General features: G+C 44.5%; 2 protein-coding genes, 3 long non-coding RNA genes and 1 pseudogene across 7 annotated transcripts; 4 read left to right on the top strand and 2 right to left on the bottom strand.

The window, feature by feature from the left end:
- Window positions 1-2,881: 2,881 nt before the first annotated feature.
- LOC143838002 (uncharacterized) lies at window positions 2,882-16,983 on the top strand. Its single transcript, XR_013231203.1, has 4 exons — window positions 2,882-2,978; window positions 11,540-11,627; window positions 14,184-14,239; window positions 16,755-16,983. It is a non-coding gene; the product is annotated as an uncharacterized LOC143838002 (long non-coding RNA).
- Window positions 16,984-29,894: 12,911 nt separating this feature from the next.
- On the top strand, window positions 29,895-72,893 carry PARP1 (poly(ADP-ribose) polymerase 1). Its single transcript, XM_077340812.1, has 23 exons — window positions 29,895-30,205; window positions 38,870-39,032; window positions 39,222-39,340; window positions 39,802-40,016; window positions 47,429-47,525; window positions 50,028-50,144; window positions 50,733-50,909; window positions 52,485-52,626; window positions 53,580-53,720; window positions 54,969-55,211; window positions 57,323-57,391; window positions 58,256-58,388; window positions 59,206-59,401; window positions 59,960-60,088; window positions 60,659-60,742; window positions 64,472-64,594; window positions 65,440-65,568; window positions 65,915-66,013; window positions 67,443-67,595; window positions 68,488-68,615; window positions 69,256-69,317; window positions 70,184-70,298; window positions 72,434-72,893. Exons 1-23 carry the CDS (start codon window positions 30,086-30,088, stop codon window positions 72,513-72,515), a joined length of 3,036 nt encoding a protein of 1,011 aa, XP_077196927.1. The 5' UTR covers window positions 29,895-30,085; the 3' UTR covers window positions 72,516-72,893.
- On the bottom strand, window positions 50,138-58,363 carry LOC143838949 (uncharacterized). The gene is made up of 3 exons (XR_013231492.1): window positions 58,234-58,363; window positions 56,000-56,210; window positions 50,138-50,464 (listed from the first exon to the last, which is right to left on the bottom strand). It is a non-coding gene; the product is annotated as an uncharacterized LOC143838949 (long non-coding RNA).
- On the bottom strand, window positions 68,957-82,052 carry LOC143838957 (uncharacterized). Its single transcript, XR_013231498.1, has 3 exons — window positions 81,632-82,052; window positions 69,812-69,861; window positions 68,957-69,638 (listed from the first exon to the last, which is right to left on the bottom strand). It is a non-coding gene; the product is annotated as an uncharacterized LOC143838957 (long non-coding RNA).
- LIN9 (lin-9 DREAM MuvB core complex component) lies at window positions 81,384-125,040 on the top strand. Of its 3 annotated transcripts, XM_077340832.1 has the most exons (16): window positions 81,512-81,542; window positions 91,883-91,923; window positions 92,195-92,227; window positions 93,296-93,390; window positions 95,616-95,720; window positions 102,080-102,213; window positions 106,113-106,238; window positions 107,854-108,011; window positions 108,678-108,811; window positions 109,887-110,006; window positions 110,186-110,287; window positions 116,998-117,078; window positions 118,181-118,306; window positions 119,666-119,848; window positions 121,901-121,998; window positions 123,721-125,040. In XM_077340832.1, exons 2-16 carry the CDS (start codon window positions 91,902-91,904, stop codon window positions 123,824-123,826), a joined length of 1,623 nt encoding a protein of 540 aa, XP_077196947.1. In that variant the 5' UTR covers window positions 81,512-81,542; window positions 91,883-91,901; the 3' UTR covers window positions 123,827-125,040. The 3 variants fall into 3 exon arrangements, with proteins under 3 accessions (XP_077196938.1, XP_077196953.1, XP_077196947.1); XM_077340823.1 differs by lacking the exon at window positions 91,883-91,923 and having other exon boundaries at window positions 81,384-81,542; XM_077340838.1 differs by lacking the exons at window positions 91,883-91,923; window positions 110,186-110,287 and having other exon boundaries at window positions 81,384-81,542.
- LOC143828017 (U4 spliceosomal RNA) lies at window positions 123,354-123,425 on the top strand (annotated as a pseudogene).
- Window positions 125,041-143,884: the final 18,844 nt, after the last annotated feature.

Genomic DNA, 143,884 nt, shown 5'->3' with positions numbered 1-143,884 from the left:
CCGGGGCCCGCTCACCAGTGCCGGGCTCGTCCTCGTCGCTGGAGACGTCCTCACTCGACGCGATCCCCTCCGCCGTTGTATTACCAGTCCCTCCGGGCCCGGCCCGAGCTTGCTCACGGGCTTCAGCTGCCTGCAAGCGCCTGGCCAAGTCCGCCATGGCCCGCCGCAGGTCCTCTAGGGATTCCTCAGGTCCTACCGGGCGAAGCGCCTGCCTCAGCTGGGTGTCCCAGGTTGGGGCCAACCCCCCAGACCTCGGCGCGCTCCCCGCCGTGCTTGGGAACCCCATGGCCCGGCGCCTTCCCTTGGCCGCCGCTGCCGAGGGTCTCGGGGTCCCGGACAGCTGCTCCTGGCCCCCCGATTTTCGGAGGAAATCTCCCGGGGACATTAAACTCATGTTCCCGGGGTTCGTGGGGGTCGAGACCGCCCCGTTGCTTGAAAACGCCATCTCTGGATCCGTCCCGATAAGCGCTCGGATGCGATGCCGACCCTGGAGTTCGGTGGGAAGCTCTTACGATGTCGGGGACCCGCTTGCTAACTGAAAAAACAGGGTGCCCCTTTGAAGAAAACGTCACGCCAGGCCTGGTGAACGATACAACAGGAACAAGCTTTATTTCAGCAACGTGGAGTCCGCTGGTATGGAGTAAGAGCTTCCACCGAACTCCAGGTGGAAGCTCCCTTTTATACAAAACCCACCTCCTTAGGCTGTATTGCCCCACCCAGTACTTGCGGAGGGAACATGCTGATACAATCATGACTCATGCACATATGCGAGGTTTTCCGGGGTTCCTGATGGCCCATTTTCCTGGAACAAAGGGCCATCTCCGGGCCCTTGTCAAAAGGTGGAGGGGGACATTGAGGTTCTTTTGCGGCCATTGCCACCTCAACGATCGGGTGGGGCGCCCAGCTGCCGGCTTGCCTATGATCACCATGCCCTACCTCCGTGATCGCGGGCGCCTCTGATGGCGGGGTTCGGTCCGGTTCCCAAGCCACCAAGGACCGAACCACGACACCCTCCGAGACCACCTGCATCCTTAAAGGACCAAAGAAGAAGGCTGAGATTTCCAGGCTCAGTGGCAGAGTGCATGTCTTCTGGCTCAATGCCAGCTGCCTATTGCTGGTGAAGATGAATCCTAAGAAGCTCGGTATGCAGCTATAAAGTCTCATGTGAGACACTTCTGGGTGTGGATGCAACATGGATTTCAGACACTGAACAGCTGACACTACTTTGATTGTAGGAATGCCAGGCTCCCTGGTCTGGGGGGAGGGTGTCCCCTGTTTTCAGACACATCTCATTCCCCCAACCCCTCTCAAACTGGAAGAGCACTGCAACATGCTGATGTCACCCAGAAATGACATTGGCACTGGCGTGTTTGTGTGTGTGTGTGTGTAGGGGGGGTGACACTCTGATTTTAGGGCAAAACTCTATGGCTGAAAGTTAATTCCACCACAGAGTTTTGCTCATAAGCCAGAGCACTGGCCCCTACTGATATCCCTGACATCACTGGAAGTGATATCAGCATGTCCTTAGCATTACTCCCCACTCCCAGAAAGTGTCCCCCATCTCTCACCAATAGACCTGGCAGCCTTATTTGATTGATTTCTGTCAAGGTAACCTGACCTTGACACTGGACTTCTAAAACCTCCTCTGGCCTTGTTATCTTTGGAAAACAGAGAGAAATGCTGTAACTTGACAACAAAAGCCAGCACATCAGTACAGGCACCATCCTTCAAGTAAATCCTAAGATGTTGTCGCTACTTGCTTTTTCAGATAATAGGGAAGTGTGGTTTCCCAGCAAAACCATTAAACCAGTTTGCAAAGAGATGTCTGAATAATAACTATACTTAGCATTTATACAGCACTTAAGAATGTTCAATGAGCTCAGCTTAACGTACATTACCATAGTACTTTTTGTTGGAATGAATTATTAGTGCACTGTCTCTTAGTACAAACACTGACTTTAAAGGGTCTAACAGAGCTAGAAAGAGAGAGCAGTAAGGACTCTATACCTTTTCTTTTAATGTTGATCTGCTCCAAGGGTTGCCAATCTCCTCCAAGTGAGGCCTGGAGATCTCCTGGAATTACTCATTTCTCAACTACAGGGATGTGTTCCCCTGGAGGGAGAAGACCCTCACAATGGGATTGCATCTCTGCTGTGCTCCTTTTCGTCCTCCCTCTGCCCCCAAATTTCCAGGGATTTCCCAACCTGGAATGGGCAACTGTGTGTGTTGTCTCTGTGACATGAGACAGCTGTTCTTAGGAAACTTGCTTCTCCCTGACCCCACCTCTTTCCTCCTCTTTGTTTAATGACCATAAGATCAAGATGTGTCCCTCCTCTCTCTCTCTCTCTCTCTCTCTCTCTCTCTCTCTCTCTCTCTCTCTCTCTCTCTCCCTCCCTCCCTCCCTCTCCCTCTCCCTCTCCATCTTAGCATAGACAGCCAGTTTAGAATGCTGTCCCTACTCTTTCCTATATAATAAAGGGCTGCTACTTTTATTCCAAAGCAGCCAGCCTTGTGTGAACTTAATTCCTAACTGCAACACAATTCTGCTGTGCAAATGCATACTTTAGCTAACAATTCTAGCTAGCAGGTATCAGAGGTACAGGATAATGACATGCCCAACTAAGGGAAGAATTCACCCATTATAGTTTACACATTTTACGTATGAGCTCTCTGTTCTGTCTTTTAGTCCGATGTGGATTATGGTTTCCTTACAGCTCCACATGTGGTGCCCCCAGTTCAAATCAGGGTGCAGAGAGAAAGGATCTCCTTCCTCTTTATGCTGCTTTCCTGACTTAAACAACCCCAACAGCAGTGCAGAGCCCTGTAGGTTCCGTGTTCTAGTCACTCCAGATGTCCAGAGCTTCTCCTTTTCAAACGGAAGCTCCATTGAACAGACTAGAGAAGCATAACTCCCACTGGGTCCTCCTCTGTTACTTTTGAAACATGAAGACAAGTTTTGGATACATGGATTACTCCAAGTAAGTGTTTACATAGGTCATTCTAAGATTGAAAGATTACATTCAAACTAATATTTTTATAAATATCATTTTCCATCATTCATAATCTCTAAAAAAACAATCTGCAGTTCATACTAGAATAATTAATAGTTAAGCTGTTGGAAATCATGCTCCATTCATCTTTAAGAAGAGCTGGCCTTTTGATGCAATATTGGTAACGAGACAGAGGAAGTAGAAGGGAGAAAGGACTTTTTTGTATATCTTGCTTTGATTATATTTTAATTTGGTTCGATTTTAATTGGATCATCTGGTTGACTTGGACAGCTTTCAGGAGCCTTAGATGTTATGTGATATTATACAGAACTGTCTCTTCCAGACGGCTGCTTCCCCCGCAGTGATAGCACTAAACAGGAAGCGGAGGGAATGTACCTCAGGATTCATACCAATGTAGATGTGTCACCTCTGCTGAGACTTCTAATCCATTTGGACAACTCACTGGCAGCATGGAGAATGGTTGTGCCCCATTAGGGCTGAGGATATTAGTGGTGTTGACTTGACACACTGTCACACACAGAGCAGTCGTATGGGAAACCTGTACGTAAAGACTAAAGCATGGACTTGTCACCTCCTTGTTTATATTCCCAGTTGTGCCCATTCCTTGCATGGAAAACAGGTTGCCTGCAATTTTCTATGGAGGTAATAAAGACTGCCATATGAAGTTGTGACAATAAAAAAGACAGTTTCTGCAAAGCTACCCACATCTGGGATGTGAAAAAGTTAATTCATTGTTGACTAGAGCTGGATCAAGGTCGATGAAATTGAAATCTTTTTCCAAAAATGTATTTACTTCTTTTATACCTTGCCTTTCCCCTAGTAACATATGTCATTCTCTTTATTTCCATGTTATCTTCCCAACAACCCTGTAAGGTAGGCTAAGTTAAGAGTATCTGACTGGTCCAAATTCATCCTGTGAGCTCCCATGGCAGAGCAGGGATTTGAACCTGGGATTCCAGATCCTAATCCTACACACTGATCAGTTCCCCATGCTGGTAAATGTATGGTAAAAGCCATACCTCTTCTAATTCCTATAATAATTCCTATAAATTCCTGTCAATTTAGTGTTTTCTAACAAATCCCCTTGTATCTTTTTTCTCTCCTGTGTTGTACTATACATTTCTACCAAGTGCCATGCAACGTTCATTTCCAGTTACCTCAAATGCAAAGCATCCAAAGAGCAGTTTTCCAGTTGAAATCCAGTTCAAAATGAGCACCTCCCTTCATTACAGCCCTGGCTCCTGCAGGATCATAATGCTAAGCATGTGTCGCTATCACAACTATGAAAAATGAGCCAGCTTCACAGCAGACATCCTCTGAGAACAGCGGTAGATCTGACAGACTAGCAGACACAGAAACGCTTTAAATCAATGCTGCAAATGTAGGACAAAAATGAAAAGATGCCTGGAAATTATATTGATCATAGGAAAGATGGATGTTAGTAATTTTCAATGTGTTGCCATTTTTACAAATCCCTCTTTCTTTTTTCAAGATGATGTGTAGATTCTCTACAAAATTATCCCATTAAATCACCATTATGCTCCTCACATCTTGCTACTCCAGTCACTAGATATGCCATCTAAGTCCCAAAGTTTAGGAGATACAAAGAACTTAACAATTAATCATTCTTATTGGATCTCATTGTGTTGGAATGTGCCGGATTTCAGGCTTCACTTCACTGAACATCTGAAAATGTGGATCTTAGTAAAATAACTTTTTGTTCATGCAGCTCATTATTTGATTTTGAGGACAAGTGAGAGATTAACATCCCATGTCCCCTTGTGAGGAAACTTGAGACCATCTCTAGAAGAGGAGAAATAGTCACTCTATTCAACCAAATTGCCAAGTCAAGGAGATGGAATGCAGACTTTCATCCCTGAGCACTCCATGTAGTACCTAGAGGTGACTGAGTTAAAACAGCATGTTTCAGTGGGCTTCTTTTCAACCTCCTGTTATTTTTTAAAATGTGACTCCTATGATTTGTCTATGTCTCAGCTCCCTCAGCTGTTAATGATACTGGTATCTGAGCAGCTTAAAACTAGTAAGGACTCAGATACCAATGGATACTTTCAGGAGGCACATAAAGCAAGCAGTATACCAATGCTATATAATGTGTCTCAGGATAACTCTAAATCCCACTCTGAGGAAATCAAAGAACCTCAAATGTAATTGCGCAAGTCATTTCAAAATCTTCAGATATAGTTGATCTGAATATTCTTATTGCACTTGCATGCTGAGCGTAGTATTTTTTGAAGAATTGTTGTATGATGTAGTAAGAGGAGGATGAATGCCTAGAAGCATACAGTAAAAAAAAATGTACCGTGATTGAAAGGAAAAGTCCAAATGCTTAGCCAGACTTATTGTAAATTTATTCAGACAAGTGTTATATAGTTCTTGAATGCAAGAGACCGTAGCTGAAGAAATGCACGTGTCCCAGAAGACAGAAGAGCATCTAAGGCATGTGTGCTGTTGTAGTAGCTGTCAGCCCAACAATGAAATAGGCTGTCCCTGTGGCACTCTGGGGAACGGCTGCCTCCCATGAGAACGTCATCCGTTGCCTGAAGTTACTGAGCATATTGAGCCAGACAGTCTTGTGGTTTGTTCCCCTTTTTTGTTGCATTTGGAGAGCTATGTATTATTATTATTTAATTTTTAGACCGCCCTTCTCCAAATAGGTCTCAGGGCGGTTTACAACATAAATAGTTAAAACACAATAAAATCCCCATAAAAACCCCAATTAACATCAACAAAAGTTACATATAACATATAAGTGGCGGTGGTCACAATGAAATCATCCCACAAGATGGGGACAATTAATGATAGGCAATTAAACTTTTTCAAAGTCCATACATTTACAGTGCCACAGAAGTATAAATATCACAGATCACAACATCAGATTTATTATAAGGTCCCTCCATCCAAATAGTTTCCTCACACAAACTTACTCTGTTAGCAATCTTTTTACATTGTTGTCTCTTTTGGTAGGACTTCAGTAACAGACCCAAGGCAAACTGCTAGTCATAGATATTTGTTCATCAGTCCTTTGCTTTAGCAGCAAGTGATGACTCAGATGTTAAAATTAGAGATTAATCACCCCAGAAAGCCCTTTTGACCATCAACAGAAAGACAATAACTAAGGGGATACACAGCCTCCTAAGATTTTGGGGGATCAGGCTCATTCAAATGAACCCTTCCCCCTACTTCATCTCCTCAGTCAAAATATAGAGTAGTGTGTATGAAACAGATGGTTCATTGATGTGAAGTTGGTTTTGTTGTGTGATAGTAGGACATTAAGAACTGAGGCAAGAGTTTTTTTAAAAAGAGTAGTTTTTGTACCCTGCTTTTCACTGTCTGAAAGAGTCTCAAAGTGACTTACAATTGCCTTCCCTTCCTCTCCCTACAACAGACACCCTGTGAAGTAGGTGAAGCTGAGAGAGCTCTGACAGGACTGCTTTGTGAGAACAGCTCTGTGACTAGCCTAAGATTATCCAGCTGGCTGCATGTGGAAGAGTGGGGAATCAAACTCAGCTCAACAGATTAGAAGCTGCCGCTCTTAGTCTCTACACCAGGGGTAGTCTACCTGTGTCCTCCAGATGTTCATGGACTACAATTGGTATTGTAGCCCATGGACATCTGGAGGACCACAGGTTGACTACCCCTGCTCTACACCATGCTGAACAAGATATGATTGGAATTTAAGTTCACCCTAACATATGAGATCACAGACTTTAGGTCTTAAACCTTGACTGAATTATAGATGTTCAGGCTTTTATCATTCAGGGTCTTTCATAAGAACCTAAAAAGAGCTCTGCTGGGTTAAACTAATGGTCCATCTAGTCCAGAACTGGAGGCTTCTAAGCCCCCATTGAAGTGGCAGATCCTGCTGGACTATACAAGATCTGCAGTGTGCATGATTCAAAAACAAATGAAGAATATCCTGCAGGGGGCATCGGAGACGTGTATTTAGAATAGTTAGAATAGGAACTCTCTGATATAATCTCCTCCAGTGTCCTGATTAGCTCATTTGGAGACTTCCTGCTCCTTTGAGCACACTTCCTCTCTGCTTGCCTCCAGAACAGAACAACCTGAATGAATACTGGACAACAGTTAGATAGTTAGGTCTCTCTCTTCTTTTTTTCTTATATTTTCTTTATTTTTCTTAATAAAACTATTTTATTCTTTTTAACAGCCTGGTATTCCACATGAAGATTAGTGACCCCAGGGCAAAGTCAAGGAAAGTGTGAGGGAAGTGAATGCCTCTGCAAAGGCAGAATCTCTGATAGCACTAACAATGCCCATGTGCTACTGAGAAACATGTAAAACCCAGGGTGGAGCCAGGTGCCCTGATTCTGCACCCTCCACATCCCATATAGTCAGTATATTCTCTTGGCTGTTTGAACAGGGATCAAATGATGAGAGCACTAAACGGTGCATACTGATATGTAGACTCCCACTAGCAAAACCTGATTGTTTTGAAATCATTTTGGTGAGACCCTGATGATTGAGAGATATCTTTTGTTGTTTTGAACATTTTGGCAAGGATCTGTTTACAGGTACAGCATCAGACACCCATACGAAACCCCTCTGTCACACACAATTTCTGAATCACTCTTCTTCTTACTGGGGCTTTACATATTATACACAAATTCTGCCCCATTATTTGCTTCAGGCAAGTAGATAAAGCCATCCAGCAGGCATACTTCTGAAGGTCTGACCTAGGTCTTGATCCAAACTTCTGCTGGAAGAGACTGAGAAACCTGTGGCCTAGTACTCTGATGCATGTCTGTACCTATCCAAAGCAATTCCTGGCTTACCCTGGAAACATTTTTGTTTCAAATCCCAGGTAACCGATTCCTTTAGATTAGGTTGTTCTACTTCATCAAGAAAACCCTTGGGTCATCTGGGGTTTTCCTCAGCTGGTGTTTGTGAGAGCCAAGATTTCCTTTGAGCATTAATGTAGAAAATTCAAAGCCTAACATTAAATATTCCATTTTAAAAAAGGCTGAGTTTGACTGATGATAGTCAATTATAGCCTCTTGCCAGAAAAAAAGTCTATTCGCTAAAGCAGTGATATTTCCTTTTGTGGAAAGTGGGCATTTCTGTGATAAAGGCTAACAGGTGGTAATCTAAAAACAAAGGACGTAGGCTTCATATAATACTATTCCTCTATATTGAGCTAAAACCACATAGACTTTATTGTTGAATAATAACACTAAACTTCACCTCATGATGAAGCAGCTATGGAATACAGGGGTGAGGGAATCTGGTTCACCTGAAGAGATGATCCACAGGGCCAGTAATTCCAAATTGTCTTATTTATTAATTTGCGTGAATGACTCAGATCAATATCTGTGAAAGGACATGGTGCTTCTCCAAGTCTGGAGACAATTACACAGGCAGCCAATGTACCCACGGCCAAAGCAAATTCACACATGCAAGTGCCTCCCTATCCTGCAAGCAGCAGCAGGTGAGGAACCACCATGATTAACCACATGACAGAAGCTGCATCAAGACCACCGAAAATTTTAATTTTTATGTGAATTTTAAAACCTATCCTCCAACAAAAGTATGCCATCCCACTAGTGATAGATCTAACTATCCATCCATCCATCCAATCTGTATGTTGCTGTAACCATGATCCTTCTATTTAAGACCTGCAGTATTTAACACAAACTTCTAGCATACCTTGAGGAAGCTTTGGTCTTTGATCCATTCCAGTCTAGCTTCCGTCCTGGCCATGGAATGGAGACAGCACTGGTTGCCCTGATGGATAACCTCCAACAACAGTTGGATGCAGTGGGATGGCCTGCTTTTGCTGCTTGACCTCAATGCAGCATTCACTGTAGTAGATCTTTAACTTCTTGCTCACTGACTCACCAACACTGGAATATGGGGGCAGCCCTTCAGTGGCTGATCTCATTTTTCCAGGGTCATGGACAAAGGGTTGCAGTGGAAGAAAATCAATTGCGATGCTGCCAGCTCCCTTGCAGAGTTTCACAGGGTGCAGTCCTCTATAATTTAACATCTTTATTTGCCCTCTAGCCCAGCTGGTTCACGGGTTTGGGCTTGGGTATCACCAATGTGCTGATGACATCCAGCTCTACTTCCTAAAGGACAGCTGACCAGACTCCCCCAAAAAACATTTGCCAGTTGTTTGGAAGCAGTGATGGTCTGGCTCAGGCAGAGGCAGCTGAAACTCAGCCCCTCCAAGATGGGGGTCCTGCAGCTGTGTAGGAAAGGGCCAGGTGAGGAAGTGCAATTGCCCTGCCTAGATGGCACACAGCTGGCTACTGCACAGCTTGCTAGGAATTTGGATGTGATCTCTGACACTTCCCTTTCAATGGAGGCGGAGGTAGCTCAACTGGTATTTTTCCATCTTTGCCATGCGAAGCTACTAGCACTGTAACTCAGCCTGGAACACCTGGCCACAGTGCTCCATGCCACAGTCACCTCCAGACTAGACTTCTGTAACTCACACTATGTGGGCCTACCTTTGACTTTGATCCAGAAATTACAACTGGTCCAGATTGCAGTGTTGAGGGCGCAGGGAGAACACCACGGAGGGTTCATATTCAGCTGGCCTTGAGACAACTGCATTTGCTCCCAGTTGAATTCCAGATCTGGTTTAAGGTGTCAAACTTCTGGGCCAGCATATCTGAGACTATACTCCCTGAACAGCACTGTACTCCACCAGTTCCAACAGGTATGTCTGGCCTCAGCCAGGGCCTTTTTGGCCCTAGCCCCCATCTGGCAGAATGAGCTCAAAGAAGAGCTGAGGGCCCTGTCAGAGCTGGCTCTTCCATCAGGCAATTGGTTGGGACCAATGAATTCCTGCATTAATAACATCTGTAACAGCATTGGACTCCCCTCCAGAAGCATACCATCGACTGGAAAGTAGATCCAGAATTAGTGGGAACTGCCCCACAACACCCAAGAATGCTGGTTGCCATCAGTTGATTTTATTGTTAATTGGTTTTAATGTTTAATGTTAATGTTTTAATATATTAATTATGAAATGTTGGTTTTACTGTTTTGTGTTCAATTTGTGGTATTTATTGACTTGTAAACCACCTGGCTATGCCAGGAGGGGTAGTGAATAAATCAAATACATACATGCATGTAAATGAATGCTTATGCTTTGTTTCAGCTGGTTTCAATTCTGTTTTCAGATTTTTCTGCTTAGTTTCAGATTTATGCCATCCTAACTTCTATTGTATCTGTCAATTGTCTTATTTCCATTGATTGGGGGGGGGGGTTGTCTTGTGTAATTCATCTTGAGTATCAGAGAGAAAAGCAAACTATAAATGACACAAATCTTTACCATTGGTGGCTCTAATATTTCTGAAAAGCCACTATGGGCAGAGCGCTGTCTGGGACACGTCCGGGTGTTGCGCCTGCGCTTCCACCTACACAGACCAATCTGGGCATGCCCAGCAAAGGAGTGGCCACCTCCAGAAGCCAGCTGCGAGGCACTCAGCCAGTCACATGGCCAGACACTGCCTGGCTGCGAGGAAGGTGCTCCCGCAGCATTGTGCCTTCGCCACCAATCGACCCAGCCGCCAGCAGCTGTGGCGGGCCAACTGGCAGTGCAGCCGTCACCCCAGCCAGCAGCAGGGCTACCAGCCCGGCCGGCTGCCGGGCCGTCAGCAGCACAGCAACGCCCTGTTCAACCACAGCGCACCCTGTAGCCCACCTGCCAAGCTGTTGGCTCCACCACAAACCACAATGGTAGGCCGGGCAGCGGTAGTCCCCTCTGGGGGTGCCCACCACTAGCACCCATTGCATTCCTGGATGAAACAGCTTTCAGGCTAGTAAATAAATAATGTGTAAAACCCTGACTTTAGTGCAAAATCCTCTAGTCAGATATGCCCAAGATGTTAGGGCAACAGACTTCACATTATCCATAACAATAAGTTCTTTCTCCTTCCCTACAACCAAACAGCTGGTGAAAAGACTAAATGCCTCAGCAAGTCAACAGTTAAATTAATGACACTAAAATGGACCATCATTCATTCATTCATTCATTCATTCATTCATTATATTTATGTACCGCCAGGAGTTTTACTGTCAGTCCTATGGCATATAGGGCACTGATCCTCTTTCTGGAATTGTTTGCTTGTGTGTTTTTAATTTAATTATTTTATTTCATGTCTTTTTAATTGCTAAAATATTTTACTTTTTAAATGTTTGCTGCCTTAATGTTTAATTGTTTAATGCTTGCTGCCTGGCCAGAAGGAAAGGCAACATAAAAATGTTTTAAATAAATAAATAAATCATACTAACCCTTTGATCCTAAGTATTTTTGTTGGTATAACTGGCTGCTATCCATTTATATTCTACTTAGCCAAAAAGAAAAAAACCTCTCTCAAATTCCTCACATTTGTCTTGAGATTTTTCTCAGTGTTAAGGAGAAAAAGCCATTGTGAAGTATTACAGAAAGATGCCAGCCAACAGCAGTCTCTTCTCTCCCATAGTTCCCATCCACCTGGCTCTTTAGTCATATATTTATTTACTTGTGTTATTTATAGTCCACCCTTCTCACTGGGACTCAAGGTGGATCACACAGAATAAATCAGTACCATCACCTGAGTGGGTCATCTGAAAGACAAGCCAGAGGTGAGCATAAGTATTAACCCGACATGTTAAATGAAAGCAAAATTACATAGTTAGAACCTATCTACAGGAACAGAGAGTACAACCTATGTTTGCCAACCTCCAGGTGGGACCTGGAAATCACACAGGGGCTTTCCGCACGGGGATCCTTGTAGCAAATTGTTTGCTGAACGAAAAATCGCCATTTAAAATAGTGGAATTCGTTGTTATGCATACCTGACTTTGTAGTGGAATCCAGTTGCGTTTCCATCGTTTCCCACAAGCTTCCAGTCCCAGCAAAAATCGCTAGAAAGGAAGCGCTATTGCCAAGCTCGTCCCGCCCCTGGCCGTCAAGCAGCCAATGGGCGGCCGTTAGCATGCTCCCAAACAGCTCCTTTCCCTTTAAGAAAGGTTTAAAAAAAAAAAAACACCTGTTGCAACGAATATGCGTTGATTCGTTGCAACGGAGAGACCCATCCAGCTGGCAGTGTGTTTGAGCTGTCGTTTCATCGTTGCCACGCTCCCCCCAAGTGAAAAAAAAATCCCCCCCCTCACGGGCCCGATTTTCGGCTGAAAACAGTGTAAAAAATAAAGGGAAAATACATCAGCAAACGGGCTTCTCTGTTGTTTGTGCTTAGTGACTGTAAAGAGCTCTGGGGAGGGACTGCAGCCGGGGAAGCCTCACTGGGTAAACAAAGTCTTGCCGGTGATTTGATCTCTGCTTGCTCGGAGAAAAAAAAATGGCGATCGCTTCGCCGGAAGATCAGAGGAGAGAGCCAGGGGGAGGGACTTTGTAGAAACCACAACAATGGTAACGCACAGAACTTTCCCGCTAGTGTTGCAGATTGGTTCCAGGAGTGTAGCGCTTTCCGGAGGGTGAATCCATTTTTGGGGATTTCCCTGAAAGCGCTACAAGGAAGCGCTTTTTGCGGATCGGTTTCAGGTGTGTGGCAGATTGTCAACGACGTTGTGCATAATGGCAAATCAGTAGCATTTTCAATTGGCAACCATTGTGCGATTTTGAAGGAGTGCGGAAAGCCCCACAGAATTCACAGCAGAGATCAGTTCCCATGGAGAAAATGGCTGCTATGGAGGTGGACTCTATGGAAATATACCCCACTGAGGTCCTGCCCCTCTCCAAACCCCACCGTCCCTAGGGTCTACTCCCCCCCACCAAATATCCAGGCATGTCCCAGTCCAGAGCTGGAAACCCAGGTACAAATCATACACAATCCACAATCTCATCCCTCCATCTCAGGCCTCTCTTTGAGTCACATCACTACAGTGCAGCCCTATCCATCCCCACTTCTCTTCACCGGCCACAATCAGTCACATTTTCCTAAGTTCAGAATGCCATAAAAGAATAGGAAGTTTTAGAGTATGCACCTTATGTTGCCACTGTAGGATTTCTGTTTCTCCTAGAGTCAGTGGTATGCCATAGACTCTAATTCTGCCATTTTCTCCATGGGGACTGAACTCTGTATTTCAGAGGTCAGATATAATTCTGGGAGAACTCCAGGCCCCAGCACTAGTAACCCAATAAAGGTAAAGGTATCCCCTGTGCAAGCACCGGGTCATGTCTGACCCTTGGGGTGATGCCCTCTAGCGTTTTCATGGCAGACTCAATACGGGGTGGTTTGCCAGTGCCTTCCCCATTCATTACCGTTTATGCCCAGCAAGCTGGTAACCCTATATAGCACTGCAATTGCAAGGGAATCCGTAATGCTTGAAGAAAGGGTTCTTTCAGCATATCCCCACATAAGACTACAAAGAAACTCAAGAAAGACAATAAATATTTGAACTTCAGTGTTCAGTGCTTACCAAGAAATAGTGTTTGGGTTTGTCATATCTGAAGCTATCTCTCCACATAAATGTTTTGTACTGTCGGACTAGTGGAAGTCGGCCTAATGAAGCCCTCCCCCTGAATTTGATTTGTGTCTCTCATTCCGTGCTACTAATCCAAATGATGAGAACTGCACTGACTGCTGTATCTGAAGGCTTGTCTCTGAAAGACAACAAGTGCAAATGATGCTGCCTTACATTCTCAGCACTTGCCAGCAGTAATTTATTGCACTTTTAATGAATGATGGAGATTAGTCACACAGTGGGTGGTTAGACAAAGGCCAAGGATGTCCCACAGTTCAGTCGCTGAGATAAATGAAGCACAACATTATTAAGGCATTACTCAGGGCTTATCTGTGGGGAAAGACCACCCACAAGGAACTCTGCTTTCTCCCACCCCTGGAACAGTTCTCAGATTCCTCTTGTTCAAATGTTCAGTGTTTATTCAGAGGTGTCATTGGTTATAAGGACCGGATCTGGCACAGATATTATTTTGTTGGGTTGGGCCATGAAAGAGGACCTGGGCCTTTAATATTTTTACAAAAGTGACAAATTTGTTACAAGCACTATGTCATTTGGGCATGAGGAAAGCTGGTTCTTCTGCAATTCCCAGTTTGCCTAGGGTTGCTAACCTAAGGCTCCACCCCTCAAACTTACTGGGTATTTTCCAAAGCAGGGCTGGGAACCCTATAGTTACCTCAGCCATAAAACGCAAGGGGGTTGTGTTCTCCGTTGCAGGTACTCGTCATGGCTGTACCTTGGAGCAAAGCCTGTTCCTGCAGATTCAACTTCAGGTAGGTTTCTTGGACTCCTTTTAGTCAGTGGTTCTTAACCTAGGGGTAAGGACCACTTTGGGGTTCGAATGGCCCTTTCACAGGGGTCATGGCAGGGCGAGTGGCTTGGGGGGGGGCACTGCCAATGTTGCTGCTTCTCCTGAAGGCGCCCGCTAATTTATATACAATTTATAACCCATTTATATACAATCATGAACACGGGATCTTCACGCCATTGGTCAGTTTTGGTTTAATTTCTGTGAAAGAACCCTTGCATAATTTAATGGTTGGGGGTCACCACAATATGAGGAACTGTATTAAAGGGTTGTGGCATTAGGGAGGTTGAGAAGAAGAAGAAGAAGAGTTGGTTCTTATATGCCGCTTTTCTCTTCACGAAGGAGTCTCAAAGTGGCTTACATTCGCCTTCCCTTTCCTCTCCCCACAACAGACACCCTGTGAGGTGGGTGAGGCTGAGAGAGCCCTGATATCACTGCTCGTTCAGAACAGTTTTATCAGTGCCATGGCGAGCCCAAGGTCACCCAGCTGGCTGCATGTGGGGGAGTGCAGAATCGAACCTGGCATGCCAGATTAGAAGTCCGCACTCCTAACCACTACACCAAACTGGTCCTTTAAGTATTTGCTGGATGTTCTCAGAACCTATACTAGCCAATCAAATGGAACCATCATGAATAGGGTTGAGTGCTTTGGTGCCCGAAGCGGCCAGTCTCTCCCAGCGCGGCCAGCACCGCAGGAGGGGAGGGGAGGCGCAGGCGTCAGCGGGCACACACACGAGGAAATGCTTGACCCACGAGGAAATGCTTGCTGCACATTGAAAAGTCCTTGTGTTTATTAAGGGATGAGGATTTCTCGTCAGACATGAGATGGAAGTTTTGTTCTTCCAAAATATATGTCTTCACTCACATATGTGTAAACACACAACTGCTCTGTGGAGCTATGATTGGCTTCATTATGAAAAGCCACATAAATCAGATGGTTTCAGAAGCCAAAATGATACATCTTCGTGTTGTCCTCCAGTCCTGGCTCTTCATTCTCTATCCAGTTCCATAGGCATGGCTTCTGTTAGACTTCCCTATACACGCAGAAGAGCTATCTGATTTGCAGAAGAGCTAACAGAAATCTAATTTGCATAGTGTTAGCATCTGGGGAGGAAACAGCTGTAAATCTGTACTCAGGAAATGGGTGGAACGAATTGTTATGCCTAATTTACTCTTCTATAAGATGAGACCTTTTGTAGGACAGTGACTTCCTCTGCAAAATGTATTAAAACACAATGTCTCAGCTTATGGGGCTCAGGAAATATTCAACATTGAAGCTGTTTTGGATGTACAGGCTGAAACTGGCTTTATGGGGAGCAAACTCTTCAAGTGCAGCAGGTATGATCTAATGAGCTATTTTGGAGGAGCTGTAGTAGTGATTCCAGCAAAGCAACGACAACTATTTTGCTAGGGTTTTGTTATAACTTTCTAGCTGAAAGTGTTTGGCTTTAGTTCCCTAATGATCATTTGACATCTGGAGGATGAGCAAAACAGTTTTGAATCTAGCAAGTATAAGAGGAACAGATTGAATTTTTGCAGCTGGCTGGCAACAAGTATTCTGGAGGGCTGCAGAAATAAGCTGTTGCTTTGAAAATGAGCAGTTACCTATATAAGTGTATGTCTGTTTCCCTGGTTCATCTCATATGTTTACAAATAAACAGAAATTGCAAATGCTCCATAGGTCTCCTACCTAGTTTCTTGTCACAAGGAATCTGTCCCTGTTGAAAAAATGCCCTGAAAATGTCCCACCGCTTGGGAACCAAGACATGAATTCCCCCCACCCTTTTTTTTGTTCTGCTTATTGGCTATGTTTGCAATGTTTTTACTGTGCCTATAGTGCCACCTAGTGCAGGACCACTCAATTTCTACCCCTGCCTCCCACATAATGTGAGTTCAAGGAAGATAGCAACCAATAGTCAATGTTCTGTTAATACTGTTGTGGAATCTTTCACTCTGGATGGAATTTGACAAAAGAATCTTAATGTTCCTTAAGTGCCCATGGATTTTTCCACAATGGATGATTCAACTGCAAGGGTGCATTCTGAGGGGCTGCCAGTGTATAGCAGCAGTTTTGGATACTGAGGACCAGAACAGACAGAGCTGGCCAAAGTTGATACATCTTGGGATGCAGAATCTCTGAGCACCTGATATGGATTAGCAGATGCGTGGCTCTGTAGGAGTGCTTCTTGGCTCTCATATTTGCTCTGTTTCCATCTTCAGAAATAAGGTTGTGCTTATTAAAATACCAAACTCACTGCCTGTACTTTTCCTCAACTGACCCCAACAACACAACCCCTCTCATTTTTTATCACTTGGAGAGGTGAGGATACACTCTATTGTGCAAATTAGGGAACACCTGTAGAATCACACCTTCATTTTTTGATAGGAGCCTAGGATTTTAAAAGATACTTCATTTAATCTCATTGATAATTTCTCTTGGTGCAAGAAGCAGTAATTTTCACTATTTCTTTCTGTTGCAGATCTCTGACTCCTCCCTGAAGCTGTTTGGCTTCCCTCCCCTAGAACAGTGTTTTGAGGGACATTTGAGTCTGTACCAGATAAGTCATGTTTCAGTGACACAAGTCTTTTCATCAACAGAGATATCCAGAAGATATGAGACATTATGTGCATATTTCATCCCTGTATACAATTTTGTTAACATCACTATGAGATACAGAGACCAATCACAAGAGTAATAAATGGAAGAAGAGGCCATATTCATGTGTCTTTCATGGTTTTACATGCTGTTTGTGTGAACAGTTTGTCATGCAGGAGATAAGAAAAACACAATTGCTTAACTTCTCTATTCTACACAACCATAAAAAGTTTCCTCTTTGGTCTCAAAGTGTGTCTCTCACCGCATATGCAATTATTTATTTGGGCTTCGTTATAGAATCATAGAGTTGGAAGGTACTTCCTGGATCATCTAGTCCAACCCCTGCACTATGCAGGACACTCACAATCCTATCGCTCATCCACTGTAACCTGCAACCCCCTTGAATCAGCCTCTCCATCAGATGGCTATCCAACCTCTGTTTAAAAATTTCCAAAGTTGGAGAACCCACTACCTCCCGAGGAAGCCTATTCCACTGGGAAACCACTATGTCAGGAATTTCTTCCGGATGTTTAGATGGAATTTCTTTTGCATTAATTTCATCTCATTGGTTCTGGTCCATCCCTCCGGGGCAAGAGAGAATAATTCTGCTCCATCCTCTACATCAGGGGTAGTCAACCTGTGGTCCTCCAGATGTCCATAGACTACAATTACCATGAGCCCCTGCCAGTGTTTGCTGGCATGGGTTGATGGGAATTGTAGTCCATAAACATGTGGAGGACCACAGGTTGACTACTCCTGCTCTACATGGCAGCCTTTTAAATACTTGAAGATGCTTATCAGATCCCCTCTCAGTCATCTCCTCTCTTGGCGAAACAGACCAAGCTCCCCCAACCTTTCCTCATACATCTTGGTCTCCAAACCGCTCATCGTCTTTGTTTCCCTCCTCTGGACACGTTCCAGTTTGTCAACATCTCTCTTCAACTGTGGGCCCAAAACTGAACACAGTACTCCAAGTGAGGCCAAACCAGAGCAGAGTAAAGCGGTACCATCACCTCCCGTGATCTGGACATGATATTGTTTGATACAGCCCAAAATCCCATTTGCCTTTTTAGCCAATGAGTCACACTGCTGACTCATGTTCAATATATGGTCTACTAAGATTTCTAGATCCTTTTTGCAAATGCTACTGTCAAGACAAGTCTCCCCCATCCTATATTGGTGTATATGGTTTTTCCTACCTAAATGCAGAACTTTTACATTTGTCCCTATTGAATTTTATTTTATTCAGTTTAGCCCACTTCTCGAGCCTATCAAGATCATCCTGTATTCTGATTCTGTCTTCGGTTGTGTTTGCTACCCCTCCCAGTTTAGTATTGTCTGCAAATTTAAGACATACCACCTCTAATCCTTCATCCAAATCATTTATAAATATGTTGAACAACACAGGCCCCAGGACAGATTCCTGGGGCACTCCACTTGTCACTCTTCTCCAGGAGGATGCTGAACCATTAACAAGTACCCTTTGGGTACGATCTGTCAACCGGTTATCGATCCACCTAACAGAATTAGGTGGATATCATGTGGAACCTTATCAAAAGTTTTACTGAACTCCACAGCATTCCCCTGATCAAACAAGGTAGCGACTTTCTCGAAAAAAGACATAAGGTTGGTCTGACATGACTTGTTCTTGCGAAACCCGAGCTGAGTCTTAGAAATCACAGCTCTCTGTTCCAGCTTCTAAAGGACCAACTGTTTGATGATTTGTTCCAAACTTTTGCCAGCTACAGATGTCAAGTTGATGGGTTGGTAGTTACCGGATCCTTTTTCCCTTTCTTGAAGATGGGGACAACATATGCCCACCTCTAATCACCTGTTCTCCAAGAAGTGTCAAAAATAATGGACCGAGGTTCAGAGATGACATCTGCAAGTTCTTTTAGTACCCTTGGATGCAGTTCATCTGGCCCAGAAGACTTTGTTTCATTTAAAGAAACTAGGTGTTTATGGACTGCCCCCTCCAGAGATCCTAGGCCACCATTCCCATCCCCCCTGTTGTGATGTTTTTGCCCATTGAGCACTGAGGAGAAATAGTTCAGCCCTCTCTTCATCATCTGTTATAATTCCACTTTCTTATCCTTGCAGTGATCCTACAGAGTCCCTACTCTTATGCTTACTTAAAATATAACTGAAGAAGCCTAAGCTGATACTGAGCTTTAGCTTTTCTAACAATCTCCCTACAAGCATTGGTTAATTGTTTATACTCATCCTTGGTAATAAGTTCTTCCCTATTGATGAGAATCAACTCTAAAATAGTAGATCCTCTGGTTCCCCTCTCTACTTTCTGGGAAATGAAGCTGTCAGCAAGACAAGTTATGTTGCTGTTTTAACCATTTTTACAGTATTGTTTCTTCTTCCAACTTTTCAACCCTGGCTGTCTGGTGAAAAGAGTTGCCAGTGGAGAGCTGGGCCCTGACTGAGTTATGAAAGTTCCTCAGGACTTGTAAAATGGCACTCTTTCACCAGGCCTATGCTTGAGCCCAGGCTGGCCAAGAAATACTGTGGGCCTCCCTCCTCTCCTCTCCATGTTTCCCCCCTACAGGAAACATCCCCTGAATAGGGAACTTGTTACTTATTGAATTTACCAGTTAAGTTGTGGCAGCTATGGAATCCATTGTATTTTATTATGTTTTTATAGTTTTATAATTTTATATATAATTTTAAATATATACAAACGTTGTAAACTGGGAAGGGGCAACCTATAAACTGAATAAATAAATAAGTCAAAGGAGCAACCTGACACCTGCTTTACCCAGGAATACTTTATCTTTGCAAATCCATCCAGCGTTGAACAAAGGATGTTTATAAGAGGCCTCAAGATTAAGGTCTAAAAACTCCCCTTTTTGTGTGTTTAATATCCAGGTTGATGAAGAATTCTAAATAGTTTAAAAGCTTAACTAAGACTGTTTATGCACTGGGAACTTCACTGCCCCAGCTCCAGTGCAGGAGTATAAATCAGGGGTAGATGAGGCACACCGGGCCAAAAGCTCCCCTGTGTGGGTGCAGGAGGAGGTGGGGCAACCCACTACGACTAAAACTCCAGCCTGCAGCCCAGCATGAAACCTCCAGTGCTTAAACAGTCTAACAAACAAATAATTAAACCAGAAATCTGGGAAATAACTGTCTCATGATAACAGGTCTTCACCAGCATGCCTGCTGAATATGTCAGTTTATCACCTTAAGTACCTTTGAGACCTGAATCTCTGCCCAGAAACAAGAACTTAATAGAAAATTGCCTTACGTATGCCATCTTTCTTAGGTCCTTTTTACTGTCTTGTAAGATATATTGTTCCTTTCTTTTTATTATTATGATGATCCTGACCAAAAGTCTTTTTTTTTTTTGTAATTTTATTATTAATTATTATATAAAGCATTTACAGAAAAGTAAGAGAGGAAAAAAGCGACCAGCTGATATGGTTTGCCATCCTCTTTTAACATACATATTCAGTTCCCATCACATATTAATCCTAATCTAGAAGTTTTTACCATCTTTCTTAACGAAATGATTGTTAATACATATGAGAGTATAATCTGTTATAAGAATATATTCTATTATTATCTTAAATGATATAAAGTCGGTCCCCTTCATATATTGGCCCTGACCTAAGAGTCACTGCTGTTGTCTTGTTAATACATATGAAGTACAGTTTGCCATCCTCTTTTAGCATACATATTAGCATACATATTCAGTTCCCATCACATATTGATCCTGATCTAGAAGTTATTACCATCTTTCTTAGCAGAGTAATTGTTGATACATATGAGAGTATAATCTATTATAAGAATATATTCTATTATTGTCTTAGATAATATAAAGTCAGTTCCCTTCATATATTAGCCCTGACCTAAAAGTTACTGCTGCTGTCTTTCCCACAGGAGACCAGGAGAATGCTCCACTGTTCATCGTATCCTTCAGGTGGTCGCAGAAAATGAAATTGTATTTTTTCCCACAGTAACGCCTGATGATTCCTGAATAGAGTATTTCTGGTTGTCCTTCTGTCAGGGCCAAAGAAGTCTCTTGCTTGATTCTTGCTTGCAGTCGCCTTTAAGTAGGCTCTGTATATTTTGTCAATCCGGATCTCTTCCTCCGGTCGCACAGAGATATCTCCTGATAGCTTCCTGCGTGCTGTCGCCTTTGAATAGACTCTGTTTATTTTGTTGATCCAAATCACTTCCTGCTCTAAATAGACTTCCAGGTTTTCGGTGTTTTCCTTCCTTAAATCTGTTTTCCCAAGTTCTTCCAAGGTGCTTTTGATTTTTACGTCCCTAGCTCTTTCCCCCTCCTGTTGATTAACTTCCAGACATTGAATTCTCGTTTGAAGTATTGTTGGCTGAGTTGTGTTTTCATCAGCTGTTTTTTCCAAACCGTCGGTTCTGTCTAAAAGCCCTTTCTTAGTCTTTTGGATTTCCTTTTCCACCTTGTTGACTGCTTTCAGTATCTTTGAGTTCCCTTCACATAACAAATGGAAAAGCTGTGCCTTAGTTAATTTTTCCATAGTTCTAGGCAGTCACAAACTATAAACAGAAAGTCTCGTGAGGTCTCGCGGGAGCACGAATGATCCAAAATTATCAGTTTGTCGATCTCCGTATCAAGTCAGCGTCCCCCACTGAACTCTCTCCAACAAAACTTTAAAGTCTCTCTTTTCTTTAAGCTCTCTCTTTGTTTGATTAGTGAGTGTAATTAGCTGGGAGCTCCCTCTGACCAAAAGTCTTGAGTAAAGTCAAACAAATAGGTGATAAAATACAGGACAGTAAATGTTAAAAGACAACATGGTGAATTAAAACCATCTCTCTAACAGCATAGAGAAATCACAAGTGCTAGAAATTTGGCAATCAAACAGGTTATTTCTGGATTGGTATCTGTCAGCAAAAAGAAACCGTGTGGGATTTGATTGGCAGCTGATGGATAGGTGAATCCAGAGGTCTCTGAATGGCATCCATTCATCACAGAATAAGTTGAGATGATCTATGCCATGGTCTCTCTTACTCCTGATACACAGCAGCAGTCATCAGAATATGGAGTTTTGGTGAAATATACCCAAACTCTGCAGTTGGTTAGTTTGCCTAACATAAAAAAGGATCTATGGCTATAACCAAGATTTGTAACCTTGTAATCTTAATTGTATTTAAATGTTTTAATGGCTTTTATGTTTACCAGCTTGTGGGTCCTGATGGAAAGGTGGCATAAAAATAACTAAATAAATCTGGCAACCCCCCACCCCCACCCCTGGTCTGGTGATCTCCTGGCTCATTCACACAAGGAACAAAGGAAGCAACAGAAGCATTCCTTGCTCCACTGCATGGTGATCAGGATGTAAACAAAGGCTCACAAAAGTAAATATTTCACTAATCTTTGAAGATTATTACTGTTTTCTGGGACAAGTAACAATGCTGTTTTTGACCTTTAAAGCCCTAACTAGATTCCAGTCAGAGTATCTGAAGGACTGCCTTCTTATCATTGGAAGCTGTTCTCTAGCAGCCTCCATCTTTGAAAGTTATGGGTAGGAACACCTGGCCTGAAAAGTAGCTTACAGAGTCATCCAATGCAGAATTATGACCTTCTGTCATGAAAGTCAATGGATTTAGAAGGGTGTAACTCTTCTTAGGATGTTAATGTTAACTTTGACAATACACTAGTGTCTGCTTGATCAAATGAAAAGAGAAATAAAGAAGGCAACCAGAGGGGAAGGTTGTGTAATAAAGTGTGGCTTCAATAACCATCCCATTGCCAGGAAATGGCAACCAACGTTTATGCTAACTGAAAGCTGCTCCAAAATACCAACTCAAACACTTCTGTATCTAACAGAATTTTATCCTGCCTACCCCACCACCACCAAGGAGCTCAAGTGGGTGTAGAAAAGAGAATTTCTCAATATGAACTCTAAATGGAAGTTGAAAAGAAGGGATACATTGCTTCAGATAGAGATTATTTAAATTTACAATAAATGTATACTGCAGATTAGGAATAATTTAAGAAAATGCCTTTGAAGTGATGGAGTAAAACCAAGAAAGCCAGAAAGGCAACAAGGCTTTCTTTAAACAATGGAACTCTTCACCAAATACCTTATATATGGCAGAAAACTGGCAAGGATGGTGGTGGGTCCTTTGCATGACAAATAAGGGGTTGCTAAAGGAAAACAGGAGGATTATGGAGAAACAGAATTATTTTAATTGATTTCCATGCAGAAGACATGGGGCTGGAGACACTATCCAATGCTGGTGCTACTATTTTCAGGAAAGTTAAATCCAGGGATTAGGATAAAATTAAAAACTAATAAATTGGTAGATTCAAATAACATATATCCTAAAGCAGCCATTCTCAACAGGGGCCATGGCACATTTGAAGGGGACAATAGATTGTAAAGAGGGGAGCCCAAAGAGGTTTACGTGGGGCCCTGGTAACTGAACTGATGAAATACTTTTTTTGTCACATATGACATCATTAATTCTTAGAATTCGTTCCTTTGTGTATGCTTGAATTAACTCATTCAAGAAAGAAAAAAGAATGCACATGCTTCTTTCCGGCAAATGTTCTAAACTTTCATACTGTCTTTTAAAAAGTTTTTCCAGTATGTTGGAACCTTCAAGTTTTGTTGTTGTTGTTAGGTGTGAAGTCATGTCTGACCAATCGTGACCCCATGGACAATGATCCTCCAGGCCTTCCTATCCTCTACCATTCCCCGGAGTCCATTTAAGCTCACACTGACTGCTTCAGTAACTCTATCCAGCTACCTCATTCTCTGTCTTCCCCTTCTTCTTTTGCCCTCAATCGCTCCCAGCATTAGGCTCTTAGGCTCTTCTCCAGGGAGCCCTTCCATCTCATGAGGTGGCTAAGTTTTTTTGGTGTTCAACAATAAATTATTTTTGGTTTATCTGTTTGTGTTATATTGTATCTTTGTTTGACAGCAATCCCTGGCACCTGAGAAGAACTCCTAAAAGGAACGTGGCTCAAAAAAGGTGGAGAATGACTGCCCTAAAGGACCTCAAGAGTGAAACAGATGAGCTTCTAACTACCCTATGATGTAACTTGTCAATAAATTAGCCTTCTCCTCCCTTTCAGAGGATTGTAATGTCGATTCCCTCGTCAATACCCCCCAAAGAGTATTAAGATCTAGTAGCCAAAATCTGCTCAGGGTCCCTAACCCCAAGAAGATAAAACAGGCCTTGACCAGGACCAGAGCCTTTTCAGCTGGGGTCCTAGCCAGGTGGAACATGCTACCTAGAATAATAGGGTTGGGAGGGAGCATGCAGGCCATCTAGTCCAACCCCCTCCTCAGTGCAGGATCAGCCTAAAGCATCCTTATAAGTATCTGTCCAGCTGCTCCTTGAAGACTATCAGGGATGAGCTGCTAGCTCACCACCTCCTTAGGCAGGTGAACTTTGAATTCCCTGCCCTTATATGTAACCAGTATTGTTCTCTACTTAGTTTAAACCCATTACTGCGTGTCCTTTCCTCTGCTGCCAACAGGAATCCTTCCCTGCCTTCCTCTAAGTGACAACCTTTCAAATACTTCAAAGACAGTAATCATGTCCCCTCTCAACATCCTCTTTTCCCGGCTGAACATTAACAGGTCCCTGAACCTTTCCTCATAGTTTGGTTTCCAGGACCCAGATTATTCTCATCACTCTCCCCTGAACCTTCTCAATTTTGTCCATGTCCTTTTTGAAGGAAGGCCTTCAGAACTGCACACATTATTCCAGGTGAGGTCTGACCAATGTGGTATACAGTAGGACTATGACATGTGATTCTGATGTGATGCTTCCATTGATACAGCCCAAGACTACATTTCCCTTCTTTATAACCATATCACGCTGTCTGCTCATGTTTAGCTTACAGTCCACAAGTACCCCAAGATCACTGCTACCCAGAAGTGTATCTCCCATCCAGTATGCATGCTTCTCATTTTTATGAAGCAAAGGTAGAACTCTACATTTTTCATTATTGAATTGCATCTTGTTCTCATTTGCCCACTTTTCCAGCATGTTCAGATCTCGTTGAACTCTATCTCTATCTTCTGGGGTGTTCACACTACACCTCCCAATTTGGTGTCATCTGCAAATTTAATGAGGAGTCCCCCTACCCCCTCATTCAGACCACAGATAAAAATGTTGAAAAGTACCGGAGCCAGTACCAAGCCCTGTGGCACTGCATTGCATATCTCCCTCCACTCTGATAAAATACCATTCACAATCATTCTTTGGTTGCAGTTTTCTAGCTATTTCGCTATCCACCTAACCATCCAAAAATCCAGTATACAGTCCTCCAGTTTACCCATCAGAACATCATGGGCAACCTTGTCAAGAGCCTTGATGAAATCTTGGTAAACAACATCAACTGAGTTTCCACAATCTAATAAACACGTCATTCGGTCAAAGAAGGAAACCAGGTTGGTCTAACAAGACCGTGCTGACTTCCCCAGATCAACAAATTGTTCTCCAGATGATTGCAGATCGTCCCATTTAAAATCTGCTCCATTATCTTCCCTGCAATAGAGGTCAGACTCACTGGTCTGTAGTTTTCTGGGTCATCCTTGCAACGGTCACTTCCAGGCTAGACTACTGTAACTCACTCTATGTGGGCCTTTCCTTGGCTTTGATCCAGAAACTGCAGCTGGTACACAATGTGGCTGCAAGGGTCCTTTTTGGCCCTGGCCCCAACCTGGTGGAATGAGCTCCCAGAAGAGTTAAGTTCCCTGTCAGAATTGTCAGCTTTCTGTAGATGGAGTCTGTAAGATGGAGTTTTTCCACCAGGTGTATGGTTGAGGCCAGTATGGGGTCCCGAGTTACCATCTGTGAATCCCCAATGTTTGAGTCGTCACAGCCCTCGCTCCCAGGGAAAGAGCTTTTGACCCATGTGCTGAACGGGTGGGGAGAGGGTTTTTTGGAATTCTTATTGAAGAAGAAGAAGAGTTGGTTCTTATATGCTGCTTTTCTCTACCAGAAGGATTCATAGAATCATAGAGTTGGAAGGGACCTCATGGGTCATCTAGTTCAACCCCCTGCACTATGCAGGATACTCACATCCCAATTGCTCATCTACTGTAACCTGCCACCCCTTTGCCTTCACAGAATCAGCCTCTCCATCAGATGGCTATCCAGGCTCTGTTTAAAAATTTCCAAAGATGGAGAACCCACCACCTCCCGAGGAAGCCTGTTCCACTGAGAAACTGCTCTGTCAGGAACTTCTTCCAGATGTTCAGATGGAATTTCTTTGGAATTAATTTCATCCCATTTGTTCTGGTCTGTCCCCCTGGGGCAAGAGAGAACAACTCTGCTCCATCCTCTATATGGCACCCTTTTAAATACTTGAAGATGGCTAGCCCAAGGTCACCCAGCTGGTAGCATGTGGGGGAGCGCAGATACAAACCCGCCACGCCAGATTAGAAGTCTACACTCCTAACCACTATACCAAGCTGGCTCTCCAGTCCCCCAAGAAACCCTAAAGATGATGGAAAAGGTTCCGTAAGCTCTCCGGAAAGTTCTTTGAGCACTCTCGTGTGCACACCATCCAGCCCAGAGGGTTTGAACTCATCCATTGCAGCCAGGTGCCTCTCAACAACCACTCTGACCATGTCAACCTGCCACCCAGACACTATTCCTTGACTACTACCATTCCCAGATGTATCCATATCCTTCTGGGAAAACACAGAAGCAAATTAGATAATGAGCCTTTCTGCTTTCTCTCTGTCAGAGTCTCTCCATCTTCACTTAATAGCAGGCCTATTGCCTCATTTACCCTATGTTTGCTCCTCACATCTGAAAAAGCTTTTCTTGTTATAGGTTTTCCTGGCCAGTCTCAGCTCACTCCCAGCTTTGGCCCCTCTGATGGCTGGCCTACAGTGCTTAGTAACCTCCAGATACTCTTCTTTATAGGTATGTCTTTCCCTCCATTTCTTGAACATTGTCTTTTTCTTCCTTAGATCCTCCTGAAGTTCTCTGTTCATCCAAATAGGCTGCTTGGATCCCTTACCATGTTTCCATCTTACTGGAATAGTTGTGGCTTGAGCATACAGTAGCTCTTGTTTAAAGAGAGCCCATATTTCACTTGCTCCTTTCTCTTCCAGCATTCTCGCCCATGGGATGACTCTCATCATGTATCTGAGTTTATTCAAGTCTGCCCTACAAAAGTCTAGCAGACACATCTGACTATGAACTTCCTTGGCCCCCCATCTTATAAGAAATTCTAGGACATGGTCACTCCCCCCCAGGGACCCCACCTCCTTCACCCCATCCACCAGCTCTTTCCTGTTGGTAAGTATTGAATATGTCCGAGCCTCTTGTTGGTTCTTCCACCATTTAATAAATGAAATTGTCAGCTAGGCAGGTCAGAAAGTTGCCCATCTCAGGATGCTTAACAGAGTTTGTTTCCCAGTATACATCAGGGAAATTGAAGTCACCCATAAATACAAGGTCCTGTTGCCTGGCTAGTCTATCAAGCTGCTTAAGGAGGGCAGTGTCCACATCTTCACACTGGTTAGGCAGTCTGTAGCAAATGCCAACCACTAAAACCTGAAGAGACCAGAGCCCTCTGGGATCACAAACAATTTCAGAGGGCCTGTTCCACCAGGTCTATGGTAGAGGCCAGAAGAATATTTAGACTGCTCTGCTAAAAATCTACCTGAAATAGGTACAATCAAAATTTCTCAGGGCTATATTATAGGCACCAAATTGTGTTCTTAATTCATGGATTCTAGAGACAGGTTTCCTGAAAGTCAAAGCAAAATTTGCTTTTGCATCCATTTCTTTTTGGCTAAAGGCACACTGGGTACTTGCAAGGCTATTACCATCTATCCTGCGTGATAATTTCAAATCTAAGTGGCTAATGGCCACTGAGAGGGAGATTAAAATATGTGGCTTTTCCTCTCTTGAACACGTGTTCTTTAGGTGTCCCTTTTTTCCATCAGCAAGTACCAGGCTCATCCTCCTATGAGGAAGCAAAAATTAAATTCCTCCTGTGGAGAAGAAAGACCCCTATTGGCACATAGGTCACAAAATATTGTGCTCACATATATAGTACATGTTAGACAGTTAAGATTATATAAATAGTAATATAGAAAAGTCTTCTTATTGAATTTCAATTTTTAACTCTGATTAAATAACAAGAAGCAGACTGCAAGGATAAATGGCCAGTTTTCACAATGGAGGAATGAGCTGTGGGGTTCTGCTGGGATACGCACTGGGACCAGTGTTATTTATTTATGAAAATGATCTTGAACTGGGACTGAGCAGAAGTGTTTGAGTTTGCAGAAACAATACATTGCTGAGGCCCAAAGCGGCTTGTGAAGGACACTGGAATTATTTCTCCCAACTTATTTGCAATACGGCAAATAAGAATATGAAGTGCATATGGGGCAAAAATTATGAATAGGGTGGAGAAAGTAGACAGAAATAGCCTTTTCTCCCTCTTCCATAACACTAGAACTCACAGGCACCACATGAAGTTAATAGGCAGATTCAGGTGTTCGGTATTCGGATAAATCAGCTTGTAGAATTCACTATCACAGCATGTAATAATTGCTACTAATTCAGTTGTTTTTACAAGAGGAATAGAAACATTAATGGAGCGTCTATCAGTACTTATTGGCCGCAATAACTAGGGAGCTCCAAGTCAGAGACAGTAGCCCTTTGAATACTACTACCAGAACCAACGAGAAAAGTCAGAAGGGGGCAACTGAGTGGATAGAGAACGTTTTCTCCCTCTCCCATAATAGCACTTGAGGGTATTACATTCTGGATCAACAATGACAAACATAAATTCTGTTTTCCTCAGCTGTGAAACTCGCTAACAGTACATGAAGAAGAGTTGGTTTTTATACCCTGCTTTTCATTACCTGAAGGAGTCTCCAAGTGGCTTACAATCGCCTTCCCTTCCTCTCCCCACAACAAACACCCTATGAGGTAGGTGGGGCTAAGAGCTCCGATAGAACAATTCCGTAAGAATAGCTCTAAGAGAGCTGTAACTAGCCCACCATCCAGAATTCAACTGGAAGCCAGTACAGCTGCCAAGGCACAGCTCCCCGAGATGTTCCTGTGAGGAGCTGGATTAGTTGTAATTTCCTGGTCAAGGATAAGAATAAAGCGAGTTACAGAAGTCCAGTCTAGAGGTGACGTGGATCACTGTGGCTAGGTGCTCTGGGGCCAGGTAGGATGCTAGTAGTTTGGCAAAAGTGGAAAATGCCAGCCATGCTACTCTTGTGATCTGTACCTCCATTGTGAGTGCAGTGTTGAAGATCACACGCAAATTCCTGATTTAATGCACTGCTATAGGCTATGCACTATCCGGACATGGTTGGCATGCTTCCTTGCCTGGTACTTTTCTACCCAGCCACAGGACCGCTGTATTGGAAGGGCTGAGTTTCAGATGACTCTGCTTGATCCATCCCATCACTGCTTCCAGGCATCTGGCGAATGACTCTGTGTGGCTGTTCACTAGGATGTAGACCAGGGTCCCATTGGCATATTGATGACATCCCAATCCAAACTCTCAAACGAGCTGGGCTACTACCAATGTTGACTAAAGAGAACCTCCATATTCAGTCTTCTGAATACTAGCACTAGAAAGCCACATCAGAAGAAGGCCTTGACTTCTATGCCCCATTTATTGCCCCAGTTAATGGTGGGCCACAAGGTGAAACAGCTTGTTTGCTTAACTGTTTGACCCAGCAGGGCTCTTCTCAGGTGATTAACTGGCATGGTCTTGGGATCCGGCAAGAAGTCCCATTCAGTTAATATAATTTAATTAAGTGTAGAAGGGCAATTTCCCCTCAGTTAGTACCAAGGAGGCAAGCATGTGCTGCTGACAAGAAATGCACCACTCTCCGTCTTTACCGGCGGGAGACAGATTAGAGCCCGCACCTTGAGCACGTGACCCCCCGGGCTCCCTCAACAGGCCCCCTCCCCTCCAGCGCTGCGCGCCCAACGCCATGACTGCTGCTCCTCATTGGTGCTGCCTCAGGGCCGCTCCGGGGAGCTTGGCACAGGAGCTCCCCGACTCGGCTAATCGATCGCCGGTCGCGTGAGAGCGGAGCCCTGTTCGGCTGCGGGTCGATCGCTCGATGCTCTCCTCCGCGAAGGCAGGAGGCTGGCTCTGTAGCGATCCGGCCAGTGCTTGGCGCCAATACTGCGCTCTGCTGCTGCCGCCTCCGCCTCATCCTCCCGAGCCTCCGCGCGCAGCGTCCCGGGGGGGCCGGCGGCGTGGTCATGGCGGAGCCTGCAGAGAAGCTGTACCGGGCCGAGTACGCCAAGAGCGGCCGCGCTTCCTGCAAGAAATGCGGAGACAACATCGCCAAGGATTCGCTGCGCCTGGCCATCATGGTGCAGGTACCGTAGGCAGGGGCCGGGGGCTGCCTTCCCACCCCTCGGCCACGGCTTCCAGCCCCGCGCGCCACGTTGCCTGCAGCGACCGCCGCCTTTTGCAAGCGGGGCTCGGAGCATCCCCTGTCGGCGCCGCAGGGCGGCTGCTGCCGCCGCCGCCACCTTTTGTTCCTGACACCCAGGAGCGGCAGCAACAGCCCTGCTGGGCTTACCCCGACCCGGTTCCGCCTGGCCATGTGGTGCAGACGGTTCGCGACCAGGAAGCGCTGCCTCCCCGAGGGCATGGGGCGCCTTTGTGGGGTCCGAGGCGCAGCCGGCCGGCCGCACCCCCTCCGCCACTAAGCTTTTGCTGCCGTCCCCTGCAGTGTAATATGCCTCTTTTAAAGGTTATGTTTCCAAACACCTCCCTTCACGCTTGAGGGCTAGAAACTTCGTCCATAGAACATGCTGTTCTTCGTAACCCCAGTGAAGTCGGTTGATAATTTTGAGACCTGAACTTTCCTTGAGGCTTCATGGATAGTGAAGTGCATATTGCCCCCCCCCCCTATTTGTAACTGGTTTCTATAAGAGTAAACCAGTATCTTTAAAGTGCATCTGACAAAAATGTGACATAGAACGGTTGATAAATAGCGGGATTCTTAGTGAGTAATCTTTTTTATTTCTCTAATGCAGGGGTAGTCAAACTGCGGCCCTCCAGATGTCCATGGACTACCATTCCCAGGAGCCCCCTGCCAGCATTTGCTGGCAGGGGGCTCCTGGGAATAGTAGTCCATGGACATCTGGAGGGCCGCAGTTTGACTACCCCTGCTCTAATGGTTTGAAAGCTGCAGTAATTACATGAGTAAGCACTGGTTAAGGAAATGTTCTCTCCTATACCTCAGTATTTATTAAACAGTAATCCATTCTTGTAAGGAGCTTTCAGGAGTGTTGAGGTAGGTCATGCTGAAAGCAACTGCATTTGGTACCAGCTGCAAGTAAGGATACAGAGGCAACAGTTACAAAGAGCCACCATTAGCTACACTTCCTTAGGGATGTTCATTGGTGTTGTTGTGCACTTTTGGTGTCTCTGGCAGAAGTCTGCATATTTTACATTGGAAAACATATTCAGTTTTAGACAGAAGTGTGACATGGGCGGGGGGGGCGTGCCTTGGCCACATATTTTTGTCTTTGTTTTTACATATTTTTGAATTTCTCTGGAACAAATATTATGATGTCACTGTTCATTTGAACATCTGATGTTTGAATATGAATATTGTCAAGGGGGAAACCTTTTAGAATTGCAGGAATGACAATCATCCTCCTTTACAAGTAGGTGCTCCTGGCATTCCTCTGCTCTCCTGTTGAGAACAGAGTTATCAGTGGCTAGTAGCCGCAGTGACTAGAGGGAACCTCAGCATTCAGAGACAGCAAACCTCTGGATCCCAGTGCCAGGAGGCAGCATCAAGGGAATGTATTGCCCTCTCTGCCTTGGTGCTGGCACTTCAGAGGCTACTGTTGAGAGCTATGGTGGTGCTCAGTTGTCAGAGCAATCCTGATATGAATAGTAGGCTCAAAGTTGACTCAGCCTTCCATCCTTCCGAGGTCGGTAAAATGAGTACTCAGCTTGCTGGGGGGTAAACGGTAATGACTGGGGAAGGCACTGGCAAACCACCCCGTATTGAGTCTGCCATGAAAACGCTAGAGGGCATCACCCCAAGGGTCAGACATGACCCGGTGCTTGCACAGGGGATACCTTTACCTTTAATGATTTTTAGTAGTGCCTTTCATAGTGACTGACTATTACTTAAACCCAGAGTTATGTCTTGGTGTTCTGTCTTGTGCTTGGTTCACATTGACATATGGGAAGCAGAATGGTTTTAATCTTTCAAGAACTTTTCAAATGAAGTGAAAATAAGGCTCTTTGTGGCATTTTAAAGACTATCATCATCATTATAATATAATCTCTGATGTGCTAGAGCTCTCTTCTATGGGTTACAAACTGGAATTCATTGGGTATTGCTACAAATCTTCCACAGACTGTGAGAGTATGTTGAATCATTTTTGCAACTTTGTTCATTACTATTCCTTGTTTTTAATAGGAATCTCTGAACATTTTCAGTTGTGTCATTTCCATGTTCACAACAGTTAGTAAAACTATAATTCTGCATTAGAGAATTAAGTTGCATGCATTTTCTCATGGGTGTTTATATCAGACTTTTCTAAATGTATTCATTGTTAAAGATGGGAAGAGTTAGTGGTTAAAAATGTGCTTTTGAGGGAGCAGGAAGGAGTTTTCTCTTTTACTGTTGAGCTATACCTGCTACTTCACTTGTATTCTTTAGTTTATTATAAAGAATCATCGTAACAGACTTGTTTCTAAGATTGATTTCTTGTTGACCTAAATCTTTTGTTACATACAACAGTGCCTAAGCAAACTGAATCTGTTTTTAGCTACAGTTTGACCTTTCAACAGGCACATGAATCATTATTTTACTCATGGAAGTATATATTCACATCTTTATCTTTTTCCATTGATTTTTAATGTCTTTGTCTGAGGGGGGGATCATGGCTGTAACTAGTAAGCTCAGGTTTTGACATAGCAATTCATCACATGATCTGGAGTTTCCTTTGATTTAAAACTGTGTCTTCCTGCTGAACCCTGAACTGAATAGTAGAGGAGCAGGGAGTCTTTGCATTAGTGAGAGAAAGTACTGCCTTTCTGGGGTCCTCCAGAGAGATCCTTAGCTCCTCAGACACTTGATAGAGTGCCCAGTTGTTCCTGCTTTGCCACTGAGAAGGAATCTCTACTAAAACACATGCACAAATCAGTAGTTGCTATTGTGTGGTGTTAAAAAGCTATAGATATCTGTGTACTGAGAAGAGATCCATCTAATGTAACAAAAGGTTAGTTTATACTTTTCCCTTAAGTAACTTGTCTGAGAGGATTCAGGTATTAGCACAGAGTGAGAGAAGATTAGGGAGGAACCCATCTGCCTGTCCTTTATTGGTACATCAGGTTTGCTTAAGCGAGTTAGACTTATTAACAAAATATAAAGAATGCCTTGTTTTGTCAATGAAATCATCTTTAAACTTGATTTTCACCTTAAATAGTTGAATATGTGGCAATTTGTCTACCTTTGTTCCTCTTGCGGAAGCCCAAGAGGTTTGCAGTCCTAGAAGAGAAGGGAGTCCCCCCAGGAACAGGATTTCAGGGGCAACACAGAGAGCCATTGGAAGGAGAAGGTGGGAAGTGTGCTTCCACTTGAATAAAACTTTGTCTGGAAGGTGCCATTGGACTCAAACTCTGTTCTGCTACCTTAGACAAGCACGGTTACCCACCTGAACATTCAGTTAAATCTGATGATAACATCATACTGATCTAATTTGTATTCTTGCTACTGCCATGATGTCCATCTAGCCGCAGCTTTAACTGCAGAACTGATATGCTCCCCCTGATTGGCAGCATCTACATTCTCTGCAAAGTTACTTGTGAAGGCCAGGAGCCTTTCAAGTATGGTATGACATGCATCACAATGAGACAGCATCTGAAATGGGAAGGTCAAGAAAATCCAGGGTTCCCCTTTTCACTTTTTCAAGTGGAAGTGTCTTCTCTTTGTTCTGAGATTCAGAATGTGATACTTGAGTCGAGTGCCATCCTTCTGAGAAGTTGATTTGGTCACATAAATCTAAATGAAGAATATATTCTTCTGGTGGAAAGAAACCTGAATAATTCAGTATCTGTCATAATGTAGCATTAATATTACAAGGAGAGGAGCTGCTGTTCCCCCACCAATCCTGCCTGATGCCCAGTTGCACTTTCCTTCCACCTTTTGGCTTTGTGTCCTTCCCTCATGCCCCACTGCTTGCTCTCTCTTTCCCACCTGCCTGATCATTCCTCCCCTGCTCTGCTTCCCTTTCTATTCCCACTGGTGAAAGGAGGAAAGGTATGCAAGTAAAGGAGGCAAATTGAAGTTGGCTCAGCTGCCCCTTCTTGCCTACTTCCGGTGGCCATAGCCTCCATACTTTTATGTAGCAATTGGGATTCCCGTGGCAACCTCAGTATTCTGATCACTCTTTCTTTCCAGTGCCTGCACGCTCTTGAAATTTTGGGGTGGGTGACATAAGTGGATTTTTCTGCGAACTCCCATGGTTTGGGAGTCCTTGCTGCAGCAGATTGCGTGGTTTTTCTAAAACTGCTTAGCAGCCATTCATAGCTTTTGATATAAGAATTTCTTTTTGCATATAATAAATATGTGGGGACTTAAGCCGAGAAAGAAATCCTTCTCCGACTTTGACATGGGCTGTGGTTCAGATTAACCCATAATTTGATACACAAATGCTTTAAGAAAAGTTGGTGCAGTGTTTTATGTAGTTTGCTTGGTCAGATGTGGAGAAGTGTCAGAAATTAAATCCTGTGTATGGCTTTACTTTCCTCAAATCCCCCAGTAGATCATTTATTTATTATATTTATATATATTGTTTTCCCTTTCAGCTCAGGGTGGTTTACAGTTTAATTTTCATGGTATGTTACAAGGAACATCATCATTGGGAACATATAATATTTCACACGGTGGATTTTGTAGCAATAAAATATTTAACACAACACTTGGAATTAGAACATTTCAACTCCACGACTCAGCAGTTGAACATTGTTTGCTGTGCCAAGATTTGAATTCTTCCCCCCTCCACCTGCGAGATATAGTTGGTGGCGGCAGGTGCCTCTGGGCTCTGGATTGATGGAGTTGCTTCATTGTCCTCATCTTGAATGTAGGACAGTCATGCTTCCTCACCAGGTCCATTCCTACTGAACTATAGGACCTCCGCCTTTGAAGGATTGAGTTTCAGACAGCTCTGCTTGAGCCAACCAGTCACTGCTGGCTAATGAGGCGGGTGAATCAGGGTGACCATCCTTCAGGAAAATCAGAGTCCAGTAGGACCTTTAAGACCAATAAAGATTTATTCAAGGTGTGAGCTTTCAAGTGCAAGCACTCTTTGTCAAACTATGAACTGACCATCACGACAATGGAAATATATAAGCAAATGTTAATCCTGTTAAATTAGTAAACTGTCACAGCATCCAAATGCAGCCATATGATAATTCTTTGTTAAACCTGCCAATCAGACCCCTTGAATTCAGTTGTAGTTCTCAAAAACATATGAGAAATAAAACTTTGTTGGTCTTAAAGGTGCTACTGGATTCTGATTTTATTGTGCTACTTCACACCAACATGGCTACACATTTGAATCCATCCTTCAGGAAGAAGAACTGGATGTCATCACAGTCCAAACTTCTGTACCAGCTTGGCAAGAAGACACATAAAGATATTGAATACGATTGGGGAGAGAATGCTCCTTGTAGTACTCCACAGGGAAGTCGATAGCATTGCAATTGGTTTTCCCCAATAGCCACCCTCTGCCCGTAACCCCAGAGAAAAGAGGTCAGCCATTGGAGGGCTTGTATCCTTTGTCGGTGAGGCAGTGAGCTAGTTGCTCTTGGTCAACTGTACGAAATACTGCCAAGAGAGTGACTAATATTAACAGCCCTCACTCGTCTCAATCTAGCTTGTGACAAAGGTCATCCATCAGGGTGACCAGTGCTGCTTCAATCTCATGGCCAGGCTGGAAGCCCAACTGGGCTGGGTCTAGGATCGGAGCTTCATCCAGAAAGGTTGTCGATTGGTCTGCAGCAACTTTCCACCACCTTCCCTAAAAATCTAGATGCAACATGGGGCAGTAATTGGTGGTTCCAGAGATGGTTTCTTCAGCAAAGGCCTCACCACTGCCTCCTTCAGTTCCTCCAGGAATTATCCAGTTAAGAAGGAAAGATTGATTATCTCCTGAAGGGAAGCCCCTATCCTCCTATCTCTCCTTTTGATGAGGGGCAGAGGTCTAGGGAGCATGTGGTTGGCCTTGTCGAAGTTAGTATCCTGCCCACTTCAGTCAGTGAGAGCCATCTGAAACCATTTAGCATTTCCTCCAAAGATGGCCAAAGGGCCTCTAGTTCCTTTTCTGTGTCTAAAGATGGCGGAAGGTCATGGCAAGTGGCAAAACCTTGTCCCCAAAGTAGTTTGCAAATGCCTCACAGCTGGTTTCCAGTTTGTTTCTGTTTTGGTCCCCTTCTTTGATGGTAATGAATGACCAAACTACCCTAAACAATTGTGCTGGGCGTGAGTTCGTTGATGTGATGGAAGTCCAGTAAAATGATTTTATATTAACTCGGTTGTGTGTTAAATTTCTTAAAGGAATAGCAGTGGAAAAAGAGAAATTACTGTTTAAAGTAAGAAAAGGCAGGAATTCCTTTGTTTAAAGAATTCCCCAGACTCAGAACAGTTAGCTAGTTGTGCTCTAGGTATGGGGGATAGTTTAATCCAGGCTTTCTCAATCAGGGTTTCATGATGGTCCTGGAAGGGTTTCCCAAAGGGGTGGGAGTGAATTTTTACCAATTTTTAAAATTTGTTAATTTACCAGGCGATATGAACATATATAGTCATATTGAACCCCCCCCCCCCAAAATGGCCAGTGATGGGCCTGGAGGTGCTGGGAAGGGGAGGAGCCCTTGGTGGTCATGTACACAGCTATGCTTCCCAACCATATTCTGCATGATTGCGCCACTTCTGGGGTTTCTTGAAGCCCGAAGAATGTTTTAGGGGTTTCTCAAAGGTAAAAAAGGTTGAGAAAGGCTGGTTTTAATCCTATGGCATTATTGAGTAGGGGCTTGAAGGAGGAACAAAGCAGCTGTTACATGGGAAGCAATGTCACAAAGAGCTTGCTGCTCTTTCTTCAGCTATTTAGATCATTTGAAATGCCTGCAATAAGGACAAAATATGCCTCTTCATTCAGCAGTGCTATGAACAATACTTCAGGCCCTTTGTGACAGAAACGTGGCTTCTGCTGTAGAGTCATTATCAGCTAAATGAGATTATGTTCCTTCTTGTAGTGTGTCAAGGGCCTGGAATAGGAGAGGGCATGTTTCATAGAGCTTTAGGCATTACTTGTTCTCAGTGAATTCTGATCACACATAATGCATTGTTGACTGTAGTTACTCAGGAGATCTTTTGCCATCATTACTCTGACTCCTGGAGACCTTGAAATGCATGTGCTCCTGCTGGAGGTTGAAGCAAATATCCTGAGGTAATAGCCTCTTAATTGCATTGTGGTCTGCTTGTTCATGGCACTAAAAGTAAGAATCCTTACTGCAATGTTGTGTCAAGATGATGCTAGGCTCCTTCACTGAACAATATAGCAGGTTATAAACACAGAGTCCCATTAGTGTTGTCTTTCTACAAAATGTTATATAAGTAAAAGTAAAGTAAAATGAGATCTCCAGTGACACGATAACAAATTTCTAGTGAGGGCCACTTTCCCTGTAGCCTGAGAATGGATTAGTCAGGCCTTCCCAGCACCTAATTTATGGATGTCTGTACTTCTGCTGTCTCCTTAGTTTAATGTGTCAGATTTCATACTTCCTTGGGCATCACCCAAAGAATAATTATTGTGGAATTGGTTGCTTCTGGTATAGATGGGACAATGATGCTCTGTATTCTTGGTGCTTGAGGGGCCACAGTGGAAAGGCTTCTGGAGTTCTAGCCCTGCTGGTGGCCCTCCTGCTAACACCTGGGTTTTGGCCACTGTGTGAAACAGTGTTGGACTGGATGGGCCATTGGCACAGCTTATATTCTTATTTGGTGGCCCAAATGCAATGAAAAGATTGGCTATGAGAGCCATTACAAATCAAGTACTTCAGGCTGAACTACTGAGTCACCAGGCAGCTTGAATTACCCCCTATATGGAGACTGTGTGGTATAGTGGGTAACGTATTGAGTAGACTGGAGTGATCTGAGCCCAAATACACATTTAATCCTGAAGCTCACCAGGTGAGTCATGCTTTCCTAGTCTGTAACTTACATCACGGTGCTGGCAGGGTTAAACAGGAGAGTAGGGCACACTGAATACCTCCCTGAGTTTTCTAGTAAGAAGAGTGGGATGAAAGAGAAGAATCCTGCTGCTCAGACAATGTAATGTGTGTAGGACCTTGCAGATTTTTTAGCAAATCCTTTACCCTTCTGTCCCATTTTGGGATAGGATTGAAATTGGTATGCATATGTTTGCATGTTCATTTGCCCAATAAAGCTGTTGCAGTATGTACCTAGTGTGAATATGGGATTTCTAGGTTAGCAAATGTGTGACCTGGCCCTTGGTGACAATAGTTCAGTACTGTTAAATCACCTGTTCAGCAATACATTATCAAGAACTGAGAAACTGAGCCATAATACATAGTGGTGGGCTAGCATTTATGAATACTTCCTTGGTGAACACAGGACTTGAATTATGTTTAAGGATAAATAAATGTGGCCAAGATTATAAGAAAACATGTTATGTAATGCTGTAAACTAGGGTTGTGTGTGGCGGCATCCAAATCGGTCGTTCCATGCCGACACAGCCAGCGCCGTCCTGTGGAGGGGGAAGGCATGGGTGCCAGTGCATCAGTCGGTGCACACACGCAGGCGCCTCCCCCCCCCCTGCATTGGCCTGGAACAGCTGATTCAGTCGCCACCGCACACAATCCTACTATAAACTGGTGAGGTCAGGTTGTAACTCTCATTAATAAAGGCTCTATATGCTGAACTGTAATTTGAGCTGTTTGAATACTATGTGTGATGTGCTTATTCTGAGCATTCTCTGTCTTTCTAGTCCCCCATGTTTGATGGCAAAGTACCCCACTGGCACCATTACTCCTGCTTCTGGAAGCGGGCTCGTCTTGTTTCGCACACTGATGTAGATGGCTTCTCTGAACTGCGATGGGATGATCAAGAGAAAATTAAGAAATCCATAGAGACCGGTGGCGCTGCAGCAGGTAGGCAAAGCACTAGTGATGGTCAAACATAGGTCCAATTCCTTCATCAGCTTTAATATAATAGATAATATACAATTCCCAGAAGGGAATTGTAGTCCATGGACATCTGGAGGGCCGCAGTTTGACTACCCCTGCACTAGAGGATGCCATGTCTTAAATCAAACCTTGGCGCTGTTTCTTCTTCTCCAGGTAAAGGTGGTGATCAAGAAGGAGGCAGCAAAGCTGAAAAAAGTTTAAATGATTTTGCTGCGGAATATGCAAAATCCAACAGAAGTACCTGCAAAGGCTGTGAAATGAAAATAGAAAAGGTAAGCAGTTATTTCTTCTTCTTTTAACTCTCCAGTGAATTGCTTGGGTTTTAACACAGACACCTAATTGGAGGTTTATCTATAGGCATTGTATTTGTCTTGTCTGTTTTCAGAAAAATAGATATTATAGCCTACCATTTCCTCAGGTTAAAAGGTTGGAATAAGCTTCCCAGATTTTAAATGTCTTTGGTGCCTCTGACTCTACAATCTAGAACAGGGGTAGTCAAACTGCGGCCCTCCAGATGTCCGTGGACTACAATTCCCAGGAGCCCCCTGCCAGCGAATGCTGGCAGGGGCTCCTGGGAATTGTAGTTCACGGACATCTGGAGGGCCGCAGTTTGACTACCCCTGATCTAGAACATAGGATATGTTCTAGAACAACAAAAGTTATTAATTTGTGCATTAACGTCTTTCTTGAAATGTCAATACATATAACTGCTTGATTTATTTTCTTTTTTCAGGGCCAGATTAGGATTTCAAAGAAGATGGTGCACCCAGAAAAGCCCCAACTGGGAATGATAGACAATTGGTACCACCCAACGTGTTTTGTCAGCCGCAGAGCGGATCTGGGTTTTCTCCCTACTTTTAGTGCTCCTCAGCTACTAGGCTTTGGGTTGCTGAATGCTGAAGATAAAGAGACTCTGAAGAAGCAGCTGCCAGGTGTCAAGAACGACGGGTAAGAAGGAGCCTGCACTATTGCAGAGTGGTTCTGGGAGCTGCGGGTTGGACTGCTGCAAATACTGGTGTCCAGAAGTAAATACTCAAGAGACTGGCAGGGCATTCTAGGAGCTGGCAGCCAGGGGGTCATCAAGTTCAGGCAAGGCTTCCAGGAATCACAGAATCATAGAGTTGGAAGGAGCCATACAGGCCATCTAGTCCAATCCCCTGCTCAACGCAGGATCAGCCTAAACCATCCAGGACAAGTATTGGTCCAGCCACTGTTTGAAAACTGCCAGCGATGGGGAGCTCACCACCTCCTTAGGTTACAGATTCCACTGCTGAACTACTTTCACTATGAAATGTCCTGATATCTAGTTGGTATCATTCTACACATAGTTTAAAACTATAACTTGGGGGTCCTGACCTCTGCTGCCAACAGGAACCACCCCTTGCCGCCTTCTATCTGACAGGCTTTCAAATACTTAAAGACAGCAATCATGTCTCTTCTCAACCGCCTCCAGGCTGAACATTCCCAAGTCCCTCAGCCTTTTCTCATAGGGCTTGGTCCCCAGATCCTAGATCATACTCATCCCTTTCCCCCATACCCTCTCAATTTTGTCCATGTTCTATTTGAAGTGAGGCCTCCGGAACGGCACACAGTTCTCTTGGTGTGGTCTGTGGACCAATACAGTATACCAGTGGACCCCAACCTTTCTGAGGTCAGGGACCGCCTCCGGGGGTGAGGGGAGAGCCAACAGTCCGGGTGCCACGCGCGGCAGCTGCGTGCAAACGTGCATGCGCAGTTGCCGCACATGCGCGTTTTCGCCACCAGGGGCGCAAATGCGCATGTGCTGCAACTGCGCGCATGCGCGTTTGTGTCGCTGGTGGCCGCGCATGCCTCTTCCCTTCCTTCTCGCTGTGGGGGGGGAGGCAGGCGCGGCTGCCGGCGGCCCGGTACCGTGGCCTTCCGGGCCGCGGACCAGGGATTGATGACCCCCGCAGTATACAACAGGATTGTGACATCTTGTGGTGCTGATGTGATGTCTCAGTTCATACAGCCCAATATTATATTCACCTTCTTTAGTGCTGCATCACACTATCTGCTCATATTTAGCTTACAGTCCACAAATAACCCAAAATCTTGTTCACACACACTACTTCCCAGAAGTGTATCTCCCATCCAGTATGTATGCTTTTCATTTTTGTGACCCAGGTATAGAACTCTACTTCTCTTACTGAATTACACCTTGTTCTCATTTGCCCACTTTTCCAGCATGCTCAGATCTCATTGAACTCTATTTTCCAGTGTATTTGCTTACTCCTTCCAATTTAGTGTCACCTACACATTTAATGAATCCTTCCACTCCCTCATCCAGATCATTGATAAAAATGTTGATAAGTACCCCATTACTCACCTCCCTCCAGTCCCATGAAATGTCATTGTCAACTACTCTGAGTGCAGTTTTCTAACCAGTTTCCTGACCGCCTGAAAATCCAGTCTGCTGTCCTCCTGTTTACCCATCAGAACATCTTGGGGAACCTTGTAAAAAGTCTTACTGAAATCCAGATCAACAACATCAACAGTGTTTCCATGATTTAAAAAGGCCGTCACTTGGTCAAAGAAGGAAACCAGGTTGGTTTGGCAGGACAAGTTGGGAGACAAATCTGTGCTGACATCCCCGAATCAACAAATTGCCCTTCAGATGTTTGCAGATTGCACCCTTTAAAATCTGCTGCATTATCTTCCCTGCAACTGAGGTCAGACTCACTGGCCAGATCTTCTCTCCTCCCATTTTTTGAAGATTGGGATAAATATAATAAATAAATAAATAAACGTTCACTCTCCTCCAATCTTCTGGCACCTCTCCAGACTTCCAAGAGGCCTGATTATGGACAGTTGTTCTGCAAGGTCCTCAGAAAGTTCTTTGAACATTCACAGGTGCACACCATCCAGCCCAGGAGATTTGAACTCATCCAGTGCAGCCAGGTGCCTCTCAACAACCTCTTTGTTGATGATCACCTGCACAGAGGGGCAAGTTCCAACCCAGGCCAGATGAGACTCGGTTTCCCAGGGCACACAGTCACACTGAGCTGGTCATTTGCAGATATTACTGCACAGCAGGAGGCTGGTAATCCCTTTTATCTGCCAGTTATCTTGGTAGAAATGGGGTAAGGTGCCTGGCCCCTGCTGCTGGCATATCCCCTGTTTGAGGTCCCCAGTGTCTTCAATAATACTGTAGAGAGGGAAATTTCCATCACCAAGTGAGACCCATCCTGATTTGTAGAACTGTCTTTCAGTATGGCCCAACCTTAAATTGTCTTAATTTACTAATAGGAAATGTAGGATTATTGCATAATATTTAAATAAGAGGCCAAACGAATATATGTTTCCTGGGATTCTTGCATAAATCTCATTGACCCCTGGTAAAATCATGAGACAGTGTTGTGGGCATATATGTGTATTAAGAAAATAACAAGCCCCACATGATTGCATCCTAGTTGTTAAAAATGTAGCCAAACTCATCATGTCAAGGAAGTCACATATAAATGTTATTGAAATTTTATGAATTTTTGTTATTTCTAAAGCTGCATCTCTTTCTCTTTGAAGTTCACAAATGACAGTGCAGTCTTCACAGAAAGCAGTGGTAGTTTTTCATATTCCAGTTTTGTATAATTGTTAATGTACCTAAAATATGATACCTATAGCTAATAAGATCTTCATGTAGTTCACAGTATTAAGCAGTTCCAGAGTGTAGCCGTGTTAATCTGCAGTAGAACAGCTAGATTTAAGTACAGCAGCACCTTAGAGACCAAAAAGATTTTCTGCATATAAACTTTTGAAAGTCAGAGTGTTAAGCAGGTTAACCTTCATCAGTGTTAAGCAGGTTGCCCTCCTCTCCAATGCAAGTAGTCCTGTACACTGAAAACCAGCAGCGCAATACAGACTTCATATGGTTTTTTTCCTAGGCCTTCAAGCACAGGCAGATAATTAGTTCAAGTTTCAGTAGTTAAAATACCAGAGATTGGAAAGTTGTAGAACATAGTACTATGGGGATGCTTAAAAATTCTTTAAAAACTTTTCAAAGAACATGATTTAATTTTTTAAATTAAATTAAAACCAAAGTAGTTATTTTCAGAAGGTAAACCAAAGGAATACCACAGTCATGAGATCTAGACACATGCATTTGAAAAACCTGGCGTGGTTTAGCAAACTGTGTGCTGTGGTGTGTTTGTGAAAGATGACCAACCCTCACTGCTGCTTTGCTATGTTTATACTTGTCAGCTGTTTCCTTTGGCAAGAGGGATCAGATTTGCATGTTTGCTTCTCTGTGTTTATCTATTTGAGGCTTTTGATTTGCTTTCCTTGAGATAGTAGATGAAACAGAAGCTTGGTAGGTGACTTGCTAGAGCATCATGGTTTGACTATGTAAATCCTGATTCATGTGTCCTTCGTTTCTGCTTTCAAGAGAGACAATTTATGTGTGTCAAAATACTATAGTAATGCAACATGACAGTAAGGCCACTGTGGAAAATAGCTTGGATTGGTGGCACAGTCAAATTTGTCGCTGTATGCCTGAGGCTCTTAGCTTTTGCTCATGTAGCTGTTAAACACTGCAGATGCGACAGAGATGTAATGAGAGTTGCTAATGTCCTGGTCTATATCTGATAGGCAGCTGTTTGCACCCAAGACAAGGTGGAATAGCCCCAGTTTATTTGAGCTACTGTCCTTCTCTTTAGCCAGCAGAGATGCAGTAGCCAGGAGTAAAAGTTACACATTGTAAATCTGATGCAGACCACCATCAGGTACAGAGATGGAAGACTCCAGCAGTTGGCAGTTCTGTAAGCTTGACAGATACCAAACGTCTTAGAACTAGATTAGGTGTTTGAAATCTTTGTAATAGAAAGCACCCTGTCTCTCCTGGGTATGCAGTTATATATTCATAATATTATCTGGCTGCTGTAATCATAATGACTGAAAAACACACTGCTATTTATGAAGGACATTACCGCTAGGAAATTAGGGTGATATCAGTTATAGATCACATGTTACATGATGCATTACTGATATTCATTGTATGATGAAGGTTTGGAATGTCTAAATTGGCCTTTATTCTTCTGTTTATGAGCTCTCTCGTGTTTATGAGCTCTCATGGACAGGGAGTCCATGTAAATTATTCCTAATCAGGTCAGTCCCAGTAGTAGACATCAGTAACTGCAAGCACAAAGGACAGAGTTAGTGCAAACCCAGATGACCCCTATGACAATCTTGGCTTCTGCTCTCACACACACACAAAATTTTCCCTTTGTTTCTTGCTGCTTGCTGAGCAACCCTTGCATCTATTTTTCTCTTATTTGTTGGCCTATGACTGCCCCACCCGGTCATGTTATTATAGATTTTGATATCGTTTGATACTCACCCAGTCCTGGGAGTTGAAGGAACAAAAAAAATCTCCTGTTATATTCCACTTCAATGGGGGAAATTATCCAAGGATGGATAGGCCATGCCTCTGCTCACTCAGCTAGGGCTATTCAAATGTAAATGAATTGTGTGGGTCTACTGGGTGACCGAGGACTGGCTTTTCCGGTTTTGGAAAGCCCTCCACTCAGGTAGTTAGGCTTGTGGCTAGCTTCACTCATTAGTTCTAGATAGGTTAGATACTACCTTCCCTACAATTTCTACATGTAAAGGAAATTCAAGAATCCAAAGAAAAAGATAATTGCAGAGGCCACATCCCAGCCAGGAGGTGTCGGGATCCAGTTATAGATGGACTCTAGAGACAACTTGGTAGTCCCTGCCCAAGGCTTCTGGGCAAGGGAAGCTGTCTGTGGAGTGTGCTGGTCTGCAGTTGGCAGCCCTGCTGAGTGAGTGTTCCGAGACAAAGTCCTCTGCCTTGCAGGAGGATTTAACCATCGTGCTCCTCGGGTGAGAGCTCTCTGAGACTGTGGCACATGAGCAGGAGCCTGGGATGGGGGAGGTTGCCCAGAAAAAGTAGGGGTGTGGTCTGGCCCACAAGGCAGCCATGAAGACCAAAGAACAGGCGTGGAAGCCTAAGGGCTCAGCAGGCAAGCACGTTTATCCATATCTCAATGATCTCATGATCCAGGCTCTAGACCTCCCTACGGCAGAGAGGGTGACAGCATGGACCATCACCTTGCTGAATGGTCATGGCTTTCTGATCAATATTCCCAAGAGGCATCTGAATCCAGTAAAGGCCTATCACTGATTCCTTAAGAACCGCCACATTCTGGTGCAAACCGGCAACATGTCTACCAGGGCGCACATCAACCGCCAAGGCAGAACAAGATCAGAAACACTCCTCAAGGAAATGACAAAGCTGTTACAGTGGGTAAAGGTGATTCTAGCAGGGCTCCGAGCAGAACACCTCAGGAATCGCCAACGTACAAGTGAAGTGGCTGAGCAGGCAGGATCTGTATCCAGGGGCATGGAACCTCCACCCAAGGTTTTCCAGCTTCTGGTAGACTCCTTCAGCAGGAGAGAGTTCTCCTGCATGTTGAGGATTGATTTGGGGTATCAGGGGCATAGTTTGCTTCCCACCCCCTAGAGCACATAGCTTGGACATGGCTAACCAACCTTGGATGACTTTCCCTGCTGAAGTAGAATGAAATATTGGTCTTACCCGACTTCTTTTCAGTGTGGCGAAGTCATCCACTTCCCGCCCAAGAGAAGCAAAAGTAAAAAAACCCAAAAAGACAAGGAAAAAGGCAAATGCATTAAGAGATGGCGGACAGGGGGTGAAAAAGGCTGTGACAGCTAGACCTCTCTGCCGATCACGGATGTGATTCCAGAGGAGCCAAGTCATTTCTACAATCTCAACTTACATAACTTCCCTGTTGAATCCTCCAGGACTGGTAAATTTCAGAGGGAGCTTGCAACAAACCAGAAAGGTCACCCACAAGAGCCACACAATTCCTTTACATTTGAATAGCCCTGAGCTAGCAAGGGCGTGACCTAACCAATCTGGGATGACTTGGCCCCACTGAAGAGAAGAAACCTTCAGGCAAGACCAATGTTTCATAATCCTTATCCATGGTTCGTCTATATATTTATGAAACAGCCTGGGGGGTGGAACGTGTCCGGCAGTCCAAGTTGGAATAGGGCGAATCAGGGTGCAGCCAGCAATGCAACATGAGCACCAGAGACAGCGATAAACACACAGAGCTCTGCCAGACCGAACATGAGCCCTCATTCCCTCCTATCGCTCCTGCTGTGAGGGAGGCAGAGAGAGACACAGAGAGAACTGCCCCAAGCTGCTGACCAACCCTGCTTCCCTCCTAAAAACAACCCCTAATTTCCTACTATGGCTCCTGCTGCCACGGAGAGAGAGACACGCAGAGAGAGACGCCCCTGCTGCGACGGACGGACGGAGAGAGAGAGAGAGAGAGGGAGAGAGAGAGAGAGAGACTGCACACCAGCCCTACTTCCCTCCTAAGAACGAGCCCTAATTACCTGCTCTGCTTCCTGCTGCGAGGCACAGGGAGAGATATGCAGGAAGAGGGAGAGAGACACACAGAGAGAGATTTGCACCTCCCGGTGTCCCCTGGGTCCTAGCGCCCATTGTATTCCTGGTTGCAGTGGGCTTTCTTGCTAGTAATTAAGTAATTTAATTTGAAGGGGGAAAGTCAGCTGGAATGGGGTAGGATGTATGAGGTGAACCAATAACAAAAACGGGGATAACTTTGTAGTCACACTATATTCAGCTAATATCTTGTCAAGATGTTTTTGTTTTTCAACAAGATCTTTGAAACTGTAAGGAAAGAGGCTTGTTTTCAGTTTGTGCTTTAACTCACAAGCATAGGTTTCTGGGTTTCACTAACAGCTAATCTTAAATTCCCCAAATCCTTCTCTCTATACAGACCAGGGATCACAGCTCTTTTAAGAGTTATCTCCCTTTTCACTGGGCAGGGATTACTCCTCTTGGCTAGAAGCTCTGTCCATTTTCTAGTTTGAAGGGGGTCTTCCGTGATACTCTCATTCCTTTTTCCTCCTTCCCAGTCCTCAGTCAGGGCTAAACAATCTCTTCTTCATCTGTCCTTAACTGATGCTCCCCATAAAATTCCATTTGAACAGCCTGTCACTGAAAGCTTCTGCGATTCTATGAAGTATTAACCAATAGTCTGTCGCAATGCCCTTCTCTGATGAGACATTTTTAATATTCATTGCTTTCTTTCTCAGGGTGTTCAAAAATAAACTTTTCCAAGTGCTTTTAATTTGATACTATTTTTGGGTGCCAAAGATGTTTGAACAGATTGTATGAAAAGCCAGTAGGAAGGAATCTAAAGAGTGAAAGTGGAACTGTGAAAAGGCAGAGGATGGATTGTGCAAAGTATTAAAAGTAACAGAAGTCATCAAGCTTGATTAAATAACTGAGTAGCTCTGCTTAACCTATGCTTGTATTTCTTTCTCAGAAAGAGAAAAGGAGATGAGGTGGATAGCAATGTGATCTCAAAAAAGAAGCCAAAAAAGGAAAAAGAAAAACAGTCCAAGCAGGAGAAGCTGCTGAAGGTTGGTTTCTTATGGACTGCCCAGCAATCTTCCTTTTATAGGGGTATCTAAGATAACAATCTTTGGAACTGTCAGCTCAGACTGACCTGTTCTGCATCACTTTTGCCCTGAACCTTTTTCAAAATCTACCATGATTACAACAAGGAAGCAGGATTCAGAGGAGCTTGAGATGTTGGTACAGATTCATTCAGAAGTGGAGGTTGTTATTGCCTAAAAGTAAGATTGTTCCAAGTGTGTATTGCTGACATAACATAGGTTTCTCTCTAAGGCTAAGTAATATTCTGATTTTTCAGTTTACATTTCACTGTTTTGTCAATTAGAAACAATTTAGGTGAGTATATCTGGGTTCAGAGTCATCATTAAGAAAGCTGTTTCAGAGGGTAGTGTGCTGGTCTGCAATAGGACAGCTAGATTTGAGTCCATTTCAGAGGCAACAAGATTTGTGGTGCATACGTTTTTGAGAGTCAGAACTCTTTGTCATTCTATTAGCTGGTGAAGAAATAGTTCCATCATATTCATCAGGAAGCTACCAGTGGTAGATAGTATGCTATTGTCCCAAAAGATTTTGAAACTTAGATGTTGACACATCTTTCACTACCATGTTAGGCGTTTTCATTGTGCTTTTCTTAAAGAAAATTTGAGATACGATTAATCGTCTTATAGACTTATCTAAGTGATGAACTGATATATCCCTGTACTTGGCTAGAGAAACTTGTGACCCAGGCAGTCAAACTACATTGCAGCCTGCCAGGTGCTTGATATTCATCCTGCTTTGTTATCCCAAGTAGGCAGCAAAAAAACAAGATGTTTATCAACCTTATGGTGGATCTTCTACACAACTGACTAGCTCCATTTGAGTTGGACAGTCAAAAGTTGTGCAAACCCATCTTTACACCAATTTAAGTCGACCAATTTAAGTTATGCAGGTAACCTTTGGAAGGTTTTTCCCCCACCCCACTTCCTGAGGTTTGCATAGTGGACTTTCCTGTATGTATTAAGTAGGCAAAAATTTTTCATTCTGTTTTTGATCTACCCTAATAATGATCCTGTTTTTAAAAAATTGCTTTAGTATTTTGCTACCTATATTTTTCTTGTTGCTGTTATTGAGCTTGATGTGGTTGAGTGCTTTTGATGTCAGTTTTCTAGAATTTAAATTTATGCATGTTTTTGTATCTGCATAAACGAAAGCTGGATATAAATGTGATTAGTTTTCTGTAAAATGTAATTATTTCACAGAGTGATGATACTTGGTGTTTCTCCTAGTCTGACCCAGTCTAGGCAACCAAAAAAAGGATTTCAAGCTTGAGAACCATTGGGCTTCATGACAAACAAATCTCATCCTACTCACTGAGAATTCCACCATCTGTTTTTGTTTCTGTTGTTGTTTAGATTCTTTAGAAAACTGTGATATGTCCATAATTTTGTAATGTCCCTTGTGGAGTTAGATTCCTTCTTTACTGGCAGAATAACATTCTGGGGATGAGTGGCATTCTTTGAATCTTATTACAGCCTATTTGCCTGAACCTTTACTCATGCAAACAAGCTACTTTGTGGTGTCAGCTTCTGTGAACTGGGCCTGATTTAATTCCATTATTTTGTCGAGATTTGATACTTCAAACCAACACAAACCTGTTCCCCTCACCTCATTTCTCACACAGACAATCCTAGTTAGAAATAAGCTCTGGTTAGCTGTTACATATGAACGTAGATAGATGGATTAACAGGAGTTAGTTCTCCTTTCCCTTGCCCCAGGATTTTGGAGAGGCCAGCAAGGTGTGCTAACCTGACAGCAAGCCAGGTTTGTTTCCAGATTAGCTGATAATGACTTCTGAATGCAAAGTCTTATATGCAGAATGGTTGGAATTTGGTTCTGGTTTTGGTATGAAAGAGCGTATAGTCAGATGAGCACCATCTCTGCTGTCTAGTAAGGAGTAGGCCTTTTTAATTAATTAAACCTTTTGATAACTAGCAAAAAAGCCCATAGTATTTAAAACTGCAATGGGCACTAGCCTTCCCTTTCCCTCCCCCCCCCCCCCCGAGCAGGCCCACCAAGGCCTGAAGAAGCCACAGAGGGCCTTTTTGGGGTGGAGGGAGGGCTGGTGGATGGCAGGAGTGCTGGTAGGGATGGGCTCCCTCCACCCTCGCCCCCCTACCTGGGCTGTCCTGCCAAGGCCTGTCAAAGCACTTGACTCTTGGAAGAAGTTGGAAAGGGGTGCGGCCGGAGCGGGAACATCCTACCTGATCGGCCATTAGTTGGATGGCCAGCCAATCAGACAGGACAGCCTGCCTGATTGGCAGTTAGGCAATGAGTCCCAACTTCTCCCACCATCCCATATCTGTTTTATTTATATGGTACAGATTGCAACAAAAACCTGACCTTATTTCATGCATTGCTCTTTGCAAAGCAGGCAGCCTTGCTCATCAGGTCTGTTGGATCTGCTTATTTTGAATACTTCATAAGCAGAGGTATGAGCAGTTAACAGTACTATTCTGCATCTACAGGAACAGACAGAGTTGATTTGGAACATCAAAGATGAACTGAAGAAAGCCTGTTCTATTAATGACTTGAAAGAGCTCCTGATAGCAAACAAACAAGAAGTTCCTTCAGGGGAATCAGCCGTGAGTTGGAGTCTGTTCTGTTTTATGTGTTACTATGCACTTGCTTTCTGTAACTGTTAAAACAAACTGTAAATTAGTGGAGTGAAGAAAAATGATACCTGAAAATCTGGAATGAAAGCCAGTTCTAGTAGCCTCAAAAGCCAGCTTGGTGTAGTGGTTAGGAGTACAGAATTCTAATCTGGTGAGCTGGGTTTCATTTTCTGCTCTTCTTCCACATGCAGACAGCTGGGTGACCTTGGGCTTGCCGCAGCACTGATAAAACTGTTCTGACATAGCAGTGATATCAGCACTCTCACAGCCTTGCCCACCTCGCAGGGTGTCTGTTGTGGGGAGAGGAAAGGGAAGATGATTGTAAGCCACTTTGAGACTCCTGGTAGAGAAAAGTGGCATATAAGAACCCACTCTTCTTCATTCATCCATTCAAAGGTAGCCTGTAGTTTCCAAACCTAGAAGGATATATGTGCAATTTAATTTGGCTACAGAAAGAGTTCTTAAGAGGATCCAGGCATCTGTAAGTTCTGTAAGTATCTTGGTATGATGTCCTGAATCCTTCCACTTTCCTTGGCATGAATCCTTTTTAAATTCTAGATCCTGGACCGTGTTGCAGATGGGATGGCCTTTGGGGCTTTGCTGCCATGTGAAGAGTGCAAAGGGCAGTTTGTTTTCCGGAGTGATGCATACTACTGCACAGGGGACATAACAGCTTGGACTAAATGTGTTGCCAAGACACAGACTCCCAACAGGAAAGAATGGATAACCCCAAAGGTAGTGTACCCTGTTGTTGTATCTGTCAACTGCTTACATTATGTGAAACTTCATAGATGGCTTGGGAAAGGATGTTACTTTAAAGGAGGCCCACTCTTCTACTCCAGTTACTTCTCTTTGTGCCCTTACTGCTTCTCACAACAGCCTAGGCTTCATCTTTCCTGCTCTTTCATATCATCCAGCTCCCAACCCAGCTTTGCCCGCCAGCTTTTTTCCCAATGTCAGTGAAAACATTTTAGGTGCCCCCCTCTGGTCCCAGTTTCACCTACCACAGAACAAATAGCAGAGCTGAATTTGGGAAGCAGGCTGACTGTCCTTGATGAATAGGAGATAGGAGGCTTTTCTCCCATTTTCTTTGCCATGGATGGAGGAAGAGACTTGCCACAGTTTGACTACCCCTGCTCTAAAGCAATGGCCATGAATGGCCTGCTAGAAATGTAAAATGTCCAAGAATTTTGAAGACATGGAAGAAAATCTTTTTTTCTCAAGGAGAAGGGGGAACAAGCAGAAATTTATAAAAAATATGTTGTGTTTACTTTCTTGTATAAGTCCATTTTGCTGCTTTAAGAACATAATAACTGTTAGCACATAAAATTGTATCTGTAGACTCAAAGAATTTAAACGAATAGATCCTTAATCTTCTGGAAGCAAAATTGTAAATATTTCCAGTGCTGCAGTGAGTGAATGAGCCTCTCTTCATAACCAATTTCTTAATGTTTCTCCCATCCTTCTTACAAGTCTTTTGTATTTTTCATCCCCCAGCTTCTTGCCCATCTCTTGCCACCGTTCTTTCTTCCCAACTCATCTCTGTTTTACTGTGTTGGTTTCTCAGATTTCTGTTGTCTTCTCCCTCACACCTGTGTGGTACATGGCAACGCATCACTGCCACCAAGACAGTAATGGGTTTAATGGATTTTAATGCTTTTTAGCAGCTGCATCGAACCTGAGGACTGTTATGAGAATTATTTAAGACACCAAATATTTTTATGTTCTGAAATTTTTATCTTAATGTTATTTTGTGAGGCACCTCAAGCAAGTCTCCAGTGGTGGCATATAAATGTTTTTAAAAAATACAATGCAAGATGATTAAAGATTTTCAGGGATAACAGCTGTAAATGTGCATTTTTTTAATGTTGGAGAGATTCTGGTTTTTCGATGAAGGAGAGTAACATTAGAAGTATGCCAATTCTATCAAGTTGCAGACAATGAGTGGATAATTTCTAGACCACCTCCTTTTCCTGCAGCATTTGTGGTGTACTGCTTTCTAGATCATCGTGGTAATCCGGTGAAAAAATATTATTTGAGAATATACTGTTAGAAAGCTATTTGAATGTGCCTACCATGGATAACAGTACTGATGTTCAGCTTACTATGAAAACATTTGGCCTACTGTCATTATTGAGCTTAAAGTATTGATAAAACTTCAGATGCAAGACCCCATTAGATTGTAGAGGGTGGTTCTTGGAGCAGTACGAATAATTCTCTGAAGTCAGTCATCTAACTTGGGTTGCCGTATTCTTACATTTCTTACAATTGTATGCTTTAATTTATCTTGTGTGTGCTGCCCCAATTCAGGAATTCCGGGAGATCACATATCTAAAGAAATTTAAGTTTAAAAGGCAGGACAGAGTATTTTCCCCAGAGGCTGCCTCTGCAAACTCAGCACTACCTCCAAAAGTTTCTGTTCTGGTTACAGAAAACTCTGCTGCTCCAGCAGGTAAGAAACCTGGAAGAGAATGTCTGCAAAATACACTCAAGAGCGAGGGGTGAAATATCCTCTTCTTACATAGGTAGTAAAAGTTAACATGCCAGGCTGTGTGAAAGGTACACACTTCAGTCATCCCACAAAATCCAGCTCCTTCACATGTGTCCTGTTATGACCAATTCACTCATCCTCCTTGTGATATTTCATTAGTTGTTGTTTTCATTGTTTTTTAACATGCATCTGTATATTTTTAACCATTATTCTTAGTTATTGATTGCTTATCACTTGTGGATGGGAAGGTGTTCTAAAAATGTTTTAAATAAATTTAAATATCTGGTCCTGAGTATAACTTGGTACTGTCATGCAACTGTACTGTGTGATTTATGAGTTAGGAGAGGGTTTTTTTAATATTTATAGGCTGCCCCATCTCAGGGCAGCTTACAGCAGAGATATAAGAAAATCATACTATAAATACATTAATTCATTAAATACATTAGTACATTAAAACATTAAAACTCAATAGAAATTAGAAGTGTGATCATTGTTTAAGTTCATTTAAAACAGTCGTTATCCATTGTGTTGTTGTTGTTGTTATTGTTGTTTGTATACTGCCCTCCCAGAACGGTTCAGGGTGGTGAACATCATATATACAAAAGAGCTCCAGCTTGCAGGCCCTGTGGAAAGCCAGTTTGGTTGTGTGACAGCCACCCCCCACCCCATCAAGAATCATGTCACTTTCTTGGAAGTGAAAACTCTTGATACAAGGTGGTACTTTCTAACAAGGAACCTCAACTCAAATTTGAAGTAGCACCATACCACATCAGGGAACATATGCATTCTTTAGTTGGTTTTTATATGTTCCACAAAAGAAGAGATACTTCTGTAATAACTTAATAACTTTACAAAATGCTTTTTTGGTTTGATCTGTTCATCATATGCTCTGTATTTTATATTTGACCATACAGATAAACCTTTATGTAACATGAAGGTTGTGACCCTTGGGAAATTGTCGAAGAATAAAGATGAAATCAAGTATGCTATTGAAGATCTTGGAGGAAAGGTGACAGCTTCTGTGAATAGAGCTAACCTGTGCATCAGTTCGCAAAGTGAGTGACCCGATTAACCCGTATTGTCAGGAAAGGGAGGTGCACCGATTTGCAGAGATCATAGATCCAGACGAGCCTTATCTGTCCCTATGTGCTTAGTATTTTTATGCCTTATTTATTCTCTGTGTCAGCAAGTCCATTGTGGCCAACGAGCTGCTGAATTTTATTGTCCATAGGACTTCTTGTATTCGCCTTCATTTTGATGCTAAAAAAAGCCTACATCTGTATATTTTAACCTTTTAACCACTACTGTAAAATACTGTTGCTTCTTCGACAGGCATTAGTGGGTATCGAGGTCTTAGTGATGCTTCATGTTCGCATTTAACTTAAGTGTTGTAAATTCTCAAAAACATTTAATTTGTAATGGGTCCTCAGCTGGCAAGTAGAAAAATAAGGGTCGGAATGGAGAAGCCATTGGGAGATTCGGTCATCCTCCTAGCATTATAAAAACAATATAAAGGGAAGGGGAGTTTAAACTCTTATTTCACACTGAAGGCAGTTTTGAAATGAGTTGGCTTAATTGGGATATACTAATATATGTTTTAATGTTATGATTATTGTAACATTTTGCTGTTTTATATATGTTGTTATCCACCCTGATCCTTTGGGCAAGGACAGGTTATAAATAAAATATTATTGTTATCTCAGTCAGAACTCCCCCCATGAACAGACTACTGGTAACTCTGAAGGACCCATTATGCACGGGGGTTTTAGCGCACATTCGGGGTGGAATGGCGGCGACTAAAATCACGGATAACGCACGGAGCCGGCTGCAACCGGCTGCAGCTTCGGTGCATGCCGCCGAAAAAGCCGCGTCAGTGAAACGCGGAAGAAAGCGCAGCTTCCGGGTGAGCGGGGCGCAACCAGAAGCGGCGCCCGGATCGGCGCGTGCATAATCGGTTACTCTGGGTTTTGCCGCCGTCGCGCCCCGCCCCGTGCATAACCGGTATGCGTCGCGTCTTCCCCCTCCGCGTTTTCCACGTGACCCGAAATCGCCGTTTCGGCGGCCGTGCATAATGGGCCAAGGAGAGTTATAGTCACATATTTATGACCACATTAGGGGTCTCTGGGTGCCTGCTGTCATCATTTTAAAATGATGCAGTGCTCTCAACAAGTTTGACCCTTGAGTAGTTAGGCAGGACCTGGCTTCAGCCTGGAATCCCTTACATGTAGATCATATGCTTCTTATCTAGCAAAAGTATCACAAGTCTTGCATTGTTTTTACTTTTCCTGTTCTTAATCTTCCAGAGGAAGTTGAGAAAATGAGCAAGAAGATGGAAGAAGTGAAGGAGGCACAAGTGCGTGTGGTGTCAGAAGAGTTCCTCCAGGATATAAAATCCACCAGCAAGAGCTTTGAAGAGCTTCTGTCACTTCATGCTCTTTCCCCTTGGGGCACAGAATTAAAACAAGATCATAAAGAAGTGTCAATAGGAGGAAAGTCCAGTGGGCATTCAAACACGAAGAGCATTGGGAAGAGCAAGGAAGAGCAAGGTGAATAGAACATGTAAACAGCATTTTCCCCGTAACAGTTAAAGACATTTGATACACTGAGTGGATTGTTAAGTTTATCACATTGAAAGTACACTTAGAAAGTAAGGTGAAGATCCTCAAAGCAGTCAGTGGTCCAGACTGTCAAACCGCATATAGCTGAAATTAGTTAATATCTGCTGGCAGTTCCCAGCTCTTAGGTTGAGTGGACTGAGTCCTACAGCTGGTTTGTACTTTGATGTCACATGGTAATATCACAGCCCCCCCCCAAGAACCCTCTTATTTTAGTGATCTGAGAGGAGAAGGAGAATCAGTGTGTGTGTGGGGGGGGGGGGAGTACACAATGACCTCATTGCAATTTAGAACAGGTTTTACTTCACTGACATTTCTGATCATTCCAATACATGTGCTATTTGAATGGGTATTGCACTGTTCCAGCTACTAATGGCATAAGTGCCAATCAAATACAACAGGCAGATAACAAAAGCACTACTTAGAGGAAATGTGTCTGAATCCTCTCCCCCTCCCTCTTAAGAATAGCAAGTGTGTGTTTGCTGAGTTCTAAAGATCCTTTGGTATTTATGGTGAAATGTGGCAGAATAAATTAGTCTTTGAGGAACCTTTTCCTTCATCTTTGGGGTCTAAATCTGTGGCCCTCTTACCTTCCTGAAGATGCAAGAATAAAGGGGGAGGATTAGATTTTCTCTCGTTCATACCATTAAAGATTTATTGATTAAATTTTCTAAACTGGATTGCCTGAATAAAAATCTAAGATACGATGATGGACTTACCGCATCCATTTCTCTCTCTCAGAGGCAAGATTTCCCCTTAATTTTTCTATGTCTCTGGCAAACTGTTCTCAGCCAAGGCTGGAATCAGACTCAGCTCCATCAAGGCAGAAATCTGACTCTTTCTTCAGCATGCAGCTCTCCTCTTATCTGCTTAGTTGATGCTAACCAGTCAGATTGCTTGGAGTATCCTGTCACTCAAGGTTCTCTGTTTCTGTAAGGAATTAACACTTCACAGACCTTCACTTCTAAGATTTTTTAAAGTGCAGTATGTCACAGCTCCCTTTGCATTAACAGAAGACTCCGTAAGGACCAAGACTTGATGAATACAAATGTTCCATTTAATTTGAAGGTTTAAATAGTTGGGACTTCATATTTCAGGATGAATGAAAATGCTGGAAATTCTTTCCATTAAACATTTCCCTTCAGTTGGAATTTAACAGAATATTGTTGGTTCCTCACAATCCTGAAGCAAAGCTCCCTTGCTAAGATTAAAATCAGACAGGATGACTATTCCCCAAAACCTTCTATAGATGTGAAACAGGCTATTCTTTTTACAGCTCTTCTTCTTTGACTAGAGCAGCCTTTCTCCCCTTTTTTACCATTGAGAAAACCCGGAAACATTCTTCAGGATTTAAGAAACTGCAGAAGTGATGTCATCAGGCCACACCTTCCTGCCATGCACTTGGAAGTCACCTGTCACTAAGAGAGACATCACCCAGACACTCCCACCATATGTGACAACAACAGGCCACTCCCACACCACAGGAAGTGACAGCACATAAATATTTTCAGAAGATTTGTGAACAGAATCATACCTGCAGTCTGGGCTGCAGTGGGAGCCTGCAGACACAGGGCAGGCCCTCCCCCCATGCCAAAAATAGTATCAGTGCAGGCCTATGCTGCTCAGTTGACCCCACTCACCCCTATGCCAGAAACAGGGCTGGGGCAGGCGTATGTCATTCCATTCTCCCCCAACCCCAGGTAACTGTAAAATGAGAGTACTTCCCTCTCTGGACTCCAGTCACTATTTATTTTGTCTACCACGTGCAACAAACCTCAGCCAGCAATGATTTGTCAGGGCCCTTCCCCTCTCCACCCCCTCCAAGCCCATCATTGGCCATTTCGTGAGGGTGGGTTGACATGACCATGTATAGTCGTATCACCTGATAAATATTTTTTAATTAAAAAATGTATTACAAATTAATTAATTCCCACCCAATTTGCAAAACTCTTTTGGGGCCATCACAAAACCCCAGTTGAGAAAGCCTGGGCTAGAGGATGCATTTTTATGTATGTTAACAAAACCCTGCACTTTTTGTATAGGAACCAGCAAGTCTGAAAAGAAAATGAAGCTGACAGTGAAAGGAGGTGCTGCTGTGGACCCCGACTCAGGTAACTTCAGAAAACCCTTGTACCTGTTATCCCATTGCTGATATTCTGTCATAAATGTCTGAGTGGCCATTTGTCACTAATTTGAAGGTTCACCACTAAAGTCCTATAAGGCTGTTCTCATTAGTGGCTCCTTGCTCATTTTAAAGACACACACACAACACAAAACTGAGTAACTTCCTTAAAACATATTTTAGAATTGCCCTCCCATGGATGATCAGACCTGTACTTATTCGCTGGCTTTCTGCTTTTAGTGCACAAATAATCTGGATGATGGGGGTGGTTTTGCTATGAAGGACCCACTTCCAGCGGAGTCTCAGGATTATCTAACAGACTTCCAGTCCAGCAGCACCACAGAGACCAACAAGAGTTTCAGAACACAAGCTTTCAAGACTCAAAGCTTCTTTTGACAGAGGCGATAAAGGGAGCTTTTGCTCTCAAAAAACTTGTGTTTTGACATTCTTATTGGTCTCTGTGGTGCTGCTGGACTCAAAGCTGTTCTGCATCATACCAGCACAGCTACCTTCTGAAACCAATGTCCTTCCAGTAGCTTTCTCCAGGAGGGTTTGTAGTGCTTGTAATGCGAATGTTTAAAATGTGGGTTAGTTTTCAAACAGCTGCTCTCCTGCCTTTATCTCATTGTGAGACTAGCTGAATGGGTTTTCCATGGAACTAGCCATATATTTTTTTTCAGTGACTGACAGTTTTCAAAGCATTGTTCACAGACATTGCTGAAATGCCATTTGTAGATTCTTTCTTAGGTGAATCTGGGAAAGGGGGAGGAATTGTCTTATAATGTTATGTATTAAAAGTTAAACATAGCAAGATCAAAATGTTTTCCTGACCTTAATCCATTGCTCCTCACAGGTTTAGAAGACTCTGCTCATGTCTTTGAAAAAGGTGGCAAGATCTTCAGCGCCACTCTTGGCTTGGTGGATATTGTCAAGGGAACCAACTCCTATTACAAACTTCAGCTGTTGGAAGATGACAGGGAAATCAGGTTGGCTTTGTCTCTTTCCCAGTTGCATGTGTCAAATCTCCCCTGATGTGTCAGTGTTGAGTTTGATTGTATGTATTCTCTAGCAATGGTTTCATAAGACTTGATCAGAAATGCTAAGCACAAAAGTTAGTTCAGTTTTTTGCTCCTAAATATCTAGAGTGGAGTATTCTGTCTGGTACAATTTGAATACTCTCCCTTTTGTTGTCTGAGGAGAGAGATGTGATGGATTTTGCCTGAACTTTTAGCTGATTGGGTTAACCAATCCCCTTCTTGTAGACTTACACTGATCAAAACCAACCAGATGCTACCTAGTACATGTTATTAGTTCTGGAAAGGAAAGCTTCAGCTGTCTTGGTATGTAAATATTGATTTACACGTATCATCCCATGATATGTGTCTGCTGTAGTAATATCATTAAAATTCCATTTTCTAGGATGGGGAAATCTTTGAGCAGTGACTGCTATTAAGATTTGACTGCTACCTATTTTGCCAGTCTCTTGGAAGCCTGATGCAGTAGGAGTCTTAGTGCAGCTTTTGGGTTATTTTGTTTGTTTGTTTATTTCTCGCCCACCACTCCCTCAAAGCAGCTCGTTTCTAAATGAACAAGTTTTAGGCATGTCTAAATTTCCAGAAGCTTTCTTTTTTAGCATTAGGCTGTGTGGCGGGAATGCCAGATGGAAGCTTTCATTGCTGTTGTACAGTCTAATTAACTGGAAGGAATGGGTGCCCTATGAGAGCTGGGTGTGCCTATGGTGCTATTCAGAACAACTGTCTAGATTAATCCCTTTTTCCTGCTTCTCAATTCCTTGGCTTCTAGATACTGGGTGTTCCGTTCCTGGGGCCGTGTTGGCACAGTAATTGGAAGCAACAAGCTAGAGCAGATGTCATCTAAAGAGGAAGCCATTGAACATTTCCTGAATCTGTATGAAGACAAGACTGGCAACTCCTGGCATTCTACAAATTTCACGAAATATCCAAAAAAATTCTACCCTCTGGAAATAGACTATGGACAGGTATCTAGTTAATGTTCTACAAGTGCAGGTGTTACCGTACCTGTCACAGAAGAAAGTAACTTGCATCTCCTGAATCAAAGCACTGAAATGTGGCCAAATTTCACTGTGCTACAACACCTTTTCTGCCAGGGCCACCTGATTGTCAAGTCTGGCTGCCTTGGCAATCCAGCCGAAGGGATTACATGAGAGTAGTGAATCACTCTAGTTGTATGTGAGGGCTTCTGATGGCGAACACCAGTGTATCTATCAGCAGATCCCATGCTGAGCTTTCCTAAGCACTGAGATCTCCAGGTTTGAGGAAATGAACAGAACATCTGCTGTTTACTTCCTCAAAGAAAAATAATTTTGCTCCATTTATTTATATCCTGCTTTTCTCCATGACTGGGACTCAAACTGGCTGTTTGTTTGTTCACTTCAGCCAGTGGATCTAAATTAGTGGTGAGAGTTCCCAGTTATCCGCGTAAAGTCAGGGAACTGAATGTTTACTCCGTATCTAGCTTGGCTGGTTTAACTGAGCGACTCGGCCTGTGGGTGTAATTAACATTCTTTTTTCCCTAGGATGAAGAAGCTGTAAAGAAACTGACAGTTAGTGCAGGAACCAAATCAAAGCTTCCGAAGCCAGTCCAAGACCTCATTAAGATGATATTTGATGTGGAAAGCATGAAAAAAGCCATGGTGGAATTTGAGGTAACTAATAGGCCTTGTTAATAATTCCCTTTGCACTTTTTAAATTATATGGTAATGAAGCATCACGTTCTTAATCTTTCGTGGGCTGTGGCATTCTGACCATTCAGCAGACTGTGCCTCCTGTCATAGACTATTCATTACTCTCTCCCTGTGGCAGGCGGGTGTGGCCTGTGTGTGAATTTACCTGGCACTAAAGAACTGCCATTGCCGCACCAAATCTGCAAAGAGCTAAAGTACTTTCTGTGGCAGTATATGAACCAGTTAACACAAGGACATAGCATTTTAAGACAGTATCCTCTTGGTCAGTTTAACTCAGGTTTGAAAATGGGAGCATTGGCTGAATACAGTTGATATAATATTCTGCATGTGTAAGTAAACAATATTAAAAACAGATGTTTGGCATTATCCTCTTTTTGAGGTAATGATTCCTGTGAAAGTTCCATAGCACCTTACATTGTGGTCTTTTAAGTAAGCTTTTTTACATCAGATTTTCTGTATTCGTTGTAGAAGATGGTTCTACTGAAAAATGGAAGTCCACCTCTAATTACTTCTCATTGTCTTAATTGTCAGATTGATCTCCAGAAGATGCCTTTGGGGAAACTTAGCAAGAGACAGATCCAGAGTGCATACTCCATCCTGAATGATGTGCAGCAGGTAAGTATGAAAAGCCATTATGAACTCATAAGACATGCTGGGCTGGGAGTCAGCTAGTTGTTGCTGCTTCTATAACTTACACTTCTCTTAATTAAGGCAATATGAAGAAGCCTTCTGGCTATAGCAAAAATGATTGTTTTGTTCTATTCCATTTAAAGAGATTATTAACATTTCATCAAAAAGCTCTGGTTTGAGTGCAAAGTATCTTACTCGTAGGGCTAGCAGCTGGTTGCAGAGTAGCCCTAATTTGGTCCTTTGGTCCTAAATCTTCCAAGTGATATGGTAGAAGAGGCACGTGAAATGAAGATAGATAGTTGGCTTTTATAAGTGGACTCTGTTGCTTTGAAATAGTCATACTGTCCACTCACTTTGGATGGCAGCTGTGGTCTTCACTGCATTCCAAGAAGGGACCAGGAATGGAGACTGGATATAACCTTGTAGTACGGAAATTGTCCTAACAAGCAAACGGAGCAGAAAGGCCAGTTCCTTAGAAAACTGAGGAGGTTTTTCTTGCTGTGCCATCAGACTGATCCTATTAAACCCCATGTTGCAGGAGGAGGTTGAGTTAGGAATTTTAACTATTTCACTGCCAGGTGAGACTGTAAGGGTAGGTTTTAACTGGAATTTTATTGTGAGGTTTTTCATGAGCCAGTGGTGGGAAACAAATCTGAGAGAGAAAGAGAAGCTTCTAAATTGTGAATATAAAATTATATTTCCAGCAAAAAACAACAAAAAACCCTGAAGAACTGAAAGTTCAGAAGCCTCTTTATTTCGTATCTACTACACTTTGCTGATATAACAAAGAAAGTCTAAAATACTTTTTTTTGCTGTTTTCATATATTTTCCCTTAGTCCTCAAAACCACAAACCATCATTTCATTTTTATTTGCATCATGAAGGAAGTCCATAAAAGATTTCTAACTATCTAAAAAGGCTGCAGTTGTCTTTTCTTAAAGCAGTAAGTCTAGGCATTTCAACCAGTTCTACCATCTTTATTCAGAACTAGCCTGGATTGGCCCGTGCAAGGCGGAAGTGCAGGCCGGACACCTGGATGTGTCCCATAGTGGCTTTTCAGAAATATTAGGAGCCACCAATGGTTAGGATGGAGGTTTCAGTTTTCTGAATTTCCTTGGTAATCTGTTGTTTTGTACCTATCAACTCTTGAGTGAGCCATCAGAATTTATAGTTTGTAATTCCAATAATGGAATTATATAGAAGCCACAAGAAGTGTGTGTGTGGGGGGATCAAATTCAGTATAAATTGCCACAAAGATTTATTTTAGTTCATAGTTCAGTAGTATGGCCATAAACTAGGTGTTCTGAGTTATAAATTATGATCCCAATATGAAAGCCATAAAATAGTTGTAATCCCAATGTCAGCAGTACAAACAGAAGGGTCAGGGGGTACCTCAGGGGTACTAGCCTCTCAAATTATCTGTTGCTAGGCAAGTTGTCATAGCAACAAAATCTAATGGTCAGTCTTGTTTATAAAATATCCAGTAAACCGTCCTAGACTGGAATTTCAAAAAAGAAAAACTTTCTCAGCAGACGGATGTTCTCATAAACTAGCAGCCATTACCCAGTCACACATTCCACAGTCTTTTAAAGTGTATTTCAGAGTGTCTTTTTAGAAAAGAGAAGCCCAAATCAATTGCATCAGAATAGTCTTTTGTTAAAGAGTAAAATTTGACCGTGGTCCCAGGAGTCCTGACTCCTTTGAGCTTCTGTACACTTTCTGTGGGTTAGGCCATAAATCTTTAAGCAGTTATATATGTCTCAAACCGTAGCCAAGAAAAATGATCTGACCATAGGAAGTGTAATCTCGTCATAGGTAAGATCTCAGTCTACCAATTAAGTCAATTAAATCCAGTCCTCAGCTGATTCTTAACATGCAAATACAGACTGGGCGAAGATGGAAACCCTCCTAATTGCCTCTTTCTAATGGAACAAGAAACCTCCATTTCTCATTACCTTGGCAGAAAAGCAGTCCTCAGGGACATAAATGAGTTGTCTCTAGCTCTCTTATCTAGAGAGATAAGTTTGGAGCTCCCTGGCCATTAATCTTACCCACATTGCTCTTCTGCGAAATGCAGGAGCATTCAAACTGCCATCAAGTTCACACTGGCAGCCCGAGAGGTTATTTTTCCATTCTCTGTTGTAGAAAGATTTAATGGAGAAATGCATGCTGCAAACTGCTTATGTGTGCTGCTTCACAGAAGGATGTCAGTTTGAAGAAATATCCTGAAACTTTTGCAACAACCTTGAGTATCCTTAGTATGTAAACAAGTCTTCATTCTGTCTTATATGTAGTTATAAAACAAAACAAAACCTTTTAATACATTAATTGCTTATATAGAAATGTATCAGCCGCCTTTCTCCCTTGTGGGACCTCAAGGTGGCTTACAATTCAAATAAAGTAATTACAAACAAAAAATACGAACAGTAGATAAAACATAAAAAGACATTAAAATCCCACTTTAAAATGTCATTAGGACTGCTAATAAATAAAAATTAAATCAATCATATGCAGTTCTAAATAAAATGGCTTCCAACCATCTCCTGAAGAAGGATAGTGATATAGCCAGATATCTCATCCTTTGAACAAAAGCAATGACCACCTCTTTATGGTTGTTTTTATCGTTTTAATAGGTGATAGGAGAAATCAAATAAGCCAGTAGGTTCAGAGATAATTCAGTGTTGTGAGTGAGCAAAGATACTCTCTGAATTAGTGTATGTTGAGAAGCTTGCTTGAAAGAATGTTCCCTGATGTGTGAGGCTTTAATCAAGAAAGATGGCTGTTCATGGGCGGGCGATGGCGTGGGAGGCTGCGTCAGGGTCAGTGGCCCCGGCAGCACTGCTCCTGCGAGGGGTATAACACAGCAGCGGGCCCAGTTCTCTGGTGGTGCTGCCTCCTGTTGTGGTGCTGAGCCGCTGGAATCTACCACTCTCGCTGGTCTCGGCAGTGGCATGGGCTCCAGCGGGTCCTTGTAGGCGGCTCCGCCCGTGTGCCGCCGCCGGTCATGTGGAGCGGTCAGACAGCAGAGACATTTCTGGGCGGGCATGCCCATGGTGGCACGGGCTCCGATGGCTCCCGCTCTGTGCTGCCAGCAGGCACGTGTAGCGGCGAGGCAGCAGAGAGACAATCTGCTCCGGCAGCCAGGTATGTCTGTGGCCAGGCTGCCAGAGAGGAGAGCGAGCGGCAAGGTAGGGTGGGGCATTTAGTGGCTGGCCCTGGCCGCACCCTGATTGGGCTGGTTTTGAGTCCGAACACTGTCCGGGGGCTGAACATGCTCCAACCCTCAGGCAGTTTCCCAAATATTAAAGAGAACTATGGATATGGATAAGGATTTTGCTCTAGTGTTAGACAGCCCGCAGGAAAGAGTTAAAAGCACATGGTTTCCCTGTACTCAGTACTGAATGCTACATTTGTGTGATGGTTTTCTTTGTTTGGTTTTCTGATATTGAAAAAAGAAAAATGGAATCAAGAAGATAGAATCATTGACAATATATGCTCAGAAGAGAGAGCTTTTGTGGGCTGTGTTAACAGCATAATCTTGAGCTATACCCTACTAAGCCTATAGGTTCTGTTTAGGATTGCACTGTCAGTTACTCAGGCTGACACAACTTTTCACTCGTGCAGTCATCTATTCTGTTATGTAAATCCGTTAAGCGAAGTACCTCAGTCCTGTTGCTGCCAGAGTTTTTATTTGCTTGTTTGTCTTCCTATGTAGGCAGTTTCTAATGATGGAACAGATTCACAGATACTGGATCTCTCCAATCGCTTTTACACACTGATTCCTCATGACTTTGGGATGAAGAAGCCTCCTCTTCTAAACAATCTAGAATACATTACGGTATTAACTGGAATCTGACTAATTGCAGGACATAATTTGGGCACTCTGTGTACTTTCTGCATCTCACTATTACGTAGTTGTATTCCTTTTCCAAGAGACAGGATTAAAAACATCTACTTAGCTTACTTGAACACAGTAGATCAAGATGGATAGCCATTTTAGTCAGTCTGCAGCAGTAGAAGAAAGTAAGTGCATGGTAGCACCTTAAAGGTTAACAAAACTATTGACAGGGTAGGAGCTTTCATGAGTCACTGCTTATGTCTTCAGATACATTGTAATGTAGGATTTCTTCAGCCGGCAAGGGATAGTGGACAATGTAGAAGATCATGTTTAAATCCTCACAGGCCATGAGGTTTAGACCAGGGGGTAGTCAACCTGTGGTCCTCCAGATGTTCATGGACTATAATTCCCATGAGCCCCTGCCAGTGTTTGCTGGCAGGTGCTCATGGGAATTGTAGTCCATGGATATCTGGAGGACCACAGGTTGACTACCCCTGGTTTAGACCACCTCTCCCCAATGATGGGCTTGGGGTCATTTCCAACAGTGGTGTACATTTAAAACTATAAAATTTCTGATCCTTAGCTTTGTCCTTCTTTGCAAGGTGGTTATGAGGTTAAAATGGGTGTCTGGGGAGGGCAGAGCCTATACATAATCCTCAGGCCCTTTTGGAAACAATTAAATAAAAAGTAAGCAAGGCTTATGGTTCTGTTGATGAGAAAACCTGCTGATTTTATAATTTCTAGTGAAATATGACTAACAGCTACAGGTGCCATGGTTTACTGGGTCACATGCTTAGGCCACAGGCCATGTTCCCCACACAAACATAATGTCTTCTTTATTCTAGTCCAAAGTGGAGATGCTGGACAATCTGCTTGACATTGAAGTTGCCTACAGCCTACTCAGAAGTGGAGGCCAGGATGGGGATAAAGATCCAATAGATGTGAACTATGAAAAACTTAAAACAGACATCAAGGTAAAAGAGGAGTGTACACATTATGAATAGAGCCTGACTGATCTTTTCCAACTTGATCAAAAGCAAATTGTATAGCATGCCTGGAGACCCCGGACATATATTGTATTTACCCAAAAGGGGCTTTTGTTCAGGTGTTCAAGGAAGATGGGGTAGTCAGTTTGCATTCACATATAAACATTTACAGTAATTGTAAAAGCTTTTGTTTAACAGCTTTTTAGGGGCTTCCCTTTCTGGATAAATATGATAGCTCAATCAGTAGCTCTGTGGGATGAAACTCACCCACCCCATTAGATGTCTTTTGTCTTATTTATTTTCAAATAACATCTTTTGTCCTCTTCCTCCATAGGTAGTAGACAAAAATTCTGAAGAAGCCAAGATCATAAAGCAGTATGTTAAGAATACTCATGCCAGTACTCACAATGCTTATGACTTGAAAGTCATGGAGGTAGGTTCTGACTAAGGACAGAAAATCTTTTAAAGTTGAAATACAGAATTGGTTTGTTTACTTGCCTTTTTTATTTTTGTATTTCTTTCAATTTATAGACTGCCCTCTCTGCTACAGCAGACTCAGGACAGTGAATTACATATGATCAACAATACATTAAAGTCACAATTCAAAAATGAATTCTAAAATCCGCCCATGGGTGTAGAACCAGAACCCAGGATGGGGAATTCAATACAGGAGGGAGGCCAATTAGATTTTGGTGTTAATTGTACTGGTCTCAACTGTAGGCCTGTGGAAATGCTCTGTTTTACAGGCCCTGTCTAACTCAGTGAGCTCCAAGAGGTCCCTAATGTTTTCTGGGAGCTCATTCTGACAGGTGGGAGCCAAGGCAGAGAAGCACCTGCCTGGCTCTGCTCAAGCTCAGCCAGATTTCTTTGGGGCTGGGGACCACCAGCCTGCTCGTGTTGGCTGAGCACAAGGCTCTTCTAGGGACATATTTGTAGAGTCAGTCCCATAAGTACGCAGGGCCCACGCTTATACTTTATGGTGAGCACTTCCTTAATCTTTGTATTAACCTGTGCTATTTCTGTGGAAAGTTGTACTGTGAAACAAAGAGACATCTTTGGACTAAAGTCTTACACTGCCCTTCTTCTTGACACCATAGCAGGAGGTACTAGTGGACTATACCCTAACAATGATTAGAATGGACTTGAGAATCTGTGGTTACTCAACCCTCACCAACCTGTCCATGATCGTCCTCCTTCAGGTTGGACAAGTCTTCACTTCCCAAGCTGTCCCCCTGATGCTGTTCCCAAACAAGGGAGCAGGGCAGTCAGTGTGTTCTGCCACATGCAGTTGCCCATGCAGTTGTCACAGAGAGCCACCTTGTGCTGCTCACCTTGAGGTGGTGGAACACTGTGGCTGAGGCAAGATGGATGCAACAGTTTGCTGAAGACTTCCTAGGAGTCTTGCCAAGAGCCTTAGGGATGGACCACAGTGAGAGAAAATGAAATGGAACAAAAGAGCATCATCAAAGATATCCCCAACCCTTCCTTGATACCTGCAGTCTGCTGAGATTAGCCCCATACCTGCCTCTGATTCATTTATAGTCAAATTGTATATAGTATTCTCACTGGAATTTGAAGTCTTCAGAACGGTCTTAAATTTAAAGTTGGTTTTAATACATTTAGTAAATTGCAAATCAGATTGTAAATGCTTGCACCTTTTCTGCCCCTAAAATTGGATTTTCATGGTTGCTTTCAGACTGGAGAACAATGAATGTAAAACCTCTATAGAAGGCTTAGTAGTATGGGACCCATGCAGTGTGATCATGCATGGTCATTAGAATTAAGTCACTTCTTTTCCTAATGCACATTTTTTCAAACATGGTTTTGCTATGATCTATAAAAAGGGTGCTTCCTTCCCACAGATTTTCAAGATTGAACGTGAAGGGGAAAATCAGCGTTACAAACCATTCAAAGAGCTACACAACCGGCAGCTGCTCTGGCATGGTTCCCGCACTACCAATTTTGCTGGTATCTTATCGCAGGGGCTCCGAATAGCTCCACCTGAAGCTCCTGTGGTATGTAAAGCACTGTGACCTAACTGGCTTCCTGCAGACATCCTGAGCTTTCCTGCTCATGGGAAGAACATGTACATGCAGTCAGTTTGTTTGCCTATATATCCTGCTTCTGACAATCTGAACATGTGAGCATGAGATTAGCAGGTGTGATGCTGCTTCCCTTTCTACATGCTTTGCCTGTGCACAGATATGGTTTCTGTTGCTAGCAAATTAATACCTAGCAAGGAAAATGTAGGAATGATGCCCTTCAGGTGTTGCTTTAGCTTGGCCCTCTCGATACAGCCTTCCCTCAAGATGATGATAATGGTCAGAGCTTCTTTTTCTTATATTTTCAGAACTCTGTCAAGATTCCTAAATCCTGATTTCAGAGACTGGTCCATGCATGTAGCAGCCTGAATTCTTCTCAGATAGCATTGAAGGACAGAGGTGAAGCAACCCAAAGGCCATCTTGTCCAACCCCCACCTTTGAGGCAGTACTCTCTGTTCACCATCCTGTCACAGATCAGGCCATGGTGTCTAGACCTCCAGTGGTCCAATGTACTGGAGGAAACTGCAGGTTATTGGATAAAGCAAGCTCAGTCAATTACTGAGAGTTACTGTCCTGTATGATGTGAAGGACAATTTCTTCCTGGTGGCAGTCGGTCATGCCTCACAAAATAAGTAAAGACTGTTCCAGAGAGTAAGCCAGGCATGTTTCTGAGCTCAGCTTTCTGCTCCCTCTATCCCTCCTGCTGCTTTGTGTCTGAGTTCATGTTTTTCAGATGGGTTTATTGGGAGAAGATGTTGCAGTCTTGCCCACTCCTCCCACTAGACTGACTTGGTAAGGCAGTATTAGGAATGCTTTTCTGTAACATCACTTGCTGTTAAGCTGCAAACATTGCTCTCTTCCCAGACTGGCTACATGTTTGGTAAAGGCATCTATTTTGCGGATATGGTGTCCAAGAGTGCCAACTATTGTCACACCTCTCAAAATGATCCAGTAGGCTTAATCTTGTTGGGAGAAGTTGCCCTTGGAAATATGTAAGTAATTTGTATTCAGAAAGGGTATGTAAAACTTACAGGAGGCAACCATTGATTCCTCTTTAGAAGCCTGCTTCTTTTTAAAAAGAGAGCATTGAATTGTTTTAAAAGTGATAGTTTACTATGCACCTCTGAGGAGGATTGTTTAAGTATAAATTTGTATATAGTTTTGCAAAAAAATGCATGTGGTAAAGCAGTGGTCCCCAACCTTTTTTCGGCTGGGGACCGGCAGGGCAACTGCCCTGCCCGTGCAGCGTGCATGCGCGATTTCGGCCACGCAGTGCGCATGTGCGGCCGGGTCTCGCATGCGCAACGCGTGGTGCGGCCCTGGTTCCCTCTCCCCCCCCCCCCCCCCCCCGCAGTAAGAAGCTTCCCGGGCAAGCTTGCGGCCCGGGAAGTTTTTTACTGCGGGGAGAGGGAACTGCGGCCCGGCGCCCTGGCTTTCGCGGCCCGGCACCGGACCGCAGACCGCAGGTTGGGAACCACTGTGGTAAAGCATAAAATGTAAGTCATATTAAAGTGTTGCATTCTTGAGCAGCAAAGTCTGTTGCTCTGAACCAGTACCATCTGAAGAGGAGGCTTTTTGTTTGAATTTCTGCATCACTACCTTCCTCTAAATAATCATCTCTTCGCTTGGTAGGTGTGAAATGAAGAACGCTTCCCATATCACCAAGGTACCAAAGGGAAAACACAGTGTGAAAGGTAAATCTCATTTGAGTATGTATGAAAAAAACTATAAAGCACAGGTGGGGGGAGATATTTCTTAGTACATATTGTTAATTATTGTAGATATGATATTTTAGCCTTCATGTGAGCTTCTGCTAAAAAATCCCAAGGAGAATGTAAGCTGTCTGCTTCAATTGTCAAGGGCAAAGAGATCATGGAAACAGAAAATGAAGGTTCTGATATATTAAACACAACCCGGGGTATTGTGTAGACCAGGACTAGGATACAGGAGGTGATTGCTCAAATTTACCTGCTCATCCGTGCAGTTTGCTGAGTAACCATAATCCAACTTACTGTCTGTGAATAAAACAAAATAAGGATATATTGTAACTGATCACAAGTTGTTTGGACCAGTAAGGAAAGAAGTATATACAAATTAATCCATAAGAGTTTGGGGGTAATTGTAAGACTAAATACTCTGCATTAAATCTCTTCAAAGGAATGGTTTTCACACACACATCCCAACTTACTCTGGGAAACTTGTGTTTCAGTCAGGTTGAATAGCACTTAAAGTAGCCACCTAAAAAGCAAATTAAAGACAGGTGCAGAATAAATATATTGATTTGTTATTCAGTTCATTTATATCTTGCCTTTCCCCCCGATGGGGGGATCCCAAAGCAGCTTACATCATTATCCTCTCCTCCATTTTGTCCTTAGGACAACCCTGTGCTTAGAGCTGGGCTGAAAGTTCATGACTAGCCCACATTCCCCAGTAGACTTCCATGGCAGAGTGGGGATTCATACCAGCTTTACTGCAGCTGACTATTTTGACACACTCAGCGGTTTTCAGCATAGAAGTGTACTTGTCAACATGAATATGCTTCCTTTCTGTCTTAATACAGGCTTGGGCAAAACTGCACCGGATCCCTCAGCCACTATATCTCTTGAGGGTGTAGACGTTCCTTTAGGCAAAGGAGTACCATCAGGAATTAGTGATACCTGTCTTCTCTATAATGAGTATCCTTTGAAGTGTATTTTTTTTAGGGAATGTATATAGATTGGTTCCAAGGCCATCTGCCTGCTTGTTTGAAGGGAGCTGCTTCTACTAGTATGCTGATGACACCCAGCTCTCTCTGTTAATGAGCTGCCAGTCAGATACGCCCCCAGAGTTGTCGGCCAGGTGGCTGGAGGTCATGACAGGGTGGCTCTGACAGTTGCCGGAAGCTAAATCCCACAAAAACACAAGTCCTGTGGCTGGCAAAGAAAGGTCTAGATGAGGAAGACCACCTCCCCTGCCTGGATGGAATACAATTAACAACTCAGGAATCTGGGGATGATCTTTGATGCATCCTGTTCAATGGAGTCACAGGTCACAAATGTAGTTTACCAGGTGTCTTACCATCTGTGCCAATTGAAACTATTAGCGCCATACCTGGCCCCAGAAAATATAGCTGCAGTTGTCCAGAATGCTGTAGCCTGCTCTTCATGAATCTACTCTTGGCCCTCCCATGGATATTAGAAGAAGAGTTGGTTTTTATACCCTGCTTTTCACTGCCGGAAGGAGTCTCAAAGCAGCTTACAATCACCTTCTCTTCCTCTCCCCACAACAGACACCCTATGAGGTAGGTGAGGCTGAGAGATCCCTGATATTACTCCTCTGTGAGAACAGCACTATCAGGGCTGTGAGCCCAAGGTCACCCAGCTGGCTGCATGTGGAGGAGTGGGGAATCAAATGCAGCTGCTCAAGTCCTTATGAGGACTAATATTTGACCTGTCCTCCAACAGCTGCACTGGTTACCAGTGGAGTTCCAGATCAAGTTCAATATTTTGCCAATAACTTCAAGGCCTTACGTTATCTGGACCACTGCTTAATTGAGGGACTGCCTCAGTATGTTTCCCAAAGAATATTGCACTCAGGAAATACTAACTTGCTGGTGATCCCTGGTCCCGGAGAGTTTTGGCTGGCCTTGACCAGAGCCGGGGCTTTCTTAGGCTTGGCCCCTGTTAGTGGGATGAGCTGCCTGTAGGGATGAAGGCCCTGACAGAGCTGTCAAAGTTCTGCAGGGCCTATAAAATAGCACTTTTCCGCCAGGCCTATGGTTGAGGCCACAGTGATCTTGGAGGTATGTGGGCCTTCCTCCTCCCCTGTCCTATATTTCCCTACCTTAGACGTCCCCTCTTGTTCTATGTAAAATTGCCAGCAGGACAGTGGCAGTTGGTTGATTGGAGGAATGGCGGAACCCTATAATTTTAGTGTCTTATCATGTTTATCGAGTTATTACTTTAAATATTTAACTTATTTGTGTAAACTGCCCCAAGCCTGTTTGTGGGCAGGGTCTAGAAATTAAATCAAAAATAAATAAATAAATGCTATTAGTAAGGGATCTTGGTCTCTCAAGCCAGTGATATAGGGGGGGGGGTATTTGTTGCATGAATGGCATGAATGACATTGGCTACCACTGCTGTCAGGAAGAAAAGTGATCAGATAGAGGCTGCATAGCCAAAACAGCTGTTCAAGTAGGGCCTGCTGTAGATTCTGCTCTGGGCTGGTCAGATGACAGCTGTAACCAGCCTGAGATGCTTTTTGCAGTTGAACTTGGCTCATTGGCTGTAGGGAGATAGTGTGATTCGTACCTGGCATATCAACTTCTGCAGTAAGCTCTAGGTAGAACTTCCCTCAGGGACAGTTTGGAAGCTGACTGACTGCATGCAAGGTACAGATAACGCCAATGCATCTGCAACTCCATTAGCTGCTAGTTTCCATTTAGGTCCATTACAGGGTGCTGACAGAGAACCATGCGGCATGGAAGCTGCAGTGAGATGGGGGAATGTGATAAAAATGCTTCCTCATTCTCTAGCACCAACAAAGCTTTTGCAGGATCTCTGCCAAGTTTTCTGATGATGTGAGAACAAGATGAGGAGACCTTCATGATAGCTGCAGTTCCTGTGCACAATGCCTTTTTGCCCATAGGTCATGTGACCTACAGGAATGCTTTTTGAGCATTCCCGGAGGCTGGTGTAGAAAAGGTGAGGTATGAAGTAATTCACCATCATGAGCACTTTCCACTAGCGCAACCATAGGATCTGACTCCATATTAATGTTCCCTGCAAAACTTCTTTTAAACCTTTCCTTAATTCATTGTTTCCCACAGATATATTGTCTATGATATTGCTCAGGTAAACTTGAAATACTTGCTGAAGTTGAAATTCAACTATAAGACGTCTCTCTGGTAAAGAAGAATTGGAAGAGCCTGTTAAAAAGTTAATCGTGTAAACTTCTGAGATGCCTAAGTATCAGTTCCCATGCCAGAAAGAGGCTGCAGGGCTTTGACTAAACTTCAGCAGTCACCTTTAGCAAGGCTTTTGTTTTAACTTTGAGAATTGTTTCCTTTCTGACCCCTTCTAGTTTTGGGACTACTGTGTGTCTTCTAACTGACAGACCAAAAAAATCCCCTTTGATGTTAGCCTTTTGTAAGTGAGGCAGAGAGGAGAAACTTAGAATGGTTTACACATATTTGGGTTTTCAAAAATAAAATCTTCCTTAGTTTCTATTATGAATAAATGTTAAACATGTTTATTTTGAAGTAAAAATAAAAGCTAATTTCATACTAACTCTTTATTTGTGTCCTCACCTTCATTGATTTCAGTGTGATCCTGTGGTCAATACACAGGACCAATGCAAGTTTAACAAAACTGTCATCCTTTATGCAACCAGCAATCAGTGAAAGGAACCATTTGCCAGATGTTTGGAAGCTGGGTGGCTCAAGCAGAGCTGTCTGAAACTCAACCCCTCCAAGACGGAGGTCCTATGGCTAGGAAGGAAGAGGGTAGGTCAGGAAGCACGTTTACCCACTCTGTCCGGGACACAACTGAACATCACGCCCCTAGCCAGAAATCTGGGCGTGATTCCGGATGCCCCACTATCCATGGAAGATCATGAGAGTAGCCCACCAGGCGTTTCACCACCTTGGTTAAGCAAGGCTACTAGCGCCCTACCTGTCTTGAGACACAGACTCAGGGACTGGAGCTTGCAATCAACCAAGAAGCCAGTTCTATCCCCATATTCACTTGTAACAATACAATCACCAGACCTAACACCAATTATACCATCTCAGGTTCATTTACTTGTTCATCTTTCAATAATATATGCCATCAAGTCTCAGCAATGCCCTTCCATACTCTACATCAGACAAACAGACCAGTCCATATGCAAAAGAATAAAGGGGCATAAATCTGACATAAGAGTCATAATACTCAAAAACCAGAGGGAGAAATTTTAATTTGCCAGGACATTCTATGCTCATCTAAAAGAACCGGTCCTCAGAGAAGCTTCAAGTGGAGAGCACGTTAGACTGTTAAACTTGAATTCATCCTCAAATTCAGAACAATGAATACAAACTAATCTCTAGATGCCAATTTTCTATTTCAAAGCATTTCTTTCCTGCTCTAAACAAGCTGATTACATTTTGCATTGTACCTTTGAATCCTGAATTCCTTCCTTGCAACACACCTCCCATCTTCTGACTGGGATAAAAGGGATCAGGGATCGCGATTCCTACTTTGCTATCAGATATGTAAACAGGAAATATACTTTCCAAATACTACAACTGACATAATTAATAGAACTTGGAGGGATTGAAAGATTGTTCAAAGTATTTTAAAATCTTTCCTTAAAAATAATTATCTTTTGTTCCACTGGAAAAATTGGAATGAAAAATACTGAAATATCCTCTTTACCTGCCTGTCAGTACTTTAGTTTAAACATTTATATCACTAGACCGAAAAAGGTTTAGAACAACCATCTAAACTGGTCATAGGCAGATCTTTTTATATTGTAAGTGCAAAACAAGTTGGTGGTTTTGTTTTGGCACTAAGTAATCTCGCATTCTGCAGCAAGTATAGCAGAGTTCTGTGATTTGCATAAGTTGCTAAAATTTACATTATTGTTCATGTTTTGCATAATTCGTTCTGTACCACATTATGAGAGGAAAAGAGTCACTGGAAAAGACAATAATGCTAGGAAAAATTGAAGACAGTCTGCATTTTGCAAGACTTGAGCAAGGCTGTTAACAATAGGACATTACAGAGATCATTAATTCATAGGGTTGCCATAAGTCAGAAGCAACTTGATGGCACTTAAACATTTTGGAAGTATTCCTCAACTGTCATATGGAAGGGCTAAGAAGGGGCACCAGACATTGAAGCTCTGCACTCTGGAAATCTTATTGTGCATGTTTGTTTTTTGCAATTTCCTGAGCCATGGAGAAAATTTACCAAAACAAAACAAAAGCCTCAGATTATTAGGAAGCTGATTTCAGAGGCACTATGGCAAAGCTTATCACAGGCACCAATAATCAGGTCTGGTAAAAAAAAAACTTGTGTTAGGCAAAACTTTAATGAACCAAGACTTGAGTCTCTAACTCATGCCTTAAATTAGCGATCCCCAACCTGTGGGCTGTGGACCACATGTGGTCCCTCAACTAATTGGAGGTGGGCCCCGAAGGACGCCTTCTCCCCCCCCCCCGGCCCTTTACTTCATCCCCCCGGCCCTTTACAACACACTTCGGGTGTCATTGTCTCCCATCACTCCCAGATGGGACTATCTCGTTGCAGAGAAACAAGCTCAGGGTTCCCATTGATCTGTCATTGTCATGAGTTAAAGTTTCCATGAAAATAAAATGTTTCTTATGTTCATTGTTGTGGCGTGTCTGTATCTTATTTTGAAGGGATGTTTAAACATTACCATAGCGATCAGAGAGCGTTATGGCAGTGGTTGAGAGTAGAGGAGTAAACTACCCCCCTCCCCACCGGGCCTCAGTAAAAGGCGTTGAGTGGTCCCCGGTGAGTGGTCTCCGGCGTTGAGTGGTCCCCAGTGATAAAACGGTTGGGGACCACTGCCTTAAATAATAGAGGCTTTAGGAACATTGTCTTTGCTCCAGTCCAGATCTTTCACCTATACACCTATGCTCTAAGGCAGGGGTAGTCAACCTGTGGCTCTCCAGATGTTCATGGACTACAATTCCCATGAGCCCCTGCCAGCGAATGGCAGGGGCTCATGGGAATTGTAGTCCATGGACATCTGGAGGACCACAATTTGACTACCCCTGCTCTAAGGCTTCTAAACACCTTAATGACCTTCCAGCTTGGACTCATTCTTGGGGGTTTTAGAGAAGCACCTCTGAAATTTCTTCAGCTTGCTTGGATGTTCATGGATTAGTACTAGTAGAAACAGATGGGTTCCTCCTGACCATGGGGGAAGGAATGCTAAAAACAAAGATTGTGGTAGCAATCATGGTCACTCGAGAGATTTCTAGCCCATGCTTCTCAAATACTTAGAGAAGGTATCTTTGAAATAAATCTCATAAGTAAAATAGTTAAGGCCTGTGCTAGATCCAAGTGAGATATCACTTCATTAATCTCAACCAAAAACTAGTACAAATAATTTATTTTTGAAAAAACGGATCTGGCAATATCCAGGTGTAGGTTAGGCAAATTTTGAAGAAGAGAATTCTAAAGCATGGGGACACCAATCATAAATACTGCTCCTTTACACTATAAATTTTGTTGTGGTATGCATTTTATTCATGGATTAGAAATTAAGCCCGCTGTAGAAGAAAGACAGAGAGCGCTAGAGAATGGGGAGGCAGAGTGTAGGCAAAGAAGGAAGAAGAGGAAAGGAGGTATGGGAGGGAGAAAGAAGGGCAAGGGGTGGTTGAAAGGTTGGGTAGAAGGGAGAAAGGAAGGAAGTAAAGGAGAAAGACAAGAAGCAAGTGAGAGGGAGAGACAGAGAGACAGGAAGGAGATGGAGAAATAGAGGAAGTCAGGAAGTAAGAAGGTAGAAAGGAAGGCAGGCAGAGAGGTAGGTGAAAGGGGAGGGGACAGGGGAGGTGTGAATCCAGAAGGGGGAATCGCAGGGGGGCGAATCAGGAGGAGGAGGTGGCGAGGAAAGGGGGGTAGAGAGGAGTGTGGGCGTGGATGTGTGGGGTGGGGGAAGGGGTGGGAGAGCGCAGTGGCTGGCTGTGTGTGTGTATGCATGTCTGTGGGGGCGGAGAAGCGGCAGCAGAACAATGGGGGGCAGGGGGTTTGTGTGTATGTGTGTTGGTGGGGTTGGGGAAGCAGCTGCGGCGTGATCGTGGGGGGGGGCGGCCAGGCGGATTTGGCTGGTGTGTGTGTGTGTGCGCGTGTGTCTGTGGGGGTGGGGAAGCGGCAGCAGCACGATTGGGGGGGCGGCCAGGGGGGTTGTGTGTATGTATCTGGGCGAGGGAAAGCCAGTGGGAGTACTTACCATCAGGGAAGGCTGCTTCTCCTTGTGTGCGGTGAGTCCCCGGCCGGGCAAGGCGAGCTTTGGGCTTTGCACGGCTCCCCATTGGCCGCTTGGCCCTGGAGTGGCATTTGGAGTGGCTTCGTGGCTCCTGATTGGGCCTTCCAAATTTTTATCCCGGACAGAAGCTGCCCTTTCTCCTCCCTCTTCGGGCTTACTCTTTTATTTATTCCGCTCCGCAGGAGCGGTTAAAGATGATATATTCAGAAGAACACCCTTAGCTGTCCTTAAGGAGACTGCAATATAGGGCAGAGGATGGTTGTATAGCTTTTCAAGTTACAACTTGAAACATGCTGAACTACTGGTATAATGTGCTTTCAGCTACCAGTTTCTTACTAGAGGGAGCCTGCTACATGCTGCACCAATTATGGTCACTTATCCAGGCAAATCCCTGTAAGTACACTAGCTACCTGGTTTCTGGGTTAAGATACCATAAATGATTGCTAATATTTCTAAGTTGCACAAAATATGCTGATATAAAGCAGTTTGTTTTATTATGCCGAGACTCAAATTTCAGATAATTATCTCATTCAGTGGTCTTTTGCATATGCTAAAGAAGGGAAATACACAACCTGAGAGATGCAAAGATAACACTACTGTAATAGTGTAGTGGTCTTCAGTCTCTCCAGATTTGGAAACAAGAGCCCTTCCCTTGTGGCTCTGGGTAGTATACAGCAAATAATTCACATTCACATTCAGCTTCAACTGAGATGAAGAGGTGTGCTGCCTGGTCAAGCTGCATAGGAGGAGAGTGATTGTGGTAAAGGAGGTGGCAGCAGTGGCTGAGTGGGGGTGAGTTGGCTGGCCAAATCTGGGGCAAGGTATGTGCATGAATCAGTGGTTGGGGCTGTTTTGGGTTCTGCCATCCCTCTCCCATCCACGGGAGCACATAAAATGTCGGGGTGTTGAATGCAGGCAGGCAGCCCCCCTGCCAGAATGCTTCTCCACCACCACCATACACACATGCTGGGCACAGAAGCCACCTGGCAGACTGACGACACTTGAAGTAATTTAACTCATTATCAAAATAGAGGAATTTAAATTTTGACTGTACATTGTTTCAGAATTAAGCCACACCCGGAGATACCTGATACAGAGGAGTTAAGGGTGGGTTTTTGAAGGTTAACAACTAGGGAATTGTTAGAGGATTAAGGGGAAGGGAATATAATAAATTAAGCAAAAAAATTTAATTTCATAAACTGAAGTTTCTGAAATGACCTTAAACATACTTCTGCCATTTTGTACTACGTATTTATGCGAACCAGCATTATAAAATCAAAATATTGATTAACCCATTGAAATATTGATCAAAATGTTGAAGATTTTCTACATCCAGCAATATCAAGTATCCTGCTGAGATTTAATTCTTTACGTAAAAACAAGCACACCCATTTCATTAGTATGAAAATTTGTTTTCATTTTTAATAAATGGTAAAATTATACCAAAAAATTGTTTGATTTGTATACCTTTATATGCCTATATATATGCCTATATATATAAAATAAATAAATTCTTGGGGTCATATACAAATTGGGGTCATATACAAAGTCCTGTTCTAAGACACACCTAAGCTGTGTGTTCAGTAAAGATTAAACTTAAGTGCTGTTTCCTTCATTGTCTGTTGTTCCAAGGCCTTCCCCAGAGTGTTGCCCAAGCTGCATTCATTTCAAGTACAGACTAAAGATCCCTTGACAAAAGGTCAGGGAGCGCATGTATGAAATTAGAGTTTACTTCCTCTCTTTCAATGTTCCTCAATGCACTCCAATAATTCTATCTGGGTAGCCTCTTCTTCTTTTTTTGGGTGTTGGCAGCCAGAGAGGAGGGGATTGGATAGTTGGTGGGTGGATGTGGGAATTTTAATACTTTTTAAAATGTATTACATATTGGTCAATTTTTTACTTTATATTCTAGTTTTTGATGTTAACAGCCATGAGCTGGCTGGCCAGGAGCGGCAATCTACAAATACGATGAAATAAATAAAAATAAATATGTGCCCAGAACATTTCCGGTAACAAGGAAAACAAAATCCAATTGTAAAACTGCTGTGAATCAGGAATTTTAAAATTGATTATCCTGAGGCTTAGATAATTTGTACATTTCATGAAAGAGATTCTCCATATAACATTTTACATTGAGAGAATGTCATATAAAGCAGTGGTCCCCAACCTGCGGGCTGCGGCCTGGTGCCGGGCCGCGAAGGCCATGGCGCCGGGCCGCGGCTCCCTCTCCCCGCCCCCCCCACAGTAAAAAACTTCCCAGGCCGCAAGCTTGCGGCCCAGAAAGCTTCTTACTGCGGGAGGGCGGGGAGAGGGAATCGGGGCCGGGCCTCGCCCATGCGGGTGCGGCCTGACATGCAGGCGCGGCCCAATGCGTGGGCGTGGCCCGCGCGGCTGCGGGCCGCGCCCCAATGCCCTGCCGTTCCCCAACCTCAGAAAGGTTGGGGACCACTGATATAAAGTTTATACGGGACAGAATTTGCAAGAAATTAAAGAGCAATGAAGATTGATGGGAAAGCTTGTTACAATTGTCAAGTGACTGGACTCTTGCCCTTCATGAACACCGGCTTGAGGACTGCAAAAATCATGCAAGTTTCTCTTTCTCTGAGATCTCAAGGTAATGCTGACTGCAGTTGCAGAGAACAAAATAAGGAAGAAATCCACCTGGGTGCTAGTTAGACCATTAGGTCTAGCGGTTTCAAGGCCAAAAGATTAAGGAGGGAGTTCACCTACACCAGAGGTAGTCAAACTGTGGCCCTCCAGTTGTCCATGGACTACAATGGAAACTATGGTTAGAATGGTTAAAAACATACCGAACCAAACTTGCCAGATGGATTTGTTTACAGCCCATTTTGTTTGGGGTTTGGTTAGTGGACCACCATGAACCCATGTCCTTTTTACGCTTGTGCACATCAAGTTAGATTTTATTTTGATATACAAAACCCACTCCAGAGAATCAGCAAAAATAAAAAAAAAAGAACACATGCAGGACAACAAGCACAAAACAGAGTGCAGATTTAGGGCAGGAGGAGAACAGAGAAGATAATATCCCTCCTCTGACAAAGTTTGTGGCCAAATCCCAGCAGTATAGGCTAAGTAATGCATCCAAAATAACCCTAGATCTTAAAACCTTAAAGCAGCGCTACAAAAACCTAACCGAGAAAAAACAAAAAATTCAAAGGGACTCAAACCTTAACTGCTACTTGTGAGAATGTACTTTAAGTTGTTTGGCACTTAATCAGGGCTGAGTTCCATACAGCAGTGGTCTCCAACCTTTTCATCACTGGGGACCGGTCAACGCTTGACAATTTTACTGAGGCCCGGGGGCGGGGTTAGTCTTTTGCCGAGGGACATCGCTGCCACCTGAGCCCCTGTTCCACTTGCTTTCCTGCTGGTGCCCCTGACTTCCCACCACCCGCAGGGGGCCTTACCAGCAGCAGCTGTGCAGTGACACGCCAAGGGGGAGCCCCAGCCATGCCAGCCGCTGGAGAGCACCAAAGGTGAGCCGGCGGCAGAGTAGCAGGGCAGCCCCCGAGGCAGCAGCCGGGGAGGAGGACGAGGAGGAGCCATGGCCCGGTACCTACGGATCCATGAACTGGTCCTGGTCCCTGGACTGGGGACCACTGCCATATAGTAATATTCACTTGCAGGCCCCAATGCTCACTGTCCTCTTATATTAATCTGCTGACCGGCACCCCCTCAAACTGTGGTCTTGTAAGAATGATGACATGTGAAGAAATAACAGGGAAAGCGAAGAATGGTGTATTTGTAATGCCACAGGAAAATACTAAACCTTTTTCTGGTAAACTGTATTCTGGTAACTGTCATAGTAACTGTATTAGTTCAATATTTTTAAGTATTAAAGGTAAAGGTAAAGGTATCCCCTGTGCAAGCACCGAGTCATGTCTGACCCTTGGGGTGACGCCCTCTAGCGTTTTCATGGCAGACTCAATACGGGGTGGTTTGCCAGTGCCTTCCCCAGTCATTACCGTTTACCCCCCAGCAAGCTGGGTACTCATTTTACCGACCTCGGAAGGATGGAAGGCTGAGTCAACCTTGAGCCGGCTGCTGGGATCGAACTCCCAGCCTCATGGGCAAAGCTTTCAGACGGCTGCCTTACCACTCTGCGCCACAAGAGGCCCTATTTTTAAGTATTACAGAAGGCCATAATGTATATGACTAAACATTGTTGCAATTAGGGCAAATTCTTTGTTGGCATAGCATTTTCATGATCATGGCTCGTAACAGCAGAATTAACTATTGTGAGTTGTTGACTGAAAAAAACAAGTAGAAAATAGAGGGAAAGAAAAACAGATGGGCGAGTGTGGGGGAAACAACAGTGGGTCTGAATATTGCCCACTGGCGCAGAAGGGGGGTCTACAATATTTAGAGGCAAAGTATTTCTGGCAGATTAAAGTACCAGCTTTTGAAAAGACCTAGGAATTGTAGAAACAAAGCTCTCAGATCAGGCGCGGGGCGGGGGGGGCGAGAGAGACAAGTGAACTGTGCACAGAGGGGCTGCTGCAGCGAAGTTTCACGGGTGGGTGTCGTTGCGCGTCTCTTGCTTTTCACCAGAGGGGAGAGTGTGAAGTGCCACTTTCCCCGCAGCCTGCCAGACGGAGTCCCCGCCAGGTGCTTCCGCCACTTCTGCTCAGCGCCCTCCCGGCTCCAGCAAGACGGCCGCCGACTCCACCGGACCCCGCGACCCCCTCCCGGCGGCACAGCAGGGCGCGCGAGCCTCGTGAACTCCCGCCCCCGCCCCGGCGGAGCCCAGGCAGCCCCCCCCCCCATCCTCCTCCCCTCCCCCCCTCCCCGGCCGCTCGCCACTCCGGCAGGCTGGAGAACCGAGTCTCCTCTGCCCACAATGCACCGCGACAGGCAGCCTTTGAAAAAGCGGCGCGGCTCCTTCAAGATGGCGGAGTTGGATCAGCTGCCTGACGAGAGTGAGTAGCGACCTGTGCCCCTTGGCTGCGCCCCGCTGCCGGCCCTCCTTAGCCCGCCGCCCCTAGAAGAGCGGTTCCGGGTACGGCACCTTCGAGCTGCTCCCTTGTCTTGATCCGGCGCGACGGTCGCGCTCGCTGCTTGCTCCGTCGCCTGCTGCCGCCGCTGTGGCTGTTGTTATGGGCGCCGGAGCGGTGCGGGGCCGGAGCCACAGTCTCCTTCCTCGGTCCCCAGCCCGGCCTAGCTGCGCTCTCCGGCGCCGTCCCCGGCAGCCGCCCGCTTGAGCTCCCTTCTTGAGGAGACCAGCAGAGCAGGGCCGGAAGCCGCTGTTATATAACCTCCGCCTTTCCTCGGGGGGGGGGGGAGCCGCGCCCTGTACCCCCAGACCTAGCGCAGGCCGGGCAGTGTCAGTGGTGGGCAGGGAGCGTGGCACGCCCTTCAAGCCCGGCAGTCTTTCGCTTCGGGCACTGGGCGGCACTGACATTGCACCTTTCCAGCGCATGAAGGCTGCAGGCAGTGCAGCATAAGCTTTGTCCCGTCTTGGGCATCCTGCCCCTGGGGGTTGACATGACATTTGCCTTCAGTGGATTTAAGGAGCTTCTGTTTCCTGCGTTATACCTAAAAGCAAAACAAAGATGCTGCTTAGGAAAGAGCTTCTTTATAGAGATAAACAAATCTGTGTGGAACCCATCCTTAGGATGGCTAAAGAAAAGACAGTGTGCCCCTTTGCCTTTCTCGTGTATATTTAAAGTATTAAGCAGGATATGTCTGAGTACAGAATCAAAGGGCAGAACATGGTTTTGAGGATATTCACTTACATAAAAGAACATGCTTCCTGATTTGTGGCTTGGAGTATCATGTATGTTGTACAGTAGTTGCATTGTCTGTATGATCTGCCAGGTTTGTCTAGGCACTGTTTTGGAAGGATAGCAAATACAAGGGCATATTTCCATTTTGGTAGAACTCAGGAGATCGTATGGTATATTTTATTGTTGAGGAAAGACTACAGGGATAAGGATGTCTTGTATTGTGCAGCCATATAAGAAACGACAATGTGGGTAAGAATATCTCCCATGGACAATTCATATCTTCCACATAAACAGTGCTATGATAGTGGTTAGAACAGTGGTTCTCAACCTTCCTAATGCCGCGACCCTTTATTACAGTTCTTCATGTTGTGGTGACCCCCAACCATAAAATTATGTAAGTGTTCTTTCACAGAAATTAAACCGAAACTGACCAATGGCGTGAAGATCCATTGTTCATGATTGTATATAAATTGTTTTTTTTTCCCAGGGTTCCTCTGTTAAGTTCTGCCTCTTGTCCCACCATGCCGGTCTCGCTCTTTTCCACTTCTCCAGACAGGCGATTGCTCTATCTCGATCTACCCCACAAGGCTATTGTGTGAATGGCAAACCCCCCCTCCCCAGCCAAGCTGCTTGCCCTGATGCAACTCCTGTGAAAGGGTCGTTGGACCCCGTGGGTTAGAACCACTGGGTTAGAACTTACTTGAGCTCTTTTGTTTAAGAAAAGTTACAACTGAAGAATTATGCTTATTGATGATGTAAACTTCTTTCTAAGGAATAAACAGGGGCCACTAGTACAGGATGACTTAGATCCTAGGCATGGGGGATGATTTTAATTGATTCCTCCCTCCCAGTTGGCAGCCCAAAGCCCATTCTGAAATGCTGCTCCTGGGGGACAGGTGCCCACCCATTAGCTTGAGGGGAAGTGTCCAGCATGGAGGGGGGCAGCAAAACAGACATGCACATCTGTCTGGTATCTGCTGAAATTTAGGTTGGATTCAAGCACATTTCTTGTGTTGAACATGGAGAAGCATCATATAGATATGCACACATAGGCATCTTAAAGTGTTTGTGAATACAAAGGGATGGATTTAACTGACACATTTCAACTTTGTGTATATTTGAATAGGAATAATTAGAATGATGGCCAAAGTCATTTACCAAAAAGCAAAGTGCTAAACATACTTCATGCTTAGACCTACAGCCATCTTGGTGTTACACAAAACAGTGGTATATGAAAAAGAGCAAAAGATCACTTGCAGGCAAATTATTTATTACTTGTGAAGTATTTGTATGCAAACTGTAATAAGTGCAAAAACAAGAACATTCTAAAATATTTATTTAAACTTTAAAAATTATAATAAATTAGATTAGATTAAATGTGAAAATGTATTGCAGCATGATACAAGTATTTTCAGTTTATAATATGTGTAGCAGACTTCATAGCAGTATACTTTGCCCATTGGAAATAACTACCTGTATAGTAAAGATTTGAATATACTCTTACCATAGTTCATAAAATGTGTTCAAAATATATTGTAGACTGAAAACATACATTTTAAGATCATAGTGAAATAAGTTGTATTTTCTGGTCTATGATCCTGTGTTAAGACTGAACAGTTCAAGGATCTTCCTTTGCCTTTTGGAAGGAGACTCATGATAGATTACCATGTGCAAAACTTGTTCACTGAACAGAGAGATAATATATGACATAACATACATAGACATGCATGAATGTGTGCAAGATGTTTGCATTTGTTTTTATGCTAAATGTAAAATTATAAGGCTGGCATAGTCTGAAAGCCAACATACTTGTTAAAACTATGTATTAACTTGCATGAGAACCACTGTGTTGTAGGGGTTAGGATTGCGGTGAGCTTAAATTCAAATCCTCATTCTCTTGAAGCATGTTAATAGTGTGATTATATGCAAAGTTATTCCAAGCCCACAGTGGTCCTATTATTGTTGTGGTTGTTGTTGTTATTGTTATTATATTGGATTTATATCCTGCCATTCACGGCAAGCTGTCACATGGCGGGTTACATGATAAAACCCCTACATAAAACACACAATATCCTCATTAAAATATCCCCATTCAATCCCGGCAGCAAAACTATCTCACATCCCCACAGCTAATACCGGTTGCGTCTTGGTGCACCAAGGATTACGCATGCTAAAAAACCACTGGAAGCAATGATCTAGCCTGGTGGCAGTATCTTCCAGGGGGGCCCATCTGATCTCCCATGCTCTGGCCTCAATCATAGACTTGGCGGAAGAGCTATGTTTTGCAAGCACTGCAGAATGCAGAAAGTTCTCACAGGGCCCTCAGCTCTTCCAGGAGCTCATTCCACCAGGTTAAGGCCAGGTTAATTTTCTGGGGGCCAGGAACAATCAGTAAGTTGGTACCCGCAGAGTGTAAGACCCTGTGGGGGGCATAGAGCAACAGGTGGTCCTTCAAATATGTGGGTCCCAGAGCGCAAAGGTCCTTAAAGGTAAAAAACAGACCCTTGAACCTGATCTGGGCTGCAACCGGTAACCAATGCAGCTGCCTCAGCAGTGGCTGGATATGGGCCCTCCAAGGTGTTCTTGTGAGGACCCTAGCAGTTGCATTTTACACCAGCTGCAATTTCCAGGTCAGAGACAAGGGCAGGCTCACAGAGTGCATTACAGAAGTCGATTCTGGAGGTGACCATTGCATGGATCACCATGGCTTGGTGCTCTGAAGACCGGTACGGTGCTAGTAGCCTCACCTGATGAAAGTGATAAGACATCTGGCAGGCTACCTTCGTGACTTGTGCCTCCATGGACCACAAGGCATCCAAAGTAACCCCCAAATTTCTGGCCTGGGCTGCGGCATTCGGTTGTGTCCTGGCCAGAATAGGTAGATGTGCTTCCTATCTTACCTTCTTCCTTCCCAGCCACAGGACCTTCATCCCGGAGAGGTAGAGTTTCAGATGACTCTGCTTGAGCCATCCAGCTACAGCTTCCAGACATCTGGCAGATGGTTCCAGGGGGGAGTTCAGGGGGTTGTCCATGAGGAGATAGAGCTGGGTGTCATCGGCATATTGATGACAGCCCAGCCTAAAGCTCTGGACCAGCTGGGCTAGAGGATGCACAAAGATGCTAAAAGCACCACTCGCTGAGGACCCCATAAGGAAGTTGACAGGGATGCAACTTTCAGCCCTCCGCAGGGCCTGTAAAGTGGATCTCTTCCCCAAGGTCTATGGTTGAGGCTGGGGCCGGCGAGGTTGATCAACGCTCCCCCCCTCTAGGTATGAGTAGTACATTGTTTTGACATCCTTCTCCATCCCTCTAGCAATGGGTGTTAGGAGTGGGTTTTCCGCCATATTGGGTTTTTTATGTCTTTTAATGTTTTTTTTAAGAGCCTCTCGTGGCGTAGAGTGGTAAGGCAGCAGACATGCAGTCTGAAAGCTCTGCCCATGAGGCTGGGAGTTCGATCCCAGCAGCCGGCTCACGGTAATGACTGGGGAAGGCACTGGTAAACCACCCTGTATTTAGTCTGCCATGAAAATGCTAGCATCACCTCAAGGGTCAGACATGACCCAGTGCTCGCACAGGGGATACCTTTACCTTTACCTTTAATGGGGGTTTTAATGGGGATATTATAAGACTCTGTAACCCGCCACGAGCCGGTCTCGGAAGTGGCTGGGAATAAATTGAAAAACAACAACAACAACAACAACAACGCATCCCCTACAGCAACCCTCTGTGTCTGGTTCTGCAGGAAGGAGCACAGCCATCAAAGGGCTGTTCCCCATATCCCTGTCCTGGCGAGGTGGTGGGCCAATACCTTATGGTCGACCACATCGAAAGCAGCTGACAGATCTAACATTATGAGCATGGCCACCCCCCCCCCCCATCCAGCTAGAGTATCTCTGCATACAATTGTATATGAGAGTGACTTGGAACTAGTTAAACTTTATCTCACAGGGTTGTTGTGAGAATAAAATGGTGGAGCGGAGAAACTGAAGAGAAAATGTGTATCTTAGACAGTATTAGCTTCATATGTCAAAGGCTCAGTAAACATTTATTTAGTGAAAGTCAGTCCAAGGCAATCACAGCTAGTTTAACCTCAAACAATGAACAAGGAATACACATGGTGAACAAATTAGAATTAATACATTGGGATAACCCATCCCATCAATATTAAAAGATAACGGTGCTTTAGAAGCCCAAGGTTGTCAATATGTGATTGTTTAATATCAGAACACTTGGTTTTCACCGAAGAGATGACTTCAAAAAATAATGGTTTTCTCAGAACGGATATCCAATATTGTTTCATATAGAACTTCATCTCTTGAGTAATCTGTCATCTCCTGAGTCATCTCACAGACTGGTTTATCCAAATGTATTAATTGTAGTCTAACCTCAAGACAAGTTTCCTCCTGACCCAAGTGAGAAAGACAAGAAACCCAATGGAAAAATTTTCTTTAGAAGACTACGGAGAATGAATCTAGCCTAGCTGCTTCCATGATGTGCTATATTTTTTTCTTTGAAGAAATAATTTTTCCCCATCATATCAACCCCACCTGCAAGGCTAAGCACAGTTTTATCTTCTTATTTGCTGCTTGTGAAAATGAACTTTTCCTCTGCATTCTTAGAGTATATTTGTGGAGCTCTTTGATTTCCAGAAAGCCACTACTAAGGCTATCTTTTCTTCCTAACTGCCTTCTTTTAACTACTTTTAGTACACAGACACAATCACAAAGTTGTTTAGTCTGTACCACACATTACCATATTAAAGAAAAATTCCCAGCATCCCTGGAGTTCAAAGAACTACTGCTAGAACTCCTTGATTTTGCTTTTTTAACCCACAGGTACTCTAGAAAGCCAGTATTATATGGTTAGCTTGTCAAATTAGGCCCAAAGAGACCTCTGTTCAAATTCTACTCTGTATGGAGGTTTTTGAAGTGTTTGAACTTGCCTGTGGATTTCCACTTGTTTCACATGTGACTACCAAAAAGTGAAATAAATTATGTAAGCAATGTGCATACAGCCTAATTTATTCAGTTTGTAGAATGCAAATGTTTACAGAATGTATAACTTTTAAAGCCAGAATCCATGCAGTACTCTAATCTGTGATGCTACATTTTTAATCAAATGTCAGCATCCTATTTTTGAAGTTCTCAGTCTCACTTTAGGTATATATTTGTCTACTACTTTTGCATTCTGACTCTAAGCATCTTTACTTAGAAACGCTTTCCATTTAATTTTTTTTAAAAATTAGGAAAATAACCTAGCAGGCAGATCTTGTAAGTGTTGATTCTGTAGGGCAAGAATTATAGTTTGCACCAGCTCTTACAGCTGGGAAAATTAGCTGTGGCCTTTTCCTAAGCCAGTGTTCTTGAACTTATGAGTCAAAACTGTCAGGTGGGTTGCAGAGTGCAGCCTGTTGAGTTGTTGGGAGCCCTACAGTGCCTCCCCCCCCCCCCCCCATTTGTGCTCTTTCACTTAGTCCTGGGCTATGGCTAGCTCTGATTTTATGCAATTTGAGCAACAAATCTGTATATTGTTCTGTGCACTATAAGGCTTCACTGTTGGCACACTTAAGATAACCTGTCAAATATTGGCAATTAATCATGATCAAATAGTTCACAAAGCCAAGGATGTCACTATGATGTTAATTGATATCTGGTGCAATGTGTTCGTAAAACTCAGGGTGAGCTCTTGTCCCAGACTTCAGGAAAAAAATTAGCAGTACAGCAAAGTTTCTCCTGCGACAACCTTACATAACTGCAGTTTTCAAAACAGGAATACAGTCAATCACCCATGGTAAATGTCACTGCCTGGAACATGGCACCAGATGGTTTTAGCCAATTGTGTGAGATTTATATATATACAATTTAATTAAAAAATTTATTGGGTGATATTGACCCAGTTTGGTGTAGGGGTTAGGAGTGCGGACTTCTAATCTGGCATGCCGGGTTCGATTCTGCACTCCCCCACATGAAGGGCTATGATGCTTCTTTCCAGGCAGTGGGAGGCGAGTAACAGTAGGCCTGTGAGCTCCGGCCTCCACTGAGTTAATTCCCCCAACCCCCTTTTGGAAGTTGTAACAGCCATCTTAGCTCCTTACCTTGTGGGATCTTGATCGTAACTCTAGGCTCCTTGAGTGGATGTAGTCGTGGTGTCTTTTTTATTTCTAGCACTCAAGCCAGTGAGTTCTTGGTCTTCTTAATGTTAAATGCAGGTGCTGTAGTGGTTCTGATTTAGGATTCTTTGATTGTATGGTAACAAAAAGCTGAAAATTAGCCGGGAATATCCCCGGTTTTGTGGAGCTCTCACTTGGATCTTACTGACCCGCCGCCATATCATGCAAGATGATGTCAGACCCAATGGCAGTGTCTAGGCTCTAGGTGATGTCACTTCTGGTGACATGCGATTTCTGGAGGTGTGGCAGGAAGTTGTGGCCTGCTGGCCTGAATAATGTTTCTCAATGATAAAAAGGTTGAGAAAGACTGGCTTGGAACAACCATGACTCCATCTTGCTTGTTGGTGGAACCAAGAAATACTGCTGTCTTGTGGTTTTGCTTCTGCCAAAGAATTGGTCAGCTGCTAATTTGGTTTTATAAAGGTATCAAACTTATTAATAATTCAGTTATCTTTTTTGTAGTTCTAAGAAAGTTAACGTATTAAAAAATTTTGAAAATTATATTTGATTTTTGAGGCCAGCACAGTAATGCCCAGCCCTAGCCTTTATTATGATCCTGTCTACATAGAGACTTGCATAGGTGACACACAGCCATTCCGCACCAGGATCCATGTTGCAAATTGGTTGCGGAACAAAAAATCGCCATTTTAAATTGTGGAATTCGTCATTATGCATACCTGCCTTTGTAGTGGAATCCAGTTGCGTTTCTATTGTTTCCCACAGGTTTCCGGTCTCGGCAAAAATCGCTAGCCAGGAAGCGATATTGCCGAGCTGTGTCCCGCCCCTGGCCGTCAAGCAGCCAATGGGCGGCCGTTATCATGCTCCCAAACAGCCCCTTTCCCTTTAAGGAAGGTTTTTAAAAAACACACACACACACGTTGCAACGAATCTGCGTTGATTCGTTGCAAAGGAGAGACCCATCCAGCTAGCAGGTGGTGTTTGAGCTGCCGTTTCATCGTTGCCACGCTCCCCCCGAGTGAAACCCCCCCCCCTCACGGGCGCGATTTTCGGCCGAAAATAGTGTGAAAAATAAAGGGAAAATAAACCAGCAAACAGGCCTCTGTGTTGCTTGTGCTTGGTGACTTTAAACAGAGGGACTGCAGCCGGGGAAGCCTCGCTGGGTAAACGAAGGCTTGCCGGTGCGTTGATCTCCGCTCGCTCGGAGAAAAAAAAATGGCGATCGCTTCGCCGGAAGATCAGAGGAGAGAGCCAGGGGGAGGGACTTTGCAGAAACCGCAACAATGGTAACGCACAGAACTTTCCCGCTAGTGTTGCAGATTGGTTGCAGGAGTGTAGCGCTTTCCGGAGGGTGAATCTACTTTTTGGGATTTCCCTGAAAGCACTACAACGAAGCGCTTTTTGCTGATCGGTTTCAGGAGTGTTGCAGATTGTCAACGACGTTGTGCATAATGGCAAAACTGTAGCGATTTCAATTTGTAACCATTGTGCTATTTTGGACGAGTGCGGAACGGCCCATAGTTTGGGGTGGTTAGAGAATTTGTATGAAGTCTGTTTCTTAAAGCAGCTATGTCAATATTACAAGATCTATTAAAATAAGCTTAGATAAACACAGTGAAGTAATGTGGTTTTCTCTTTATATTTCTTAAAGCTACCAGTCACTTCCACATCTAAAAGAATATACTACAATCCAGTTTACATAGGCAGACTGTTGGCTAGTATGCATCTTCTGTTGTAACTTAGAGCAGCCTAATGTCTTGTCTCCATTAATTTTTTTCTTTGCAATTTGCATCAGTTATTGATTTACAAAATTTATATTGTACAATACTGCTCTTATAAGACCTGCCAAAGTGGCTTCATATGTTACTCAGCTCGAATTAGAATCATAGAGTTGAGAAGGGCCATATAGGCCATCTAGTCCAACCCCATGCTCAATGCAGGAACAGCCTAAAGCATCCTCTCAATTTTGTCCACATCCTTTTTGAAATGAGGCCTCCAGAACTGTACTCAGTACACCAAGTGCAATCTCGTCAATGGCAGCCAGCATCCAGGTATGCCTGTCACTGACCAGATCATCCGATGAGTTGCCAAGAGGTATCAGGTCCTGCAGAGCAGTGGCCCTCAACCTTTTCCAGGCTGGGGACTGGTCCGCGGAAGGGAGGGAGAGGGAGGCCCGGGCGCTGGTGCGTGGGGGCAAATGTGCATTCACGGAGCTGCCACGCAAACACGCATGCGTGGAGCTGCTGCACATGCGTGTTTGCACCTCCCTCTCCCCCCCTCTCTGGCATAGCGAGCACTGTGCTGTGGGGGGGAGACGCAAATGCGCAGGCGCAGCAATTCCGCACCTGCACGTTTGCCAGCACCCACACCACCCTCTCCCACCTCCCCCACAGCATGGTGCTCGCTACGCTGGAGCGATCGGTCAATGAAGTGGCCGATTCACTCAAGCCTAGGCCCATGGGCCTAGGCTTGAGCAAATCGGCCACCTTGTCGGCCGATCGCTCCCGGCGCAGCAAGCGCCGTGCTGCGTGGGGGGGAGAGGGAGGCGCCTCCCCCACGCGGCCTGGTGCCAAGGCTTTCGCAGCCCGGTACCGGTCTGCAGCCCAGGGGTTGATGACCCCTGCTGCAGAGCATTCAGGAAACCCTCTGGTTCCATAAGTCTCTGTGGGGTGGCAAAAATCTGCCCCTGCCTGAGCAGGGGGGGTGGTAAGCAGAGACGGGACTTCATGGTACAGTTGTCTGACCATAGTACAGTACTGAACACAACCAGCTCTACATTCACCCCTGTGCAAAACATCAGATATAGGGTGTGGCCCACATGATAGGTGGAACTGGTAACAACCTGCGAGAGCCCTAGTGTTGCCATGGCCAAAACCGGGTCTGCCTAGAGACCTTTTGTTACCTTTCTGGAAAGTGCCCCTCCTTAACTCAATCAAAATCAAGAAACTCAGAGATTTTGCATCTTGTACTCACCCTGAACTCCTGGATTTTACAATTATTTCTATGATACTCTGTTGTGGTTGCCCTTATAATTGTCACTTTTTTGCCAGCCGTAATTATTCAGTCTCATCCATTTGCTGCCTATTCCTGTCTTCTGGAAGCTTACTATTTTCTTGGGATCTTTGGAAACTCTTTCTTCTTTAACTTCTGCCTTCTCCATATTCACATTTCACCTCGTGACTGGTCCCTGGTGCAGAATCCCACTCAGCCATAGGTTTGGTTGTCTTTCTCTTCATATCCCTCTGAACAAAATAATAGCGCTATTATGTTCAAATACCTTTTTGATTCCTATACCTCTATATCCCCCTAAATAAATTTTAAATCTTGCTTTGGAGAATATCTGTTTGTTTTATTGTTACTGATTGCCTATTAGCTGCACTTAGAGCTTTGCTTGTCCACTATCCAGGTAAAGATGCCTAAACCACATGTTCTGCTCCCCTTTAATTGGTGAGTATATTAGTTGTCCAAACTAGCCATGCTGTGGAATTAGGAAGGGCTTAATTTCCCCAAACTGGTTGTGGGTAAATGTCCCAAACTCAAGTTACACCGGAATGGGAGTGCAGGACTGATGTGGTAACACTATAGCATAGATATATTCTCACTGGTTCCTTAGTAATGCAACAAAATAAGCTGGATATCGGAGACGTTAGCATTGCAATCTATGATTCTACTGTGCAACATACTGTAATTTGTATTGACTTTATGTTACTAATTGCAGGTTCATCAGCAAAAGCCCTGGTGAGCTTGAAAGGTAAGACATGTTTATTTCTTAGGTTGTAGCAATCATGAAATTGACAGTCACAAGTGTGAATGAAATTTGACAGCATATTGCATAAGTAGAAAAGTAAGGTTAGCTGAATAACAGTTACTGTGGATGAAGTAAACAGCAACAGATTCAGGAGAAGTTAGCCAAAAAGGAACCTATGTCTTCTAGCCATTATAATACTTGTGCATGATGCACAGTAAATAAGCATGTTTATTTCACAACATGTTGATTTATTTATTTGAATTTATTCCGCCCACCCGGCAGGCTGACTCAGGGCAGTGTACAACATTATAACTATTAATAATAACAATACATTTTAGTTAATGACAATAAAATACTTTACACAATTTATAACGTCTTAAAAGCTCATTAAACCATCACTATAACTAACAGCAACATCAATATAGTTTCTGAGTCATTCAGTACTCTTAGGTCCCTCTCCAGGACAGATGTTTCCTTGAGAGTGTCTTTGAGTGCCCATTTGATATTATAGGATTCAGTGGCCCCAACCAAATGCTTGGTGGAAGAAATCCGTCTCACAGGCCCTACAGAACTGAGCCAGCTGCATCTGGGTCTGGATGTCCACCGGGATCTCATTGCAGCCTGCAGTGAAATAGGCACATATACAGAAGTAGAGATATGAAGGCTCATAAAAGAGATTTTTAGGACAAAAGAAAGTGCAAATGAAGGTTGCTAAATCTCCCCCCCACCCCCCCCAAAAATATAAAAATCCAAGGCTTATATTTCATGTCCTTGTTTTTATCAGCCAAGCTCTGTTATCAGCTGCAAATTCTGCTAGGAAAAGAGGGAGAGCTATAGATATATGAGTGATAGGTTTAGTTTCCCTCTACCTTTGTGAGCCATTTGGGAAGACAAACATATTTCCTATTTACTGCTTTCCATGTGACTCTGACAAGCAAAAATATAGCGACAGTATTAATTTAGTTACATTTTATTATCTATTTGTAATAGATTTTAAGAATAATCATTATTCTACTTATTTCACATATGTGGAAACAACTGTATTTATAATGTGTGACTTGTTCATAACAGAGGGAAGTTTATCGAACACATGGAATGAAAAGTTCACTTCTCTGCAGAAAACACCCGTTTGGAAAGGCAAGAATGCAGGAGCAGCAGTAGAAATGGTAAGGGGTAACATTGACCTATACTAGTGGCTCCCTACATCTGTTGAAAATCCATATTAGCTTCCATTTGGCCTTTTTACATTTTGAGATTTTTAGCTTATATTGCAGTTGCCATTTCAAAGTTGTTTCTATAGCTCTCAAGTTCTAACTATCGTCAAAGCTAAGACTGCAGCCCTGTGTGAGGTTTCTTCAGAATATAAACCTCACTGAACTCATTAAAACACAGTGAACATATACAACATTAGGGTGAAAGGTCCTCTTATTCTGTGTCCTCGGATATACTATCTATGCTTTTGTCCCCGTGTTACAGTCTGGAATTATTTTACAGTCTGGAATTTTCTCCCTCACATTTCATTAAACACTCAGATAAAGCAATGGACTGAAACAACAAAAGCCAGTGGGAATCATACAGTACACATTTCTTCAGAGTTACCCAGGTCTCAGGCCATTCTGCTTGAGATTGCACTGTTATATGGGTACAAAAAGAAATACCAATATAAATATTTATAGTAATATTTATATTTGCATGCATGATGGCTATCATTTAAATTTTTATCACAGTCTTTAGTTTATTAATGTGGTAGTAGACCAGAAACAGCAATACAAATAAAATGGAAAAGGATTCCAGCCATAAGAATCAATAGAGCTACAATTTGAAATTAAAATACATTCCAGCTAATAATTAATACAACTAAGTCAAGATTGCTCCAGCTTTACCCAGATCTTCCTTATTTTGGTCGCTTTCCATGCAAATTTAGCAACGGCAGAAGTTAGTTTAGAGATTTTGTCAGGCAGCACGATTTTAAATTTCTCAAAATTAAGTCTAATTTGTGGGAAAGAAGCTGCAAAATCTGGCAAAATAGATGTATTTTTTTACTTAATTGCTTGTAGTTGGTCTCAGGCCTTGTGAGTATCATCCAGCTTTTTGCATTTGATTATAGCAGTGGTTCTCAACCTTCCTGATGCCATGACCCTTTAATACAGTTTGTCATGTTGTGGTGACCCCCAGCCATACAATTATGCAAGTGTTCTTTCACAGAAATTAAACCAAAATTGACCAATGGCGGGAAGATCCATTGTTCATGATTGTATATAAATGTTTTTTTCCCCCGGGGTTTCTCAGTTCAGTTCTGCCTCTTGTCCCACCATGTCGATCTCGTTCCTTTCTGCTGCTCCGGACAGACAAATGCTCTATATCGATCTACCCTGCAAGGCTGTTGTGTGGGTCATGCCCCCCCGGCCAAGCTGCTTGTCCTGCCGCAACCCCTGTGAAAGGGTCATTCAGCCCCCAAAGGAGTCCCGACCCCCAGGTTGAGAACCACTAATTTAGAGATTTACAATAGGATTTCTTTTCCTTTAGCTCTTCCAGTGAGCTTTGTATTGGATGTGTCTGTGTTCTCCACATTTAGCACTTAGAGCACTCTTACACTATCTACATTCCCCATTGCACCAAGGCTTGGTTGACTTACTTGTTACCTGCTTCTGGTTTGCATTCACATTTTTAATACCAGCTGCATTTCTCCTAACAGTTGTTCAAAGACATTTATTCTATTGTCTAGCTGGTCACAATTTAAGAATCTTTGTGCTGCATCACTGGAGGCATGAGATTTAAGCAAATCTGCCACAATCTTATCAGGGTGTAGCTTAATTTCAGTGTCTGTAGGTCCACTGATCCTTTCTTTAGCCGCAAATCAGCTGAGGGGGGACTGAATACCATGATTAAATGCAAATGCTCCCTATCATAAAAAGATACCTTAAATGATCTAATAAACTATACAAAACATTCTGAAACAATAATGTAATCAATTATGCTTCTTCTGACCCCAACCACTTTTGCTTCATGTTGTGCTTGATGTTTAAATTATTTGGCTAAGATCTAGACAGCTTCATCAGGGCATGGTCATAGCCATGTTTTAGCAATTGTTAGCCATTTTCAATGCTATATATAGCAGAAAAGAAGGATATTACTCCCCCACACTAAAAATTTTTATAGCATGGGAAAGATTCTAAAGGTGCACCTTTTAAATACGCTGAAATTCATGAAGAGGAGTTTTGGATCCACTTCTTTGCTGCGTTGTGTAATTTGTTCTACTGAATGTTGGATTCGGGGCCTTAATTGTGTTATCAAAGCAGACAGTATGAAAGGAAGTACTCTCTGCTTGTTTATCAGGGATTTGCCGTATTGAAACAATTCAGTTGTCTTGGTTTTTATTTGTTTATTCCAGCCCTTCAGAAGTTCCAAACGTAGCCGTTCATTTTGTGAGGAAGAAGAAAGACAAATAAGTACAAGATCACCAAAAAGAAATCAGAGGGTTGCAATGATTCCACAGGTATATATAAAATGTATTTATATTTCTGAAAGCTAGACTAAAACTTAATATCAAGAAATGAACCTAAAACCACTCCATTTTCAATTTCATTATTATAATTAGTCCAAATTAACCAACAGCTTCCAGTTTAAGTGCTGTCTGTACAGAGCTAAGCCTTCTATTAACAGTACTAACATAAGTTACTATTGCTCTCAAGGCTAAGGCACAAGACCAATCAAGAAACCTGGATCTGTTCATTCTGCATTCCCAAAGATTCTGCTCTAAAAAGGAGAAACAAGATTCCCAGTGGAGCTGAAACAGCTGAGTGAAACCTGTCAGGATCTGACTACTGAGCACAAATTGCGGAAGGGGCAAGTGCAGCTCCAGATTTAATAGATGAGGAATAATAAGAAATAAAACGGAGTATTTGGTTGTCCTGGTCTTTAATGGGGGAGATAAATCTGAATTTTAAATTTGATTACTTGGTAGTCTTCAGCTCCAATATCAAGCCTAAATTATGTAGACGATTACATGTAAGTCATTTATTTGTTAAAATAAAAAGCACACTACAAATAAAGACAGCTAGCATCTACATTCTGCATTCTAAAAGTACATTTAGGTGTACTTTGGATTTATGCTTCAAGTTTTCTATCCAATGAGTGATGCATCTACAGGGTAATTATATTGGTTATGTGTTACATTGAAGGTAGATTATATGTTAAGATTTTATCACTTTTAGGCTTTCTTTTAGTATTTCTGTGTTACATTCAACTTTGCAAAAACTAACGCTTAATCCATATTTTTAATTAAATTGTCATATCTAGTTTTAAAAGCTTTTTTTATCTTCACTGATAGAGAGTATATTGTGGATCCCACCAAGAATTTTCATGAGCTGGGTCAGTGTGCAGTTTTTATAGATTCTCCCCCCTTCCCACAGCAGCCCTAAAGTCCCATCCCTATAAGTGTCTGGCAACAGGGGACTCCCAGGGAGTAAAAATTTAACTTGCTCTTTCACCTGTAGAAATGTTTGGTAAGATCAAACCATAGTTGATAACATAGCACATTCTCCCCCAGAGGCGGAAGATGTCTCAGGTGCTTTCATTCCTTGGTTCAGGGAGGCAAGCGTACATTTTTATCCTCCTTCCTGCTTCCGGTATGGCTATGCCTTTCTGTCCCAGTTGTTTCCTGACTCTGCCAAAGGGAGGAAGGCTTTTCGCTTTGCTAGCATGCTACCTTAATTAATCTCAATCTTTATCACCTCTTTAACTTTCTCTCTCCTTCCTTCCCCCCTCCCTTCTTGCACTCCTAGTGGAGTTTTTTTCTTACAAGCTCCCAGCTGAGGCAGTTTTTTGAGCCTGTACCTTACCACTAACTCCAGACCTCCCTGGCAGCAAAGGAGAGACGGCCTTACGGAGAGAGGAAGAATTCCTTTCCTAGTACGATGTCTCGAGAGCCTCACTGGAGAGAAATCAACAGCTCCCATGGCCCAGCGGGCACGCTCTCAGAGGCCGGTCTGTGTCTGGCCGGAGCATAAGATGGTGGCCAGGGAAAAAAGTGCACCAACACTACCAAGGCAGCTAAGCCTCATTCCCCTGTCAAGCCTCAAAATGGCAGCAGTTATCTTACTGATCAGCAACATCACAATCCCTCTATCCGAGTCAGTGGGATTGCAGGCTGGATTGGAGATCACAATGGACTTTGTAAGATTCAAAGGGCAAAATGTTATTTCTTCTGATTTCTTAGATGTTATTAATTGGTTCATTGCAGCTCAAATTCAGCCATTATGGCAGGTCCTGGAGAGAAGTCAGAGGGTGCTTAGATTCCTCTCCATCTCCTCCCCCTTCTAGAGATTGTGACTTGGATCACTCTTAGCCCAGGCATTCCTGGCCTAAAGGCAGACAGAAAAATATGGTCTGGATAGGAGAGAGAGAGAGACACTATTCCTCCGTTTTGACTCTAATAAAAACTGAAATGGTATTTCTTATTAATGAGGAACTGGAGGTTGACCTTCCAAACGATTTTTTAAGATGGATTATCATGCTTTATTGGAAAAAGCTTCCACCTCGTGTAGAAGAGAAGGAAGGCCCTAGCAAAGCAAAATGCCCTAGAGGGAAGTCTGAGCTCCCCCCCCCAGAGGACGCCATTAAAAAAAATATTTCCTTTCCCTCTCTACTTTGAGAGGCAATTTAGAAAAGAATGGGTGAAGCCCATGGCAAATAAGCAATTCCCATCTTATGCAAAAAGTTACATACTTTACCTGAATACGTTGAGCTATTTCTGCAGGTTTCAGTAGTTGACGCTGCAGTGGTGGCCTTACAGCCACCTGGCCTACTATCTGAAGATGGTGAGAGATCAGTTAAAGATGCCACAGACAAAAAGGCTGACTGTGTTCTAGCAAGTCCCATGAAGTAGCAGCACTGAGAGCATCATCTATCTCCTCAATCATCTCACGGGCCATCATTGTCTGGGCCAGGAAAATGATTCAACTACTGGGGGACAAGAATGAGAGTAGCTGAGGATATCGATAGGATACTGCAGGCTGTGACACTGGTTGCGAATGCAACACTGGATTCAGCCATCTTCAATGCACGTAACATAGCTGCTGCTTCAGCAGCAAGAAGAGTACTGTGGCTCCAAACCTGGCAGGCTGATGTCAAGCCCAAATCTATTGTTACTACATACCCATTCCAGGGTGAAAGGTTACTAGGGGAGGCCTTGGAGAGGTTCCTCACTGAATCAAAAGAAAAGAAACCTACCATGCCCAAGTTTATCAGGAAAAATGATAGATGGCCATACTCTAACTATTCCTTTCGTGATAGTGGGTCCATTGCTAAAGCTTGCCAGGAAAAAAGGCAATCATGTTTGCAGTTTAGACAGTCCTCATGTCAACTAGGATTCCATTCAAGGTTCTTCAGAAACCAGCATTCAGACAAGGGCAAGTGAGATTCCAAGCAATTCAAAGACTGACTATATCACGGGTCTGGTGCAGATTTGGTTCAAGTCAGCATCAGATCAGTGGGCCAAGGAAGTGGTCACTCAGGGCTACGCCATCAAGTTTCAACACCCTCCACCAATAAGATTTGTCAGATATCCGTTAAGCAACCAGCCGGAAAAACAACAAAGGATGCTGGACGCCATAAAACATCTAATTCACATAAGAGCCATAAAAAGTATACCATTACCAGAAATAGATCAAGGGCTATATTAGATCTTCATTACAGTACCAAGGCAGAACAGGAATTGGTGAGCCATTCTCATCCTTTAAAAGGCTAAATCGTTCAGTCAAAGCCAGAAAGTTCTGGATGGAAACCCTCTTCTTCATCACAGAGGCTATCCTGATGGGGGAAATACCTGACAGCCTTAGACATAAAGGAGGTGTACTTGCATGTTCCAATCAAACCATCACACTGCGAATTCCTAAGATTCTCTGTGGAGGATCAATATTACCAGTTCTGGGCTCTCCTGTTCGGACTTTCATCTTTACTCAGAGTCTTCTCAAAAATGCTCATAAACCCAGTGGTCGAGCTGAGAAATCAATGCATCCATGTCCATCCATGTTTGAATGACCTGCTTATAAGGTCCATGGAAATGACAGTGACCAACACAAAAGAAGGTATAAGGGTCCTTCAGGAATTAGGGTTCCTTATGAATCTTCAAAAGAGCTCAGTGATTCTGACCCAATGCCTCGAACATTTGGGCGTGATTATTGACACCAGGCTGGGTACTCTCTTTACTAAAGAGAAGAAAATTCAAAAGGTGCAGGAGCTGGTCATCCAGATAATTCAGAGCAGCACATCAAAACTCATGGTCCTCGTGAGCCTGATGCCTGGACACAGTCCAGTGGGCATGGTTACACTTCCGTCAACTACATTCCTTTCTGCAACCTCACCATATGAACATAGTTCACAAGAGGGACACAAATATGATGGTCCCACCAACAGTGAAGACCAGTTTACGGTGGTGGCTGAATTCAAACAACTTGTCCGAAAGAGGTTCATCCTTCCCCCCAAAATAGAAGTATTCACAGATGCTAGCCTTCTCAGCTGGGGGGGGGCACAGTCCAAAATAAACCAGTCCAGGGAATGTGGTCCACTCTGGAGAAATAGCTACCACTCAATATTCTGGAAATGGAGGCAGTCTTCCTTGCTCTGATCAATCTCAAGGAGACAGTCTTCGAAAAAGTAGTTATAATCAGACTGGACAACATTGTCACACGAGCCTGCATAAACCATCAAGGCAGATCACGGTCATTAAAGGTGCATGCGGAGAGTCAAGGTGCTGAGATGGGTAGAGAGTCACCTGGCATCCATCCGTGCAGAACATATTCAAGAAGTGAAGAACCTGCAAGCAGATTGGCTAAGCAAGTGGAAATTATCGGAGGGAGAGTGGTCAATCAACACACAGATATTTCAGAAAATCACCAGGCGGTTTGGGATTCCACTGATGGCAGCAATCTCTATGATTGTTCCCAAAATTCATGGGAAGAGATATCTCCATATAGTACAGTTCTTGCGGGGTGCATCACTCAAGGGTCTACCGATAGTCTAGTTTCCCTACGTGGAGACTGAACTTAGTGCTCAATGCGCTAACCAAGAAACCATTTGAACCAATAACGGAAATCAGTCTGAAGATGCTGAGGATGAAGATGCTGCTCCAGGTAGTGGTGACATCGGCAAGGAGAATCTTGGAGTTGGGAGCCTTTTCGACAAATCCTAAGCTATGCATCTTCCACAAGAACAAGTGCCTAGTCCCATCCTTTATCCCCAAAGTAAATTCATCCTTTCACAGACATCAGGAGATTCATCTACCAACCTTTGCCTGTATCCGGTTCATCCACTGGAATGATCCTAGCACAGTTTAGATGTTCATAGGGCTCTGAAGGCTTTTCTGATATGTACAGCTAAGTTAAGAAAAACAATATATTTTCATCTCGGTATCTGCACCAGATATGGGTTCTAGGATATCAGTAATCAGTAAATGTCTCAAGGACTGTATCATAGAGGCATATAAAGCTTCAGGTACAACAGTACCAGAAGGAATTTTGGATCATTCAGTATGCCATGCAGCCACAGCAGCAGCCTGTCATGGCCCCATCTCCAGAGGGTGCCTCTGCACCACTGCCTGAGCTCATTCTGCCAGCTCCCTCGGAGGAAGAAGTGGAGGAGCTGGAGCAAAGCAGCAGGGTGCTGCTTAGAGAGGCAAGTCCTGATAGGGAGCCACAACCAGGTCCCAGCCAGACAAGCACCATGCCCTCTGCACCAGCATTACCTCAGCCTGCAGCAACACCCCTGAACAGCCCAGACTCATCTCCAGAGCGCAGGAGGGAATGCAGGAGGACAACGTTGGCAACACGCAGGCAAAGTGCTCTGCTTAGACTACAGCAACAGGCTAGGTTGGGCTCAGGTGGGGCTCATTCATCGGAGGAAGGCTGAGTGCCAGGTGTGAAAGCTCAGCTTGTTCTTAAGCACAGCCGAAGTGCTTCCCGGTGTGGCTGCAACTTTGTGCATATGTCCACCCCTTGCCTTGACTGGTTTCCTGCTCCCCGACGCTTCACCGAAGCTCTGTTTGACTGATTCCAGGCTTTACCTTGGTAAAGATAAACGACAACGCGGTTCTCCTTTGGACTTCGTCAGCTAACAATTCCTGATAAGACCCGGACTGGACTTTTGACTACTCTCTGGTACGCGCTTTGAACTTGCTTGACTCGGTAACTATGCTTGCCCTTGCACTAACCCTGCGTGTGCCCGGCTAGGGCAGCACACAGCCCTTCATAATCAAATATCAGTTGAGGAAATTTGCAAAGCTGCAACCTGATCCTCGGTGTCTACCTTTACAAAGACTGTAAGGTGGACATGTTCAGCAGACACTGCCTTTGGCATAAGCAACTTCCCATCCAGTGGGACACTGCTCAGGGAGGTCCCGAGATGTCTTCCACCTCTAGGGGAGAAGGACAATTGGTCTTACCTGTGAGGGGTCCTTCTCCCCAGAGGTAAAGGAAGACATCTATATCCCTCCCTAGAAGTTGAATGATCTGTTATCTATTATTTCTTTCTAATTACTTTTATTGGCCTGTTAGTATATAAGCATGTTAGTTGGTTGGCTCCTCTTTCCTGCAATGCTATCAGAGTGGGTGACTATGTTTTCTAGTTATGTTTTCAGTTGAGCAGATATTTATCATGCCACTAGAAGTTTCAAACTGGGACAGAGAGGCATGCCCACACTGGAAGCAGGAAGAGATGTAAGCCTGCTTGCCTGGATGAAAGCACCTGAAATGTCTTTTTTTACCACTGGGTAGGAGGAACTCTCACAGGTAAGACCAATGGTCAATTTCATTTGAATTGTTCATCTGTTGGTAATCTCTGTTTTCTTTTATTGTCCAGAAGTTTACTCCAACAATGGCAACCCCAGACAAAAAAGCATCACAGAAGATTGGTTTGCGGTTACGTAATTTACTCAAACTTCCAAAAGCTCACAAATGGTGTATATATGAATGGTTCTACTCAAATATAGATAAGTATGTATGATTATAAGGCCTTTCTTTATTATTTTACAACTAGGGGCAAAACCCATTGTATCCAGGAATACAATGGGCGCTAAAGCTTGGTGGTGGGAAGAGGAAGAGGAGGAGTTGTCCAGTCTGTAAGGGCACGTGGTTGAATATATGTGTAGTGTAGGGGGTTGTGGTGACAAATGAGGGTATGGGTATGGAGATATGGGTGTCAAGAACCTGTGGTGTGGAATATTCGTTGAGTGTAGGAGAGGACTGACCTTTGGGAATTGTGGCATAGTGGTTACAGATGAGCTTTCCAGAGCCATGTCCTCAGATATGTGAAGGGAAAATCAGACTGGAGACTCTTCTTAGAGGGAGATTACATGGCAACCAATTCCTCCCAGTTCTGCGTTCAACATCATTTCCCTTCTTGTATGAAATAGGCCACAGAAACAGAAATGTCCCCCTGCCCTAATCCACATGGGATAGTCATAGTACTGATCCTTCTATCTCCATTTTTTTAAACTGTTGATATAATATGTGCCCACATGCTTCTTTTACGGTTGCTCCTTAGAAGAAGAGCTGGGTTTTTGTACCCTGGTGTTTACTACCCAAAGGAGTCTCAAAGCGGTTTACAAACAGCCTTTCCCTTTGTCTCCTCACAGTAGACAACCTGTGAGGGGTGTAGGGCTGTGAGAGGTCTGAGAGAACAGGGAATGGCCAGCAGTCCCCCAGCAGGCCTCAGGTGTCTCAAAGCAGTTTCCATTCGCCTTCCTTTCCTCTCCCCATAGCAGACTCCCCGTGAGGGAGGGTGGGGTAGAGAGCCTCACTTGGAAGCTGGCAACCCTAAGAGGAGATCCCTCTGTGCCAGCTTGGTGTAGTGGTTAGGAGTGTGGACTTCTAATCTGGTGAGTCAGGTTTGATTCCGCGTTTCCCCACGTGCAACCAGCTGGCTGACCTTGGACTTGCCACAGCACTGATAAAGCTGTTCTGACAGAGCAGTAATATCAGGGCTCTCTCACAGGGTGTCTGTTGTGGGGAGAGGAAAGGGAAGGTGAATGTAAGCCACTTTGAGACTCCTTCGGGTAGAGAAAAAGTGGCATATAAGAAGCAACTCTTCTTTTTCTGCTCAGCAGTCTTGACCATAGTCAGGTTTATGCCCACCTAGGTAGTGTGGAATTCCAGAACATGAACCTGCACCAATCTGGCAACCTTACCTCCTCTCTGCAATGTTTTTTTGACCTGAAATAGGTCAGGGGGTGCTAGGTGGCTGTGGGGCATTACACACTTTTGAATCCCTACTTCCAGACTGGACTGGAGATCTCCTGGAATTGCTGCTCATCTCCAGACTATAAAAATAAGCTCCCCAGGCAAAAATGGCTGCTTTGGAGGGGTGATTGTGTAGCAATGTTTCCCACTGAGGTTTAGGGATGCCAGCCTCCAGGTGGGGTCTGAGTATTCCCTGGAAGTACAACTCATCTCCAGGAATTTAGGCTGAAGGGAAATCTCTCTCAGGTAGAGAAAAGTGCCATATAAGAATCAACTCTTCTTCTTTCCAGGAACAGTTTGTAATTTTTTGTGCAAACAGACAGACTAACTGGACAGTAGAGATGATGGTAGAGGCCTGCAGGCTGAGGTTGGGGGGATTGATGCAGGTGTGTCCCATCTGGGTTGTGGGCACTGGCTAGCCCTTACCAAAAACAGTTTTTATTTTTTGGCACAAAAAGACCAACAAAGGTCCTGCGAGTCTGGAAAGTGCAGGATGATCTAAATAAGAAATATTTAGACCCAGTAACTGTAAATGGTGAACAAGCAACGGGCCTTGAGAGACATAGGGATTGAAGTGACTTTGCTCAAGCCTGGCCTGATAAATAAAAATCAGAATTTTCCATGAAGGTCCTATGAAATAAAAGGTATGCCTCTACCATTGTCTGTACTATTGCTGCTCATCTCTAGACTATAAAGATCAGCCCTGCAGGCAAAAATTGCTGCTTTGGAGGATGGACTGTGAGGCATTGTACCATTCTGAGGCCCCACCTCCAGGCCCCAAGGAATATTTCCAGCCCAGGGTTAGCCAACCTCCAGGTGGAGCCTGGAGATTTCCTGGAATTACAGCTCATATCCAGACTATAAAGATCAACTCCCCAGGTAGAAATGGCTGCTTTGGAGGGTGGACAGAGCTGCTGTGCAGAAGAAACATTTGAGGCCTCCCACACAGGCTGTTGTGGAGATGAAGCCTACTGCACAGGGTTGTTGTGCAGATGATACAGGAGGCCAAAGAACTCCTGCAACACCATCTAGTTTCATCTGCACAAGAACCCTGTGTGGTATGCCTCAAAGGTTCAGAGAGTGTAGAAGAGACACACATGGCTTGTCTCCAGAAGTGAGGCCAGCCACAGCCATATAGTAAGTGAGAAGGGGCTTTTCTGTGGCCACCCTATCAACCAGTGGTTAGGCAGAAGGGAAAAGCTTCCCCACCTCAAAAAGAAAGCTCACGCATGCCCACAGACTCCCCTGCATTTCTGTGAGAAACGTGTCCCTTGCCTCAGTCAGTGGCTGTTAGAGGCTTCCTTCACAGCAGGCCTGAAGGGAAGGGGGGGTGGAATCCTGAGCAAGAGCAGCAATTGGCCCGGGGGGGGCGATTCCGCAAATAGGAAGCTTCGCTCTTATGTCAGGCTGTACAGTCACAATTTTATGTATATAAATAAGAAACTAATTGCTATTTCTATTCCAGTTCATTGAATAAAAGTTTACTAAACAATGTATCAAGAGCCTCTTGTGGCGCAGAGTGGTAAGGCAGCAGACATGCAGTCTGAAAGCTCTGCCCATGAGGCTGGGAATTCAATCCCAGCAGCCGGCTCAAGGTTGACTCAGCCTTCCATCCTTCTGAGGTCGTTAAAATGAGTACCCAGCTTGCTGGGGGTAAAACAGTAATGACTGGGGAAGGCACAGGCAAACCACCCCATATTGAGTCTGCCATGAAAACGCTAGAGGGCGTCACCCCAAGGGTCAGACATGACCCAGTGCTTGCACAGGGGATACCTTTACCTTTAACTTTAAACAATGTATCTTCTTTGTTTGGTTTTAGCATATGTAGCATATTGCATCATAAAATTAATCCACATTTGCTTCTTATTCCATTTCTGAGACAATTGTAAGCTTGAAATCTCTAAAAATGAATATGATGGTTCTCATAACTGGTTTTATTGAAGTTACAATTTTATTGAAGTCACAATGCAGTCCTATGCAGTGCCAATACATTCTAAGTCAAGCTTCCTCAGCCATGGAGTTTCTTGACAGCCCTGGCAGGGTTTCCAAATGGTGGGAGTTAATACATTTTTAAAATTTGTTAAACATTTATTTGGCCATATATGGTCATGTGAACTCACCCATCCGTACCCAAATGGCCAATGGTGGGCCTTGAGGGGGTGGGAAGGGGAGGGGCCCAGGTGGGTATGTACACAGCTATGCTTCCCACACATACTCTGCATGATCTCACCACTTCTGGGGTTTCTCAAAGGCTGCAGAATATTTCTGGGGGGTTTCAATGGTAAAATAGTTGAGAAAGGCTGGTCTAAGTGGTTTAGACTGGAGTAATGTTGCTTAGGATTGCATCTTGAACTTACACATAATACCCATAGTTAGTAGGAATGTATTGCTTTTAGAAATGTAATATGCTGGTAATTTCTAAATTGGCTATCTTAACTCCAAAGTATATTTCATTCATAAAATGTTACCTTTTTATTCTTCTAGTTATAATAAAGAAAAGGTAGTTGGTTTTGGACCATGAATTTAATAACTGGATTTTATTTTAATTTTTTAATCTCTCATTCTAAAACAAACTATAGTGTGTATGTGGAAAAGTCTTATTTTCTGAAAGCTCTTGAGTATATAACAGCAGAATGCCAATTGTTTTTTAACAGGCCACTGTTTGAAGGTGATAATGACTTCTGTGTTTGCCTGAAAGAATCATTTCCCAATCTGAAAACTAGAAAATTAACAAGAGTAGAATGGGGAAAAATCAGACGATTAATGGGGAAACCACGAAGGTAAAAAAAAGAAAAAAAGAAAAAGTATCTTTGGACAAGTGAAACATTTTTAGGTGGTGGGGTTTTTTACGGTTAATGGTGGCTTTTATTTGAAGCTTTCTTGTGAATGCTTCATTCTTCAAAGCTTGAAGTTTATATCATTATAATTGATAATGAAACAGTACAGCTGTTTTTCACAACATTATACCAATAAAGGTACTCTGTATTCTGTATTTTTTATCAACTATGAACATGCAAGTCCCATATCCCTTCTGTGGTCCAAATGATTTTTCTGGCCAGACTGGGATCTAAGACTAGTAGGATTGAAATGGCATTCTAGTTCAAATGTCCTGGCCAAAAAGTAGGACCTCGCGATAGATCACCCTACACAGTTTGTGCTGCAGAATGTCATTGACAGCATTGTATGGCAGGGTTAAATTTATTAATAACACATTGCTTATCTAATCCAGTAAGCAGCCTGGGCAAATTTCAACTGTCCTGAGTCCTGATGGGGAATGGCAGGGTAGAAGTCAATAAATAAATAAACAAACAAACAAAATGATCGATGCATACATTCCAAAAATAAATCCATTGCAACTGTTTTTAAAACACATTGTACTTTTATGAGGATGAGGTAGTCCTAGAGGATAAATTTAAGACTACCCAAGCAAGTAAGTTCAAGTTGCCAGTAAACTTGAGGCTGCTAAAACTAGACTTAAATAAAAACTTGTCTGCTGCTTTATAAGCATGAGCTTATGCAAGGCCCTATAGATAATTAATGTTAATAGAATGGAATTGCTGGGTCCTATGGCCAGTTTCACATATAAGGAGATAACTCAGTAGAGGATCTTCTGCTGTGCTTTAATGAATGTGCAAGCGTCTAGTGACTAAGAGATTCATGCTCTTCAGAACCCAAGCATTAACACTTTTGCACTAGATAGAGAATCTGACAGACAGACAGTGCAGGTGCTAAAGGATAGGACAGATACGTTCCGTCCTCTATATTGTTATCAGGACATGTTATGCTGTATTCTGCACTACTGGCATTTATAAATTGGGATGGATGGAGGTAACCAGGCAATGGTAACTGGTTCCGTTTTTTGTTGCATATTTTTACTCTTGGTTCTCAAAATTATTCACAACTTTTTTGATGGAAAGTGAAATATAGATATGGTTAACCGTCTTTTCTCTCTGTCAGCAGCATTAAGGCACAGGGAAAGACAATCACGTGTTTTCATATCATAAACACTTCAACTTTACCAGCTGGTACAGAGTCTATTATGACTGAATTTTTTTAAATGAAAAAATGATATTAAAGTTCTCTTGTCTTTCTGGGGGAAGAACAAGAACTTCCCCTTAAAGGATATATGAATAAACAAGCAGCAGATCCACAAGACTCACGTGGGGAGTGCTTCTCCCTTCTCAAAACATTGATCCAGATGTCACAGCACAGCATTGAGAGATGAAGATCTTTTTCTTAAAAACCTTTCTGCTAACCTGTGGGTTCTCATGGGTTTGTAGGCAAATGTGTACCTGACCCCATTTTTAGGTGTTTCTATTCACATAGTGGACCAGCTTCAGAATTAGGTATATGATAACAAGTGCATATTTTAAAATTCTGCTTGCTTCTTTGCAGATGTTCTTCTGCATTCTTTGAAGAGGAAAGATCTGCATTAAAACAGAAACGACAGAAAATTAGACTTTTGCAGCAACGGAAGGTGGCAGACATATCCCAGTTTAAAGATCTTCCTGAAGAAATCCCACTGCCACTAGTTATAGGAACAAAAGTTACAGGTACCCTTTTCCTTTGTACATGGAATTAAGTATTTTTCATTGGTCTTGAGTCCTGAAGTTCTTAACTCGAAGATAACTGAAGCAGTATACTTTTTATACAGTCAGTACTGGGTTGTCCATAGAACAAGATATCATAATGCAGGAGTGAGCAGAAGGTCACTCAGGAATGATCTTCCCTCTCTAAGCATTTAAAAGTAGCTCTATGCCCATCCTCCAGTGCTGCTGTAAATTTTCTTATCCTTCCCTTTAAAGCTACAACATTTAAAGCTATTTGTTGTCATTCTCTTGTGGGGAGGAAGAGGCACATATGCACTTCCTGCTTCCCTGTGCTTTAAAGCAGCAGACCAACAGTGTAGCTGCTAAGTACAGGTGCACCCTTCTAAGTTCATTGAAGTCAGTAGGTTTAGAATGCTGTAACTCTGTTTAGGATTGCAATATAAATTATGCAAAAGAAAAAAAAAGTATATAATATTCAGATTTTTAATTATTTAATTCTTATAGTTGCACCAGTCACAGGATTTGTCTTCAATTTGAAGTTTGATATTGAATTTTAATTTCTCTAGATGTTATACATCACCTTAATGTATGTGATAGCTATGTAAAGCCTGCCCTCAAAGACATCTCTTTTCCTCCAATTAAGATTGTGATATTTATTATTGATTTTAGCAAGGTTACGTGGTGCCCATGATGGACTCTTCACTGGACAAATAGATGCTGTTGACACTCTTAATGCTACTTACAGAGTAACTTTTGAGAGAACAGGGCTTGGAACGCACACAATCCCAGATTATGAAGTCCTTGTAAGTATTATCTGTAAGAAGTGGTAGAGCATGCAATTGCTTTTCTCGGAAAATAAATGGATTCTACATTTTTTAATGTTAGGCACACTTTAGTTCAGGAACAACTACAGATGGTACCATTTATAAGACATAGAGAATCTTTCTATATGCAAGTCATATACATGAAAAATAGCATTATCTTGTGAAGACTCTGAATGACTTTATTTAGAATTGTTAGTTTAGTTGGTGTTTTTACTCTCAAGATGTTTTACTCTCAAGCAGTTGTCCAGTCCCTCATTGCACTTACTAGCTGCTCTTGTTTACTGTCTACTAATAAGAATACATACATATTCAAAGCTCCTGAATAATGTTATGTTTGACTAGAGAAGTTCAAATCCCAGTATAGGCATGTAACAGGTATACTGCCTTCAAATCTCTCACCACATATAAGGGATTTACCAAAAATTGTAAGATTTGTGCATCAACACCACATTTCATAGTCTGCAGTGTGTAAGACTAATAAAGGAACATACATGTTAATCCTTTTGTTAGAAATTCAGTGTGTTTCCCTTTACTTTAGACATTCTGGAACTATAAATACATCCAGGTCCTTTTAGGCATGTCTGTTTAGAAATTAGTCCCACTGAATTCAATGGAGCTCATGCCAAAGTACATGTACATAGAACTGCAGCTGTAATCATATTCTAAGATTCTACTTTGTTTAAAGGGGGTATGTGTTCTTATTGGATGATAAAATAGTGTTCCTGTTACAATATAAGTTTTAACACATCTTTTCAAAATAACTTCCTTTGTATATTTACTCTAAAATCCAAAGCTAGGGTTGCATCCCACCCATTTCTAAATGTTTTTGTATGGGGGGGGGTTGCTGATTCCCCTCTCATCTTGTTCTTGAGGGATTTCATGCCCCAGCTTCAGGGAGGTGCATTTTGCAGCAGCAGAGAAGTGGAGAAGTCACACTTAATTATGTAAATTAGAGAGATTTTTGGTGGAATCCAAGACTTTAAATGTATGCATTAAAAGCAAAAATAAAATTCTCCTGCTTAAAGATGAAATTTGTTTTCCTTTGTGATATAAGAGTAATGAACCTCATGAAACCATGCCAATTGCTGCCTTTGGACAAAAACAGCGGCCTTCTAGATTCTTTATGACTCCTCCTCGGTTACATTACACACCTTCCCTTCAGTCACCAATTACAGTAAGTGACATAAACTAGAATTTTTGCCTTATTTAGTTATTTTTCAGAATGTTAAGGGACTGGAGAAAATGAAAATATCAATTTGATTTATTTCTGAAATGTGGTTAACAAGTTTAAAGCTTTATCAAATCTTTTTTTAAAGAAATAAGTTGTTAAATGCAACTTTCTTTCTTGTATAGGAAAGTGACCCTTTATTAGGACAGTCTTCTTGGAAAAACAAAATTTCAGGCTCAGATAGCGAGACATTAGGTGGTTTTCCAGTAGAATTCCTTATCCAAGTGGTGAGTGTCATCTGCTTTTGTTTCAGTTTTATCTGTATTGGTTTTGAACTTCATCAATAGATGAATACATTTTCAGACATCAAAATAATATGCAGCACTTTGGACCTATTTCCTCCATAGTGATGTTGTCTTATCTTTACCAATCATTTCAGGATTTTCCCACTAAGGATCCAATTCTGGAAGTAAGCCCTGCTAAACAGTGGAACTTACTTCTGGGTATATACTGATAGGATTGCACATCAGTTTTCTTTTGAAATAATAATAAATATTAACTAATAATTAGAGCGCTTCCTTTTAATCTCTTGTTAAATTTTATTTGTGCAAGAATAATATATTTGAAGTGAAAGCTGCTGAAATCTTTGTTGTTATACAGATCTAGATTTAATCTAGATTAAACATCTAGATAGTACAATTTGTTCACCTCCAGGATTGCTTTTACAGTAAAACATACTATTCTGTTCCATTTGGCTCAGGTTGCATTTCTATTTTTTGCCTAATTTCAAACAAAAGTTGGATTTTGAATATTTAGAGATTTATTGTAGCTTTTGCTTTTCTCCTCACAGTGTGACTGTTTGCTCACCCCTACTACATCACTCTGCCCAGTCTTTCCCTACTGTTGCCCATTTTGCTGTGCTCCAGACCATGCCTCCTTTCTAATGCACCCCAGTCTTTCTCCTGTAACAGTAGAGAGAGCTCCTTTCCTGGGTGTGTCTTGTGGCTTTGCATGACAGCAGTTAGAAAATGTATATGGAATACTGTCAGTGTTTGTGTCACTGGAGCATATGCACCCCATGATGAAAAAGAAAGCAAACAGCACTTGAATTCAGTGTGCCATGACTACAGAAAATAGAAAGTAGCCTTTGTGTAAATATTGTTATTGTAAAGCTTCCCTTCCCCCCCCCCCATTCTTGAACATCTGCCACAGTCATGGGAGAGGACTAATGTGTGAGCTGGGATGTCTTCTGATGTTATTCTTACAGTGAATTTGACTAATTACAATGTCTGGGATGCAGAGGCTTCTTAAGCCCACAAAAGGGGCTTAAACTAGCCTGGGCTCATGCAAAGGCTGTACGCTGGCCAAGTGGAATTGTTTTTTCGGTTTTTTTTAGATTCTTATAGATCACAAATGGTTTTTATTTGTCTGTCCATTTTTGCCATGTATTGTGAGATCTGCTGTTTTAGAAAAAGCAAATAGGACCATCCGGAGCTGGAATACATCCTTCTAAACTCATTGTCTTAGGGAGTGCTTGGGAGGGGTAACTGGAAATCTTTATGAGTTGATAGGACTAATTTCATGGTTTGTTCCTAGTTACAGAAATGAGTCTGGGACCTGCTAAATTAGATCAAATGTTACCCTATTTATCATCAGAAATGACAGCCTTTCATGTGGTTTGACTTTGTAGATTCATCTTTCCAGGTTCTGTAGAGGCAATCCTCTATTACAGAGCTTGCTTGTTGTGCAAGACAGTTTAACTTGCACTAGATTTTTCAAGGACATATAAAGTTCCTGGTGAAAAAGAACAATCCCTGCAGTGGTGAACCATTTCTTAAGGCATCCAGAGAGAAGCATGCACAGAGCAAAAGTATAGAATCCTTTCTTCCCTTTCAGCATTAAGCATCTTAAATTCACATGATAAATGTGACATTCCCCAGAAATCTGCCAGACTTGCACCAATTCTCTTTCTAATATCTAAATACACTAGAAACAATTTATCATTAAATCTTATTTCTTAATAAAATAATAATTTTAATAGGGCTTGTTTCTTGCCCAAATTTTAAGAGGAATTATCAGTCCTTTTGAGTTCTCACCATAAGATAATTCTTTTCACAATGATCTGGCTGACCGGACTTAATATCGGTAGAATAATATCTGTTCTTTGAAGATAAGAAATACGAGTGGTGATTGTTAAGTCTGTCAAAGAATTGAATTTGATAGTAATACTGGAGCTTCTCATGACTTCTCTCCATAAATCTCTACCTTCTGACAGTGAAATACTTTGAAGAGTCTATCTTAATAAAGCATAGAAGTACTCTCGTTTTCCATTTTTTCCCTAGAGAAACTACATCAGATGAGAGCTTATTATTATTTATATTCTACCACTCCCACAAGTGGCTCATGGTGGGTAACAACATAACATAAAAACTCCATAAAGCCATAAAACTATAAGCAACAACCCTTTTGGTGGCATGAAAACTACCCCTCTCAACCCCGCTCTTGGATTGTATTCTTGTGCCACAGGAGGTCGATAACAAAGTGAGGTCCAATGTACTGGCAACTCAGGAAGGGGCTCTATATCTTAATTGCACTGGCCTCAACATTAGACCTGGCAGAAAAGATAACTCCAAAAGTTCTGTTTTGCAGGCCCTGCAAAACGGTGGCAGTTCCATCAGGGCCTTCAGCTCTCCCATGAGCTCATTCCACCAAGTCAGGTCCAGGACTGAAAAGGCCCTGGCTCTGGTCTTGGCCAGACAAACCTCTCACGGGCCAGGGATTCACACCCGCAGAGCAAAGAGGGGCCCAGTCTGTGAATGGCCTTAAAGGTTAATACCAAAACCTTGAACTTGATCTGGGCTGCAACTGGCAACTAATGCAGCTGGCTCAGCACTGGGCTGGACATGGGCCCTCCATGTTTGTTTGTTTGTTTGTTTGTTTATTGGGCTTATAGTCCGCCACTCCCGCAAGGCTCGTGGCAGGTCACATACAGTAAAAACACATAAAAACCCCTAATACAATAAAATCCTTGTAAAAACTAACAACCCAATCTGGCCCAACCCAATCCAAGTGGCGGCGGCTCTATATAACTTGACCCAATCCTGAGGGAAGGGATAAACAAACCGCCAGAATAACCATGAAGGGGGGGGGGGGGGTCCGATCTACCGTACTGGCTCTGGCCTCAACCATAGGTCTTGTGGAACAGCTCCGTTTTGCAGGCCCTGCAGAAAGCTGGTAAATCCCGCAGGGCCCGCATCTCTTCTGGGAGCTCATTCCACCAGGTAGGGGCCAGGACCAAAAAGGCCCTGGCCTTGGTTGAGGCCAGATGCGCCTCCTGGGAACCGGGTACAACCATCAGATTTGTACCCGCAGTGTGCAAGGCTCCATGGGGGGCATAGGGCACAAGGTGGTCCCTCAAGTATGTGGGTCCCAGACCACAGAGGGCCTTAAAGGTTAGAACCAAAACCTTGAATCTGATTCAGGCAGTAATCGGTTGCCAATGCAGCTGCCTCAGCACAGGCTGGATATAGGTCCTCCAAGATGTCCCTGTGAGGACCCTAGCCACAAGGGTAGGCCCGCGTAGAGCGAGTTACATAAATCTATTCTGGAGGTGACCATCGCATGGATCACTGTGGTCAGGAGACAGGTAGGACCCTAGAAGGCGAGCCTGGCGAAGGTGGAAAAAAGCCTGGCCTGCTACCTTCTTGACCTGAGCCTCCAAAGTTAGTGAGGCATCTAAGATCACTCCCAGGTTCCTCGCCTGGGACGCGATAGTCAGTTGCTTCTCTGCCGACGGGGGCAAGCGTGCTTCCTGAGCTACACCCCAAACCACAGGACCTCCGTCTTGGCAGGGTTGAGTTTCAGGCGACTCTGGTCGAGCCACCCAGCCAAACATCAGGAGATTCAGCTGGGTGTCATCCGCATTCTGATGACAGCCCACGCCATTACTCCTCACCAGCTGGGCCAGAGGGCGCATAAAGATGTTGAAGAGCGTGGGGGAGAGCACCAATCCCTGAGGAACTCCACAAGGGAACCCAAATGGATTTGACAACTCATCCCCCAACACCACCCTCTGGATCTGGTTTAGGAGGAAGGAGCATACCCAGCGTAATGCTGTACCCCTTATCCCCGTCCCGGCAAGGCGGCATGCTAATAGCCTCCACCCTCACATGCTTGGGGATGGGACGGAGGCTAGAAGGGCAGCGAGCACGCCTAACTCTCGTTCTCCCTGCCCTTCTCTTGTCCAACCTCCTCCCCCAACCATAGCACCCCTGACCTGTGATGGTCTTGATTCCGGTCCCTGTAAGGACCTCCCAAGGTGGTGATCCCTTCTCCATACCAGAGCAGGTCACAATGGAGAGAAAACCCCGTTCAGCCTAACTGAACCCACCCTACTGCACTAATCTACCCTCCCCACCCTAACCCCCCCATCCCACATCTTCCCAACCACAGTCCAGCCAACCCACCCCACCCTTCTAACTAGCAGCTGGTGTGTCAATAAAGGGGAGGGGCCCAACCCGATCCCACCCACAGTGTGCTGCCCTATCCAGGCACACACAGGGTTAGTCCAGAGGAATGCACGCTTGCCGAGTCAACCAAGTTCAGAGTGCATACCAGAGAGTAGTCAAAAGTCCAGTCCCTCTGGTGACAGGGCCATGACACACAGGGGATCTCGGGTCAGCCTCCTCTCCACCCCTGACCCAGCCTCTGCTCCCCCCATCCTAACTACACTCCTCCACCCTGTCTCCACTCAAGAAAAACTTCCTTTTCCTCCCCTCAGGCAGGACGGCTTCTGAGCCACCAGTTCCAGAAGGAAGCCAAGGATGACTAGAGTCTGCCAGACCTCTCCCACCTGGCAGAGCATTAGGGAACCGACCATCCAGTTGCTTCCAGTGCTGGCACCCCAGCACTATCCTTTAGTCACCACAAGGTGGTGCCTAGCGTCCCGGTTCCTGACTGCAAAGATGAACAGTGGGCTGGGAATCCCAGCTACTTGTAGGTGGCGCTGCAGGCTCCTCCTCTTCTCCCACTTGGTCTTAAAGTAAAAATGCCTCCTCTTTTTTTCCCCACGACTGCCAGGCATCCATCTCACCACCGCCTCTGCTCCCCGGCGAGGTGCTACTGCGCTGGGGCCCCATGGGAAAGTTGTTCCTGTGAGGACCTTAGCATCTACATTCTGCACCAACTGCACTTTCCAGGTCAAGGAAAGGGGTAGACTCACGTAGAGTGAGTTAAAGAAATCCTGCCTGAAGGTGATCATTTCATGGATCACTGTAGCCAGGTGGTCCGGAGGACAGGTAGGGCGCTAGTAGCCTCACCTGGCTAGGATGGAAAAAAGCTGTGCAGGCTACCTTGGTGACCTGGGCCTCCACTGATGGGGAGGCATCCAGAATCACCACCAGATTCCTGACCAAGGGCAAGATATTGAGTTGCCAGGGTGGGCAGAGGGACTTCCTGCTCCACCCCATTTCAGCCCAGCCACAGGACCTCCATTTGGGAGGGGCTGAGTTTCAGGCGACTCTTCTCCAACCATCCATCTATGGCTTCCAAACATCTGGCAGATGTATCTGGCAAGGCGGTGGGCTAAAATCTCGTGGTCAACCCCATCAAAAATGGCTGACAGGTCTAACATCACAAGGATTGCCAAACAGCTTCTATCCAGCTGGCACCGGAGATCATCCATCAAGTAGACCAGTACTGTCTCCATCCCATGGCCAGGATGGAAGCCTAATTAGTATTAATTGAGTGCCGGTTTCCTCCAAGAATTCCAGGAGCCAGTCCACAGCAGTCTTTTTAAACACCTTATCTAGAAATGCAAGTTGCAAGACTGGGCGGTAGTTGGCCAGGTCCCATGGATCCAGTGATGGTTTTTCCAGTAAGGGACAAACCACCACCCCATTCAGCACTCCTTGGAACTCCCCAAAAGACTGAGAGAGGTTGACATTCTCCCTCCGGGAGTCTCCTATCCACTGGTCACTCATCTTGAGTATCCAGGATAGAGAGGGATCAAGGGGGCAAGTGGCCACTCTCACCAACCCAAGCAATTTGTCCACTTTGGTCTCTGAGAGCCACCTGAAGCCATCAAACACCCCCCCCCCCAAATGGCCAAGGAGCCTTCAACTCCCTTTCTGTCTCAAGCATAACAAGAAGGTTCCAGAGAAGTGACAAGACTTTGTGAAAAAGCTCACTAATGCCTCACAGCTAAAGTCCAATAGGCTAACACTGTTGCACCCTTCCTCAAGGGTGGTAAAAAACCGAATCACCCTGAACAATTGTATCGGATGTGAGCTTGCAAACGCAATAGAGATAGCCGCCGCCACCATCTCTTACACCTTCATAAGTGTGCGATAAGATGCTTTTGTCACTTTGTTGCAAGTCTTCCTCCACACCAGGGGTAGTCAAACTGCGGCCCTCCAGATGTCCATGGACTACAATTCCCAGAAGCCCCTGCCAGCATTCTCTGGCTGGGGCTTCTGGGAATTGTAGTCCATGGACATCTGGAGGGCCGCAGTTTGACTATCCCTGCTCCACACTCATTCAAGCTGTCTCACGACTCTCTTTCTCATCTCTGCAGTGTACCACAGAACTAGTTTGAGGGAAGAGTGGAGAGGGAGTAGGGGAACAATCTCGTCAATGGCAGCCGTCAGGTGGGGCTGCCAGTTCTCCATCAGTGCTGCCAATGAGTCACTGGGAGGCATTGGGTCCTGCAGAGTATTCAGGAATACAGTCAGATCCATAATTCTCTGCGGGTGGGCAGTCTCTGCGCTGCCCTAACAGGGAGGGGGTACATGTAGCTGGGGCTTTAAGATGTAGTGGTCAATCCATGGAAGGTCAGCTGTTGGCATCACATCCACCTCTAACCTGGTGCCAAAGATCAAATTGAGGGTGTGGCCTGCCTTATGGCTGGAGCCAGTAAATATTAGCCTGATAGGGTTCTACTTCTAAAGCAGTTTGAAGATCTGTTAAAATGCTTATTTTCCTTTTTCCCCTATTGCAGACCAGATTATCAAAAATCCTTATGATTAAGAAGGAACACATCAAGCAGCTCAGGGAAATGAACACAGAAGCAGAAAAGCTGGTAAGTAGATACACATACTGCAGTTGCTTGTACCAAATACATAGTTTTATCCATTATGTAGGTGTATGCTTCTTATAGAGGTTAATCTACAGCAGGGGTCATCAACCCCCGGTCTGCAGCCTGGTACCGGGCTGGGAAGGCCATGCTACCGGGCTGCCAGCAGCCGCACCTGCCTTCCCCCCCCCCCCCCCCGCAGCGAGAAGCTCACCAGGCAGCAAACGAAGCGGCTGCTTTGCTCGCGGCTCTGCTAGCTTCTGGCTGCGCGAGGGAGGGGAAGAGGTGGGTGTGGCCGCCAGCACGCCGGCACCACAAATGCGCATGCGCAGAGCTGCTGCGATTGCGCCCCTGCTGGCAAAATGCGCTTGTGCAGCAACTCTGCGCATGCACGTTAGCGCCCCTGCTGGCGAAAACACGCATGCGCGGGCCGTCACCTCTCCCACACCCCTGGAGGCGGACCCCGACCACAGAAAGGTTGGAGACCGCTGATCTACAGGATATAAAAATGATATTCCCTTGAAATATGCTACGCTACCTCATCTTTTACTGTGCAGTTTTGTAGGATTCCCAGCTTAAAATGGGAAACTGAGCAGTGTTTTGGAATTACTATGGTCCAAATCAAGCATAAGTTTCGGAAGGACCACAAGTATTTTGTATTCATGACATTGTTGAGCTTTTCTCTGTATTTTGCATCAGCAGTCAAAAATGTGTGATATCAATCAGAAGTAATTTTGCTTGCATTTCTCATAAATTGTAATTTAGACACAATCCTACTGCCTAGACTCAGATGCTATATATTTTATAATGTTTGTATCCTGACCATCCGAATCTGTATAGTATACTAGTAATCAAGCCCGCTGTACGAAAAATACAGCGGGCGCTAGGTAAGGGAGCCCCCGCCAGCCGTGCTGCACGCGACTGCCGGGGGCTCCCTTACCTAGCGATTACAGAAATTACAACTTTGATACCGTGTTTAAATGTTAGCGTATAGGAATTATTTCAATATGTAATACAGAAATATTTCAAAGCAAAGAACGTTTAAGGACAGCAAGTGTATCAAGTTGTTGCCTTAAACTTTTTTCCTTTCTTCCTTTTTGCATTACAGAAATCCTATTCCATGCCAATCAGCATTGAATTTCAGCGAAGATATGCAACTATTGTTTTAGATCTTGAGCAGCTGAACAAGGACCTCAACAAAGTTTTGCATAAAGTGCAACAGTATTGTTATGAGGTAAAAGCATAGCTGCTGTATAGGATCTCTTTTTATTCAAATCATTTTTATAAATTAAGTTCCAAAGGTTCTTCATCAGCGTGTTTCAAAACAACACTAAGGTTTGGTTTTTTTCTTTTTGAGAACTCCTGTCTCCCAGCACTTGGTGAAGCCATGGAAGTGTTAGTCTGCTTCCTTGTGTTTCTTATTATGGATACTAGCCAAAAAGCCCATTGCATACAAAATGCAGTGGGCGCTAGCAGGGGCTAGCATGGAAAACAGGAATAGGGGGGGAGGCGAGGTCCTCAGGCGGCGTGCCGTGGAGGTGCAGGCGAGGTCCTCAGGCGGAGAAGCATGTTGGCCAAGGCCCCCTCCCCTGCAGCGAGCACGTGGCTTCCCTGCGGCCCGCCAAGCACACCTGCCATTTCTGCGAGGCGGCAGGTGTGGTCGGCGGACATCAGGGAAGGCATCCCCGGCCCCTTGCCGCCCAGGAAGAGCGCTGCTTTCCTGGGTGTATGGCCTCCTTACTGGAGGGCCCGCATGGTCTCCAGATGGCGCGGTTGGCTGTGGTAAGGATATCCAACAAAATGTCATTAGGAGAATGGACCTTCCTTGCCTCCGCCATCTCTCTGCAGCCCAATAAACTGCCCTATATACTATTTCTGAGGGATAGGACTCTGCATTGGAAGGAGGGATTAAGTGCAAAATTTGTTCGTGGAACTGTAAATTTCCAACCCAGTGCCTCATGGATTTATTTATTTAATTAATTATTGTTGCTCCTGCCAAAGAATGCTGGAAGTCCCAGAATCACATTTCTGAACATTACAGGTGTCCTAGCAACTCTATTGGTGAGTCCTTGAATAAAAACTTTGGGTTGGATTTCATGGTTGTATAAGAAAAGGGTGTTTCCCCACATTTGCCATCTCCCAGCAGCAGCTCTTTGCAACTTCCATAAAGGCATTGCTGGGAGTGGCAGGAGACTCCTGTAGAAAGACCTAGCAGACATGGGATTCTGCAATGATGAGTGGTATATAAATTGGCGGGCGCCTTCAGGTGTGGCCTTCTGTCTCGCTGTTGTGGCTCATGAAAGTTTGTTCTGCCACATGTCCTCCCATCAGTAGACAAGCAAGCCGGGGACAATTTTGGATGAGTCCTCCTGTTTGCTGTGGTTCCCTGTGCCTCGTGCTCATGGAGGTTGCATAGGGCTGTTGTAGAAAGGAAAAGATTCACCTTTACAAGCACCTTCCATGAACACAAGCATAGGCCCCAGCCCATAAAGTAAGAACTGCAATTATTTTTTTTTTAATTCAGTCATCTGTTTACAAGGCATAATAGTTGTTCAATCCTGAATCATCTTGATTTCTTAAATCATCTCCATAGCTTGCACCAGAACAAGGCCTCCAGCCTGCAGACCATCCAACAGATCTGAGACGGAGATGTGAGGATGAAGCTCAGGAGATTGTGAGGCAATCAAATACATCAGCAACAGGACAGCCTTGTGTTGAAAATGAGAACCTAACAGATCTAATTGCTAGACTTACAGCAATATTGCTACAGATTAAGGTAAGTAGTGTGGAGAGATAAAACGTACACGTCGTTTCCTAATGTTACCTCCCCCCTGAAAAATTGCTTCTTAAAGTTGTGGGTCTCTTAGGAATATTGTTAATAGGGAACCAGTGGCTTATCATCCCTCCCTGTTCTTATGTATTTAAAATATTTATATCCCACCTTTCCACAATGCCCAAGGGATCACTCTTGGGTAGCTTTTGCTCTGTTAACCCACAAGTTTATGAGCGGAAGAATCATAACATTGCAAGGCTCCAGTAAGGCCATCTAGTCTAACCCCCATTCTATTATTACTATTATTATTTACATTTATAACCCATCCTTGCCCAGAGTCTCAGGGCAACCTAAAGCAACCATGATAAGTGTATGTCCAGCTGTTGCTTGAAGTTTGCTAGTGAGTCTTTCAAATACTTATAGAAAGCAATCATGTGCCCCCTTGACCTCCTCTTCTCCATACAGAATATTTCCAATTCCCTCAGCCTTTTTTGTAGTACTTCATCTCCAAGCCCTGATCTTCCTTCTGTGCTTGTTTCAATCTGTCCACCCCCTTTTGAAATAAGGCCTCCAGAATTGCACACAGGTGTGGCCTGACTAGCCTTTTTTGCTGTTTCATCAAACTGTGTTCATATTTCACTTACAGTCCACCTGTATCCAAAGTTCTTGTTCAGACACACTACTACCCATAAGTATATCTGCCATCCAGTATGTGTGCTTCTCAAGTTTTTAGAACTCTGCACTTACCCTTGTTGAATTTCATCTTATTCCCCCAGTTTTCCCACATGTTTAGATCTCACTGAATTATGTCCCTGTCTTCCAGGGTGCTTGAAGAAGAAGAAGAGTTGGTTTTATGCCCCACTTTTCACTACCCTAAGGAGTTCAAAACAGCTTACAATTGCCTTCCTTTCCTGTCCCCGAAAAGACACCCTGTGAGGTAGGTAGGGCTGAGGGAGCTCTGACAGGACTGCTATGTAAGAATAGGACTATCAGGGCTATGAGTAGCCCAAGGTCACCCAGCTGGCTGCATGTGGAGGAGTGGGGAATCAAATCCAGTTCACCAGATTAGAAGCTACTGCTCTTAACCGCTACACCAAACTGGCTCTCTTAACCACTACACCAAGTTTGCTACTCTTTCCAGTGTGGTGTCACCTGCAGATTTAATGAGTTTTCCGTCCCCCCTCCATCCAGATTATTTCTAAATATCTGAGTGAGAACCAAGCCCTATGGCATGCCACTGGACATCTTCCAATCAGATGACATAATATTGACAACTACTCTTTAGGTGCAGTTCTCCAACTAGATCCCTATCCACCTAACTATCCTAGAATCCAGTCCACAGTCCTTCAGTTTACCCATCAGAATATCTTGGAGCAGTGGTTCTCAACCTGGGGGTTGGGACCCCTTTGGGGGTCAAACGACCCTTTCACAAGGGTCACGGCAGAGTGAGTAGCTTGGTTGGGGGGGGGGGGTACCACCACTATTGCCACACCTGAAGACGCCCATCAATTTATATACGATTCATAACCAATTTATATACTATCATGAACAATGGATCTTCATGCCATTGGTCAGTTTCGGTTTAATTTCTGTGAAAGAATACTTGCATAATTTTATGGTTGGGGGTCACCACAACATGAGGAACTGTATTAAAGGGTCGCAGTATTAGAGAACCACTGTCTTCGGGAGTCCTGTCAAAAACTTTATTGAAATCCAAGTGACAATGACAATATTTGCATGATCCAGCAAACCTGTTACTTGATCAAAAAAGGAAACAAGGTTGGTCTGGCGGGATATATTGGAGATAAATACATGTTGAATTCTCCATATCATCAATTTGTCCTTCAGATGCTTGCAATTTGACCCCTTTTAAATTCCACCCCAGTATCTCTGCTGGGACAGAGGGCAGACTGACTGGCCTTGTCTATGCTGTCACATATACCCTAATTAATAGCGCATATTAAAAAAGGTCTAATGTAGTAGTTGTGTTGGCACAGTATTAGAGGTAAACATATAGTAATGGGTCTTGATATTTTAATCTTTCATTTCTTCCAGTGTCTAGCAGAAGGAGGTGATCTAAATTCCTTTGAGTTTAAATCGTTAACAGATTCATTAAATGACATCAAGAACTCCATAGATTCCTCCAATATCAGGTAATGTGCAATACATAAATAAATATTTCAGATATATATATATATCTCCCCAAGGATCTTTACCCCAATGTTTTAGTGTGTTGTGATGGTATATAGACTTTTTGAATCTGTATAGTCATAACTCATTTTGTATTAATCAAAGTATCTAATTCTCAAAATGGCCAAATCTATAGATTCTTAAATCTATCAACTGGAGCAATGAACAGACAAGACAAATCTTTCTTCCTGAAAAAGAAGAAAAAATGGAAGGGGGTTTAAACTCCCACCCAGTAATAGAAGCAACTTCTGTCGTTTAAGAAGTAAATTCCCATTCAGTGGACTTTGTAGGGTAGCTGGGCAGCCACAATATATTGCTAGCCTTCAAATCTTGGTTTCTGTCAGTAGAAGGCAGGGAGAAGGGGAGAACTCTTTTCAGGACTTTTTTGGCCTTTGAGAGAGGAGTCATCAAGGCCAGCAGCACCGTTAATACCATACAACAGTGGTCCGCAACCTTTTGCAGGCCGCGGACCGCTGCGCCTTGGTGTGGGGAGAGGGCGACCCAGGGCCCCGCTCATGCGCAGCAGCCCAACTTGCAGCGAGTGCACGCTTGCATCCGGCGGGGGCGCAAACGCGAACACGCGGCGGCACTGTCCATGCGTGGACTTGCCGCACGTGCATGTTTGCGCCCCCACTGGACGCAAACGCGCATGCGCTGTAAGTCTGTGCATTTGCGCCGGCGGCCGCGGCTCCCTCTCCCCGCCCCTCCATGCCGCAAGGAAATTGGCTGCCGAAGCAGCCGATTAGCTTGCGGCCCAGCAAGCTTCTCCCCCCCCCCCCAAAGCAAGAAGCTTGCCAGGCCGCAAGCTAATCGGCTGCTTTGGCGGCCGATTTGCTCGTGGCCTGACGAGCTTCTCGCTGCGGGGGGGAGCGGGAAGACTGAGACGCAACCCAGCGCCAAAGCCTTCGCGGCCCTGCACCAGGCCGCGGCGCGGGGGTTGGGGACCACTGCCATACAACATGCATGCCTCACCCAAGTGGCTGCTTGCTACTGTGCAACTTGGCCTGGCCTGGCCTGGCAGCCACAGCTGGGCCACAGTTCTCCTGGGTAGTGGTTGCTTGGTGAAGGAAAGGAGGGAAATATGAAGTCTTGAGAGAAATAAGATAAAAGTAGCTGGGTGGGTGGGAAGGAGAGAAGAAAAAAGGAAAAGTAGTGAGGCTGTGGCAGCTTTCAGGGAAGGGAAAGAGAAAATAAAGAGGGAAGTGAAAATAGATACCACCCCACAGGTCTTTACTGAGACTGTCGTTCACGTCAGAGAGTTTTAAAATACTTCCACAACAGATTAAAAAGTGAAATTAGGACACCCTGATTGTTACCCAGCTTTGTGCAGTGGCAGTTTTGTAGCCAATGAGGTTAATTCAAGGTGCAGTTATTGCTAATTGAAATGTTAGGATTGTTACCCAAACATAAATAAGGACATATTTAATTCAAAACATGTGAAGGCTGTCTCTTAATAATTACATCTATGACAATGGAGATCAAGCCAAGCAGATATCAAATAGATCTGCCAAGATACATCTTTCATCTCCATCATTAACAAATATTTTTGATGATTAGTTGAATAAAAAAACTTGCATGTCTTGTTCCTTTCTAGTTTCATGTTAATACCTGACTTGACAAATGTTAAATATAAATGTTCTCTTTAAAATGCCCAAAATAATTAAGAATTGCTTTGCTTTCCTTAGTTGTTTTCAGAATAATGTTGAGATCCACGTTGCACATATCCAGAGTGGACTCAGCCAGATGGGAAATTTACATGCCTTTGCTGCTAATAACACCAACAGAAATTGACACAGAGCAATGTTCACTTTAGTTGGAGTGTACAGAATGTAGTTGTGGAAAAGCCTCGTTACAAGCTTCACCAAATATCCTAACTGCTGGAAGATAAAAGGAACTGAGAAGGATATTTTGAGATGTGGTGTACTGCTTCTGAAGAAACCAGCAAAAAATTACCAGCATTGCTATAGACTTCATTACTTGCTATGCACATAAGGAACCTTGTTTAACAGCTAAACTTTAGTTATAAAAGTACAGACGTCATTTTAATTGAAAGTTATACAGACAAGTTTCATATAATGTAAAGGAAGAATATTTTATTTTAAACTTAGCTGCGACAAATTCTGGTGTGTTGAAAACAATGAACAGGAAGCAACATAAAGAAGGGGCTGGGCTGCAGTCCCTTGACCTGAAAGCTGCAGTACCCTAATGTGTCACTGCCTTGAAATTTCAGTCTCTGAACAGCATAGTGACTAGCAAAGCAGCATTTGTATTCCTGTTTCTGGAAGGTAGCAGCAGACTGGGATATGCAAAGGAATGCTAGTGGCTAGAAAGCTATTGTACACTTGTGGATACTGGGAGTCCTGTAAATCAGTTAATATCTTCTTGAATGTTTAATTTATCGTAACTTATAAAAGAAATCTAATGAAGGAGTAGAAAAGGACTGCTAAATTTCCAGAAATAGATAGAACTTGCTTTCCTCCCCCCTCTTGAATGGGTAAAAGCTTTTCTAGTTAAGATATTTCACACAAATAACTGGTGATATTTTCCTCTGATTTGTTTGCACAACCTTAAACTAGATAACTGGTTATCAAGAAACTTACAAAGTTTTGACAATACAATTGGATAACCAGTTCTGTGAACCACCAAGAAATATCGACAGCAAAGATCTGTAGTGGTTATACAGAAACTCCAATCTTGTAAAAAGTGTGTATTAAGTTGTTTATTTAGTAGTCTTGTAAAGCTTCAGTGTAATAAATTGTTCCCAGATTTGAATCTTCAGGTAGCTGTAGCAATGTTTGATTCTTTGATACCTCATGAAATGAGGTCTTTTGTATGTTAATGTATAAAGAAAATGTAAACAATTATTTTCAATTTAAAATTTTGTATAGTTTTAAAATGCTTCTGTATTGTGTCTGTATCTGTGCTGCATTCAAACTTAACTGCAGAGTCTATATTTAGCAAATCCTGTTCTTTGAAGAAATGCATAAATCTTTTATTCTCATTCACTTATGTTAATTGCAATATTTTACAAACATAATATTTACAAGCATAACACACGAAGAGGTCAGATAATTTTAATATTCATTTAATATAATATTACAGATATATTTATGCCTGACAACTGGAGATGCTGGGACAGCTCATCCTCTAGATTTATTCCCATTCTCTGTGAAATGTTCTTGGCTCCATGGAATCAACCCCTCTTAGGCTTTCTTGTTCAGAATTATTGATAAATCCTGCCATTTCTATTCCTTTTGGTTATGTAATATCCTGTTTTGATGGATTTTTTTCTGAAGTCACTGGTTTCTGTGGAGGTCTAGTTTTACTATATTCCTTTCCCTGTGATATAATACTGACAAATGTGAAATCACACCCACAATAGTAGCCTTCAGTTTATATAACTTATCCAACACTAATTTAGCCAAGCCAAATTCTTAGGGTACCACAAAAGAAAAGCAGCAGTAGCTGGGATTGGTTGGGGACTGTTTAATTGGGCAGTCCTTTCAGAACACAGTATTCTGAATGTGTTTGAGTTCCTTACGTCTCCCAAAGTAGCTGTGTATTCACAATAATTATATTCACAGATGAGTGGTTTACCAAAAACTAAAACACTATAATAAAAGGAGAGTGAGGGAAGGGAAGGGATTCTATATTAAGTGAAATTTAAATATTGATCTCAAGTCTGCTTTTCTAGCTCAAAACCAAAAGGCACAAAATATACTTTAACACAATGTTTTTTAGGAAGTAGTCAAAGTAGTTCACTTAGTTCAGGATTTCTCAACCAGGATTTTGTGAAACCCTGGGGTTTTTGACAGCCGTGGAAGGGTTTCCTTAATGGGTGGGAGTTAATTTTATATATGTTTTAAAACATTTTTAAACATTCATTGGGTAATATCACCATATATGGTTATGTCATCCCACCCACCCCTCCCAAAATAAAATACCCATTAAAACCCCAATTATCTACAATTGCAACAAAACCTGGCAGATGGCAAAAACATAAGGACCTTATGAGGGTGGCATGGAGGGAGATGAGCCAAGATGTCCAGGCACCAAGATATCAAGGGGGACCCATACCATCTGCTCTAGCACTGACCCCAACCACAAACTTGGTGGAAGAGCTCCGTTTTACAGGCCCTAGGGAAAGAAGAAAGCTCTGAGGGCCCGCGGCTCCTTCGGGAGCTCATTCCACCAGGTAGGGGCCAGAACCGAAAAGGCCCTGGCCCTGGTTGTGGCCAGGCGAGCATCCCTGGGGCCAGGAACAATCAGTAAATTGATACCTGCTGAGCACAAAGCCCTGCAAGGAACATAGGGCAAAGATGTAGTAAGTACTCACATAGTTTGGTCTTACTTTTGTATCATTCTTTTAACAGTTTCAGGCACACTTCAGAACTCTGAGATAACTGACTGGTCAACCAGACAACAATGTGGGAAAATGTGGAATTCATTGGAATATGCAAGATCTGTAGTGTGCCTGATTAAACAGCATGTAAATAATATCCGACAGGGGGCATCAGAGGAGCTGGATAGCATATTCCGATTAGGAGTTTCCTGATGTTTATCCAATAATCTTGGGATCCTGATAGGCTCACTGGAGACTTCCTGCACCCTTGAGCTCACTTCCTCTAAAGAACAGCAGATGGAAAGTCAGGCAGATTGTAGGACTTTCTTTCTATACAAAGTTGTTCCTCACAATAAAACATTATTTTAAGCATCCTGATGCTTAACATCTCTTGTATATTTAAACTCTGCCAACAATATGAAACCCAGTTCACCAGATTAGAGTTTGCCGTTCTTAACCATAGCCAGTACACCATATTGCCTCTCAAAGGTGATGAAAGATTATGCCTGAAACAGTTAAAAGAATGAGAAGAAGAGTTGGTTCTTATATGCCGCTTTTCCATACCCGAAGGAGGCTCAAAGCGCCTTCCCATTCCTCTCCCCACAACAGACACCCTGTGAGGTGGGTGAGGCTGAGAGAGCCCTGATATCACTACTCGGTCAGAACAGTTTTATCAGTGCTGTGGCGAGCCCAGGGTCACCCAGCTGGCTGCATGTGGGGGAGTGCAGAATCGAACCTGGCGTGCCAGATTAGAAGTCTGCACTCCTAACCGCTACACCAAACTGATAGAAAAGTAAGACCAAACTATGTGAGGATTTACTACATCTTTACCACCAAGCCCTCCCCAGCTCTAGACAATTAAATAGGTGAGCAGTCAACTAATTAAATCTGGGTGGCAAATAAGGTTTTTAATGAGTGCCAGACATTTAATAATGCCATCATGGAAGGCAAGGTGTTCACCAGCCTTGGTATAAGAAGTGTGAAGCACATGGGGGTCTAAGGACTGCCACTCCACCCTCAGTCTCCTGAGCTTTTAGTAACTGTGTCAGAGGCGGAAATGCAACCCCACCTCGTTGTAAAAAGATTTAGAGATTATTAGTTTTTTTACTCATTGTTATTCCAAAGAGCCCATTGCTATTATAGAACCTCCTTTGAATATAAAACTAATTGTTGAGCAAAAACAGTAGACCAGTTCTCAACTGTTCTCTATTCATAGCAAAATACCATAGAGTAATAAGTTTTTATAGCTTCTTCCCATATGAAAAACTTAAGTTGGAGGAATTAATCAAAGAGCAGCTTCTATTCTCCTTCCTTGCTGAAGGTGGGAGACCTCCTGTAGGGCAGCCCAGGGGGTGGGGACTGGGGGTAGAGCCACCTTCAATTCCCCACTCAGCCATGCAGCTTGACTTTGGGCCTGTTTTTCTCACAATCAAATCGGTCTCAATAATCCAACCAATCAGTCTTGGACCCGTTCCAGTCTGGCCATGGAGTGGAGACAGTGCTGGTTTCCCTGATGGACAACCTCTGATGACAATTGGACTGAGGTAGGTTGACGCAGTGTTCAACATAGTCAACCATGAGCTTCTAGCTCACTGCCTTACTGATGTGGGATACGTGGGACAGCTTTTTCCAGGGTCACGGACAGAGAGTTGCGATTTGGGAGAATCAATCGCACTGCTGTCAACTCCCTTGCAGAGTGCCACAGGGTGTGGTCCTCTCCCCAATTTTATTTAACATCTTAATGTGCCCTCTTGTCCTACTCATCAGATGGGTTGCCCTGGTGAAAGACTGCCTGGACTCACCCCCAGAGTCAGTTGTCCAGAAGCAGTGGCAGGATGGATCGAGCAGAGCCACCTGAAACTCAACCCTTCAAAGATAGAAATCCTGTGGCTAGGTAAGAAAGGTCCACATGAGGAAGCACGCTTGCCCTGCCTGGAGAGCGTACAATATATGATTGCTCACACCGCCAGGAACCTGGGTGTGATCTCCAATGCCTCCCTTACTATGGAGGCGCAGATCACAAGACTAGCAGGGCTGGCATTTTTCCACTGTCACCAAGCCAAACGACTAATGCCCAACTTGGCCCCAGAGCACCTAGACCCAGTGACCTCTAGACTGGAGTTCTGTAACTCACTCTATGCAAACCTACCCTTACCCTGGATTTGGAAGTTACAATTGGTCCAGAATGCTGTGGCCCGGATCCTCACAGGAACTTCTTGGAGGTCCCACATTCAGCCAATATTTCAGCAGCTACACTAGCTTCTGGTTGAATTTTGGATCAGGTTTAAGATCTTAGTGACTACCTGGAAGGCCCTCTGAGCTCAGTGTACCTGAGAGACTGACTTTCTGCCTGTGTCCCTGGTAGAGTGCTCTACTCGGCTCATACCAATCAGATTTTAAGTCCTGGCCCCCACTTGGTGGAATGAGATCCTGGAGGAGTGTCGGGCGCGGCTGCATCCAAATTGGCTGCTCCAGGCCACCGCAGCCAGCGCCTCACCGTGGAGGGGAGGAGGGGGGACTGGCTACTGCAGACTGGAGCAGCCAATTCGGACACAGCCATGCACAACCCCTGGCAAAGCGGGCTCAGTTCTGCAGGGCCTGCAAATCTTTGGTTGGGACCAGTGAGCCTATAACATTGAATGCCCCCATACACACACACGCACACACACAAGCCACTCCCCTGAAAACATCTGATTAGGAAACAACCTTCAGTTAAATTATAACCATGTTGATATTGCTGCAAACTGTAAATGATGTTTAATGTCTTTTACTGAGCCAGCTTGCTTGGAGGGCAGAATAAAAATATTCTAATAAATCAATCAATAAATCACCCCCCCCCCCCACACACACACAGTCATTCTTGCTCTATCCAAGCCTCCCAAGAAAGAACCGGAGAGGGGCCACCGCCTTGCTCTCCACTGGGCACCCCCGAGGCTGCGGGAAGGCGGGGCCGCCTGATTCAATCAAGGGGGGGGGGGTGTCGGAGCGGGCAGGTCTGGGCGGCTGCAGTTGGGGTCAGCAGGCTCAGAGAGTCCGTGGGCCGCTTCGTGAGGTTCCTAACCGGAGCCAAGGGGAGTGGGGTGGCCTCGGGGGCCTGGCACCCCAAAGGCCCACCAGCCCCTCCCCCCCGGGTGGTTCCCCTCGGGAATGATCGGAGGGGCTTGGGCGGCGGCCTCGCCCTGCAGCGCAATTCGACGGCCCGCGCTGGGTGCCTGGAGGCTGGACTCCGCCGGAGGCCTCTGGGCACGCGAAGAGCGCTTTGCCCCGACCTCAGCAGGAGGGCCCGTCGCAGCAGGCCGCAACCGGACAGGGCAGCCCAGCCCAGCCCGACCCCTACACGCTTAGCAGGCGGCAGAGCTTCCCGCCAGGGCCCGTGCCATTGGTTCGGGTGAATGAGAGGGATTGAAAGCGCTTGGATCCGGCAGACGGGCTCCTTGCTGCGCACTGGCCCCTTAGGCGTCGCCTGGGATCCTGCCGGGAGATCGGCAGATGCGCATAGCCACATAGCTCCCCGAGCCCCCCATCCGCTGCGAGTGGCTGGCGGCACCTGGCAGGTTCTGCAGAGCCCAGAAGCCGAGAAGCCGAGCGAGGAGTGCGGGGAGCCACGGGGGCTCCTGGGGGCCCCTGCCGTCGGCCTGGCTCGCGTCCCAGCACAGAAGCCGAGCCAGCGGCGCCGTGGACGGCGACCGCATCCATTCATCCGCCCTGCCTGCCTGCCTGCCTGCAGAGCTCCGTCGGGGCGGCAGCCGCTGTGCGCAGAGCCCCGGCCAGCAAGCCAGGCTGCGAGGGAGCTGCCAGCCAGCGCCCGGCGACACTTTCCGCGGTCCCTCCCGTCGCAGCGCTTCGCTTTCCCCCCTAACACGCACGCCTAGCCCCAAAGCCAGGCCGACCACTCGCTCCCGGCCCCCCTTTCGCAGCCTGACCGGCTGGGTTGAGTTACCGGGGAAGGGCGCGTTTTCCCATCCCTCCTTTCTTTGAGAATTCATTCACTCCTCTCTCAAGGCCTGCTTGCCTTCCTCCCTTAGGGCATGAGTCGAATGAACGGCAAAGGGGCTCCTGCCACCCAGCAAGGGCATCTCCCTCGAACACGCCGAGCCTTGCATCTCAGTAGACCTGCTTAGGCTGGCTGCCCGAAAAAACCGCAGGATTTTAAATAGAAGAAGAAGAAGAAGAGTTGGGGGGGTTTTGCCCTGCCTTTCCATTCCCGAAGAAGCGGCTTGCAACTGGCTTCCCATCTTCTCCCCAAAACACCTGTGAGGTAGGCGAGGCAGGGTTGCCCAGCAAGAACAGCTCTGACAGGACTGTGACTAGCCCAAGGCCACCCAGCTGGCTGCATGTGGAGAAGGAGCGGGGAATCAAACCCAGCTCTCCAGATTAGAAGCTGCCATTCTTAACCACTCTTCCCACCATATTAACTGGCGCAAGGGAAAGCAACTTTTTGCACATTTTCACTGGCCAAAGGCAAATGCTGGGAACAATTTGATAATCTGAGACGCAAACTACTCCAGCGGGAAGCTAAAGGTGCAGGAGATAAATTGGCCGGAGGAGGGAGGCTTGCACTGATCTAGGCTGAAGCTTCTGGCATCCTGCACATGACTGAAGAAGAACTCCACCTTGGACCACCACAAGTGGACTTCTGGGAAATGATTGTGTCGAGTTGACGGGACGCCTATCGGAGCAGGCGGGGCTCTTGGGGGCAGCTCTGACTACGAACCCGAACAGTGCATAGTCAAACCGATTCATGTGAATAGTCAAGTAGCACAACCAAGATTGAGACCGGAGGCACCTTTGCCGACAACGAAGTTTTATTATTCAAGGTATAAACTTTACATCAGTCGTGCCTGATAACATGCACTTAAAAATATTGAACACTTCTAAAAACATTCCAAACGGACAACAGTGTCTTACACAAGAACAAGTGCCATTTACTGTACTGTACTGCTAATGTTGCTTTATTAATGGAATTAATTTGCTTTATAGACACCCTTGTATGTTAAAGATTTACCAGTCAACTTTTTACATCAAAATATACTTTAGACCCAAACCCAGCAAATAGGCTTACTTTCACAGAACTCCAAAAATGCACATTTCCCACCAAGCCTCAAGTAGCCAATACCCCAAGGTCACGGAGTGGCTCTCCCTCCCACCGCAAAATTAGGGGGGGGGGGATGTTAAATCCTAGCATTCAAACAAGCGTATAAATAAAAGAAGACCCCGTTTGGGGGCTCTCCGAGAGTGAGCGAACTCTGCGCCCAATCTCGGAGGGGCTGCCACTCTCCAGACGGGCCATGGACCTTGGCGCAGGGCGAGGGGCGGCGGCTGGCGGGCGGCCCCTCTCCTGGAGCGCTCACTCGTGCGCCCAGCGGCCGTTCTGCAGCCTCCCCGGCGGCCGGGCCCAGCTCCTGTCGGGGGCGGCGCAGGCCGGGAGCGCGAAGGCGAGCCCGCGGGCGGCCTCCTCTCCGGCCGGGGCGGGGTCGGGCGTCTGCGGCGGGGTGGGCGGCGGCGGGCCGAGGGCGGCGGGCTGGGGGAGCGGGACGGCCAGGCGCCGGTTCTTCGCCCGTCGGTTCTGGAACCACACCTGCCAGGGCGAAGGGAGACACGGCTCGTGAGCTCTTCCCTCCTCGCAGCAGCCGCAGCCTTGGCGGCGGAAAGACCCTCTGCGGGAGACGGCCCCAAGGGACAGGGCGCCAGGAGGGGCCTCCAGGGGTCTTCCAGCCAGGCCCTTCACACTTCCCCCCAGATTTTCGTGGGAGGTTACAAGAAAAAGAAAAAGCCGGGGCAAGAACAGCGCGGGGGGCGGGGGGGGCGGTTCCACTGAATGCAGGTTCTCCGAATCGGCCCTCGCACTGGCCTGCCCCCCCCCCCCCCGCCCTGCCCTGCCCTGCCCTGCCCTCCGGCAGGACTGAAGGCGGCCAGAGACCCGGAGGAGGCGAAAGCGCCTTCCCCTTCAGCTCTCAGCCAGCGCGGGGCGGTGGGGCTGGACGGGGCCTCACCTGGATCCTGGCCTCGGGCACGCCGGTGTGGCCCTCCAGCGTCTCCCGCGCGGCGATGTCGGGGTACTGGTTCTCGTGGAAGACGGCCTCCAGGCAGGCCAGCTGGACGCTGCTGAACCGGGTCCTCTTGCGGCGTCCCGAAGCAGTGGCGCCGGAGCCCGAGGGCACGAGCCCGTCGGAGGCAGGCCAGGCCCCGGTCGAAGGGCAGGCGGCGGCCACGCCGTGCGCGTCTGCAAGAGAAGCAGGAGCGCCTGAGCCGGCTGGCAAGGACAACGACCCGCCCCGCCCCGCCCAGGAGGCTTCCCCGGCCGAGCCCCGTCGAGGGCTCCGGGCGCCGCAGCAGGACGGCAGGCACACTTACCGGCGCCGGGAAAGCTCTGCAAGGCGAGGGCTGCCGAAGGGCTTGCGCGGACGCCGAGGCTCTCCATGAGGACAGGCGCTGCTTTTCGGGCTTCCTGGCCGGGACCGGAGCGAGGCCCCTAATATACCCGCAGGGGCCGGCCGGAGCCCCGCCCCCCGCCCCCCGCCTCGCCTCCGGGGGAGGGCCTGCGCCTGCACGTCTGCGCCCGAACGACAGCACCCCGCTGCACCAGCGAACAGCTAGTGCCTGCCCGGGAGCCGGACTCCCGAGCGTGGCGTCAGGGACGGTCTCCTCGAGCCCAAGCCGTTCGAGGGGCGATCCTCAGCGCGGTGGAGCCTCCCAGGGCTGGTCGCCTCGCTGCCATCCCAAGCAGTCCTGCCGCGGCTTCCTTGGCATTGGGGGCTTAGGGATGCGCCCCCCTCCCGCCCCCTCCGCGCTCTGGCCCTGGCCTGCTCCTTGTTCACTCGGGGTGGGGGTGGGGGCTTCCCTTCCGAAAGGCAGGATTTGGTAGCTTTGCAGGTACTTCCCAATGTGAGAATGGGAGGCTGCACAGATCCCCGGGGAACCTGAGTAATGCCGGAGGTCGGGCAGAGCATCAAGCGCTCGGAAATACAGATTTTAGCCCCGTTAAAAATATTCGAAGAGTAGAACAGACTGAGTTTGCGACTATCCGTTGGTGTGCCGGCTACTTCAGCTCCTGCTCTCTCGCAGGGTTGTTCTCTTAATGAGAAGGGTGGACGCTGGTTCATGTGAAAGATTCACTTGAAGAATCCACGTTTTGCATCTAACGTGTCCCTTCAAAGGACCCACCAGATATTAAGATTTCTCCACGAGTTTAAAAGGGAGTGAAAAGAATCTACCTCGCTACATTTCCCGAGAGAGAGAGAGAGAGAGAGAGAGAGAGAGAGAGAGAGAGAGAGAGAGAGAGAGAGAGAGAGAGAGAGAGAGAGAGAAATCATTACTTTTTGTAGGTGATTCTTCTTGGTGAAACTTTTTGGGATGGCAGGTGAATTTCCTCCAGGCGAGGCTGGATTCTGGAGATTTTTGGTGAAGGGATCACTTGGGCAAGAAATTGGGGTCACTGTGGGTGGGCAGGTCGTTATAAATTCCTGCATTGTGCGGGGGTTGGACTAGATGATCCTGGAGGTTCCTTCCAACTCCATGATTCCACGATTCTAACTCCCTGTATGCAATACTGACGGGACTGCGATACCCGCAGGGTCTGTCCCAAATTCCCGCCGGACTCCAGTCGTATGCTGGGTGGCAAGAGCCTCTCTCCCACTCTGACCCTAGAATCGTAGAATAATAGAGTTGGAAGGGATCTCATGGGTCATCTAGTCCAACCCCCTGCTCAACGCAGGACACTCACGTCCCAATCGTTTTACTGTAACCCTCTCTTTGAAACGGTCGACATTCCCGGATTTTTCTTCCAGGCCTTCCTTCAGCTTCCGGCGGGGGTCGTGTCCTCCTCAGGCGCCCGCCTGCTCCCTCCCTGCCCTTGCCTCTTGCCGGGGGCCACTGGGTCTCTGTGGGCCGGGGAGGGAGAAGAGGCCGGGGAGCCGACGGAGGGGGGCGGGAGGGGTGCACTGGAGGGCTCTTGGGGCCCTTTGGCGGCAGGCGCCTCCGCCTGCGTGGAGACCCTCGACGGCTGCTCGCGCCCCCCGCGACCCATCGGCTTCCGCGGTGCCCCCGGGCCCTCCGAGGAGCCCGGCTGCCCTCCGCGGGGGTCAGAGAGGTGTCCGGAGAGCGGAGCCTATGCCTCCCGGGCGGCCGGGCTCCTCCTGGCAGATCTCGCCAGACAAAGGCCGGGGGGGGGGGATACGCTCGTCTGAAAGCCCCCGGCTCGAGTTGTCCTCCTCTAGCGGCAGGATGCTTCCCCCTGTGGGTTGGTGGGGGCCGAGCCCTCCCCAGGAGCCGCCCCGGCCCTTCCCGTCGCCCTCGTGGGCATTTCGGAACGAGGCCTCCCCCCCCCCCTTCCCTTTCCCGGCGTGGCCCGATGCGGATCAAGTGAGGTGCGACCGAGTCCGGAGGGTTGTCGGAGTGAGTGCCTTGGGCCGGGGGTGGGGTGGGGTGGGGGTCCCAGGTCACCTCCAGGTCTGAAAGCTGCCTAAGTCGCGGTGCCTCTTGCTTGGGGTTTTGCCAAAGCAGTTCCTTAGGCACTGCAGAAATTGGCAGACTGGATGGAAGGGGGGCCAAGGTCATAACTGGTGTAGGAGCTGCTTTTTTATCCCCCACTTTTCACTACCCGAAGGAGTCTCAAAGTGGCTTACAATTGGCTTCTCTTCCTCTCCCCTGTTAGGTAGGTGGGGGCTGAGAGAGCCCTGAAAGAACTGTTATGTGATAACAACTCTTAACAGGTCACTGGTCCAAGGTCACCCACTTGGCTGCATGTGGAGGAGATGTGGGGAATCAAGCCTGGCTTGCCAGATTAGAGTCTTAGTCACTACACTAAGGTTAGGCACCCCAAACCCTTAGGCCAGCCAGGGATGGGCCATCATCATCCCCAGTCACCATGGACTTGTGAGTCATCATAGCAAACAGATTGGGAGTTGCTTGTCTAGCAGGCAGGGGACCAAGGCCAGAGCCCCCCCCCCCCTTCCCCTGGTTGCTTAGGCTGTTTGTAGCAGCAGGGCTACAGGAGTGGCCCAGGCATTCGATCCCAGGCTGCTGGGCTTACCAGGCTCTGGATTCTTCGGGGCTGACCATTTAGACAAAGTGTTTTGTCTAAAATGAACAATTCAGAAATGCTGGGAAAGAAATCTCAGAACAGGATCTAGCTGTGTTCATTTTAATTAGTTTGCGAGAGACTTATGAAAATAATGTGCTGCAAATTCTTTTGCTTTAAAATGCAAACTGCCTCTAACTGAAGTAATATGCCAGCTTGAAGAGATGTACAGGCATAAACAGACTACGACTGTAGTCCTAAAATGTGACTAAATGCTGAACAAATGTCTCTGAATATCAGGAGCAAAACTAAGGTGATTTGCCACTCATTTGGAAAATGGGCACTTTAAAAATGACTGTCATGCTTCTAAGCAGATGAGTGTCTTTCCACAACAGACAAAAGGAAGAATTTTAAACAAGCACCCTTAAAAATGCTTTGTATTGACCCAAGGTGGAACCAAAAGAAAGACATGGTAATTGGACAATGTGTGTACCAAATATGTTTTGATACCCTATGAAGACAGAAAAGAGACTGTGTGTGTGACAGATGGAAGGTTTATGGTGGCAGAAGAGGTAGGCTCGGGGAGTGTACAATGGCCAAATTAGAGAGGTTCTCATTAAAGATTACTGATTTATGCCACAACTTGCAAACAACCTGATTTCAATAAGAGTGCTTCCTAAAAAAGGGATGGCGGCAGCATTTGGAGAAAGATGTCTCTTCAAGCTAAGAGGGGAATTGTTGGGCAAGTACAGAAGGATTTGTATGCTTCAGACCAGAGGTTCCCAAACTTTTAAAAGGCCCTTCCACACACATATGAACACATGCATCTTTCTTGGTGTGCAGTCCACAACAGAGTCAGTTTGTATTTTACAAATAAAACATAGCCTAGTAAGAAAACCAATTTCTTTAGCTGTTTTAGCAATTTTCAACATCAGGCTGGAAGGCACTAATCCCCACACTCAATAATGTTCAGTCTATTTCTTTGCTTGGGAAGAAGCTGGGTGAATGCACTGAAGCCCCGCTCTACTCAATATGATGCTGGGAAGTCAAAAAAGTACATCTTGACTTTATTCCACAATGCTGGGTAGCAGTCAGAAATATTTTTCATAACCAAGAGTCTTGGTATGATTTTTTTAACTTTGGCCTTAGCTCAATGTCATTTTGGAGTGAAAGCAGTTCTTCCACCTTTCCTGTCTACTCACTGCTGATATCTAAGGATGGAACGATCACCCAGTCTGGTATTTTAAGTTTAAAAAAATATCCAGAAATCTGTGCAGTTCATCCAGGTGTGCACTAAGCACTTGAAGATCATCTTCTGGTATGCTCTTCTCCATCTCCAGTTCAGAGAGACTCAAGAACTGGAGGAGCTCATGACAAGCCATGTTACGTTTGAATAACAGCAACTTAGACAGAAATATGGGGAGGGCCGATTTAACTTCTATAAAATTAACATCATTTCCTTGCTGTTGCAAATTAACTTCGTTGAACCTTGTGACTATATCTGCTAAGTAAGCAATAACATGCTTGCTTTTTCTTAGTTCATCACATAGAACAGAATTGGAGTCTTGGAAGAATTCATTTATTATTATAAACAAACAAACCACCATTTTGAAAAGTGAATCAAAATGTCTCAAACAGTTTCCCTTTGATAGCCATCTAACACCTGCATGCAACAACAAACATTCAAAATCTCCACCATTCTCAATGTAGAGCTGACAAAACAGCTGGGAACTGAGACCATGTGCCTTGATTCTATTGGCTGCTGTAATCACAGTGCACCCTGATTTGTGAAGTCGACCAGTTAGTTTTTTGCGGCCAGGTGCTGCCTGTGGATTACACAGTGCACGGCAAACCCACCAAGTACACCTTTATTCAAGTACAGCTTTATTCATCAAAAAAAGCCAAGATGAAGCCACGATGAAGTCCTATCACTGATGGTGCTCCATCTGTTGCACAAGCAAGAACGTTGGTAAGCGGGATGTCTTTCTCTTTTAAACATTTTTTCAACAACACAAAATATTGACCCCCCCTTTTGTATCTGTTTCCAGTTGTCTTGCAAATAATAGCTCTTGAATCAAACTTTCGTCTTTGACAAAACGAGCATAAGAAAGAAGCAAAGATTAGTTGTCTGGCAAGGTGGACTCCTCTAATTGTAGGCTGAGTCCTGTTGTCCTACGCATGTCCTCAATGTTTTCTTCCACTCTCCTTTGAACAGGGAGTTATCACCGAGAGGAATAGCTTTGAAAATCTGTTCAGGTTGTGACTTGTGTAAAACTGTGCACAGAACCTCTTTTATCGCTCGCAGAATAAGCTCTTCTCCAATGGTGTGAGGTTACACCAGCTCTAGCAATCAGCAATGAGATGCTGTGTGATACACACACAAACCATCACTAGATTGTGTGGTTCCGTTTCTGAAAGTTTTCTCGACGTGACGGAAAATATGCTAAGTTTTGTCTGCTTTATCCCAGGATATTTCTGTCAAATGGTCAAGAAGTCTTGAAGGTTGCTGGTACCCGTACATATTTCAGATGCAACTATATTGCCTACACTTCTTTTTCGGTTGCTGTGCAAAAGCCATATTTTATTCTGGAAAAAATATGTTCTTTGTAAAACTCCACTTGTAAAATGCCACTTTGGTTCCTCATTGGGGAGAAAGACAGATGGGGAAAGAGAGGGGGAGGGGAGAGGGAAAGGGGCAAGCAATGGAAAATCCCATGGCCAGGAACAGGCAGGAGAAGGCTTTTCCAGTTTCCCAGAGATGGATAATTTTGGGGAAGGGGTTAAGAAATTCTTGGAGATCTGGGGTTATGCCCATAGAAATTTTCTGTTAGAGGGGCATTTTCTTTGTTAAGGGGCCAGTAAGGAGACCAAGACCCAACCAGGGTTACCAGCCTCCAGGTGAAGGCTGGAGACATCCTGGATTGGTTTTGCAAAGTGAAGGCAACTAGTAACGTGCGGTTTCAGCTAGACAGAATAGGATGCGGGTGTTGGCCTGGCAATGGAATAATCATGGACTTCAATGAATACCTGCTTAAAGTGCATCTGAGAAATGTCACAGTTTGTTCCTACACTACCTTCAGCAAAGAAATCATTTAAATGTTTTTTGCATCCTTTTTCTTTTACCTCCCCTTTCAGCTATCAAAAGCTATGCAGTTCTGTTCTCATATTTCACATATCCAAAGCATTCCTTTTCTCCAGGGGAACTGAACTCTTTCGTCTGGAGAGGAGCTGTGATTCCAGGCGATCCCCAGATCCCACCTGGAGGCTGTTTATAGGGGAATATGCAGTGCAGCACGGGATGGTCTATATAAGCTTTTTAAAAACAGAGAGCGAGCGAGCGAGTGGTGGTGTGTGGCACAGTTGTTTTCCTCTCCTCTCTAGGTTCCTTTACCTAAAGGCAGAAGAGCATGGGGGTGGGATTACACATGATGGATCCCAGAGAGATCTCAAATAGCCTTTCTGTGGATCTGAGCCATGAGAAATGATTTAGTAACTACATTAAAACTATTTAATACAAACCCCCATCAGAAGAAGAAGAAAGGGGGGAAAGCACACTATAGCCACATTTTCCTCTTCCAGGACTGAAAAGCTCCCCCCACTTATGACTTACTCATGAGAAAACTGTCCTGGGATCTGGCTGCAAGACATTAGACTCTCCTCCCCAAAACGTGCGCAGCACTGCAGGGAAAAGAGAAAACCTTCCCTCTCCACAAGTCCCACTAGCCAGACTTTAGTGAGGCTGCCCACAGAGGTGCCCTCCAATGCAGCTCAACAGGGCTGCTCATGAGTAACTCTCCTGGGGGGGGGTGTTCAGCCCTCTTAGAAAACAGCAAGGAGAGGGGAGAAGGAGGTGGCTCTCCTGCTCCCCCCTTTATTTTACAAGACAATAAAGTCGGGTGTGGCATGGAAGCCTGGAGGAACTGAATGAGCAAAAACAGTTCAGGAGTTCAGAGGCAACTCTGCTAGGAACCAAATCAGGTGGCAGAGTTTGGGAAGCCCTGGGTAGGAAGCAGACACGCAAGAGCAGCAGGGCTTTTTTCTTCATGTACCTGCTGTCGCTCCCCTTTCATAATTCCTCACTGCCCCCCTACTGCCCCCAGTTTCTCACCGCTCCCTTAATGCCCCCAATTGCCTCGCTTCCCCCCTGGATCCTTCCACCGCCCCCAGGGGGGTGGTACCGCCCACTTTGGGAAACTCTACTTTAGACACAGGTATGGGAAATAGAAACTTGACTTAATGTTGCGTTCATAAGAAATGTTCCTGGCTATGGCATAGAATTCTTGGACTTAGAGATGATAATGCTATTGCCCAATTTGAGAGCCAGAACCTGACCAAGGGCTTGCAGATAACTAAATGCAATATTGAAAGAGGCTGTATGCAGCACATTCAAGGAAAAGGAACCAGACCTAATTTAAGTAAAATCCATGAGACAAGTGAGACAAAGTGTCGTACTAAGTATTTCATTTCTAGTTTGAACTGGAAAAGCTGACATGGGATCACTATTTAAATTTCTCTTTACAAAAATTCTATCCTGCCTTTCCATCAATGTTTTCCTTCAGGGCAACTAGCAACCAATATTAAACACACAAAACACATTCAAACCAGTTTAAAACAATAGTATCTAAATTAAAATATCTGGAAAAATTACAAAAATAATATGTCCCTGTTTGCCAAGAGACTGGTCATTATGATAATCTTGGGTGTCCCCTTAATCTGAGGCTGAACAGGGAGCAACCAGAGAAAGGGGTTTCTTGGTTGCAGCACCAAAATGATGGCACTCCCTCCCTAGGGAGATTCATCAACCCCCTTTGATCAGTGTCTTTTGCCAGTGGGTGTAGCCTTGCAGACCCCTCTTCTTATTCAGTTGTATATTTATGTAATAATGAAAATGATTGTAAATCTCATGACATTTTGATGGTCTTAACTGGGTGGAATGGCAGCACACCCTTTTTAATTAGAGAAACAATAAATGGTTTTTATATGGCACCAAAGATGATATTGATGTCAAATGAATGTGTTTCAGAATTACACACCCAGCATCCAAAGGAAGGCCACTGGAAATAGGATGGTCTCTCTCCATGAAGGAAGAAGGAGATGGTTCTTTAGGAACCTTGCTTCTGACTTACTTAAAGCTTTCCTCCAGGGCAAGAACTAGATAGTAGCCTTCGCTTAGCAACCTAGGTCAAACAAGCACAGGGTCAAATGGTCTCTAAAAGCCAATCTAAATTTCAGATGGACATTACTTAGCTATCTGAAAATTTAGCATCTCACTAAAGATTAACATACAAAAAAAACCCTACCTTCCCCGCCCTTCCTTGACTTTAAGGACACCTTTATTTGTGTGACCTAGTTTGCATATCATTGTTATTCCAGCCTCCCCTCAGGCCAGGTAGGGAGCCAGTTCTCAGTCCTAGTACATTCATCCTCTTCCAGGCTTTCCTTACCAGTTAAAGTTCTTATCAGCTACTTGCAAGGAGACAATACACCCATAAAACTGAGATGTCTTACACCTCCATGGGGGTGGCATTAACTTTCTAAGCAGACCATCAGATCCTGGAGGAAGAGTGCTTGCACTCAAAAGCTCACACCTTGAATAAATCTTTGTTGATCTTAAAGGTGCCACTGGACTCTGATATTTGAATAGAGTGAATGTAACAGGGATACCATGTGACAGCGAGGTTAATGGGAAGTTTCTGTCAGCCCTCTGAGTGTAACAATGGATTCAAGTGGGGAGCTGTGTTCATCTGAAGTAGCACAAAAAAACTGAATCCAATAGAAATAGAGTGCTATTGGACTCAATTTTTTTCAATGGATGTGAACAGAACCTTGCACAGTTGTCCTGTGCATTTGAAATGTTTCATAGCATTTAGTACTCCAGGTGCAGCCTGACCAACGTGGTACACTGTATGCCGCATTGGTCAGACCCCATTTGGAGTACAGTTTACAGTTCTACAAGCCTCACTTCAAAAAGGATGTGGGCAAAATGGAGAGGGTTCAGAGGAGAGCAAGGAGGATGATCTGGGGCCAAGGGACCAAGCCCTATGAGGAAAGGCTGAGGGACTTGGGAATGTTCAGCCTGGAGAAGAGGAGGTTGAGAGAGGACATGATCTCTCTCTTTAAATATTTGAAAAGTTGTTTCTTCAGTTAGGCAGGGAGCAGTTCCTGTTAGCAGCACTGGACAGGACCCATAGTAATGGCTTTAAACTACCTGTAGAATGATACCGACTAGGTATCAGAACACATTTTTTCACAGTCAGAGAATTTCAGCAGTGGAATTGGCTGTCTAAGGAGGTGGTAAGCTCCCCCTCACTGGCAGTCTTCAAGCAGTGGCTGGACCAATAATTGTCCTGGATGCTTTAGGCTGATCCTGCATTGAGCAGGGGATTGGACTAGATGGCCTGTATGGCCCCTTCCAACTCTATGATTCTGTGATTCCTGGAAGCCTTGCCTGAACTTGATGACCCCCTGGCTGCCATCTCCTAGAATGCCCTGCCAGTCTCGAGTATTTACTTCCAGACACCAGTATTTGCAGCAGTCCAACCCGCAGCTCCCAGAGCCACACTGCAATAGTGCAGGCTCCTTCTTACCCGTCGTTCTTGACACCTGGCAGCTGCTTCTTCAGAGTCTCTTTATCTTCAGCATTCAGCAACCCAAAGCCTAGTAGCTGAGGAGCACTAAAAGTGGGGAGAAAACCCAGATCCGCTCTGCGGCTGACAAAACACGTTGGGTGGTACCAATTGTCTATCATTCCCAGTTGGGGCTTTTCTGGGTGCACCATCTTCTTTGAGATCCTAATCTGGGCTTGTATGGCCCCTTCCAGGCTCCCTGATTCATTCTAAAGTGCTGTATGGATGCTAATAGACTGTGGGTAGCGGTGAGTGTCTATAGAGAAACTCCCCAAACAACAATGCAGTACCTTTTCATTGGGATCAAATTGTCACAGAATAGCCAGTTCCTCAGAGCTTTTCATCAGACTGGATGAAGGGAGGTGGAGAAAGATGTTATGGATCATGATGCTGGGATGAACAGAGCAACCACTGACAAGCTTAGACTGGGGCAACTCTGTTTAGGAATGCACTGGAAGTGACTCTAGAAAACCAATGTATAGAGGATGTAAAGCAGTTCTGCAGGGCCTGCAAAAGGGAGCTCCTCCACCAGGCATTTGGCTGAGGCCAGGCACAATCAGTCAACAGCATCTGCACGGCCTCTGATCCCCCCCGCCCCCCCCAGAAATCCATCAAGTCTCCTGGACCTGTTTGTATTATTATTGTTTAATGTTATACTATTACCTTTTATTATCAGTTAATAATATTAATGTTATAGTTATTCATATGTATGGTTTCTTGTATAGTTTTCAATTCTATGTAAACTGCCCTATGCTTTCAGGGAGGGCGGTATATAAATGTGAATGAATGAATGAATGAATGAATGAATGAATGAATGAATGAATGAATGAGAATCTAGCACATGCAGCTTAGTAGGGGGCTTCCCAGATGAATGACGTATTTTCAGTCGTTCACAGCCATTGTATCTATCAATGTTTTCAAACTGTATTTTATTTATTTATTTATACTTTAATTCATATCCCATCTCTCTTGACTAAATCATCTCGAGGTAGCTTACAATCATGAAAACAATACACCCCATCTGTAAACTGCTCTGTGGGAGCCGTAAGAATAAAGGAGTAAAGGCATTGTGGGAGGAGAAAGTGGTGCAGCAAGTCCGGGATAAAAACTTGGAGGGGTCAATCGGGAGCCATGAAGCGGCTCCCAATTGGTCCCTCTGAGTGTCAGTCCGGGGCCAAGGGGCCAATTGACCCCTTGGCACGTCCCAGACATCAGAGGGCTGACTGGGTGAAGCTTCAGAGCAGGGAAAGGAGCTGGGCTGCTGCGTGAGAGACCAAAGGCGGGATCCTGGGCCAGGAGGAAGGCGGGGGAGAGGGCTTCATGCCAGTGAAAAGAGCTGGGCTGCCGCTTCAGAGACACAGCGGCTTCAGAGACACAGCGGCCAAGCTTCTTTCCCTGCTGTGAAGCCGGGATCCTGGAGCAAGAGGCGGGCGGGGGAGAGGGCTTTGTGGCAGGGAGGGGGGGGCCACAAGGAGAGCTACTAGCACCTGCTCTATTTTGGGTAAAATTAATAGTAAAATTAATAAGACACTAAAATCTACAATTGCGTACAACAATATTGAACAACATAAGTCTCCAGATGGCAGTAAAAAACCAGCAGTTACCCTCTATCCCGGTGAGCTGTTACAATCATCCTGTGACTCCACTTGATCTAAAAAGTTAGGCTCAGATCTACCACGCCAGATGTGCAGAGCCCAATGTTGGGTGGGACCCCATTTTGTAACTTCAGGTACTCCCCCGATCTCAACCAAATGCCTGGTGGAAGAGCTCCACCTTACAAGCTCTGTGGAACCTTGATAGCTCCATCCCTTAGCTCTTCTGGGATAGGACCCTTAGGTCTTTTGGGAGCTCATTCCACCAGG

This window comes from Paroedura picta, chromosome 1 (genome assembly GCF_049243985.1).
Source record: "Paroedura picta isolate Pp20150507F chromosome 1, Ppicta_v3.0, whole genome shotgun sequence".
NCBI lineage: Eukaryota > Metazoa > Chordata > Lepidosauria > Squamata > Gekkonidae > Paroedura > Paroedura picta.
Note: the sequence above shows the minus strand (reverse complement) of the source record. Positions and strands in the feature narration are given on the sequence as shown.

Excerpts from the sequence above, each read along its gene's own strand:
- PARP1 (XM_077340812.1), top strand. The coding sequence starts at position 30,086 with ATGGCGGAGCCTGCAGAGAAGCTGTACCGGGCCGAGTACGCCAAGAGC. Across the intron at positions 64,595-65,439 it reads ACAATCTAGAATACATTACG|TCCAAAGTGGAGATGCTGGA; the intron begins GTATTAACTGGA and ends TCTTTATTCTAG. Across the intron at positions 68,616-69,255 it reads GAAGTTGCCCTTGGAAATAT|GTGTGAAATGAAGAACGCTT; the intron begins GTAAGTAATTTG and ends TTCGCTTGGTAG.
- LIN9 (XM_077340823.1), top strand. The coding sequence starts at position 81,464 with ATGCACCGCGACAGGCAGCCTTTGAAAAAGCGGCGCGGCTCCTTCAAG. Across the intron at positions 93,391-95,615 it reads CAGGAGCAGCAGTAGAAATG|CCCTTCAGAAGTTCCAAACG; the intron begins GTAAGGGGTAAC and ends TGTTTATTCCAG. Across the intron at positions 102,214-106,112 it reads TTCTACTCAAATATAGATAA|GCCACTGTTTGAAGGTGATA; the intron begins GTATGTATGATT and ends GTTTTTTAACAG.